Source organism: Atractosteus spatula, chromosome 10, assembly GCF_055471065.1.
Source record: "Atractosteus spatula isolate fAtrSpa1 chromosome 10, fAtrSpa1.hap1, whole genome shotgun sequence".
Lineage (NCBI taxonomy): Eukaryota > Metazoa > Chordata > Actinopteri > Semionotiformes > Lepisosteidae > Atractosteus > Atractosteus spatula.
Window position 1 is genome coordinate 9002162 of NC_142715.1, and position 141047 is coordinate 9143208.

The 141047-nt window shown below is 47.5% G+C and overlaps 35 non-coding genes and 3 pseudogenes across 35 annotated transcripts; 10 read left to right on the plus strand and 28 right to left on the minus strand.

The window, feature by feature from the left end:
- Positions 1 to 4414: 4414 nt before the first annotated feature.
- Positions 4415 to 4488, plus strand: trnat-agu (transfer RNA threonine (anticodon AGU)). The gene has a single exon. It is a non-coding gene; the product is annotated as a tRNA-Thr (tRNA).
- A 17293-nt stretch (positions 4489 to 21781) lies between these two features.
- On the minus strand, positions 21782 to 21900 carry LOC148824794 (5S ribosomal RNA). Its single transcript, XR_016093087.1, has one exon. It is a non-coding gene; the product is annotated as a 5S ribosomal RNA (ribosomal RNA).
- A 537-nt stretch (positions 21901 to 22437) lies between these two features.
- LOC148824795 (5S ribosomal RNA) lies at positions 22438 to 22556 on the minus strand (annotated as a pseudogene).
- Positions 22557 to 25927: 3371 nt separating this feature from the next.
- On the minus strand, positions 25928 to 26046 carry LOC148824796 (5S ribosomal RNA; annotated as a pseudogene).
- A 537-nt stretch (positions 26047 to 26583) lies between these two features.
- LOC148824797 (5S ribosomal RNA) lies at positions 26584 to 26702 on the minus strand (annotated as a pseudogene).
- A 6241-nt stretch (positions 26703 to 32943) lies between these two features.
- Positions 32944 to 33015, plus strand: trnad-guc (transfer RNA aspartic acid (anticodon GUC)). The gene has a single exon. It is a non-coding gene; the product is annotated as a tRNA-Asp (tRNA).
- A 416-nt stretch (positions 33016 to 33431) lies between these two features.
- trnad-guc (transfer RNA aspartic acid (anticodon GUC)) lies at positions 33432 to 33503 on the plus strand. Its single transcript has one exon. It is a non-coding gene; the product is annotated as a tRNA-Asp (tRNA).
- Positions 33504 to 34123: 620 nt separating this feature from the next.
- trnag-ccc (transfer RNA glycine (anticodon CCC)) lies at positions 34124 to 34196 on the minus strand. The gene has a single exon. It is a non-coding gene; the product is annotated as a tRNA-Gly (tRNA).
- Positions 34197 to 35544: 1348 nt separating this feature from the next.
- trnav-aac (transfer RNA valine (anticodon AAC)) lies at positions 35545 to 35617 on the minus strand. The gene has a single exon. It is a non-coding gene; the product is annotated as a tRNA-Val (tRNA).
- A 1195-nt stretch (positions 35618 to 36812) lies between these two features.
- On the plus strand, positions 36813 to 36884 carry trnad-guc (transfer RNA aspartic acid (anticodon GUC)). Its single transcript has one exon. It is a non-coding gene; the product is annotated as a tRNA-Asp (tRNA).
- Positions 36885 to 39862: 2978 nt separating this feature from the next.
- trnad-guc (transfer RNA aspartic acid (anticodon GUC)) lies at positions 39863 to 39934 on the plus strand. The gene has a single exon. It is a non-coding gene; the product is annotated as a tRNA-Asp (tRNA).
- Positions 39935 to 41985: 2051 nt separating this feature from the next.
- On the minus strand, positions 41986 to 42058 carry trnav-aac (transfer RNA valine (anticodon AAC)). Its single transcript has one exon. It is a non-coding gene; the product is annotated as a tRNA-Val (tRNA).
- Positions 42059 to 42167: 109 nt separating this feature from the next.
- On the minus strand, positions 42168 to 42240 carry trnaf-gaa (transfer RNA phenylalanine (anticodon GAA)). Its single transcript has one exon. It is a non-coding gene; the product is annotated as a tRNA-Phe (tRNA).
- A 1013-nt stretch (positions 42241 to 43253) lies between these two features.
- On the plus strand, positions 43254 to 43325 carry trnad-auc (transfer RNA aspartic acid (anticodon AUC)). Its single transcript has one exon. It is a non-coding gene; the product is annotated as a tRNA-Asp (tRNA).
- A 1705-nt stretch (positions 43326 to 45030) lies between these two features.
- trnav-aac (transfer RNA valine (anticodon AAC)) lies at positions 45031 to 45103 on the minus strand. The gene has a single exon. It is a non-coding gene; the product is annotated as a tRNA-Val (tRNA).
- Positions 45104 to 46311: 1208 nt separating this feature from the next.
- On the plus strand, positions 46312 to 46383 carry trnad-guc (transfer RNA aspartic acid (anticodon GUC)). The gene has a single exon. It is a non-coding gene; the product is annotated as a tRNA-Asp (tRNA).
- A 5590-nt stretch (positions 46384 to 51973) lies between these two features.
- trnav-aac (transfer RNA valine (anticodon AAC)) lies at positions 51974 to 52046 on the minus strand. The gene has a single exon. It is a non-coding gene; the product is annotated as a tRNA-Val (tRNA).
- A 3671-nt stretch (positions 52047 to 55717) lies between these two features.
- On the minus strand, positions 55718 to 55790 carry trnav-aac (transfer RNA valine (anticodon AAC)). The gene has a single exon. It is a non-coding gene; the product is annotated as a tRNA-Val (tRNA).
- Positions 55791 to 55899: 109 nt separating this feature from the next.
- trnaf-gaa (transfer RNA phenylalanine (anticodon GAA)) lies at positions 55900 to 55972 on the minus strand. The gene has a single exon. It is a non-coding gene; the product is annotated as a tRNA-Phe (tRNA).
- A 1705-nt stretch (positions 55973 to 57677) lies between these two features.
- On the minus strand, positions 57678 to 57750 carry trnag-ccc (transfer RNA glycine (anticodon CCC)). Its single transcript has one exon. It is a non-coding gene; the product is annotated as a tRNA-Gly (tRNA).
- Positions 57751 to 59108: 1358 nt separating this feature from the next.
- Positions 59109 to 59181, minus strand: trnav-aac (transfer RNA valine (anticodon AAC)). Its single transcript has one exon. It is a non-coding gene; the product is annotated as a tRNA-Val (tRNA).
- Positions 59182 to 59290: 109 nt separating this feature from the next.
- trnaf-gaa (transfer RNA phenylalanine (anticodon GAA)) lies at positions 59291 to 59363 on the minus strand. Its single transcript has one exon. It is a non-coding gene; the product is annotated as a tRNA-Phe (tRNA).
- A 1501-nt stretch (positions 59364 to 60864) lies between these two features.
- trnad-guc (transfer RNA aspartic acid (anticodon GUC)) lies at positions 60865 to 60936 on the plus strand. Its single transcript has one exon. It is a non-coding gene; the product is annotated as a tRNA-Asp (tRNA).
- Positions 60937 to 61539: 603 nt separating this feature from the next.
- On the minus strand, positions 61540 to 61612 carry trnag-ccc (transfer RNA glycine (anticodon CCC)). Its single transcript has one exon. It is a non-coding gene; the product is annotated as a tRNA-Gly (tRNA).
- Positions 61613 to 62969: 1357 nt separating this feature from the next.
- trnav-aac (transfer RNA valine (anticodon AAC)) lies at positions 62970 to 63042 on the minus strand. Its single transcript has one exon. It is a non-coding gene; the product is annotated as a tRNA-Val (tRNA).
- A 109-nt stretch (positions 63043 to 63151) lies between these two features.
- On the minus strand, positions 63152 to 63224 carry trnaf-gaa (transfer RNA phenylalanine (anticodon GAA)). The gene has a single exon. It is a non-coding gene; the product is annotated as a tRNA-Phe (tRNA).
- Positions 63225 to 66367: 3143 nt separating this feature from the next.
- trnav-aac (transfer RNA valine (anticodon AAC)) lies at positions 66368 to 66440 on the minus strand. Its single transcript has one exon. It is a non-coding gene; the product is annotated as a tRNA-Val (tRNA).
- A 109-nt stretch (positions 66441 to 66549) lies between these two features.
- On the minus strand, positions 66550 to 66622 carry trnaf-gaa (transfer RNA phenylalanine (anticodon GAA)). Its single transcript has one exon. It is a non-coding gene; the product is annotated as a tRNA-Phe (tRNA).
- A 1705-nt stretch (positions 66623 to 68327) lies between these two features.
- Positions 68328 to 68400, minus strand: trnag-ccc (transfer RNA glycine (anticodon CCC)). The gene has a single exon. It is a non-coding gene; the product is annotated as a tRNA-Gly (tRNA).
- Positions 68401 to 69758: 1358 nt separating this feature from the next.
- Positions 69759 to 69831, minus strand: trnav-aac (transfer RNA valine (anticodon AAC)). Its single transcript has one exon. It is a non-coding gene; the product is annotated as a tRNA-Val (tRNA).
- A 109-nt stretch (positions 69832 to 69940) lies between these two features.
- Positions 69941 to 70013, minus strand: trnaf-gaa (transfer RNA phenylalanine (anticodon GAA)). The gene has a single exon. It is a non-coding gene; the product is annotated as a tRNA-Phe (tRNA).
- Positions 70014 to 71026: 1013 nt separating this feature from the next.
- Positions 71027 to 71098, plus strand: trnad-guc (transfer RNA aspartic acid (anticodon GUC)). The gene has a single exon. It is a non-coding gene; the product is annotated as a tRNA-Asp (tRNA).
- A 2045-nt stretch (positions 71099 to 73143) lies between these two features.
- Positions 73144 to 73216, minus strand: trnav-aac (transfer RNA valine (anticodon AAC)). The gene has a single exon. It is a non-coding gene; the product is annotated as a tRNA-Val (tRNA).
- Positions 73217 to 73325: 109 nt separating this feature from the next.
- On the minus strand, positions 73326 to 73398 carry trnaf-gaa (transfer RNA phenylalanine (anticodon GAA)). The gene has a single exon. It is a non-coding gene; the product is annotated as a tRNA-Phe (tRNA).
- Positions 73399 to 75103: 1705 nt separating this feature from the next.
- trnag-ccc (transfer RNA glycine (anticodon CCC)) lies at positions 75104 to 75176 on the minus strand. The gene has a single exon. It is a non-coding gene; the product is annotated as a tRNA-Gly (tRNA).
- A 48543-nt stretch (positions 75177 to 123719) lies between these two features.
- On the plus strand, positions 123720 to 123838 carry LOC148824828 (5S ribosomal RNA). The gene has a single exon (XR_016092878.1). It is a non-coding gene; the product is annotated as a 5S ribosomal RNA (ribosomal RNA).
- Positions 123839 to 124462: 624 nt separating this feature from the next.
- LOC148824829 (U1 spliceosomal RNA) lies at positions 124463 to 124626 on the minus strand. The gene has a single exon (XR_016091840.1). It is a non-coding gene; the product is annotated as a U1 spliceosomal RNA (small nuclear RNA).
- A 13071-nt stretch (positions 124627 to 137697) lies between these two features.
- Positions 137698 to 137769, minus strand: trnad-guc (transfer RNA aspartic acid (anticodon GUC)). Its single transcript has one exon. It is a non-coding gene; the product is annotated as a tRNA-Asp (tRNA).
- Between the last annotated feature and the right edge of the window lie 3278 nt (positions 137770 to 141047).

Consider the following 141047-nt stretch of genomic DNA (forward strand, 5'->3'; position numbering starts at 1 on the left):
GTCTTTAAATAAGAATTCTCTATGTTTCCCTGCCTTTTCCCTGGAGTGAAACTATTGGATTGAAGGAATTCTTATCACATGTTTACAAGGTGCCGTTGATATTTGGATAAATCTATGAACTCGTGATTTTTATATACTTTAAATATCGGCCATACGCACAGAATAAAATGACAGTACTAATGATTTTTCCTGAGACGAAGCACAGCTTATCTTTCCAAGACAGCTGATAAAGGCAAGCCAGTGGATACTCTAGCAGAACATGGAAAAACGTTCAGCTTTGTAACCAACAAATTCCCCATTTAGATCTGACATGTGAGGTGTGCTTTGTGATTGCTTGAAGTGAAACCCACAATCACTTTTGAACTTAGACAAGTTATTTCTGATGGAGCGCTATGCGGAAAGACTTAATCAGCTCTACCCCTGAGGATGACTCGACTTGAAAATGCAGAACATTAACGTTTCACAGATAAAAGGAGCACAACCGACATTAAAATTGAGGGCGCACTGTGATTTGCACTGACTCAAAAGTGATCTTGGTAGACAAACTTCCCTGCTGAAGGTGGAAACAAGAATTTGTGTTGAGAAGAAGAAACACTTTTTTCTCCCTGCTTTGATGTTAAGCTGATAAAGTAGCTTTTAACACATTGCTCCACTTGGTGGTTGTAACACAGAAACTCCTAGCAGCAGTGGAATTCAAACCCACACCTCCAACGAGACTGGAGCCTTAATCCAGCACCTTAGACCACTCAGCCACACTACCCACTATGCCCTGTCTCTTTGTCTCATTACTTTCCCGGAGGAAGCCGGGTGGCTTTTGCTCTTGTCCGACAGTGGCGTTATGACTATGGAACCGACTGCACCTGCTTTTTCTGAGATGCTTCCCCTCTCATGGTGAGATCTCGACTTCTTTAACACCTCTGGATACAGTTCTTCTGTGGATCGGTTATGTGGGAGACGGCACTTCGATACTAAGATCGAAAGTGATCTGAAACTACCCAGCTTTCAATCTCTGAGGTAGTTGTCACTAAACTCGGACGTGATGTGCCGTGTGCCATTACTTTTGTTGCGTTCAAGAGTATTCGTTGCGTGAGCTCCTCACTGCGTGTCCTGTACTGTACTGTGATTTCATTTAGAGTACAGCGACTAGAACGCCTTGAATGTCTATCAGTATGTATATATAAAAACGCTAAAGAACATGTAAAGTGATTAACATTTCCTTGATATCGATTTTCTGATTATGTCTTGGCTTCATTTAATGAATTTCCTTAGTGACAGATAATTTCTTTCCGGTATTTTTTTCTGGTGCTGTTATTGATCGCATACGAAACATTATTCTCATAAAGAACATGTCACCTACAAAGTCACTATGAAACTGGTATCAGGAAAAGTTTCTTAATATTTCTGTTGATTAGCATGCAAGTGAATTTGATCATTAACTATGGAATTTCCCACTAGCGTGGAGCTCAAACTCACAATCTTGAGATTCAGAGTTTGATGAAACACGGATCATGGAACGCAGATGTCTCAGAGCAGTTGAGACGTGCCCAAGTGGCTGTCAAAGGACAGCACTTTGCCGGCGCCGTGGCTTAGTTGGCTAAAGTGCCTGTCTAGTAAACAAGAGATCCTGGGTCCGATTTCCAGCGGTGCCTTTCTTCCTGTCTTACTGTACAGAATTTATCCTTACGGGCAAATCCCATGCCTTTTAATTCAGGTGAATGCAAGTGTTCGTTTCCTTTCTGGAACAACTTGTTTTGAAAGAAATCTATACAGCTTGCGAAAGATGAAACACAAATCTTGCTTATCAGTGAAGAAGAGGTACTCCCAGTAGGCCAGCTAATACCAGCAGTGTTTTTTTTTTCACCCTAACCCAGAGAATGGAGAAAAGCGAGGCGCCTGTGGCTCTGCAGTGTAATCAGTTCGCGAGTTCGGCGGTTAGCTGAAAGAGTGGTAAATGGAGCTCGCCCCAGCCTGTCCTTATTCTTTTAAAGAGGATAAAAAATTAACTTCGCCGCCATTACTACCAGCTTTAAAAGACTGCCATGGGCACGGAAAAAAACACACTACAGATGACTTTTCTGTAACCGAAGCAGAGATTCCTTTGCGAACCAACTGATAAAGCTCAGCCAGTGAATACTGTTAACAGAATGTGAAAGCACGATCAACTTTGTAACTGCAACCACAGGAAAAACAGCAAGAAGCAGGCTCCATTCCCCATTTAAATCTGTCGTGCGAGGCATGCTTTTTGAACGCATGAAGTAAATCCCACGATCGCTTTTGAACTTGGACAAAGTACTTCCAAAGGAGCGCTATGCGCAAAGATTTAACAAGCTCAACCCCCGCACACACGATTAGGTGTGAAGAAGCAAAACATTCAAGTTTCACAGACAGAAGCAGCACGCCAGCACGCCAGCACACCCAACATTAAAACGGAGGGCACACTAAAAGTGATCTGGGCAGACGTCGTTCCCTGCATAACGCAAAAAGTGGCAAAGCGCTTTTGGGTTGAGAGGACGCAAGAAGGTTTTTGTTTTGTGCCTTGATGTCAAGCTGAGAAAGCATCTTTAAGCACTTTGTTTAGTTTCTCGAGAGACTGCGAAAAAGCAGTTCACTCTCTTTCGTCTGAAGTCAGCTGAAAGGGGGTCTCGACAGAAGCACCTGGCAGCAGCGAGATGCGAACCCACGCCCCCGAAGAAAGTGGAGCCTTAACCCAGCGCCTTAGACCGCTCGGCCACGCTACCCGCTGTGCGCTGTCTCTTTGTCTCATTACTTGCTCGGAGGAAGCCGGGTGGGTTTTGCTCTTGTCGCCTGACTTAGTGGCGTTATGACCGTGGAACCGACTGCACCTGCTTTTTCTGAGATGCTTCCCCTCTCATGGCGAGATCTCGACTTCTTTAACACCTCTGGATAAAGATCTTCTGTGGAGCAGGTTTCAGACCTCTGCGTACAGCACCCTTGATGTCATTTTATTTTTACAGCAGCCGCATCCGGAAAGTTGTGTCTTTACGTTTTATTTGAACAACAAAACTACATACAATACAAACAAGAGCACATATAACGTATCACGAAAATCATCAGGGGCACATGCTATAATACAATTACACTTTATGAAAAACGATTACACAAGGTAAATAAAGATAAGGTCCGCACAGCTTGTTCTTGTATTTCGAAAGAGTCCGTAAATACCCCTTTACGTCTATTTTGAACTGTTCAAACGTAGGACTCTTCCCAGACCATTTCACTTTATACCACATTCCTAAACGAGGATGAATCTCCTGTTTTAGAACTATTTTGGCCGTGGCTTATACAACACACCCACAGTATTCTAATGGTGGACTGCAGATCTGTGCTATAGTTCAGTCGAATTCGAAGGATCCAGCAATCGTACTGGATTTGACTGGGATTCTGAAATGTCTCTTGCAAAAGTATTTGGGTTTGCTTGAACCTTTGATAAAAAAAGTGATCTGATCTGAAACTACCCAGCTTACAATCTCTGAGGTAGTTGTCACTAAACTCGGACGTGATGTGGCACACATGTGCCGTGTGCCTTTACTTTTGTAAAAAAACTGGTATCGGGAAAAGTTTCTTAATATTTCTTTTGATTAGCATGCAAGAAAATGTGATCATTACCGATGGAATTTCCCGCCAGCGTGGAGCTTGAATTCACAACCTTGAGATTCAGTGTTCAAGAGTCACAGAAGAGGTCGGCCTGGTCTTCAGTTTGCCAACGAAAAGCTCCGGCAGTGCTCCTCTGTAAAGCAGATTGTTCGGATCGGTTATGTGGGACAGCACTTCGATACTAAGATCGTTTGCAGCACACGCACGGTTTCCCCCCTTCACGCAAAAAACATAGACGAAGGAAGCTCTCTTGTCTTGGGCTGCTGACTCCCGGATTTAAAGCGCTCTGGGTGCCAGCTAAGTCTCTAACAAGCACACTATAAAGACAGGAATTACACTTTGCTCACGTCACGCATGGAGTGGCGAGGCTACTTGTTCCAATATTATCTAGTCACACCTCATATGGTGCCGATTCCTGGTTTTCATTTAAGAAAGAGCACTGCAAACACCGTAAACAGTGCAAAACGTGTGATGAAAGAAGCCTTTTCCCCCCTTTGTCTAAAGCAGAACACAGCGGAGTCATGCCGAGGATTGTGAGATCAAAATTTCAGTGGAGCACTGTCGTCTACGTCTTTAGCTACATGAGTTGGACATCCTCTTGTACACGGAAAGCAGATTGAGATCCTCTGACATGAAAAGTGCCAGATAAAAGCCATTTCTCATCCTTTCTCTTAGTGGTGGAGCTATCGCATGTAAATGAGGCAACTTGCAAGGCGAGCAGGCTCGGTGCACACCGAACGCAGATGTCTCAGAGCAGTTGAGACGTGTCCAAGTGGCTGTCAAAGGACAGCACTTTGCCGGCGCCGTGGCTTAGTTGGCTAAAGCGCCTGTCTAGTAAACAGGAGATCCTGGGTCCGATTCCCAGCGGTGCCTTTCTTCCAGTCTTACTGTACAGAATTTATCATTACGGGCAAATCCCTCGCCTTTTAATTCAGGTGAATGCAAGTGTTCGTTTCCTTTCTGGAACAACTTGTTTTGAAAGAAATCTATACAGCTTGCGAAAGATGAAACACAAATCTTGCTTATCAGTGAAGTGAATTGTACGAGAAACAGGAGGAATATTTTCTCTCCTATGGAGCATGAGCTGAATCAGGAATGAGACATTTCGTGTGTTTGTGCATATGTCAACGCATGACCTACATCGTAAAACTAAAACTAAATTAAAAACTAACATTAAGTTTTCAGAGACATTCATTTATATACAAACAAGAGATAGACAAAGCAATAATTCTACATTAACTTGTCCTGCATTGATCAGACTAATTGAAATGGTCTGATTCAGAGCCTGTGCAGCTCGTGCTAATACAACATTTTCCTTTGATTTCCTTTGAGGGTGGAGTTGTCTTTAAAATCTGGATTAAATAAAAATGAGTGACGTCAGTGTAAAACAGCTTTCCTTCTTGGGGAACAACGGTTGTGTTCCATATTTCTAATTATTTTGGTTTCAAGATAGCAATTTAGTATGTTACATAAAAGCCAACTGGATAAAGCTGTTACACGTCATTTACAATGGTCTTTCAACTAATAGCCCGTGCAGGGATCAAACCCCAGCTGTTGGTACGAGTTGCGTAAGGCTCTGCAACATGCATATGAGAAACTAACCTCTGCTTCTTCATTATATACACAGTGATCTATATATGCGGGCTTACTGCCCCCTACGGGCTCTGTATTTGATTGCGGTACAAGACTGGCCGTGGAGAAATGAAGTGAAGAGGGTGTGTTCATTAAAAGGCTCATAGCATCCCTGGATGGTCTCAAACCACCACCCTTTTGGTTAACAACCGAGCCACAAAGACTCATGTACAGCTTAACACTTCTCGGTCTCGGTGTAAGTGATACACTCCGTAAAATTTCTGGAGAATCATTTGTTTTTAAAGGAAAATCGCCAACAGCGGCAGAGATCTATTGGAGTTTTTTCATTCTATACTGCAATTTCTGAAGGGTAACCTGTGAAAATACGAATTTTGACGAGAAGGGATGGACATATAAGGTCAGTAGGCTTGGGGAATTGGACCTTATGGTGAAGGCTGCGGGCTCGGCATCAGCAGAACCTGATCAATATCGGTTGACTCCGATATACTTTGACAACTTAACTTCTGGATTTAGAGACATTTACCTTAGTGTCGGTATACTAAGATGTTTTGGTAACGAGGAAGGAGGGACAAAGCAAATTGGCAGAATGTGTGCTATTTTGTTGAGTACAAGTCCTCACATGCCAGAGGGTCAATATTAAAAGAAATACGTAACAGTATAATCTCTTGTACTTCACGATTTAATGGTGTCTGTCACATTGTATCTCACACCTCAGTGTCAGAATTGTGAGACGAGTTTGTAATCAGGAGGGTGGGCCATAGCCATTCAGCAGAAATTGCATTCACCTTTTCCCAATGCATTCTCACATGCCATTTTCTCACATGCCATGCTCAGAGGGTCATATTTTAAAAATGGTATCATAAAATGTCCTGAAGTTCAGGATTTTGACAGTCTGTTATATTGTGTCTCACACCTTGATGTCAGAAATATGAGACGATTTTAAAATCAGGAGGGAGGGCCCTAGCAATATAGCAAACATTGCATTTACCATTTGACAATGTATTCTCTCATGCCATGTTCAGAGGGTCGTATTTAAAAAACGGTACAGTACAATGTCCTGAAGTTCAGGATTTTGATAGTCTTTTCCATTGTCTCTCACACATCTGTGTCAGAATTTTTAGACATTTTTATAACCAGGAGGTAGGTTCGATCACCCTCTGCTCATCCTCAGTTAACCATATAGTCTCATATGCCATGTTCTAAATGTCCCATTTAAAACTGCTATATTAAAATTTCTTGCAAAATGCAAGAGTTTGAGACTTTTTATGATCAGAAGGCAAGGTCGTTGAAAATATGCAGAAAGTGCCAGTGAATTTACGTTTTGCCTTTGTCTTATTTACTCGTGGTATAACATGCCAGTTTGTTTTATTGTGAGTTGTGTTTCTGAAATGTGTTTCATACAAAAATGCAATTTGGACAGTCTCTACTTACATATTCCCCTTTACTGAGGATATGTACAGTAATACATCCGGATAAGTATTTTTAAAAATGACTGTAGAGAGCCATCTACAGGCGAAAGACGACATAACATCACAGCAGCAGCATTTAAGATGGAACGAAAAACGCAAAGCAGCAGCTGGCGAATAAGAAGCAAACTTCAGCCTTGTTAATGCAATAGCATTAGGTGAGGTGGAAAAATATTTCTTGCTCTGAATCTTAACATTTTTATAGGAGGTGTTCTAGGACTTCTTGCCTCAGAAAAAAAAAACTGCCAGTACATCAGTTATTTCTACTCCATCAATAGCAGCAGTGTTATCAGTACTGAGCCCTAAATGTAGGTCCTATCATCATATAAAAAGTCGAAAGTAACGACTGCATTCAACTGATAAAATGTATCTTCTATGAGAGTTATATCTTTATCCAAAATACATCGGAAACAAATTTGCACGTTTTTTGGGGGGGATCCTGAAGACTGACACTCAAAACTTTTTTTTTCCTTCTTTCCAGGAGGAAGGATTATTCAGATGCAAACATTGTCCCAAAATCAATGTACTCTCTATAGATATTCAAATCCTCAAATTCTTCTTCTGAACGTCGATATTGAAATATGATATCGTATAAAATTGTGGTTTTCTTTTTAAAGCAAATTTTATGCTTTAAATTAAATAAATTTTATTTATTATGAATGTGCCGGAAATTTTTCAGTACTTTAGAGGGTTCTGCCATTTTAGATGTTATGCTGTTCCTGTCTGATTTATCAAATGTGTCATTTAAATCTCCAGTCATTTCTATATCAGTCTGAAGGCCTTGCAGTAAAGATTGCAATTCATCCAAAAATGCCAAGTTTCCCACTGGTGATACATACAAGGAAATGAATGTATATTTTCCCCCCAAATCAACAAATTTAAAATCAAATACCTCCCTCATCTGCAGGTGGAGAGAATAATGTCAGAATAAATACAGGTTTAAAAGTCAGGAGCATTGATAGTCCTATTTTAAAATGACACTAAAATGCTCACAATATATTAGAAAGCTCTGTAAAATGCAAAAATAATAAAAAAAATATTAAAACAAGGTACAAAGAAATAATACACAGTTATAAAGCTCAGGAATTATCAATGTGAAGTTACAATGGGTTGATTGTGTTTCATGTGATATAAAAAATAAAATGTTTGCAAAAAATCCACTTACAATATGCTAAAAATGGCAAGAATACTTAACCTTTTACTACCAGTGACTTATTTAGCCAATGTCCACCTGGAATTTCCTCCCCCTTAAACATTTGTTATATCTCTGCAGCAGAACATAGCAGGAGCCTGGTTCAGGTCTTAAATTGAAGCTAACCCCTTTGGCTTTGAGTGTGAATAGTCAAATTTCTTATATTTCTTAATGTGTCCACTCAGCAGACAAACATATGAAAAAAAACAAAAAAAACAGTTTTGGCGAACATTTTTTTTGGTCTTCAGAGGTCAGATTTTCAACTATATGCATGTCAAGGGCCTGGGAATGATTTGTAAACCTTGTTCTAGGTGGCTACTAGCTTGGATAAAAATTTGGGACAAATTGATCAATTAGAAAAAATTTTACATCATGTTTTGTGAAGACTGGACCTGGAATGAAATTTCCGGCCTATAATAAAAAATCATAAAAATATTGAAAATAATAAGAATAAAAACCATTGCAATTGCTATAAAAACCTTAAGACACTGCTAGAGAGCCTTTATCTGCTGTTATGCAATGAAAAAAAACCTCAGAGTTGCCTTCTGGTGTGAAAAAAAGGAGCACTGATAAGAAACTGATAAAAAACTGATTGATTATCCCTTCTGAGTCAATGATTGACAGCTAAAAATGCAGCCTGAAGCTTCTAGAGGAAGTCTCACCCCCTAAGGGCTCTGAATGGCTGAAAACACAAAGAATGACAGCGTTTTTTACCAATCAAATCGCCTTATTTCTGGCGCTCATTCTTCAAACATTTATTACGTAATCAGTAACGTTTACTAGTCTCTAGCTCTTGAGATAAACTAGTCTGCGTTATTTTGGATATATATCATGCTCCAGAATAAGGTAAAAACATGGGATATATATATATTTGCTGGTTTTTGCTTTTGCGGTTTTGTTGGTAAAAATGTATGATATTGACATGTTGTGCTTGCCGGGTTGCCGTGTGTTTCTATTGGGATTCTGCTAGTTCATTAATTTATTGGTTTATTGCATAATAGTGTCATGTCTGTGGAAACAAACTTTATGGTTTTGTTGTGGTGATATTTGAGAATACGTGCATGTGAGAAAATTTGTGGAGCGGTTTCAAACAAACGTTGTTTATCTCGCGTTTATCTTAAAAATAAAAAGTGTCATTTGGGGAGACAGGAGTGGTCCTCGGTGACCGCGATCCGGACTAAGTTAACAGGTGTGTAATTTAAAAAAAAATAAAACAAGTTAAAAATAAATACTAAATGGGTTTAACATTCAGGAATGTAATTGGTCAGATGCTTACGATAAGTGATGCTGGTGTTTCGTGTGATTTAGCGAATTCAAAAAAATATTCATTTTAAAAACGGCAAGAGCTCGTATGAAAAATAAGTTCTTAAGTATCTTTGTTACAACAGCCGCGCCAGAACTATTCAGATACTGTACATCAGAAAAGTACCTGAACTTGACTGGTTTATATTCAGTTATGTGCATTGGGAACGAAAGGGAGACTTAGATGGATTTTATTAGGGTTTTAGGAATCAGAAAATTTATTTTTACACGTTTATGCCTACGAGCAGAAATAACTTCCTGCTTTCAGCGCTTTTTTTGTTTCTGCTTGTAACCTCGAACAGAGAAACCCAGTACTGACTCACAGAAACACCCCGGAGTTTCTGTGTTTCTGGGATTTAAGAGGGATGTATGCAGCGGTGTTACTAGTCTGGAAGGAGGAGACGCGCATTCCGCACGGGGAGCGTAGAGCAATGAGCCGCACCTGCTGCGCGCTGAGTCCTGTCCTATATAACCGCTGAGCACGGACACACAGAGTCTCCAGCCAGTGTTGGAGATTTATGATTTCAATGTTTTTTTTTCCTTTTGAGCAGAAGCTGGGTTTCTTCCTCTAGTTAAAGTTATTGGAGTTGTGGTTACTGTGCTAGACCGTCGGGAATAGCGCTTTTATTTATTTTTTTGTCAAGCAGTCTGCTGTATACTGTACGTGAAATAAAGATAAGAGTGCTTTCTTGATACTTCACAAGAGTATACATAATCCACGAGCTGTATTAAAAAAAATGAACTGGAAGAAAAGCAATAGGGCTGGAGTTTATAGACTGTGATGCAAATACGAGAGTAGGAGAGGAGGGGACTAGTTCAGGAGCACAACCGGCCCTCTCCTGCCCATTCTCCCACCAGGGTCTGTTGTAAGCCAGTGTGAAATTCAGCTCCTTGCAGTTCAGCTTTCGATCACTCAGCTGCATTGCCCTGGGAATGTGGGGCAAATAAAGGAGATAGCAACCAGACTAGAGGGAGAGTTTTTATTCCTAAGGAATGACTTGTTTTACAACAGCAGACAACTTAAAGAAACAAAAACCTCTGTTCTGCTGCTCCAGGTTGGTTCCACTGGGAACAAGTGTGGCCAGGAGCTCATGAACAGTAATTAGGGGTTGTTTCCACAAGGGGGGCTGGAGTAAGTTAGATGTCAAGGGCAATAAAACTCATTAGACCTAATTGAACAGTTAAAGTGAGTTGTTCTGCTTTCTGCACAGAAACCAGTGCTCTCTTCTCAATGTGTGGGTGAGTCTCTCAGTGATATAACAGCTAGGCAGGACTGCCACTGTGGTCTATTTCATCACCTGTGACCCCATCTTCCAAAGACAACAGTCCAATCTAGCATAGAGTGTCCCGGACTGCTCGGTCAGTGACAGTGAGAGGTTTATCTTGTCTCTTGTTCCGCCAGAATGTAACAAATAGTGACCCCTTAATGGAGGAAACTTTAGCTTTTGTAGGTAATTATACCACTTGACAATGTTACAGGTGATGGGGGGGAACCCCTAGTGATCCCACAGTCTCACATAGACAATGGCCAGTCTACACAAACCTCCAGTCAACACAGCCCTGACCCCTGTTATGTCACCCAGGTCTACACTGTGAGACAATGATTATTTAGGAAAATTGTAAGGAATGCATTCCAAAGCAGTCAATGGAAGTATGGAATTAAAATAGTCAAGTCTTGATAAATAGAGTATATTATCTATTTATTATACCTTTACATTGTGACAAAAACAAATTTCAAGTCCATTATGAGCACACACAGCATATTAAAGATGGGTCTCTGCACTGTAAAGGAATCTCAGTTCACTTATAAAAACTTTAGCTAATAAACCTGAAATGTCATTTCTTTTACTGCTTGTTCTTTAAGGTACTAACTCATTGACATTATGTAGATTAAAATAAGACTATTCACAAAGAAAAAGCATTTATCACAAATGTATCATGCCAAATAAACTCTAGTAATCAAGAGCAATTAAGAAAAGGAAACAAAACCATCTTTTGAGGATGCCAGATAGAAATGTAAACACACACTCACACGTGGGGCCAATCTTACCAGAAATCAATTAACCCACCAATGATCTTGGACTGATGTCTGAAAACCAGAGCAAACAGTACAATATTAAGGTACTAAAGCTATTAGTAGAACAGATCTAGCTTCTCAACATAATACTTATGTCTGAACTTCATTGAATAGTGACACTTCAATCTTTCATATTCAATATTTTTCACAAAATCAACAGCTGAGAACAGACCGCCATATACCTTTATCCAGTGGTTTTCAGAGCAGAGACTTCCGTGTGGGCAAGAGTTCTTTCCCTGAGGTCCACTGCACTTCAGCTAGCCACGTTCTGGCTGGGTCGTGTGTACTCCTGGGAACGTCGCCTGTAATGAATATTGGGGACTTTGTACAAATTAATAATGTGAGCATATAAATATGATTTGTGTTGAAGCCAAACATAGACAATCACTGTTAAAACTTGAATTCAACCTCCAGTGTCTGCTTTTGAAATGCTGATCATCACCCGTCTTCTGGCTTCTAGATGGACGTGTTAATGGATATTTCTTGTCTTCTTTTTTTTTCCCCCATATGCTCTTCTCTGTATCATTAAGTACTTCTGGGTCATTTCATGTACCTTGTGGCATCTTGGCTGATGGTGAATGGCAGGCAGCTGCTCTAAAAATAACATGCCTATTAATATGATGTTGAAGACAAAACCAAAACAAACAACTTTGTTTTACACTTTACAATTTATCACAAGCTTGTCATATTTACAGTCATCAACTGATTTAGGCTGCTGTTCCTGTGAAAAATGTCCTTTGTTTAAGAAAGATTCAATTTAAAATCTTTAGGTTTTAAATATAAACCACTGGCAATGTGGTAATCACTTTTACAACTTTTAAGAAGTTGCAAGATATCTCTACAACTATGTTGTCCTTAACCTATTCAGAAACTACCACTAATATTGTAAGAAATTGTTCTCTAGACTCTAGATCTTGTGGGCTCTGTTCTCGATGAATTGGAAAGGTGTCGTTCATGAAGTCCAGTACTCTGTCGATCTCTCTCTTACCAAGAGACTACCCATCTAACGCTGCAGGAAACTCCAGTGCCTGGTCTGGGAATGCTGTGCTATTCAGATTCTGTCAATAAATTTCAAGAATGGTTCACCTTTTTGTTTACACTGTGGCATTTCTTTGCAGTAACAATTGAGTGGGATAGTTATCTGCCTTCTATACTCTTTTGAAAATCATGTATCTTTTTAGCAGTCCCATATCCTTTCCTTATATGCTTGCTGATGAGAATGAGAAATGCTATTTTCAAGACATTAACACGAATATAATTTTTACATTAATTCCAAGGTACAAGAAAATGAATATCTTCAAAATATGCACTTTAATAAACTTACTTAGTTTCTTTTTTGGAAATGGTCAGTGAACCAACCACTCCAGAGCTTGTCCTTCAACCTTGAAATTATTTCCTGGAAATGCTGTAATCACAGAGGAGCTCTTCTCCCCTCAACAATGTCCCTTTTTGTCACAGACAGAATTATGACAGGCTGTTCGTTGATTATAAATGACTTACAGCCCTTACATTGTCTTTTCTCTTTGATGGATTTATCCATCTTCCAATTTGCCTCCTTATCCGGGAGGCAGGCTCAGTGTTTTTCACGAGCATCAATGCAGTTTTTGTGCAGGTTCATCTGAAAAGAAAAGACATCTCATGTCTCCCTCTGTCATCTGTGAGCTTCAGCAGTTGTCTTTGTGATGACCTTGCCGTTGTAATCACACACCACCTCTCCCTTCTGGAAACACCTGGAAGTCACAAACTTCTTCCCCTTCACAGGATCGTCAGTGATGCTCAGGCCTTCCCAGATTTGATACTTTATCAACTTTTTAATTTGCATGCCATTTGGTGGCAGTCCTGTGTTGGGCTTCCACTCCTCAAGCACTTCAGACACTGTTGATACATTGGCTGACCAGTCCATCTTCTCCGTCTCCTTTCACAGCTGCTGACCTGGGCAGTACAGCACAGTTTAGTGAAGTAAAGATGAAACGGCTGATAAAACACAAATAAAATGCAATTAAGGTTTCTTAAATACCTTACATGATTGGAGCTATACAGGTGGAGGTCTTTTGTTCGGTATTAACATGGATTTTAATTGGCTTCTATGAAAATTGGCCATGGTGTGAGTGAGTCCTGTGATGGACTGGTGTCACATTATGGGTGATACAGTACTTTGCATCCACTGCTTGCCAGGATGGTTCCAGTTCTACCACAACCCTGAATTGAGTGGATGGGTATATCAATGTAGCCATCAACTTGCATGTTCCTCTTCTTCACTCAATGCAAAGGAAGCCAGCTGTTGTTTGAGGTTTTGTGCTCTTTAACAGGAATTATGACCATTTTTGTGCCCACTTGTTGAAACAACACTTTCTTTGCACCCATTCCTCAACCTGTAATAGCGAGAAAATAAAAATGAATACACCAAACTGTAAAAATCCCATCTATGTAATTTCTTACTTTTGTTGTATGAAAGTATTCTTACTGCCATGTTCTTTACCACCCCTGGGTGCTACAGGTGCTTCAGCTGGAGAAAGGCCTGCAGGTAATACAGTACAAGAAGCTGCTCAGGCAAGGTGATGTCTTGCCCAGTCTGTGCAACACATCTCTCTTTGCAACACTTTGCAACACCTTCCAGCAATCCTTCGTACTTGGTTCTGGACTCTGCAACTGTCTATATCTGTGGGAGAAATTAATACTCATCAACTTTTTTTGTATTCAAATTAAAAGTACAACTGAAAGAAGTTTTAAAATGAAAATGACCTATTTTTAGTAATCTCTTGGCAACATTCTTACTGTTCTTCTTCTGAATATCCTTTAGGATACTTTGGAAGTTGATGATGAGGTTAGCCAGGCTGGGATCCTCTACTTTCACACTGATATCATTTAGGATGTAGCCTGGAAAATGGTTTATGTTCTTAATATAATTAGCAATGATTTGGTGAGACAGTCCAGTGGTCTTCATTTGGTTACAATAATTGTTGTTTTGGATAGGCCCTTTACAAAGTTTAAGGAAGATGCAGATGGATCCATAAAAACAGGAATCTGGAAACATTTTCTACCTGACAAATGTAGAGTCACTATGTTTATGGCTGAGATTTCACATGGGTGAATTTTAAGCTAAGGAGTAAAAACATGTGCTATGGAAATATCACTGCTCAATTTTAAATGCCTTTAAAAATAAATACCTCCTGAGAGCAATCTGCCACTCCAAGATCCTTGGTAAGGTCCTGTTTAAACCCAGCCAGGTGAGGAGCATCCAGGGAGTGCGTTCTGTCCAGTCCAGCCTGGGTCACCGTCTTCCTGAGAGCCTGCTGATGGCTTTTAAGAACTGGGGGGACAGTAGGAATACAAAATACACATTTAAACATTTTTACTTCTAAGACAAACTAGAATACAAGTATAAAACAAAAGATACATTTGGAAAAAATAGAAAGTTCTCCAGAACTCACATCTTCCCCTTCCTCTTCCACTTCAGTCTCTGGCATCTCTTCCTCCTGGACAGCAGCCTCTTGCTCAGGGCATCTGGACCACTGGTATATCATTTTAACATACCCTTACATAAAGGTAAAGGTTAGAAATGAAACGGAAGAACCCTTATAAATTATAAATATCTTACCTTGCTGATGTGTCTTCAGGATTCCACATAAAACAGTCCATGGACTCCGCCAGTCTCACATTCTCACCACACATGAGCCCTATGCTCTTGCAATCCCCGACCTGCCCATTCCTCAGGTGATTCAACAAGTCCTTCCTGGCCTGGAGAAGGAACTTGCTGATCTCCTCTGCTGAGGCTCATTTCATACACACCCTCTTTAGGTGAAGAGGAAACTGGTCAAATGTCTTCAGGCAGGTCTTGCACACCAGAGGAATCCTCATGGGTCTCTTTTGAAAATAAATAACTTTTGTGTAAAGGAACAAGTCAAGACTGTTTCAGTTTCTTAACCGAGCCTTAATTTTCTCTCCAATAGCTTCACCATATTGTTTATTGAATTTTTATCAGAATTATACCTTGCTCTAAAATAATGACTTTATAAAACAACTTAACTCTTACTTGGTCTTGTTCGCAGTCTTTCCAGTAGAAGTCGTTGTAGAATTTAAAAACTGCTGTGATAATTTGATCTGCCCGAGTGTCCTTCCCTAACCCAGTATTGATAGCTTGTGTACTGTAGGGTCCAAAGGTGGTGTTCTGCAATTTCCTCCCATAATGTTTCTTTGATCAGTTGGAAGCAAGTGTGAAAGCTTCCTCCCAGTGGGGAAGCTCAAGATCCTCTAGTTGTATGACAGATTTTCCTCATAGTGCTCTTCGAGGATCTGCAGTGTGGTGTGAAGCCAATTTTTGGCATTGCTTACCAGCTTCAAATATGTGAGTTTGGGTGGCTTGGCAGGTTTTATGAGTTCCTCGGTCTTCCGTCGTAGGCTGGCGGGTGCTCGGTTCTCCCGTCCAATAAAACTGCTGTGTTTTGTTAATGGTGGACTGTTTGGATCATTTTGTAGATGATCCTGGTTCCTTGTTGGAAGGTATCCTGTCTGTTTGACATGTTTGTTGTGTAGGCAGTGTGGAGGGTGACCGTACGGTTGCGTACGTTGTCAACTCTGGATTGATCCATACTTACCATTTAAATGCCTAAAGCTTCGTTGACACCATTAGGTTTCCACTGTTAGGCAGCTTTACCTCTGTAGAATCTGTGGCTCCATAGGAAGACAATCTTGCCTTTCTGTGTGTCGCTATGTTTCTGCCTGGGTCTTCTTCAGGCATTGTTCTGGAACACTGTGTCCATGCTGGCCTGTTTTTATCCTGTTTTGTAAGGGGCAGTGTGTTGTAGTTCCTCCTAGGGGGCTAGTTTGTATCCTATGGTCTGTGTTCCTTCTGTACGTTTCTGTACGAGCAGGTGCAGTTTCAGTTGGTGAATGGGTTTCTGCTTTCCCTGGTGGGGATTATGCATGGACCATTAACATCTCAATAGGAAATCAGGGTCTTTTTGTTTTCCTCCCTAGTAGGACTGTGCAAGCTGTGCGAGTTTCCATAGCTGATTGGTTTCAGTTATTCTTCTGTTTGTTGCGTGTTAGTATGGTGAAGAGTTCCAGTCCCTGTAGGGTCTGGCTATTGAGGAGAGGGGAACAAAGCTCCTTCTCCCAGATTTTATCCGAGAGGGGACCATCTGGGACAAGGAGAGCACTCTCCTTCCAACGACTAAAACCCTCCCGGTTTTTCTGATGTTCAGGTCTTGTGTAAAGATAGTATTAAGTCTTTTGATCCACTCCCTTTCCTTTTTCTTTCTTTCTATCTCTGTCCAGTTGGGGTTGCTTTCCAGTCCCATGGTTCCTGATGTACCTGTGTTGTGTCAGCTGGGTTCGGATGGAGTTACCCGTTCCCCCCACATAGGTCACCCCACACTTTTTGCACTGGATGCTGTAGATGGCGTTATTGATGTTTTCTGAGAGTGCCCTTTGCAACTGGAAGATTTCTTTAGTTTCTTTGTTTTGGATCGTTGTTTTCTGTTATGAAATGTTTGGCTCTTGGTGTATATGATCTGTTTTGTACAGGTTTTAGCTTGCTTTGGACTAATTAATGCTGAAGGTTTTTGTTTTTTTCTGTGTGCAGATATGATTTTGTGCTCCCTCAGTATGTTTGTGTTTTCTAATATCATGGTTTTTGGTTGGTTTTTATGCTGAGTTGAGAATATGATGTGTTGAGGGGTATTTTTCTGTCATCTGGAGTTTTTCTATTTAGAAATGTTTGTGCCACATTTTTGAGGAAACTTTGTGTGTATCTTCTCTGGCATAAAGCTGGGAAGAGTGTGTATTTGGCTTCCTCAAAGTCTTGTTGTTGTGTACAGATTTTGTGGAAGTGTAGGAGTTGTGATTTTACCAGTCCTTTTAAAGTATGTTTTGGGTGGAAGCTATCCTTGTGCAGTAAGCCGTGTGAATGTGTCTTTGAAAAATACCTTGATGTCCAGTTTGTCTGTGTTGTTGAAGGAAGAAACCTTGTATGTGGTGGTGTCTAGGAAGTCTATCAGGCTACCATGCTTGGTGTATTTGAGTTTAATGGACCTGTGGTGTGTGTTGAGGGTGTTAATGATTTCTTGTAAGGCTTGATATGTGCTGCCTATATGTTTATTTTTTATATCTTTGCCCTGGGATGGACTGGTGTCCTTTCCAGGGTGTAGCCTGCCATGTGTCTATTTCTTGCCACGTTTTAAAGTGGAGTTACAATCTTACTATTTTTACAGTTTAAATTGACATTTACAAATGTATATTGAAGCAGCTACCCACCTGAACTACACTATGTCAGCATGTGTAGTCTGCAAAGGAACAAGTAATAGGTTTATTCCATACTGAAAAGAGAAGAGAGAAAACTCAATGTTTCGGCTGTGAAGCCTTCTTCAGGTGTGAGAAAGACAGGGCAGATTACAAAGATTAAATAGCACAGAAGAACAAAAGCTGGGAGAGGGGAGGAGGCAGGAGCAGCAGAGAGGCCACACAGGAAGTGCAAAATGGAGAGAGGTGAAGAAAGGTGTGAAGTCAAAACCTGCAAGAGAATAGAGAAGATTACATTAAAATAAGTCAGTCATTGAGAGATCCTGGCTATTTGAGGTGAAAAGAAAAACTATGGGCTTGGAGAAATCTTTAACCTTCCCAGCCCTAGTATGTTCTCTGAAGCATTCTCCTAGTCTCCTTTCGGTTTCCCAAATGTAGATAGCTGGGCATTTTTTGCAAGAGATACAGTAAATGAGATTCAGGATGTTGTCAGGGTTATCTGGAATTGTCCTGTGATGCCCTGATTGTCGTTAGATATGTATTTGCCAGTGATGCAGCGAGTGCTATTGCAGGGGAAGGTGCTGAGTGTGAGGGAGCTGTGAAGAAGAAGCTTATGTGGTGGTCAGCGATAAGAGATGATTGGGCGGTCGGAAAAAAGAGTACCAATGGAGGGATCGTCCTGTAAAATGTAGTCATTGTTAATGATGGTCCTGGGGATAGAAATTGGGTTAGGGTGGTAGGGAAGCACCGAGGGAATGCAGTTGTGAGACTGGGAGTTCCTGATTGAGTTGATGATCCGAGGGCTGTTTTTGGCCCGGGAGTAGAATAAAGCGACACCTTTCATCAAACATTTTGACAGGTACCACGCCCCCTTTTTCAGCCAATGGGAGGCCGCCATGGGCAGATGTCCTGCCCCCTTATCGGCCAATGGTGCAATGTTATGGGCGGATGTCCCGCCCCCTCGAGAGCCAATGGTGTGTCATAATGAGTGTTGTTGTCCCGCCTTCCACCCCTAGCAGCCCCAGGCCTCAGGGTCCAAATGCCCACCACCGCATCCCCTTCGATTTATAAATAAGTGTGTGAAAGAGCGTATTAGCAACGAGGGATGGAAGGTGATCATGTCTGCTGCAGGTTTGAATGCAATCTATTATAACCCTAGGGAATCGGCGGTGTGGGAAGTCTGGTGAGTGCCGCGAGTTTCTTGGGTGTGAGCGCACGCACGCACGCATGCACACTGACTGACTGAGTAAAGTGTCACAGAAAGAACTCGCAGGACAAATAGCATGTGAAATGTGAACCACTTTATTTCATCGGTAGGTTTTAAATTACAGAAACATCCCAGTATACACTTTTAAACTTTTCACACACATTACAGACTACTGCTTGCAATCGCCAATTAAATGTTGGTGCAGAAAATTAGTTGTAGCTATCGCCCCAAAATTGTTCAGAAACTCAGCAGCATCTGAAAAAGCATTCATAACGCCCTTTCTCTTGCCATTTTTTATAGCCATGAACACCGAACTGGGCGACCCTAACAGAGCAAATAAATTAGCCTGAGTGATCAGAGGGACGGTGTTACCACAGGTTCTATGTAAAATACGTTGTATTTTGGAATACACACCGCTGAATCCGCCAGGCTTCAGTTTCTGATCTGAAAACATCAGAATCGCAGTAATTTCACTCATGTTCTTTACATGCACATCTATCTCTTTAACAAATTCAAGGACATTAGCATTCAGTTAATTGATTTTCATTTCAAGCTTTGCAGAAAGAAGAGTGTAAAGCACTTTTTGTAAGAATTCTTACGTATACATTCGAAATTTTTCGTTCTTCTCACAATGGCACACCTGTGTCTGTAAAACAGAGTGAAAGCTCTATTCACATTGCGAGTATTTCACAGCCCTGGTTTTACATAGATCTTTTTTCTTTTCTGTAAAAATAAGTATAAATAAGTATAAAATAAGTTTTGCAACGCACCAAAAGTCACGTGTAGTATTTTTCCATCTACCTTTACAAGTAAGGAGCGTACATTCTCATATGGCGAGCGGTCGTCAATTATTTTTCTCAGCAAGTGCTTTATAATCTGCTCAGTATCATCTGTAAAAGTATAGGCACCCAGGCCACTGGCGATGTACAGAACAGCCGATAAAATTCGGGCTAAACTGAGACACTTATAAATTTCTAATGTGGCAAACAACACATCTTTGTACTGTAACATGACCAGGGGAAGGGTCATTCATAACAGGTATTTTCGGAATGACCTACTTAAAATACTAGATATGGACCTTAGCAAAATGGCTGCCAAAAAGAATCAGCTGACCGGTAAATGGAAAGGGTCTACCCTGAGAAACAATGAGACACAGCTGAGCCGCATCAGGAACCGAAATATAAGTGCCCCGGAGGCAGTGAACAGGGCGGAAGCCGATAAGGTGAATGCGTTTTGGAGGAAAAGAGAGGAAAGAGGTGTATGTTAAAGATCGGGCTAAAGAATAACGGACTACTGAAAGGAGAAAAGGTTTATGGTTTTTGGATTACGGACACTGGATAAAGATACATCGCGGATTGGCTTTATTACGGACTTTTGGAACTCGGATCGGATCAGGATTAAGGGAACGGATTACGGACTGTATTTGGAAGATAGTTGGAGGAAGAAACGCCACAAAACTCAGGAAAGAAAAGTGTGGTGTGAGTACTACTTTCATTTACATAAACTTTCCCCCGGAGACACCACAGTACCCATCCGCGCACCCGACAACCAGGCATGTGTGACCCCGTTGACCTGGATGATTAATCAAACAGGCCGCGCATTCATCAACCACAACCCCCTTTAAACAATGGTTGAAGGTGCAACATACCACCCACTTTACAATCTGATCCATAGCATCGGGCTCATTAGAGCCATCGTTAGCTAAACTAGGTTGAACATTATCATTAATCACATTTTGGCGAACACACATGAACAGACACGAAACATTCAAGCTTGATGGTAGTTTGAAGATTGATGCATCGACCTCTTCGTTATTCTATTAAAGGAAAAAAGAAAAGGAAGGCTTAACAAAATAAATAGGCATGCTTTTTACCTAAAATATTTAAATTGTAATGCCTCTTTTGTGTTAGAGTTCTTTGTTTGCTTCGAACTTGCTGTGGTTTAATATTTACCATTTGTAGCAACTCTTCATCAGTCGTTGACGGACCCCCAACACCTGAATCGCCATCAGAGTTCACATGACAGCCACTGTCACACACCACTGAGTGCTGAGTCAGCTTTTGCTAAAAAGAAGACAAAGTGTTGAAAACGAAATACGCTAAACGCAGATTGAAACAACAATTCCACGATCAGAAAAAATATTTTAGCAACCTACTTCTTCAGTTTGCATAGCAGAGGAATCCGATGATTCACTACTCAAAGAAGCCATCTTCGCAGCAGTCAATATCGGGGCCTCACAGCTCAGGTGTCACACTTCAAAACTGGCAAGTCGGCTAATTTAAGCATAAACTCCAAATTTGTAACCATGCTCAAGACATTTTTCAAATGGTTGTGATGTTTTAGAACGCCCCACCATATCCCCCCGCCCCAAAATCACACGTGTTTTATCGAGAGTGAAAAGTAATCACGTTGAATTAAAATATGAAAGCTTATTTCAATGACAAATTCTCAACAACTTTTCAAAAGTTTGAAATGATTTTCCACGTACCGTGAACGTAAAGTCTTTAAACCTTAAAAATATTAACATGCAACCCAAGCCTCAAATGATGTGTGTTTCTCTAGAAAAGAAATTACATTGAATCAAAAAATGTAAAACTTATTTTATCTTTTGAGAAGAGCATTGTAGGGCGGGTCTTTATATTTTAGTGGATAGGTCATAAAAGTGTTAAAATAATTGAATAAGACACATTTAGCAGCGATAACTTATAAGCACGAGCAAAAATTGATCTTATAGATTATAGACGCTTATAGATTTTAACAATATAACAGACTTTACTAAAATGTTTACTTTTAAAATAAATATTACATCACAACATGTCCACACTCAGGCACCTGCCGTTAAAGGTTATGGGATGTAGAGATACAGTATATAAGGTTCATGATAAGAATAAATGGCTGGCGATAAACCTTTCCTCGATCCTTTGCGGACTTGTAAAACTGTTCATGATCAGAATAAAAAACGCTCACGCTATTACACAAGCACCCGTGTCTCGCCAAAGCTGACAAATAAACAGACGGAAAAGCCGCACTGCACGTGTGAACAGGGGAATGAGCGAGCGAGCGGGGATAGGGCGCCTCCTGCGCTTAAAAGCTTACAGCACCTGGTATTCCCAGGCGGTCTCCCATCCAAGTACTAACCAGGCCCATCCCTGTTTAGCTTCCGAGATCAGACGAGATCAGGTGTGCTCAAGGGGGTGTGGCCGTAAGCAAGAGCAAGGCTCGCTGGCACCCTTCTTATAGAGAGGACAGCTCCGTCACCTCTTTTACGACGCTGCTTTTTTTCCCTTGCGTTTTTCTCTTCTTCCCACGTTCTCTCTCTTCACTGCCTTCGTCCCCGCTCTATTTCACTTCAGCCTTTCACTCTTGCTTCCTTCCAATGAGGACGGAGCTGCGGGAGAAAGGGCGCTATAGAGGATCGCTGTGGAGAGCTGCTGCTGTGCTTTGACATCTGAGCTCTATGGAAAACGATCTCAATACAATTCTGAAAAACGCGACTCCCCGAACGCCAGCCGAACAAGTCTCCACAGCCGAAGCGCTGTGTCTCTTTTCAGCTGGCGATAAACCTTTCCTCGATCCTTTGCGGACTTGTAAAACTGTTCATGATCAGAATAAAAAACGCTCACGCTAATACACAAGCACCCGTGTCTCGCCAAAGCTGACAATTAAACAGACGGACAAGCCGCATTGCACGTGTGAACAGGGGAATGAGCGAGCAAGCAGGGATAGGGCGCCTCCTGCGCTTAAAAGCTTACAGCACCTGGTATTCCCAGGCAGTCTCCCATCCAAGTACTAACCAGGCCCATCCCTGTTTAGCTTCCAAGATCAGACGAGATCAGGCATGCTCAAGGGGGTGTGGCCGTAAGCGAGAGCAAGGCTCGCTGGCACCCTTCTTATAGAGAGGACAGCTCCGTCACCTCTTTTACGACGCTGCTTTTTTTCCCTTGCATTTTTCTCTTCTTCCCACGTTCTCTCTCTTCACTGCCTTCGTCCTCGCTGTATTTCACTTCAGCCTTTCACTCTTGCTTCCTTCCAATGAGGACGGAGCTTTTTACTGTATGTATCGTGTGTGCCGCAACTAGGAGTATACGGCACTCTGCACAGTGTACGAAGTAAATTATTTTCGCAGTAATTAATTTACACGTGTATAATAAATATAGTAAATATAATAAATTAATTACTGCGAAAAAAAGCCTCAGGCACTATGTTAGATGTGTTTTCGACGTTATATATGCGTTTATTCATGTCGTCGATTTTACGGTTGCAATTCGACGTTGATTATACGTCGAGGCGACGTATATATACGTATAGCCGTATTTTCGCCGTAAATATACGTATATTCGACGAATCAATGCCCACAGCTTGGCATACAAGGGTTTTGCTGAGGGGGTCTTGCCACCTGCCCGAAGAAAAACAGTAAAATGTTTGAGTGCCTATAGAGTTTCTATTTTTATTTTCTTGACAAAAGTTGATACCATTTCCTGGACACCCCGTCCCCCATCAGTGCGCGGTGCCCGGGGAAAAATCTGTAGGGGGGCGTCTGAAATTCTGAGGGGGGGTGATATTTCGGTTGAAACGGAGCTGTACGGTGCAGCTACCCAAATGAAATCTCGCAGCTATGCCATTGATTAGTGCTTCATGATAGAAGATAACGACTAGCAATCTGGTATTTGCGATGAAGTTCAGTTTCACATTTTTCGTCACTCTCACGGTTTGTATTGCCTGGAGCGAAAAGTACCATAAGCGTTCATTTTTGCAGCTACATGGATGTTCTGAATCGTTAAGAAAAAAATGTTGTAAAACCAACAGAAAGCACAGACTGCTATAACTAGTCCTAGTTATATAACGATTTTAAGTATAATGATAAACTACTGCAAGGAATCGGTCCACCTGAGCAAACAGGATCGTAATGTTGACACTCAATAACGACACTGATATGTGCAGTTCCTGGACGGATAGCCCTCCTGCCCATCAAACAGACTGAGTGACTGTTCGTGTCATTTAGTGTTGTCTGACCATTGACAAAGTACAACTATTTTTTTAGGGCGCAAATTAAGTTAGGTAAATCTTTTTGCCCAAAACTGAAGGGGCGACATTCCCCCCTCCCCCCGTGATGCCAGGCCTGTCCCCATCCTATTCCATAATGTCATTATATATAATACCATACAACAGTGACCGATCCTTACTAACTACATGCGTTAAAATTGCACATCAGCTCATAGCAGGGGGCACATAGCCGCGATGTATTATCAATGTTAAATTTCAACCATAATATCGACAACATTAATAAACGTATACGTTGAGAAAATATCGAACCCAGCATATTTTCCGGTTATATACCACAATGCATTGCTAGTATTCGTTGGTCACCATTTTGGACACGTTTTTCAAACGTAGAAGTATATCCGCAAATATCTCAGCAATCCTCTTTTGACGAGTAAGTATGAACAATAATAATACTATCTGAATACATACAGATCTTTCTTAATATTATTTTGATTAAAATAGTACGTGAATAAGCAAAAAAATGGCACATAAAATAGTGTGAATGGGGAAGATGACACAAAATCGTTTTGCCGTTTCTCTTATTCTTATTCTATGTTGTACTTTCAAACTTTGGGTACTCTTTAATTAGGACAGACTTTATTGCTCAACTGCTATGATGCAAGCCAAATTTTATACATTTATTTCAGCTTTGAGCTTAGTAAACCGTTCATTTTTTAGATTATACTAAAGAAGATATTAATCATCATTTATTTGGGAAGTAATATTATATAATTTTCTCCTAGCTGCGGTGCTGAAGTCCCACCCTACATCAACAGAAAAAGAAATAAAGGAGCACGCAATGTGTTACTTGAAGAATGCATATGCAAGGCAGGGGGGCAGGAGATCTGGACACTGAAAATAATAGGTTTTTGGTTCTAACTGTTAGGACAATTAGACAGGGTTTGCAAATAGTGGACAAAAATCGTCTTAACTTCCATTGTAATATTTTTTTTTCTTGGAAATATAGAAGGTGTACATTTTAAAATGTATATTTGAATCAAAATGTGGTTTTGAGTTAGTGTGTTAATGTAATTATTTTTGTGTTTGTCATTACTATACTGTATATTGCCATGTTACCAGAATTAGCTGAAGTTTAAGACTAGTTGTGTTTTTTATGATTATTGCCCATATGTTGATTGTTGATTGATTGTATACAATGTATAATTTGAAATACATATGTTTCAGGTGTGAATGTGTATTTTCAGAATAAATTTCTAAACCTAATCATTGGCTTGGTTTACTTGTTTCTACACCTATAAAATCTATCTTTGATGTATAATAGACCTCTACCCATATACGTATAATAGACCTCTACCCATATACGTATAATAGACCTCTACCCATATACGTATAATAGACCTCTAAAGTTATCCGTATAATAGACCTCTAACCATATACGTATAATAGACCTCTAACCTTATACGTATAATATACCTCTAAAGTTATACGTATAATAGACCTCTAACCATATACGTATAATAGACCTCTAACCATATACGTATAATAGACCTCTAAAGTTATACGTATAATAGACTTCTAACCATATACGTATAATAGTCCTCTAAAGTTATCCGTATAATAGACCTCTAAAGTTATCCGGAACTCCAACCATATATGTATAATAGTCCTCTAAATTTATCCGTATAATAGAACTCCAACCATTTATGTATAATGAACGTCTAAACATAGACGTATAATTGACGTATAACTTTAGAAGTATATTAGAATTTCATTCTAGACGAATTGTAGACCACATTTAGACGTCTAAGGTATGCGTTTAATAGACGTATATTATACGTCTTTTGCCCACTGGGTTCCTTCCAATGAGGACGGAGCTGCGGGAGAAAGGGCGCTATAGAGGATCGCTGTGGAGAGCTGCTGCTGTGCTTTGACATCTGAGCTTTGTGGAAAACGATCTCAATACAATTCTGAAAAACGCGACTCCCCGAACGCCAGCCGAACAAGTCTCCACAGCCGAAGCGCTGTGTCTCTTTTCAGCTGGCGATAAACCTTTCCTCGATCCTTTGCGGACTTGTAAAACTGTTCATGATCAGAATAAAAAACGCTCACGCTAATACACAAGCACCCGTGTCTCGCCAAAGCTGACAAATAAACAGACTGAAAAGCCGCACTGCACGTGTGAACAGGGGAATGAGCGAGCGAGCGGGGATAGGGCGCCTCCTGCGCTTAAAAGTTTACAGCACCTGGTATTCCCAGGCGGTCTCCCATCCAAGTACTAACCAGGCCCATCCCTGTTTAGCTTCCAAAATCAGACAAGATCAGGCGTGCTCAAGGGGGTGTGGCCGTAAGCGAGAGCAGGGCTCACTGGCACCCTTCTTATAGAGAGGACAGCTCCGTCACCTCTTTTACGACGCTGCTTTTTTTCCCTTGCGTTTTTCTCTTCTTCCCACGTTCTCTCTCTTCACTGCCTTCGTCCCCGCTCTATTTCACTTCAGCCTTTCACTCTTGCTTCCTTCCAATGAGGACGGAGCTGCGGGAGAAAGGGCGCTATAGAGGATCGCTGTGGAGAGCTGCTGCTGTGCTTTGACATCTGAGCTCTGTGGAAAATGATCTCAATACAATTCTGAAAAAGGCGACTCCCCGAACGCCAGCCAAACAAGTCTCCACAGCCGAAGCGCTGTGTCTCTTTTCAGCTGGCGATAAACCTTTCCTCGATCCTTTGCGGACTTGTAAAACTGTTCATGATCAGAATAAAAAAGGCTCACGCTAATACACAAGCACCCGTGTCTCGCCAAAGCTGACAAATAAACAGACAGAAAAGCCGCACTGCACGTGTGAACAGGGGAATGAGCGAGCGAGCGGGGATAGGGCGCCTCCTGCGCTTAAAAGCTTATAACACCTAGTATTCCCAGGCGGTCTCCCATCCAAGTACTAACCAGGCCCGTCCCTGCTTATCTTCCGCAATCAAACGAGATCAGGCGTGCTCAAGGGGGTGTGGCCATAAGGGACAGCAGGGCTCACTGGCACCCTTCTATTAGAGAGGACAGCTCCGTCACCTCTTTTACGACGCTGCTTTTTTTCCCTTGCGTTTTTCTCTTCTTCCCACGTTCTCTCTCTTCACTGCCTTCGTCCCCGCTCTATTTCACTTCAGCCTTTCACTTGTAGCGGCAATGGTTGTTAATAAGACAGAATTAAGTGTTGCTGTGCTTTTTCAAATGAGGCCCCATCTCTCTGTTCATCTCTGTGGTGCAGCCACAGAGAAACTATTCATGCAGGCTGATTTAAAGATGTTTTCTTTTGATAAGGGACAGCTCCCAAATGGGGATGCACTTAGCTAAGCCTAGCTATCATGATCAATGGTCATCCATTGGCGCCTATCTTTCTAGGGTGTGCCAGATGGACATCTGGACTGCATTCCTAAGTGTCAGGAGTAAGTGACTCACATCTCACCTTCAACAACCAATCAGGGACTGGTAGGGCCGAGTAACCTACGTGGGACTCTGATGCCCATGGAATTTTCAGCCAATGAACGAGCTGAAGTTCCTCCAGGTAAAAACAGGCAACACAGAGGGCCTGAGAGACTATTTCCTGGACTTTTCTAAAGGGAATTCAAAGGAGAATTCCAGGGCAGGACGGCCCAGGAGCAAAAGGCTCCCAAGGGCAGGACATTCTCGCAGCGCGCCTCCTGACCATCCTAAGAGTCAGCCTGGACAACCACGGAACGGCCAGTGTGTCCGAGTGCCAGAACTTTCCTTTGTTCTAAGAGTCTAGAGCGGAGGTTGCCAGAGAGTAACCAGAGGATCCACCTGAGGTAAGCACCAGCAGCAAGCCTTGTGAACAGGTCGGAACTGTGGACAGCTGAATCACTATTCAGAACTAGCGCTTCATCAGGAATGAACCGGTCCTCTTCCTGACTTGCTGGGACCCACAGTCATCTTTTCTCCTGTGCACAAACTTTGCTAGTTAAAGCCAACACTAACTAGCCGGTCAGTGAGCATCTGCAGCACAGCACAGCCTGGCACGGAGCCAAAGAGCCCGCAGGAGATCTGAATCCCCAGAGATTGGATGAGTATTCAACTTCAATGCATTACAGCTTGAGAATTCAATTGTTATCCCAACCAGTTGATATCAATTTTATTCCTAAGAGTTATGTACTTGTTTTCAGTATCTAATGTAGAAGTTGTAACCAAGTTCACTTTATGAAACGGTCTAAATGAATGATATACTGAACGTATGTCCTCTTGATATATGTAACTCTTTGTAACTGATTGTATATATACCTTTTGTATTCTGATAACCCTCTCAATAAGATATGTTAGGTTTATATGCATATTTTATGTATTAATAAATGTATCCTCGGGTATTAGTACCCGTGTGTGTGTGCATTGTTTGAGTTATATCGCATGGTTGGATTCTAAGGCCATCAAAAGAATCATTTTGTGATTTACGGCTGCAATTAATAAATGTCCCCGTAAATGCCCAAACCCTACAGAACTGGTGCCTTCAGAGAGCACACTACATTTATTGGCGTCCCTGGACTCATTTCAGTCATACCTGGGCTATGGTAAGACTGAAATGAGTCAACCAAGCGGAATAATTCAATATAAAACTCCGCGGGTTTCATACGCGACAATACATTGTGTTGAAAGCCGAAATAAAAAAAGTTCCCCTTGGTCTTTAAGCAGTGCTTGATTGTTTTGTGATCTTTTGCGATCTACCGGGTTGATTGCATACTTGATCTTGTGGTTTTCTGTTGTATAACTGTGATTTCGTACTTAAAAGTATTACTCTTTAATTTTCACGATGGTTGCTAAAAGGTCTGAATTCGAGTCGCTATTAAGCACTCTCTCTAGCAGCGACAGGTCTGACCACGATCTCCGTCATATCTCCGTCAGCGGAGAAGCTAGGAGAATAAACCTCCATTCTCTGAGAGAGCTAGTGAAGGAGATGGAGAGATTTGACCCTGCAGTGTCAGAGAATAATATCGAGAGTTATATTCAAGACCTCAGGTATACCCTGCAGTACCTGCCAAACGCCACAGAACAGGAGAAAGTGTTTCTGGTCAGGAAAACTAGCAGCAGAGCTGTACATGAGTGGATGGCTAGGCAGATGAAGAAAGTCTGTGATGACTTTGAAGAGCTGTGTCAAGCACTTATCCTAGAATACAGTGCGTTTATTGACCCAACTGCCGCGATAGCCGCCGCCCTTAACATTAAGCACGAGAGAGCAGAGTCCCCTCGCGAATATTACGAGAGACTTAGACGAACTTATTTTGCAGGGTGAAATGATGAGGGTTGCGAAGAGAACACACATTTCAAGGGTTTATTCATTGCGAATCTCCACCCGTCAGTCAGAAAGATGATCTTAAAGCATACAGATGCACAGACCATGAAAATGACTGATATTAAGAGATTCGTGCAGAAAGCCTGGGAGTATGATGTCCAAAGTCGCTCTGAGCAAAAAAATGCGACTGTGTTCGCCGTCAGAGCCAGCAGGGTTAATTCCCCCCTGCTCGAAGGAGCACAGGCTCCTGAGCTGGCTAAGCCCCGTTCCAAAGCAGGCACACAGGACCGCACCCAGCGTCCTAAGTGCCATGAGAACACCGGGGAAGGGAAAGGGCTAGATAAAGCTGAACAAAAGGATTCAGTAGCCGCCCGCCTGGCCAGGCTTGAACAAATTTTATTAGGACAGAGACAACCGCTCCCCAAGGCTGCCGGAAGCATGAATGAGCTGATACTCTCCACTGGAGGAGGCGGAGACCCGCCCCCTCTCCCTCCCTCAGTCTATCTGATTGAGTGGAAGGGTTCCTGCCTGGATGAGGTCAGCCACTCGCAAGCGAGTGCTGACTCCATCCCTGAAGTCACAGAGCAGGCAGTAAAACAGAGAGGAAAAGCAGGAAGCTTTTACCTCAAGGCTGCCATGGGAGATGTCTTACACAGTGAGACATTGATTGACACTGAGGTTGAAAGGTGTTTGATGTCATACAGCAAGCTCAAACGGGTAGAAAAAGAAAAGGGCATGCGACTCAGTGATGAACCTTTGGTGGATCACCAGAAAGGCAAGGTGTGGAAACAGGTCAAGGCTCCTAAGCCTTCTGTACAGAAGGAAAGGGGGGCCAAGAGGCAGAATGTGCTCACACAGTGCCCACCGAACACAGAAGCCTATGTGGAGATTCCTTCTGTTCCCTCTGGACAAGAAATAAAAATATTTTCTTGTTCCCCGGATATACAGGGAAGTCATGTCCCGGCTGAGGTCACAACAGCCTCCATGCCACAGGAGCGGTGCTCCAAGCAGCCGCCTGATCCACCAGGTAAAGCACACCCCTTTTACATCCCTAAAGAGGAGTAGATCTCCCCACCTGGCGATGAAAAGGAGCTTTCCCTGTGCACCCTGGCACCCAAGAGGGGTCAGGACCACCACCCTGCAGTGGTGGAAGGGATCCAGATGGCAGGAGAGCAGGTTGGTGATGTAGCCCTCACCCTTAGCCCTGAGAGGTCCTCTATTAGTGAGGATGTGCTTGAGCAGCTGTCACGGGGCCACCGCCAGGTGCCCCTGGTGCAACATTCACAGGTTAGAGAGGAGGTCCAGCTGGACGCTGAGACTACTGCGCTGTGGACACACCTGATCCCAGATGCCGATTCCCTCTGCTGTGACCCAGGGAACCTGCAGTCAGGTAACATTATTTCTTACAACTACCAGATAGTGAGTGAGACCGACCTGATTTTCCTGCCTCAACGGCAGGGTTTCCAACACACCCAGTCCCCCAGAAGGGACAGGGAATGAAAGCCAAGCCAGTTTTCCTACAGCCACCAGCTCAGTCTGTCAGTCTGAGGCTGACCAACAGTGGTTCAGCCAGACTGGAGCTGGATGGTCAAGCCACCCGCCTGCCAGTGCAGAACACAGAAAAGTGGGGTGTCAGAATCCCCGCCTGCACTGACATGGGCCTGGTGGGTGATAGCGAGTTCGAAGACTGTGAACTGGCTATCCCAGTGCTGGGGCAGCTCCCTGAACCCCTAGCGAGGGAAGGGGGGAGCGAGCAGGTGTCCTACACCGGCCCCCAGCGAACGACTGTAAACATGCCGATAGAGGGATTCCTCAATCAGGAAGTGTGCAGGGTGGACCTGAACAGTGAGAATGGGGTAACAATTCCAGATCACTCAGATGCTCCAGATGACCACTCAGCCGGGGGTCAGGCATGCTCCACCGCTGCACCGCCCCCTGCAGGGTTCCTAGAGCACAGGCATGAACAAATCGAAAAAGCAGATGCCCTGGAAATGGAGGAGCAGCATCAGCAGCTGCGTCAGATCTCCCCAGATTTCCAGGATGTTGGTGCCCAAGATGCCACATGGCATACTGAGAAAGACACCATGTACACGCTGCGCCAGCTTAGAAAGGCAACAGTCACTCAGAAGGAGATGACTGGGATCAGCCACCCTAAAAGACTTTTGGGAGGACTGATTGCTGCCGCCACTGTTGTGCATTTGCTATAGTAGGTTTGTTTGCTACTGGCACTCTCACCCTGACTGCCCCAAGAAGGCAGGTGTCAGAGATGCCGGAGGGTAGTGACAGACTGTATCAACAGCAGCAAAAGTTGGAAAGCCTAGGGAAAACCCTACAGGCAATTTCCTATGCAACAGGGTTAAACCTTATCCCCCAACCAGTGGACATGATTGCCGGTGTTATACAGTGAATTTATGCTTGTGTGCAACAGGCCAGAATGTTGACACAAGATCTGTTAAGGGAGTTCAGTGCCACTGTAGCCAGTCTAGCCATGGCACAAATCCCAACCCACTTGATTCCACTCTTCTCAGTAGAAGAGTATGTGACATTAACCACCCCATCGCTCATAGCTCACCCAGAAAGCAATCCAAGATTGAATTTGGTTCCAAATCTTGAGATGGGTATGGCTACCAAAGCTATCCATTGGCTGTTTCTAAATGATTCACCAATGAAGGGTACCAAGGGTACCTGACCATCCTGAGCCTGGACAACCACGGAACGGCCAGTGTGTCCAAGTGCCAGAACTTTCCTCTGTTCTAGGAGTCGAGAGCGGAGGTTGACAGAGAGTAACCAAAGGATCCACCCGAGGTTAGCATCAGCAGCAAGCCTCGTGAACAGGTCGGAACTGTGGAAAGCTGAATCACTATTCAGGACTAGCGCTTCATGACTTGCTGGGACCCACAGTCATCTCTTCTCCTGTGCACAAACTTTGCTAGTTAAAGCCAACACTAACTAGCCGGTCAGTGAGCATCAGCAGCGCACCGCCGCAAGCAGCACAGCACAGCCTGGCACGGAGCCAGAGAGCCTGCAGGAGATCTGAATCCCCAGAGATTGGATGAGTATTCAACTTCAAAGCATTACAGCTCAAGAATTCAATTGTTATCCCAACCAGTTGATATCAATTTAATTCCTAAGAGTTAAGTACTTGTTTTGAGTATCTATTGTAGAAGTTGTAACCAAGTTCAATTACGAAACGGTCTAAATGAATGATATACTGAACTTATGTCCTCTTGATATATGTAACTCTTTGTAACTGAATGAATATATATCTTTTGTATTCTGAAAACCGTCACGATAAGATCTGTTAGGTTTACATGCATATTTTATGTATTAATAAATGTATCCTCGTGTATTAGTACCTGTGTGTGTGTGTGTGTGTGTGTTGTTTGAGTTATATCGCATGGTTGGATTCTAAGGCCATTAAAAGAATCAATTTCGTGATTTACGGCTACAATTAATAATTGTCCCCTTAAATGCCCAAATTCTACATTAGTATAGTGGCAAGTATCCCCGCCTGTCACGCGGGAGATTGGGGTTTGATTCCCCACCGGGGAGTAGCTTTTCTTTTACCTCCTTAGAGAAAGGACTGCCTTTCACTTCTCTGTTTTCTTTCACAGCGTCGTGCACCTTTTCATTGCTCTCGCTTTCAGAGCCTCCGCACGGCACACGACTCGACATCAGGAAGCACATTGAAGTGAAAGCAGGAAGCGCTGCGACATGCACTGTGCAGATCCCGCCACACTTAGAGGTGAGTGGGTCTGTTCGATGCACAAAGAACGCTTTGATAAGCGTCAAAGGCAAGTCATTCCGAGTTGGTCGTTTGTGTTTTCTGTTCAGACGCGAAATGCTGAAATGATCTCTCGGCAACTCGGTTGTCATTTCTGCTCCGTAAAGAAATCACAGCACGCGTCGGCTTCCAGCACGGTGGGTCGGGACACGATGCCGGGGGTCGAAGGGTGTGATGTCTTCCTCGTTAGTATAGTGGCAAGTATCCCCGCCTGTCACGCGGGAGACCGGGGTTCGATTCCCCGACGGGGAGTAGAAAGCTTTTCTTTTACCTCCTTAGAGAAAGGACTGCCTTTCACTTCTCTGTTTTCTTTCACAGCGTCGTGCACCTTTTCATTGCTCTCGCTTTCAGAGCCTCCGCACGGCACACGACTCGACATCAGAAAGCACATTGAAGTGAAAGCAGGAAGCGCTGCGACATGCACTGTGCAGATCCCGCCACACTAAGAGGTGAGTGGGTCTGTTCGATGCACAAAGAACGCTTTGATAAGCGTCAAAGGCAAGTCATTCCGAGTTGGTCGTTTGTGTTTTCTGTTCAGACGCGAAATGCTGAAATGATCTCTCGGCTCCTCGGTTGTCATTTCTGCTCCGTAAAGGAATCACAGCACGCGTCGGCTTCCAGCACGGTGGGTCGGGACACGATGCCGGGGGTCGAAGGGTGTGATGTCTTCCTCGTTAGTATAGTGGCAAGTATCCCCGCCTGTCACGCGGGAGACCGGGGTTCGATTCCCCGACGGGGAGTAGAAAGCTTTTCTTTTACCTCCTTAGAGAAAGGACTGCCTTTCACTTCTCTGTTTTCTTTCACAGCGTCGTGCACCTTTTCATTGCTCTCGCTTTCAGAGCCTCCGCACGGCACACGACTCGACATCAGAAAGCACATTGAAGTGAAAGCAGGAAGCGCTGCGACATGCACTGTGCAGATCCCGCCACACTAAGAGGTGAGTGGGTCTGTTCGATGCACAAAGAACGCTTTGATAAGCGTCAAAGGCAAGTCATTCCGAGTTGGTCGTTTGTGTTTTCTGTTCAGACGCGAAATGCTGAAATGATCTCTCGGCTCCTCGGTTGTCATTTCTGCTCCGTAAAGAAATCACAGCACGCGTCGGCTTCCAGCACGGTGGGTCGGGACACGATGCCGGGGGTCGGAGAGAGCGATGTCTTCCTCGTTAGTATAGTGGTGATTATCCCCACCTGTCACGCGGGAGACTGGGGTACATCAGGACGCGCATTGGAGTGAAAGCAGGATGCGCTGCGACATGCACTGTGCAGATCCCGCCACACTAAGAGGTGAGTGGGTCTGTGCGATCACAGCGCTAGGCGAATCCCCAATCCCCTTTTGTGCGTGGCGACAAAAGAAGCCGGTCTGTTTCCGCCCAGTTTCGAACCAGGGACTTTTCGCGTGGGAGGCAAACGTGATAACCACTACACTACGGAAACGGTACTAAACCCTTCCCAGCGGCCCAGTGCTGAGCTTCGCCAATGCGATTCAGCTGCTTCCAGTGCCTTTATTGGAGTGTGCTGATGGACCGTGCTCTCTCTCCAGAGACCAGCACGCCTGTCATGGACGGAGCAGGAAAAGCGGCGCCACATTCTACAGCCCTCTCCACGCAATCGACGAAATCGGGCTACTGAAGTGGAGAAAATCGCCTCTCCAGAAAGTGCAAATATCATCTTGGAGAGTATAAATCCTATTGCCGAAGGTCAGCCCTGTCTACCAGAGTAACCCTCCCACCTCCTGCAGCGATGATCAGCTCGTCTCACACGCGAGAAGTCTTCGGTTGGAAACAAGCGCCCCCTCTTCTCGCGCGTTTTGCACGTTCGAGTGGTTTTAATGCGGCTCCTTCGTACACGGTGCTGATCTTTTGGAAAGCAGGAGGCAAAACTGACACGTTCCCATACCGGGAGTCAAACCCGGGCCGCCTGGGTGAAAACCAGGAATCCTAACCGCTAGACCATATGGGAGCACACAACCCCGCTGTTCCGGGCATCATGCAAGCAAACTACATAAATATGAGAAAACACGCAAGAGAGTTGTCACTCAGAGTGTCGAAGGGTCGATGTATACTGGGGCTCAGTTGAAATGCAACGTCAGGACTTTTCCGAATTAGGTCACACGAAGAGAGCACAGCCTTTTCCGCCCTACCATGTGTGTATCGGTAACTTGCCGTGATCGTATAGTGGTCAGTACTTTGCGTTGTGGCCGCAACAACCCCGGTTCGAATCCGGGTCACGGCAGAATAGGGGCGTCTGCTTTTACTACTTGCGCGAATGAAGGCAAAAAAAAGCCAATCGATGTGAACGAACGGCGCTTTACAGAGGAGTACTGCCTGACTGGATCGTTGATGAACGACAGAGGCCACTCCGACCTCTTCTCGGTTTTCTTCAACGACTTACTAAGGATCTCCTTCACATTCGCCCATGCAGGGGAAGCCAGTTACACCAAAGCAAACGCAGGAAAGTGCATTTCAAGCAGAGACCAGGAGGGACTTGTTTACACCGAGAGTGGTCGGAGAATGGAACAATGCGCCCAGCCCTGTTGCTGGAGCCGATTCTTGATGAGATCTTGGGCTCACTGGATGCTAATCTTTCTGTTGTTCTTGCAGGTCCTGCGCTGCTTTTAAGCCGACAGAGCTCGTCCTGGTCTGTCGGCACAGCCCAATTGCAAATGATCGGCTCCGCGTACAGAAGGAACGTGCGTTTGGTACAAGAGTGCATGAAGGCACCGGAAATACATTGGGAACAAATGAACGGTCGCTCAAGACCACAGGAGCGTGCAACAAGAGGCTGTTTCCGCCCGGTCTCGAACCGGGGACCTTTCGCGTGTTAGGCGAACGTGATAGCCGCTACACTACGGAAACCTGCAGGGACCGCTGCTGGTGTCTCGCTTGCGTTTCGGGCTGAGAAAGGGAAGCGTCACTTTAGGCAGGGGGCGCTGGAGAGAGGAACAAAGGGCGCGATGAAACAAAATGCCAAAACCCGGGATCGAACCAGGGACCTTTAGATCTTCAGTCTAACGCTCTCCCAACTGAGCTATTTCGGCAGTGCACAGAGCCCACAGCCACCTGCTCCAGTGGCATGAGCGCACCAAGAGGAGCGGGAGAGTGTTGCAGGAACGTCACTCAGAAGGAAAGCCACCCAGCTGCGCCCTCTGAGCTCTGTCCAGCGCATCTTCCTCGCATGGACTCCTGCCTGCGACGGGCAGGAAACAATTAGCAAGAACAGAACAGCACCCCATGGGTGTCTCATGACCACACCTTAGGTTGTGACACGTGCAGGTGTGAGGGGTTGCCGGGCTACTCTGGAGCAGAGCTTGGGCGGAGGGGGGGCGGGAAAGCAGACAAAGAGGTGACACCTCAAGGTCTGCACGATCACAGCTCTCCGCCGCCCCAGGCTTCCGCTCGATAAGCTACTGGACACACCCGCCCCTCCTCACACAGACCGTGGAAAAGCCCCCGAGTGGGAGGGCTCTCTCTTCCTCCCAGGAGCTCTTGGACACGACGCACAGACAGAGCGCGGGGAGCCGCCGCCTGCAAACACGGCTCCAGGCAGGACTCCACTCCGCAGGAGCCGCAGAGCAGAGGAGATGGGGGCAGCTTAGTTCCTGTGCAGAGACCTGAGCTGTTGTTGCTGCGGACGCTGTCTTTTCTGTTCTCGGGGTAGGAGTGAATGTTGAGTTGCCCTTAGAAATGAAGCAGAGCACTTGAACGGCACGGGTGTGTGTGTGTGCGTGCGCACTGGTGATTCTGGGAGACAGATCGAACCTGGGCTAAAAGAGAGGGGGCTTAGCCCACTTCCATTTGCTAGTTCAGAGTTGTACAACCCATTTGTATCTGCTAGGCGGCGCAGTCGTCGTGCACAAAGAACGCTTTGAAAAGCGTCAAAAGCAAGTCATTCCGAGTTGGTCGTTTGTGTTTTCCGTTCAGACGCGAAATGCTGAAATGATCTCTCGGCTCCTCGGTTGTCATTTCTGCTCCGTAAAGAAATCACAGCACGCGTCGGCTTCCAGCACGGTGGGTCGGGACACGATGCCGGGGGTCGAAGGGTGTGATGTCTTCCTCGTTAGTATAGTGGCAAGTATCCCCGCCTGTCACGCGGGAGACCGGGGTTCGATTCCCCGACGGGGAGTAGAAAGCTTTTCTTTTACCTCCTTAGAGAAAGGACTGCCTTTCACTTCTCTGTTTTCTTTCACAGCGTCGTGCACCTTTTCATTGCTCTCGCTTTCAGAGCCTCCGCACGGCACACGACTCGACATCAGAAAGCACATTGAAGTGAAAGCAGGAAGCGCTGCGACATGCACTGTGCAGATCCCGCCACACTAAGAGGTGAGTGGGTCTGTTCGATGCACAAAGAACGCTTTGATAAGCGTCAAAGGCAAGTCATTCCGAGTTGGTCGTTTGTGTTTTCTGTTCAGACGCGAAATGCTGAAATGATCTCTCGGCTCCTCGGTTGTCATTTCTGCTCCGTAAAGAAATCACAGCACGCGTCGGCTTCCAGCACGGTGGGTCGGGACACGATGCCGGGGGTCGGAGAGAGCGATGTCTTCCTCGTTAGTATAGTGGTGATTATCCCCACCTGTCACGCGGGAGACTGGGGTACATCAGGACGCGCATTGGAGTGAAAGCAGGATGCGCTGCGACATGCACTGTGCAGATCCCGCCACACTAAGAGGTGAGTGGGTCTGTGCGATCACAGCGCTAGGCGAATCCCCAATCCCCTTTTGTGCGTGGCGACAAAAGAAGCCGGTCTGTTTCCGCCCAGTTTCGAACGAGGGACTTTTCGCGTGGGAGGCAAACGTGATAACCACTACACTACGGAAACGGTAGCAAACCCTTCCCAGCGGCCCAGTGCTGAGCTTCGCCAATGCGATTCAGCTGCTTCCAGTGCCTTTATTGGAGTGCGCTGATGGACCGTGCTCTCTCTCCAGAGACCAGCACGCCTGTCATGGACGGAGCAGGAAAAGCGGCGCCACATTCTACAGCCCTCTCCACGCAATCGACGAAATCGGGCTACTGAAGTGGAGAAAATCGCCTCTCCAGAAAGTGCAAATATCATCTTGGAGAGTATAAATCCTATTACCGAAGGTCAGCCCTGTCTACCAGAGTAACCCTCCCACCTCCTGCAGCGATGATCAGCTCGTCTCACACGCGAGAAGTCTTCGGTTGGAAACAAGCGCCCCCTCTTCTCGCGCGTTTTGCACGTTCGAGTGGTTTTAATGCGGCTCCTTCGTACACGGTGCTGATCTTTTGGAAAGCAGGAGGCAAAACTGACACGTTCCCATACCGGGAGTCAAACCCGGGCCGCCTGGGTGAAAACCAGGAATCCTAACCGCTAGACCATATGGGAGCACACAACCCCGCTGTTCCGGGCATCATGCAAGCAAACTACATAAATATGAGAAAACACGCAAGAGAGTTGTCACTCAGAGTGTCGAAGGGTCGATGTATACTGGGGCTCAGTTGAAATGCAACGTCAGGACTTTTCCGAATTAGGTCACACGAAGAGAGCACAGCCTTTTCCGCCCTACCATGTGTGTATCGGTAACTCGCCGTGATCGTATAGTGGTCAGTACTTTGCGTTGTGGCCGCAACAACCCCGGTTCGAATCCGGGTCACGGCAGAATAGGGGCGTCTGCTTTTACTACTTGCGCGAATGAAGGCAAAAAAAAGCCAATCGATGTGAACGAACGGCGCTTTACAGAGGAGTACTGCCTGACTGGATCGTTGATGAACGACAGAGGCCACTCCGACCTCTTCTCGGTTTTCTTCAACGACTTACTAAGGATCTTCTTCACATTCGCCCATGCAGGGGAAGCCAGTTACACCAAAGCAAACGCAGGAAAGTGCATTTCAAGCAGAGACCAGGAGGGACTTGTTTACACCGAGAGTGGTCGGAGAATGGAACAATGCGCCCAGCCCTGTTGCTGGAGCCGATTCTTGATGAGATCTTGGGCTCACTGGATGCTAATCTTTCTGTTGTTCTTGCAGGTCCTGCGCTGCTTTTGAGCCGACAGAGCTCGTCCTGGTCTGTCGGCACAGCCCAATTGCAAATGATCGGCTCCGCGTACAGAAGGAACGTGCGTTTGGTACAAGAGTGCATGAAGGCACCGGAAATACATTGGGAACAAATGACCGGTCGCTCAAGACCTCTGTGAAGTACAGGAGCGTGCAACAAGAGGCTGTTTCCGCCCGGTCTCGCCCTCTGAGCTCTGTCCAGCGCATCTTCCTCGCATGGACTCCTGCCTGCGACGGGCAGGAAACAATTAGCAAGAACAGAACAGCACCCCATGGGTGTCTCATGACCACACCTTAGGTTGTGACACGTGCAGGTGTGAGGGGTTGCCGGGCTACTCTGGAGCAGAGCTTGGGCGGAGGGGGGGCGGGAAAGCAGACAAAGAGGTGACACCTCAAGGTCTGCACGATCACAGCTCTCCGCCGCCCCAGGCTTCCGCTCGATAAGCTACTGGACACACCCGCCCCTCCTCACACAGACCGTGGAAAAGCCCCCGAGTGGGAGGGCTCTCTCTTCCTCCCAGGAGCTCTTGGACACGACGCACAGACAGAGCGCGTGGAGCCGCCGCCTGCAAACACGGCCCCAGGCAGGACTCCACTCCGCAGGAGCCGCAGAGCAGAGGAGATGGGGGCAGCTTAGTTCCTGTGCAGAGACCTGAGCTGTTGTTGCTGCGGACGCTGTCTTTTCTGTTCTCGGGGTAGGAGTGAATGTTGAGTTGCCCTTAGAAATGAAGCAGAGCACTTGAACGGCACGGGTGTGTGTGTGTGCGTGCGCCCTGGTGATTCTGGGAGACAGATCGAACCTGGGCTAAAAGAGAGGGGGCTTAGCCCACTTCCATTTGCTAGTTCAGAGTTGTACAACCCATTTGTATCTGCTAGGCGGCGCAGTCGTCGTGCACAAAGAACGCTTTGAAAAGCGTCAAAAGCAAGTCATTCCGAGTTGGTCGTTTGTGTTTTCCGTTCAGACGCGAAATGCTGAAATGATCTCTCGGCTCCTCGGTTGTCATTTCTGCTCCGTAAAGGAATCACAGCACGCGTCGCCTTCCAGCACGCTGGGTCGGGACACGATGCCGGGGATCGAAGGGTGTGATGTCTTCCTCGTTAGTATAGTGGCAAGTATCCCCGCCTGTCACGCGGGAGACCGGGGTTCGATTCCCCGACGGGGAGTAGAAAGCTTTTCTTTTACCTCCTTAGAGAAAGGACTGCCTTTCACTTCTCTGTTTTCTTTCACAGCGTCGTGCACCTTTTCATTGCTCTCGCTTTCAGAGCCTCCGCACGGCACACGACTCGACATCAGAAAGCACATTGAAGTGAAAGCAGGAAGCGCTGCGACATGCAGTGTGCAGATCCTGCCACACTAAGAGGTGAGTGGGTCTGTTCGATGCACAAAGAACGCTTTGATAAGCGTCAAAGGCAAGTCATTCCGAGTTGGTCGTTTGTGTTTTCTGTTCAGACGCGAAATGCTGAAATGATCTCTCGGCTCCTCGGTTGTCATTTCTGCTCCGTAAAGAAATCACAGCACGCGTCGGCTTCCAGCACGGTGGGTCGGGACACGATGCCGGGGGTCGGAGAGAGCGATGTCTTCCTCGTTAGTATAGTGGTGATTATCCCCACCTGTCACGCGGGAGACTGGGGTACATCAGGACGCGCATTGGAGTGAAAGCAGGATGCGCTGCGACATGCACTGTGCAGATCCCGCCACACTAAGAGGTGAGTGGGTCTGTGCGATCACAGCGCTAGGCGAATCCCCAATCCCCTTTTGTGCGTGGCGACAAAAGAAGCCGGTCTGTTTCCGCCCAGTTTCGAACGAGGGACTTTTCGCGTGGGAGGCAAACGTGATAACCACTACACTACGGAAACGGTAGCAAACCCTTCCCAGCGGCCCAGTGCTGAGCTTCGCCAATGCGATTCAGCTGCTTCCAGTGCCTTTATTGGAGTGCGCTGATGGACCGTGCTCTCTCTCCAGAGACCAGCACGCCTGTCATGGACGGAGCAGGAAAAGCGGCGCCACATTCTACAGCCCTCTCCACGCAATCGACGAAATCGGGCTACTGAAGTGGAGAAAATCGCCTCTCCAGAAAGTGCAAATATCATCTTGGAGAGTATAAATCCTATTGCCGAAGGTCAGCCCTGTCTACCAGAGTAACCCTCCCACCTCCTGCAGCGATGATCAGCTCGTCTCACACGCGAGAAGTCTTCGGTTAGAAACAAGCGCCCCCTCTTCTCGCGCGTTTTGCACGTTCGAGTGGTTTTAATGCGGCTCCTTCGTACACGGTGCTGATCTTTTGGAAAGCAGGAGGCAAAACTGACACGTTCCCATACCGGGAGTCAAACCCGGGCCGCCTGGGTGAAAACCAGGAATCCTAACCGCTAGACCATATGGGAGCACACAACCCCGCTGTTCCGGGCATCATGCAAGCAAACTACATAAATATGAGAAAACACGCAAGAGAGTTGTCACTCAGAGTGTCGAAGGGTCGATGTATACTGGGGCTCAGTTGAAATGCAACGTCAGGACTTTTCCGAATTAGGTCACACGAAGAGAGCACAGCCTTTTCCGCCCTACCATGTGTGTATCGGTAACTCGCCGTGATCGTATAGTGGTCAGTACTTTGCGTTGTGGCCGCAACAACCCCGGTTCGAATCCGGGTCACGGCAGAATAGGGGCGTCTGCTTTTACTACTTGCGCGAATGAAGGCAAAAAAAAGCCAATCGATGTGAACGAACGGCGCTTTACAGAGGAGTACTGCCTGACTGGATCGTTGATGAACGACAGAGGCCACTCCGACCTCTTCTCGGTTTTCTTCAACGACTTACTAAGGATCTTCTTCACATTCGCCCATGCAGGGGAAGCCAGTTACACCAAAGCAAACGCAGGAAAGTGCATTTCAAGCAGAGACCAGGAGGGACTTGTTTACACCGAGAGTGGTCGGAGAATGGAACAATGCGCCCAGCCCTGTTGCTGGAGCCGATTCTTGATGAGATCTTGGGCTCACTGGATGCTAATCTTTCTGTTGTTCTTGCAGGTCCTGCGCTGCTTTTGAGCCGACAGAGCTCGTCCTGGTCTGTCGGCACAGCCCAATTGCAAATGATCGGCTCCGCGTACAGAAGGAACGTGCGTTTGGTACAAGAGTGCATGAAGGCACCGGAAATACATTGGGAACAAATGACCGGTCGCTCAAGACCTCTGTGAAGTACAGGAGCGTGCAACAAGAGGCTGTTTCCGCCCGGTCTCGAACCGGGGACCTTTCGCGTGTTAGGCGAACGTGATAGCCGCTACACTACGGAAACCTGCAGGGACCGCTGCTGGTGTCTCGCTTGCGTTTCGGGCTGAGAAAGGGAAGCGTCACTTTAGGCAGGGGGCGCTGGAGAGAGGAACAAAGGGCGCGATGAAACAAAATGCCGAAACCCGGGATCGAACCAGGGACCTTTAGATCTTCAGTCTAACGCTCTCCCAACTGAGCTATTTCGGCAGTGCACAGAGCCCACAGCCACCTGCTCCAGCGGCATGAGCGCACCAAGAGGAGCGGGAGAGTGTTGCAGGAACGTCACTCAGAAGGAAAGCCACCCAGCTGCGCCCTCTGAGCTCTGTCCAGCGCATCTTCCTCGCATGGACTCCTGCCTGCGACGGGCAGGAAACAATTAGCAAGAACAGAACAGCACCCCATGGGTGTCTCATGACCACACCTTAGGTTGTGACACGTGCAGGTGTGAGGGGTTGCCGGGCTACTCTGGAGCAGAGCTTGGGCGGAGGGGGGGCGGGAAAGCAGACAAAGAGGTGACACCTCAAGGTCTGCACGATCACAGCTCTCCGCCGCCCCAGGCTTCCGCTCGATAAGCTACTGGACACACCCGCCCCTCCTCACACAGACCGTGGAAAAGCCCCCGAGTGGGAGGGCTCTCTCTTCCTCCCAGGAGCTCTTGGACACGACGCACAGACAGAGCGCGGGGAGCCGCCGCCTGCAAACACGGCTCCAGGCAGGACTCCACTCCGCAGGAGCCGCAGAGCAGAGGAGATGGGGGCAGCTTAGTTCCTGTGCAGAGACCTGAGCTGTTGTTGCTGCGGACGCTGTCTTTTCTGTTCTCGGGGTAGGAGTGAATGTTGAGTTGCCCTTAGAAATGAAACAGAGCACTTCAACGGCACGGGTGTGTGTGTGTGCGTGCGCCCTGGTGATTCTGGGAGACAGATCGAACCTGGGCTAAAAGAGAGGGGGCTTAGCCCTCTTCCATTTGCTAGTTCAGAGTTGTACAACCCATTTGTATCTGCTAGGCGGCGCAGTCGTCGTGCACAAAGAACGCTTTGAAAAGCGTCAAAAGCAAGTCATTCCGAGTTGGTCGTTTGTGTTTTCCGTTCAGACGCGAAATGCTGAAATGATCTCTCGGCTCCTCGGTTGTCATTTCTGCTCCGTAAAGGAATCACAGCACGCGTCGCCTTCCAGCACGCTGGGTCGGGACACGATGCCGGGGATCGAAGGGTGTGATGTCTTCCTCGTTAGTATAGTGGCAAGTATCCCCGCCTATCACGCGGGAGACCGGGGTTCGATTCCCCGACGGGGAGTCGAAAGCTTTTCTTTTACCTCCTTAGAGAAAGGACTGCCTTTCACTTCTCTGTTTTCTTTCACAGCGTCGTGCACCTTTTCATTGCTCTCGCTTTCAGAGCCTCCGCACGGCACACGACTCGACATCAGAAAGCACATTGAAGTGAAAGCAGGAAGCGCTGCGACATGCACTGTGCAGATCCCGCCACACTAAGAGGTGAGTGGGTCTGTGCGATCACAGCGCTAGGCGAATCCCCAATCCCCTTTTGTGCGTGGCGACAAAAGAAGCCGGTCTGTTTCCACCCAGTTTCGAACCAGGGACTTTTCGCGTGGGAGGCAAACGTGATAACCACTACACTACAGAAACGGTAGCAAACCCTTCCCAGCGGCCCAGTGCTGAGCTTCGCCAATGCGATTCAGCTGCTTCCAGTGCCTTTATTGGAGTGCGCTGATGGACCGTGCTCTCTCTCCAGAGACCAGCACGCCTGTCATGGACGGAGCAGGAAAAGCGGCGCCACATTCTACAGCCCTCTCCACGCAATCGACGAAATCGGGCTACTGAAGTGGAGAAAATCGCCTCTCCAGAAAGTGCAAATATCATCTTGGAGAGTATAAATCCTATTGCCGAAGGTCAGCCCTGTCTACCAGAGTAACCCTCCCACCTCCTGCAGCGATGATCAGCTCGTCTCACACGCGAGAAGTCTTCGGTTGGAAACAAGCGCCCCCTCTTCTCGCGCGTTTTGCACGTTCGAGTGGTTTTAATGCGGCTCCTTCGTACACGGTGCTGATCTTTTGGAAAGCAGGAGGCAAAACTGACACGTTCCCATACCGGGAGTCAAACCCGGGCCGCCTGGGTGAAAACCAGGAATCCTAACCGCTAGACCATATGGGAGCACACAACCCCGCTGTTCCGGGCATCATGCAAGCAAACTACATAAATATGAGAAAACACGCAAGAGAGTTGTCACTCAGAGTGTCGAAGGGTCGATGTATACTGGGGCTCAGTTGAAATGCAACGTCAGGACTTTTCCGAATTAGGTCACACGAAGAGAGCACAGCCTTTTCCGCCCTACCATGTGTGTATCGGTAACTCGCCGTGATCGTATAGTGGTCAGTACTTTGCGTTGTGGCCGCAACAACCCCGGTTCGAATCCGGGTCACGGCAGAATAGGGGCGTCTACTTTTACTACTTGCGCGAATGAAGGCAAAAGAAAGCCAATCGATGTGAACGAACGGCGCTTTACAGAGGAGTACTGCCTGACTGGATCGTTGATGAACGACAGAGGCCACTCCGACCTCTTCTCGGTTTTCTTCAACGACTTACTAAGGATCTTCTTCACATTCGCCCATGCAGGGGAAGCCAGTTACACCAAAGCAAACGCAGGAAAGTGCATTTCAAGCAGAGACCAGGAGGGACTTGTTTACACCGAGAGTGGTCGGAGAATGGAACAATGCGCCCAGCCCTGTTGCTGGAGCCGATTCTTGATGAGATCTTGGGCTCACTGGATGCTAATCTTTCTGTTGTTCTTGCAGGTCCTGCGCTGCTTTTGAGCCGACAGAGCTCGTCCTGGTCTGTCGGCACAGCCCAATTGCAAATGATCGGCTCCGCGTACAGAAGGAACGTGCGTTTGGTACAAGAGTGCATGAAGGCACCGGAAATACATTGGGAACAAATGACCGGTCGCTCAAGACCTCTGTGAAGTACAGGAGCGTGCAACAAGAGGCTGTTTCCGCCCGGTCTCGAACCGGGGACCTTTCGCGTGTTAGGCGAACGTGATAGCCGCTACACTACGGAAACCTGCAGGGACCGCTGCTGGTGTCTCGCTTGCGTTTCGGGCTGAGAAAGGGAAGCGTCACTTTAGGCAGGGGGCGCTGGAGAGAGGAACAAAGGGCGCGATGAAACAAAATGCCGAAACCCGCGATCGAACCAGGGACCTTTAGATCTTCAATCTAACGCTCTCCCAACTGAGCTATTTCGGCAGTGCACAGAGCCCACAGCCACCTGCTCCAGCCTTCCTGTGTTGCGGCATGAGCGCACCAAGAGGAGCGGGAGAGTGTTGCAGGAACGTCACTCAGAAGGAAAGCCACCCAGCTGCGCCCTCTGAGCTCTGTCCAGCGCATCTTCCTCGCATGGACTCCTGCCTGCGACGGGCAGGAAACAATTAGCAAGAACAGAACAGCACCCCATGGGTGTCTCATGACCACACCTTAGGTTGTGACACGTGCAGGTGTGAGGGGTTGCCGGGCTACTCTGGAGCAGAGCTTGGGCGGAGGGGGGGCGGGAAAGCAGACAAAGAGGTGACACCTCAAGGTCTGCACGATCACAGCTCTCCGCCGCCCCAGGCTTCCGCTCGATAAGCTACTGGACACACCCGCCCCTCCTCACACAGACCGTGGAAAAGCCCCCGAGTGGGAGGGCTCTCTCTTCCTCCCAGGAGCTCTTGGACACGACGCACAGACAGAGCGCGGGGAGCCGCCGCCTGCAAACACGGCTCCAGGCAGGACTCCACTCCACAGGAGCCGCAGAGCAGAGGAGATGGGGGCAGCTTAGTTCCTGTGCAGAGACCTGAGCTGTTGTTGCTGCGGACGCTGTCTTTTCTGTTCTCGGGGTAGGAGTGAATGTTGAGTTGCCCTTAGAAATGAAGCAGAGCACTTGAACGGCACGGGTGTGTGTGTGTGCGTGCGCCCTGGTGATTCTGGGAGACAGATCGAACCTGGGCTAAAAGAGAGGGGGCTTAGCCCACTTCCATTTGCTAGTTCAGAGTTGTACAACCCATTTGTATCTGCTAGGCGGCGCAGTCGTCGTGCACAAAGAACGCTTTGAAAAGCGTCAAAAGCAAGTCATTCCGAGTTGGTCGTTTGTGTTTTCCGTTCAGACGCGAAATGCTGAAATGATCTCTCGGCTCCTCGGTTGTCATTTCTGCTCCGTAAAGGAATCACAGCACGCGTCGCCTTCCAGCACGCTGGGTCGGGACACGATGCCGGGGATCGAAGGGTGTGATGTCTTCCTCGTTAGTATAGTGGCAAGTATCCCCGCCTGTCACGCGGGAGACCGGGGTTCGATTCCCCGACGGGGAGTAGAAAGCTTTTCTTTTACCTCCTTAGAGAAAGGACTGCCTTTCACTTCTCTGTTTTCTTTCACAGCGTCGTGCACCTTTTCATTGCTCTCGCTTTCAGAGCCTCCGCACGGCACACGACTCGACATCAGAAAGCACATTGAAGTGAAAGCAGGAAGCGCTGCGACATGCAGTGTGCAGATCCTGCCACACTAAGAGGTGAGTGGGTCTGTTCGATGCACAAAGAACGCTTTGATAAGCGTCAAAGGCAAGTCATTCCGAGTTGGTCGTTTGTGTTTTCTGTTCAGACGCGAAATGCTGAAATGATCTCTCGGCTCCTCGGTTGTCATTTCTGCTCCGTAAAGAAATCACAGCACGCGTCGGCTTCCAGCACGGTGGGTCGGGACACGATGCCGGGGGTCGGAGAGAGCGATGTCTTCCTCGTTAGTATAGTGGTGATTATCCCCACCTGTCACGCGGGAGACTGGGGTACATCAGGACGCGCATTGGAGTGAAAGCAGGATGCGCTGCGACATGCACTGTGCAGATCCCGCCACACTAAGAGGTGAGTGGGTCTGTGCGATCACAGCGCTAGGCGAATCCCCAATCCCCTTTTGTGCGTGGCGACAAAAAAAGCCGGTCTGTTTCTGCCCAGTTTCGAACCAGGGACTTTTCGCGTGGGAGGCAAACGTGATAACCACTACACTACGGAAACGGTAGCAAACCCTTCCCAGCGGCCCAGTGCTGAGCTTCGCCAATGCGATTCAGCTGCTTCCAGTGCCTTTTTTGGAGTGCGCTGATGGACCGTGCTCTCTCTCCAGAGACCAGCACGCCTGTCATGGACGGAGCAGGAAAAGCGGCGCCACATTCTACAGCCCTCTCCACGCAATCGACGAAATCGGGCTACTGAAGTGGAGAAAATCGCCTCTCCAGAAAGTGCAAATATCATCTTGGAGAGTATAAATCCTATTGCCGAAGGTCAGCCCTGTCTACCAGAGTAACCCTCCCACCTCCTGCAGCGATGATCAGCTCGTCTCACACGCGAGAAGTCTTCGGTTGGAAACAAGCGCCCCCTCTTCTCGCGCGTTTTGCACGTTCGAGTGGTTTTAATGCGGCTCCTTCGTACACGGTGCTGATCTTTTGGAAAGCAGGAGGCAAAACTGACACGTTCCCATACCGGGAGTCAAACCCGGGCCGCCTGGGTGAAAACCAGGAATCCTAACCGCTAGACCATATGGGAGCACACAACCCCGCTGTTCCGGGCATCATGCAAGCAAACTACATAAATATGAGAAAACACGCAAGAGAGTTGTCACTCAGAGTGTCGAAGGGTCGATGTATACTGGGGCTCAGTTGAAATGCAACGTCAGGACTTTTCCGAATTAGGTCACACGAAGAGAGCACAGCCTTTTCCGCCCTACCATGTGTGTATCGGTAACTCGCCGTGATCGTATAGTGGTCAGTACTTTGCGTTGTGGCCGCAACAACCCCGGTTCGAATCCGGGTCACGGCAGAATAGGGGCGTCTGCTTTTACTACTTGCGCGAATGAAGGCAAAAAAAAGCCAATCGATGTGAACGAACGGCGCTTTACAGAGGAGTACTGCCTGACTGGATCGTTGATGAACGACAGAGGCCACTCCGACCTCTTCTCGGTTTTCTTCAACGACTTACTAAGGATCTTCTTCACATTCGCCCATGCAGGGGAAGCCAGTTACACCAAAGCAAACGCAGGAAAGTGCATTTCAAGCAGAGACCAGGAGAGACTTGTTTACACCGAGAGTGGTCGGAGAATGGAACAATGCGCCCAGCCCTGTTGCTGGAGCCGATTCTTGATGAGATCTTGGGCTCACTGGATGCTAATCTTTCTGTTGTTCTTGCAGGTCCTGCGCTGCTTTTGAGCCGACAGAGCTCGTCCTGGTCTGTCGGCACAGCCCAATTGCAAATGATCGGCTCCGCGTACAGAAGGAACGTGCGTTTGGTACAAGAGTGCATGAAGGCACCGGAAATACATTGGGAACAAATGACCGGTCGCTCAAGACCTCTGTGAAGTACAGGAGCGTGCAACAAGAGGCTGTTTCCGCCCGGTCTCGCCCTCTGAGCTCTGTCCAGCGCATCTTCCTCGCATGGACTCCTGCCTGCGACGGGCAGGAAACAATTAGCAAGAACAGAACAGCACCCCATGGGTGTCTCATGACCACACCTTAGGTTGTGACACGTGCAGGTGTGAGGGGTTGCCGGGCTACTCTGGAGCAGAGCTTGGGCGGAGGGGGGGCGGGAAAGCAGACAAAGAGGTGACACCTCAAGGTCTGCACGATCACAGCTCTCCGCCGCCCCAGGCTTCCGCTCGATAAGCTACTGGACACACCCGCCCCTCCTCACACAGACCGTGGAAAAGCCCCCGAGTGGGAGGGCTCTCTCTTTCTCCCAGGAGCTCTTGGACACGACGCACAGACAGAGCGCGGGGAGCCGCCGCCTGCAAACACGGCTCCAGGCAGGACTCCACTCCACAGGAGCCGCAGAGCAGAGGAGATGGGGGCAGCTTAGTTCCTGTGCAGAGACCTGAGCTGTTGTTGCTGCGGACGCTGTCTTTTCTGTTCTCGGGGTAGGAGTGAATGTTGAGTTGCCCTTAGAAATGAAGCAGAGCACTTCAACGGCACGGGTGTGTGTGTGTGCGTGCGCCCTGGTGATTCTGGGAGACAGATCGAACCTGGGCTAAAAGAGAGGGGGCTTAGCCCTCTTCCATTTGCTAGTTCAGAGTTGTACAACCCATTTGTATCTGCTAGGCGGCGCAGTCGTCGTGCACAAAGAACGCTTTGAAAAGCGTCAAAAGCAAGTCATTCCGAGTTGGTCGTTTGTGTTTTCCGTTCAGACGCGAAATGCTGAAATGATCTCTCGGCTCCTCGGTTGTCATTTCTGCTCCGTAAAGGAATCACAGCACGCGTCGCCTTCCAGCACGCTGGGTCGGGACACGATGCCGGGGATCGAAGGGTGTGATGTCTTCCTCGTTAGTATAGTGGCGAGTATCCTTGCCTGTCACGCGTGAGACCGGGGTTCGATTCCCCGACGGGGAGTAGAAAGCTTTTCTTTTACCTCCTTAGAGAAAGGACTGCCTTTCACTTCTCTGTTTTCTTTCACAGCGTCGTGCACCTTTTCATTGCTCTCGCTTTCAGAGCCTCCGCACGGCACACGACTCGACATCAGAAAGCACATTGAAGTGAAAGCAGGAAGCGCTGCGACATGCACTGTGCAGATCCCGCCACACTAAGAGGTGAGTGGGTCTGTTCGATGCACAAAGAACGCTTTGATAAGCGTCAAAGGCAAGTCATTCCGAGTTGGTCGTTTGTGTTTTCTGTTCAGACGCGAAATGCTGAAATGATCTCTCGGCTCCTCGGTTGTCATTTCTGCTCCGTAAAGGAATCACAGCACGCGTCGGCTTCCAGCACGGTGGGTCGGGACACGATGCCGGGGGTCGAAGGGAGTGATGTCTTCCTCGTTAGCATAGTGGCAAGTATCCCCGCCTGTCACGCGGGAGACCGGCGTTTCGATTCCCCGACGGGGAGTAGAAAGCTTTTCTTTTACCTCCTTAGAGAAAGGACTGCCTTTCACTTCTCTGTTTTCTTTCACAGCGTCGTGCACCTTTTCATTGCTCTCGCTTTCAGAGCCTCCGCACGGCACACGACTCGACATCAGAAAGCACATTGAAGTGAAAGCAGGAAGCGCTGCGACATGCACTGTGCAGATCCCGCCACACTAAGAGGTGAGTGGGTCTGTTCGATGCACAAAGAACGCTTTGATAAGCGTCAAAGGCAAGTCATTCCGAGTTGGTCGTTTGTGTTTTCTGTTCAGACGCGAAATGCTGAAATGATCTCTCGGCTCCTCGGTTGTCATTTCTGCTCCGTAAAGAAATCACAGCACGCGTCGGCTTCCAGCACGGTGGGTCGGGACACGATGCCGGGGGTCGGAGAGAGCGATGTCTTCCTCGTTAGTATAGTGGTGATTATCCCCACCTGTCACGCGGGAGACTGGGGTACATCAGGACGCGCATTGGAGTGAAAGCAGGATGCGCTGCGACATGCACTGTGCAGATCCCGCCACACTAAGAGGTGAGTGGGTCTATGCGATCACAGCGCTAGGCGAATCCCCAATCCCCTTTTGTGCGTGGCGACAAAAGAAGCTGGTCTGTTTCCGCCCAGTTTCGAACCAGGGACTTTTCGCGTGTGAGGCAAACGTGATAACCACTACACTACGGAAACGGTAGCAAACCCTTCCCAGCGGCCCAGTGCTGAGCTTCGCCAATGCGATTCAGCTGCTTCCAGTGCCTTTATTGGAGTGCGCTGATGGACCGTGCTCTCTCTCCAGAGACCAGCACGCCTGTCATGGACGGAGCAGGAAAAGCGGCGCCACATTCTACAGCCCTCTCCACGCAATCGACGAAATCGGGCTACTGAAGTGGAGAAAATCGCCTCTCCAGAAAGTGCAAATATCATCTTGGAGAGTATAAATCCTATTGCCGAAGGTCAGCCCTGTCTACCAGAGTAACCCTCCCACCTCCTGCAGCGATGATCAGCTCGTCTCACACGCGAGAAGTCTTCGGTTGGAAACAAGCGCCCCCTCTTCTCGCGCGTTTTGCACGTTCGAGTGGTTTTAATGCGGCTCCTTCGTACACGGTGCTGATCTTTTGGAAAGCAGGAGGCAAAACTGACACGTTCCCATACCGGGAGTCAAACCCGGGCCGCCTGGGTGAAAACCAGGAATCCTAACCGCTAGACCATATGGGAGCACACAACCCCGCTGTTCCGGGCATCATGCAAGCAAACTACATAAATATGAGAAAACACGCAAGAGAGTTGTCACTCAGAGTGTCGAAGGGTCGATGTATACTGGGGCTCAGTTGAAATGCAACGTCAGGACTTTTCCGAATTAGGTCACACGAAGAGAGCACAGCCTTTTCCGCCCTACCATGTGTGTATCGGTAACTCGCCGTGACCGTATAGTGGTCAGTACTTTGCGTTGTGGCCGCAACAACCCCGGTTCGAATCCGGGTCACGGCAGAATAGGGGCGTCTGCTTTTACTACTTGCGCGAATGAAGGCAAAAAAAAGCCAATCGATGTGAACGAACGGCGCTTTACAGAGGAGTACTGCCTGACTGGATCGTTGATGAACGACAGAGGCCACTCCGACCTCTTCTCGGTTTTCTTCAACGACTTACTAAGGATCTTCTTCACATTCGCCCATGCAGGGGAAGCCAGTTACACCAAAGCAAACGCAGGAAAGTGCATTTCAAGCAGAGACCAGGAGGGACTTGTTTACACCGAGAGTGGTCGGAGAATGGAACAATGCGCCCAGCCCTGTTGCTGGAGCCGATTCTTGATGAGATCTTGGGCTCACTGGATGCTAATCTTTCTGTTGTTCTTGCAGGTCCTGCGCTGCTTTTGAGCCGACAGAGCTCGTCCTGGTCTGTCGGCACAGCCCAATTGCAAATGATCGGCTCCGCGTACAGAAGGAACGTGCGTTTGGTACAAGAGTGCATGAAGGCACCGGAAATACATTGGGAACAAATGACCGGTCGCTCAAGACCTCTGTGAAGTACAGGAGCGTGCAACAAGAGGCTGTTTCCGCCCGGTCTCGAACCGGGGACCTTTCGCGTGTTAGGCGAACGTGATAGCCGCTACACTACGGAAACCTGCAGGGACCGCTGCTGGTGTCTCGCTTGCGTTTCGGGCTGAGAAAGGGAAGCGTCACTTTAGGCAGGGGGCGCTGGAGAGAGGAACAAAGGGCGCGATGAAACAAAATGCCGAAACCCGCGATCGAACCAGGGACCTTTAGATCTTCAGTCTAACGCTCTCCCAACTGAGCTATTTCGGCAGTGCACAGAGCCCACAGCCACCTGCTCCAGCCTTCCTGTGTTGCGGCATGAGCGCACCAAGAGGAGCGGGAGAGTGTTGCAGGAACGTCACTCAGAAGGAAAGCCACCCAGCTGCGCCCTCTGAGCTCTGTCCAGCGCATCTTCCTCGCATGGACTCCTGCCTGCGACGGGCAGGAAACAATTAGCAAGAACAGAACAGCACCCCATGGGTGTCTCATGACCACACCTTAGGTTGTGACACGTGCAGGTGTGAGGGGTTGCCGGGCTACTCTGGAGCAGAGCTTGGGCGGAGGGGGGGCGGGAAAGCAGACAAAGAGGTGACACCTCAAGGTCTGCACGATCACAGCTCTCCGCCGCCCCAGGCTTCCGCTCGATAAGCTACTGGACACACCCGCCCCTCCTCACACAGACCGTGGAAAAGCCCCCGAGTGGGAGGGCTCTCTCTTCCTCCCAGGAGCTCTTGGACACGACGCACAGACAGAGCGCGGGGAGCCGCCGCCTGCAAACACGGCTCCAGGCAGGACTCCACTCCACAGGAGCCGCAGAGCAGAGGAGATGGGGGCAGCTTAGTTCCTGTGCAGAGACCTGAGCTGTTGTTGCTGCGGACGCTGTCTTTTCTGTTCTCGGGGTAGGAGTGAATGTTGAGTTGCCCTTAGAAATGAAGCAGAGCACTTCAACGGCACGGGTGTGTGTGTGTGCGTGCGCCGTGGTGATTCTGGGAGACAGATCGAACCTGGGCTAAAAGAGAGGGGGCTTAGCCCTCTTCCATTTGCTAGTTCAGAGTTGTACAACCCATTTGTATCTGCTAGGCGGCGCAGTCGTCGTGCACAAAGAACGCTTTGAAAAGCGTCAAAAGCAAGTCATTCCGAGTTGGTCGTTTGTGTTTTCCGTTCAGACGCGAAATGCTGAAATGATCTCTCGGCTCCTCGGTTGTCATTTCTGCTCCGTAAAGGAATCACAGCACGCGTCGCCTTCCAGCACGCTGGGTCGGGACGCGATGCCGGGGATCGAAGGGTGTGATGTCTTCCTCGTTAGTATAGTGGCGAGTATCCTTGCCTGTCACGCGTGAGACCGGGGTTCGATTCCCCGACGGGGAGTAGAAAGCTTTTCTTTTACCTCCTTAGAGAAAGGACTGCCTTTCACTTCTCTGTTTTCTTTCACAGCGTCGTGCACCTTTTCATTGCTCTCGCTTTCAGAGCCTCCGCACGGCACACGACTCGACATCAGAAAGCACATTGAAGTGAAAGCAGGAAGCGCTGCGACATGCAGTGTGCAGATCCCGCCACACTAAGAGGTGAGTGGGTCTGTTCGATGCACAAAGAACGCTTTGATAAGCGTCAAAGGCAAGTCATTCCGAGTTGGTCGTTTGTGTTTTCTGTTCAGACGCGAAATGCTGAAATGATCTCTCGGCTCCTCGGTTGTCATTTCTGCTCCGTAAAGAAATCACAGCACGCGTCGGCTTCCAGCACGGTGGGTCGGGACACGATGCCGGGGGTCGGAGAGAGCGATGTCTTCCTCGTTAGTATAGTGGTGATTATCCCCACCTGTCACGCGGGAGACTGGGGTACATCAGGACGCGCATTGGAGTGAAAGCAGGATGCGCTGCGACATGCACTGTGCAGATCCCGCCACACTAAGAGGTGAGTGGGTCTGTTCGATGCACAAAGAACGCTTTGATAAGCGTCAAAGGCAAGTCATTCCGAGTTGGTCGTTTGTGTTTTCTGTTCAGACGCGAAATGCTGAAATGATCTCTCGGCTCCTCGGTTGTCATTTCTGCTCCGTAAAGAAATCACAGCACGCGTCGGCTTCCAGCACGGTGGGTCGGGACACGATGCCGGGGGTCGGAGAGAGCGATGTCTTCCTCGTTAGTATAGTAGTGATTATCCCCACCTGTCACGCGGGAGACTGGGGTACATCAGGACGCGCATTGGAGTGAAAGCAGGATGCGCTGCGACATGCACTGTGCAGATCCCGCCACACTAAGAGGTGAGTGGGTCTGTGCGATCACAGCGCTAGGCGAATCCCCAATCCCCTTTTGTGCGTGGCGACAAAAGAAGCCGGTCTGTTTCCGCCCAGTTTCGAACCAGGGACTTTTCGCGTGGGAGGCAAACGTGATAACCACTACACTACGGTAGCAAACCCTTCCCAGCGGCCCAGTGCTGAGCTTCGCCAATGCGATTCAGCTGCTTCCAGTGCCTTTATTGGAGTGCGCTGATGGACCGTGCTCTCTCTCCAGAGACCAGCACGCCTGTCATGGACGGAGCAGGAAAAGCGGCGCCACATTCTACAGCCCTCTCCACGCAATCGACGAAATCGGGCTACTGAAGTGGAGAAAATCGCCTCTCCAGAAAGTGCAAATATCATCTTGGAGAGTATAAATCCTATTGCCGAAGGTCAGCCCTGTCTACCAGAGTAACCCTCCCACCTCCTGCAGCGATGATCAGCTCGTCTCACACGCGAGAAGTCTTCGGTTGGAAACAAGCGCCCCCTCTTCTCGCGCGTTTTGCACGTTCGAGTGGTTTTAATGCGGCTCCTTCGTACACGGTGCTGATCTTTTGGAAAGCAGGAGGCAAAACTGACACGTTCCCATACCGGGAGTCAAACCCGGGCCGCCTGGGTGAAAACCAGGAATCCTAACCGCTAGACCATATGGGAGCACACAACCCCGCTGTTCCGGGCATCATGCAAGCAAACTACATAAATATGAGAAAACACGCAAGAGAGTTGTCACTCAGAGTGTCGAACGGTCGATGTATACTGGGGCTCAGTTGAAATGCAACGTCAGGACTTTTCCGAATTAGGTCACACGAAGAGAGCACAGCCTTTTCCGCCCTACCATGTGTGTATCGGTAACTCGCCGTGACCGTATAGTGGTCAGTACTTTGCGTTGTGGCCGCAACAACCCCGGTTCGAATCCGGGTCACGGCAGAATAGGGGCGTCTGCTTTTACTACTTGCGCGAATGAAGGCAAAAAAAAGCCAATCGATGTGAACGAACGGCGCTTTACAGAGGAGTACTGCCTGACTGGATCGTTGATGAACGACAGAGGCCACTCCGACCTCTTCTCGGTTTTCTTCAACGACTTACTAAGGATCTTCTTCACATTCGCCCATGCAGGGGAAGCCAGTTACACCAAAGCAAACGCAGGAAAGTGCATTTCAAGCAGAGACCAGGAGGGACTTGTTTACACCGAGAGTGGTCGGAGAATGGAACAATGCGCCCAGCCCTGTTGCTGGAGCCGATTCTTGATGAGATCTTGGGCTCACTGGATGCTAATCTTTCTGTTGTTCTTGCAGGTCCTGCGCTGCTTTTGAGCCGACAGAGCTCGTCCTGGTCTGTCGGCACAGCCCAATTGCAAATGATCGGCTCCGCGTACAGAAGGAACGTGCGTTTGGTACAAGAGTGCATGAAGGCACCGGAAATACATTGGGAACAAATGACCGGTCGCTCAAGACCTCTGTGAAGTACAGGAGCGTGCAACAAGAGGCTGTTTCCGCCCGGTCTCGAACCGGGGACCTTTCGCGTGTTAGGCGAACGTGATAGCCGCTACACTACGGAAACCTGCAGGGACCGCTGCTGGTGTCTCGCTTGCGTTTCGGGCTGAGAAAGGGAAGCGTCACTTTAGGCAGGGGGCGCTGGAGAGAGGAACAAAGGGCGCGATGAAACAAAATGCCGAAACCCGGGATCGAACCAGGGACCTTTAGATCTTCAGTCTAACGCTCTCCCAACTGAGCTATTTCGGCAGTGCACAGAGCCCACAGCCACCTGCTCCAGCGGCATGAGCGCACCAAGAGGAGCGGGAGAGTGTTGCAGGAACGTCACTCAGAAGGAAAGCCACCCAGCTGCGCCCTCTGAGCTCTGTCCAGCACATCTTCCTCGCATGGACTCCTGCCTGCGACGGGCAGGAAACAATTAGCAAGAACAGAACAGCACCCCATGGGTGTCTCATGACCACACCTTAGGTTGTGACACGTGCAGGTGTGAGGGGTTGCCGGGCTACTCTGGAACAGAGCTTGGGCGGAGGGGGGGCGGGAAAGCAGACAAAGAGGTGACACCTCAAGGTCTGCACGATCACAGCTCTCCGCCGCCCCAGGCTTCCGCTCGATAAGCTACTGGACACACCCGCCCCTCCTCACACAGACCGTGGAAAAGCCCCCGAGTGGGAGGGCTCTCTCTTCCTCCCAGGAGCTCTTGGACACGACGCACAGACAGAGCGCGGGGAGCCGCCGCCTGCAAACACGGCTCCAGGCAGGACTCCACTCCACAGGAGCCGCAGAGCAGAGGAGATGGGGGCAGCTTAGTTCCTGTGCAGAGACCTGAGCTGTTGTTGCTGCGGACGCTGTCTTTTCTGTTCTCGGGGTAGGAGTGAATGTTGAGTTGCCCTTAGAAATGAAGCAGAGCACTTCAACGGCACGGGTGTGTGTGTGTGCGTGCGCCCTGGTGATTCTGGGAGACAGATCGAACCTGGGCTAAAAGAGAGGGGGCTTAGCCCTCTTCCATTTGCTAGTTCAGAGTTGTACAACCCATTTGTATCTGCTAGGCGGCGCAGTCGTCGTGCACAAAGAACGCTTTGAAAAGCGTCAAAAGCAAGTCATTCCGAGTTGGTCGTTTGTGTTTTCCGTTCAGACGCGAAATGCTGAAATGATCTCTCGGCTCCTCGGTTGTCATTTCTGCTCCGTAAAGGAATCACAGCACGCGTCGCCTTCCAGCACGCTGGGTCGGGACACGATGCCGGGGATCGAAGGGTGTGATGTCTTCCTCGTTAGTATAGTGGCGAGTATCCTTGCCTGTCACGTGTGAGACCGGGGTTCGATTCCCCGACGGGGAGTAGAAAGCTTTTCTTTTACCTCCTTAGAGAAAGGACTGCCTTTCACTTCTCTGTTTTCTTTCACAGCGTCGTGCACCTTTTCATTGCACTCGCTTTCAGAGCCTCCGCACGGCACACGACTCGACATCAGAAAGCACATTGAAGTGAAAGCAGGAAGCGCTGCGACATGCACTGTGCAGATCCCGCCACACTAAGAGGTGAATGGGTCTGTTCGATGCACAAAGAACGCTTTGATAAGCGTCAAAGGCAAGTCATTCCGAGTTGGTCGTTTGTGTTTTCTGTTCAGACGCGAAATGCTGAAATGATCTCTCGGCTCCTCGGTTGTCATTTCTGCTCCGTAAAGAAATCACAGCACGCGTCGGCTTCCAGCACGGTGGGTCGGGACACGATGCCGGGGGTCGGAGAGAGCGATGTCTTCCTCGTTAGTATAGTGGTGATTATCCCCACCTGTCACGCGGGAGACTGGGGTACATCAGGACGCGCATTGGAGTGAAAGCAGGATGCGCTGCGACATGCACTGTGCAGATCCCGCCACACTAAGAGGTGAGTGGGTCTGTGCGATCACAGCGCTAGGCGAATCCCCAATCCCCTTTTGTGCGTGGCGACAAAAGGAGCCGGTCTGTTTCCGCCCAGTTTCGAACCAGGGACTTTTCGCGTGGGAGGCAAACGTGATAACCACTACACTACGGAAACGGTAGCAAGCCCTTCCCAGCGGCCCAGTGCTGAGCTTCGCCAATGCGATTCAGCTGCTTCCAGTGCCTTTATTGGAGTGCGCTGATGGACCGTGCTCTCTCTCCAGAGACCAGCACGCCTGTCATGGACGGAGCAGGAAAAGCGGCGCCACATTCTACAGCCCTCTCCACGCAATCGACGAAATCGGGCTACTGAAGTGGAGAAAATCGCCTCTCCAGAAAGTGCAAATATCATCTTGGAGAGTATAAATCCTATTGCCGAAGGTCAGCCCTGTCTACCAGAGTAACCCTCCCACCTCCTGCAGCGATGATCAGCTCGTCTCACACGCGAGAAGTCTTCGGTTGGAAACAAGCGCCCCCTCTTCTCGCGCGTTTTGCACGTTCGAGTGGTTTTAATGCGGCTCCTTCGTACACGGTGCTGATCTTTTGGAAAGCAGGAGGCAAAACTGACACGTTCCCATACCGGGAGTCAAACCCGGGCCGCCTGGGTGAAAACCAGGAATCCTAACCGCTAGACCATATGGGAGCACACAACCCCGCTGTTCCGGGCATCATGCAAGCAAACTACATAAATATGAGAAAACACGCAAGAGAGTTGTCACTCAGAGTGTCGAAGGGTCGATGTATACTGGGGCTCAGTTGAAATGCAACGTCAGGACTTTTCCGAATTAGGTCACACGAAGAGAGCACAGCCTTTTCCGCCCTACCATGTGTGTATCGGTAACTCGCCGTGACCGTATAGTGGTCAGTACTTTGCGTTGTGGCCGCAACAACCCCGGTTCGAATCCGGGTCACGGCAGAATAGGGGCGTCTGCTTTTACTACTTGCGCGAATGAAGGCAAAAAAAAGCCAATCGATGTGAACGAACGGCGCTTTACAGAGGAGTACTGCCTGACTGGATCGTTGATGAACGACAGAGGCCACTCCGACCTCTTCTCGGTTTTCTTCAACGACTTACTAAGGATCTTCTTCACATTCGCCCATGCAGGGGAAGCCAGTTACACCAAAGCAAACGCAGGAAAGTGCATTTCAAGCAGAGACCAGGAGAGACTTGTTTACACCGAGAGTGGTCGGAGAATGGAACAATGCGCCCAGCCCTGTTGCTGGAGCCGATTCTTGATGAGATCTTGGGCTCACTGGATGCTAATCTTTCTGTTGTTCTTGCAGGTCCTGCGCTGCTTTTGAGCCGACAGAGCTCGTCCTGGTCTGTCGGCACAGCCCAATTGCAAATGATCGGCTCCGCGTACAGAAGGAACGTGCGTTTGGTACAAGAGTGCATGAAGGCACCGGAAATACATTGGGAACAAATGACCGGTCGCTCAAGACCTCTGTGAAGTACAGGAGCGTGCAACAAGAGGCTGTTTCCGCCCGGTCTCGAACCGGGGACCTTTCGCGTGTTAGGCGAACGTGATAGCCGCTACACTACGGAAACCTGCAGGGACCGCTGCTGGTGTCTCGCTTGCGTTTCGGGCTGAGAAAGGGAAGCGTCACTTTAGGCAGGGGGCGCTGGAGAGAGGAACAAAGGGCGCGATGAAACAAAATGCCGAAACCCGGGATCGAACCAGGGACCTTTAGATCTTCAGTCTAACGCTCTCCCAACTGAGCTATTTCGGCAGTGCACAGAGCCCACAGCCACCTGCTCCAGCGGCATGAGCGCACCAAGAGGAGCGGGAGAGTGTTGCAGGAACGTCACTCAGAAGGAAAGCCACCCAGCTGCGCCCTCTGAGCTCTGTCCAGCGCATCTTCCTCGCATGGACTCCTGCCTGCGACGGGCAGGAAACAATTAGCAAGAACAGAACAGCACCCCATGGGTGTCTCATGACCACACCTTAGGTTGTGACACGTGCAGGTGTGAGGGGTTGCCGGGCTACTCTGGAGCAGAGCTTGGGCGGAGGGGGGGCGGGAAAGCAGACAAAGAGGTGACACCTCAAGGTCTGCACGATCACAGCTCTCCGCCGCCCCAGGCTTCCGCTCGATAAGCTACTGGACACACCCGCCCCTCCTCACACAGACCGTGGAAAAGCCCCCGAGTGGGAGGGCTCTCTCTTCCTCCCAGGAGCTCTTGGACACGACGCACAGACAGAGCGCGGGGAGCCGCCGCCTGCAAACACGGCTCCAGGCAGGACTCCACTCCACAGGAGCCGCAGAGCAGAGGAGATGGGGGCAGCTTAGTTCCTGTGCAGAGACCTGAGCTGTTGTTGCTGCGGACGCTGTCTTTTCTGTTCTCGGGGTAGGAGTGAATGTTGAGTTGCCCTTAGAAATGAAGCAGAGCACTTCAACGGCACGGGTGTGTGTGTGTGCGTGCGCCCTGGTGATTCTGGGAGACAGATCGAACCTGGGCTAAAAGAGAGGGGGCTTAGCCCTCTTCCATTTGCTAGTTCAGAGTTGTACAACCCATTTGTATCTGCTAGGCGGCGCAGTCGTCGTGCACAAAGAACGCTTTGAAAAGCGTCAAAAGCAAGTCATTCCGAGTTGGTCGTTTGTGTTTTCCGTTCAGACGCGAAATGCTGAAATGATCTCTCGGCTCCTCGGTTGTCATTTCTGCTCCGTAAAGGAATCACAGCACGCGTCGCCTTCCAGCACGCTGGGTCGGGACACGATGCCGGGGATCGAAGGGTGTGATGTCTTCCTCGTTAGTATAGTGGCGAGTATCCTTGCCTGTCACGCGTGAGACCGGGGTTCGATTCCCCGACGGGGAGTAGAAAGCTTTTCTTTTACCTCCTTAGAGAAAGGACTGCCTTTCACTTCTCTGTTTTCTTTCACAGCGTCGTGCACCTTTTCATTGCTCTCGCTTTCAGAGCCTCCGCACGGCACACGACTCGACATCAGAAAGCACATTGAAGTGAAAGCAGGAAGCGCTGCGACATGCAGTGTGCAGATCCCGCCACACTAAGAGGTGAGTGGGTCTGTTCGATGCACAAAGAACGCTTTGATAAGCGTCAAAGGCAAGTCATTCCGAGTTGGTCGTTTGTGTTTTCTGTTCAGACGCGAAATGCTGAAATGATCTCTCGGCTCCTCGGTTGTCATTTCTGCTCCGTAAAGAAATCACAGCACGCGTCGGCTTCCAGCACGGTGGGTCGGGACACGATGCCGGGGATCGAAGGGTGTGATGTCTTCCTCGTTAGTATAGTGGCAAGTATCCCCGCCTGTCACGCGGGAGACCGGGGTTCGATTCCCCGACGGGGAGTAGAAAGCTTTTCTTTTACCTCCTTAGAGAAAGGACTGCCTTTCACTTCTCTGTTTTCTTTCACAGCGTCGTGCACCTTTTCATTGCTCTCGCTTTCAGAGCCTCCATACGGCACACGACTCGACATCAGAAAGCACATTGAAGTGAAAGCAGGAAGCGCTGCGACATGCACTGTGCAGATCCCGCCACACTAAGAGGTGAATGGGTCTGTTCGATGCACAAAGAACGCTTTGATAAGCGTCAAAGGCAAGTCATTCCGAGTTGGTCGTTTGTGTTTTCTGTTCAGACGCGAAATGCTGAAATGATCTCTCGGCTCCTCGGTTGTCATTTCTGCTCCGTAAAGGAATCACAGCACGGTGGGTCGGGACACGATGCCGGGGGTCGAAGGGTGTGATGTCTTCCTCGTTAGTATAGTGGTGATTATCCCCACCTGTCACGCGGGAGACTGGGGTACATCAGGACGCGCATTGGAGTGAAAGCAGGATGCGCTGCGACATGCACTGTGCAGATCCCGCCACACTAAGAGGTGAGTGGGTCTGTGCGATCACAGCGCTAGGCGAATCCCCAATCCCCTTTTGTGCGTGGCTACAAAAGAAGCCGGTCTGTTTCCGCCCAGTTTCGAACCAGGGACTTTTCGCGTGGGAGGCAAACGTGATAACCACTACACTACGGAAACGGTAGCAAACCCTTCCCAGCGGCCCAGTGCTGAGCTTCGCCAATGCGATTCAGCTGCTTCCAGTGCCTTTATTGGAGTGCGCTGATGGACCGTGCTCTCTCTCCAGAGACCAGCACGCCTGTCATGGACGGAGCAGGAAAAGCGGCGCCACATTCTACAGCCCTCTCCACGCAATCGACGAAATCGGGCTACTGAAGTGGAGAAAATCGCCTCTCCAGAAAGTGCAAATATCATCTTGGAGAGTATAAATCCCATTGCCGAAGGTCAGCCCTGTCTACCAGAGTAACCCTCCCACCTCCTGCAGCGATGATCAGCTCGTCTCACACGCGAGAAGTCTTCGGTTGGAAACAAGCGCCCCCTCTTCTCGCGCGTTTTGCACGTTCGAGTGGTTTTAATGCGGCTCCTTCGTACACGGTGCTGATCTTTTGGAAAGCAGGAGGCAAAACTGACACGTTCCCATACCGGGAGTCAAACCCGGGCCGCCTGGGTGAAAACCAGGAATCCTAACCGCTAGACCATATGGGAGCACACAACCCCGCTGTTCCGGGCATCATGCAAGCAAACTACATAAATATGAGAAAACACGCAAGAGAGTTGTCACTCAGAGTGTCGAACGGTCGATGTATACTGGGGCTCAGTTGAAATGCAACGTCAGGACTTTCCGAATTAGGTCACACGAAGAGAGCACAGCCTTTTCCGCCCTACCATGTGTGTATCGGTAACTCGCCGTGATCGTATAGTGGTCAGTACTTTGCGTTGTGGCCGCAACAACCCCGGTTCGAATCCGGGTCACGGCAGAATAGGGGCGTCTACTTTTACTACTTGCGCGAATGAAGGCAAAAGAAAGCCAATCGATGTGAACGAACGGCGCTTTACAGAGGAGTACTGCCTGACTGGATCGTTGATGAACGACAGAGGCCACTCCGACCTCTTCTCGGTTTTCTTCAACGACTTACTAAGGATCTTCTTCACATTCGCCCATGCAGGGGAAGCCAGTTACACCAAAGCAAACGCAGGAAAGTGCATTTCAAGCAGAGACCAGGAGGGACTTGTTTACACCGAGAGTGGTCGGAGAATGGAACAATGCGCCCAGCCCTGTTGCTGGAGCCGATTCTTGATGAGATCTTGGGCTCACTGGATGCTAATCTTTCTGTTGTTCTTGCAGGTCCTGCGCTGCTTTTGAGCCGACAGAGCTCGTCCTGGTCTGTCGGCACAGCCCAATTGCAAATGATCGGCTCCGCGTACAGAAGGAACGTGCGTTTGGTACAAGAGTGCATGAAGGCACCGGAAATACATTGGGAACAAATGACCGGTCGCTCAAGACCTCTGTGAAGTACAGGAGCGTGCAACAAGAGGCTGTTTCCGCCCGGACTCGAACCGGGGACCTTTCGCGTGTTAGGCGAACGTGATAGCCGCTACACTACGGAAACCTGCAGGGATTGCTGCTGGTGTCTCGCTTGCGTTTCGGGCTGAGAAAGGGAAGCGTCACTTTAGGCAGGGGGCGCTGGAGAGAGGAACAAAGGGCGCGATGAAACAAAATGCCGAAACCCGGGATCGAACCAGGGACCTTTAGATCTTCAGTCTAACGCTCTCCCAACTGAGCTATTTCGGCAGTGCACAGAGCCCACAGCCACCTGCTCCAGCCTTCCTGTGTTGCGGCATGAGCGCACCAAGAGGAGCGGGAGAGTGTTGCAGGAACGTCACTCAGAAGGAAAGCCACCCAGCTGCGCCCTCTGAGCTCTGTCCAGCGCATCTTCCTCGCATGGACTCCTGCCTGCGACGGGCAGGAAACAATTAGCAAGAACAGAACAGCACCCCATGGGTGTCTCATGACCACACCTTAGGTTGTGACACGTGCAGGTGTGAGGGGTTGCCGGGCTACTCTGGAGCAGAGCTTGGGCGGAGGGGGGGCGGGAAAGCAGACAAAGAGGTGACACCTCAAGGTCTGCACGATCACAGCTCTCCGCCGCCCCAGGCTTCCGCTCGATAAGCTACTGGACACACCCGCCCCTCCTCACACAGACCGTGGAAAAGCCCCCGAGTGGGAGGGCTCTCTCTTCCTCCCAGGAGCTCTTGGATACGACGCACAGACAGAGCGCAGGGAGCCGCCGCCTGCAAACACGGCTCCAGGCAGGACTCCACTCCGCAGGAGCCGCAGAGCAGAGGAGATGGGGGCAGCTTAGTTCCTGTGCAGAGACCTGAGCTGTTGTTGCTGCGGACGCTGTCTTTTCTGTTCTCGGGGTAGGAGTGAATGTTGAGTTGCCCTTAGAAATGAAGCAGAGCACTTCAACGGCACGGGTGTGTGTGTGTGCGTGCGCCGTGGTGATTCTGGGAGACAGATCGAACCTGGGCTAAAAGAGAGGGGGCTTAGCCCTCTTCCATTTGCTAGTTCAGAGTTGTACAACCCATTTGTATCTGCTAGGCGGTGCAGTCGTCGTGCACAAAGAACGCTTTGAAAAGCGTCAAAAGCAAGTCATTCCGAGTTGGTCGTTTGTGTTTTCCGTTCAGACGCGAAATGCTGAAATGATCTCTCGGCTCCTCGGTTGTCATTTCTGCTCCGTAAAGGAATCACAGCACGCGTCGCCTTCCAGCACGCTGGGTCGGGACGCGATGCCGGGGATCGAAGGGTGTGATGTCTTCCTCGTTAGTATAGTGGCAAGTATCCCCGTCTGTCACGTGGGAGACCGGGGTTCGATTCCCCGACGGGGAGTAGAAAGCTTTTCTTTTACCTCCTTAGAGAAAGGACTGCCTTTCACTTCTCTGTTTTCTTTCACAGCGTCGTGCACCTTTTCATTGCTCTCGCTTTCAGAGCCTCCGCACGGCACACGACTCGACATCAGAAAGCACATTGAAGTGAAAGCAGGAAGCGCTGCGACATGCAGTGTGCAGATCCCGCCACACTAAGAGGTGAGTGGGTCTGTTCGATGCACAAAGAACGCTTTGATAAGCGTCAAAGGCAAGTCATTCCGAGTTGGTCGTTTGTGTTTTCTGTTCAGACGCGAAATGCTGAAATGATCTCTCGGCTCCTCGGTTGTCATTTCTGCTCCGTAAAGAAATCACAGCACGCGTCGGCTTCCAGCACGGTGGGTCGGGACACGATGCCGGGGGTCGGAGAGAGCGATGTCTTCCTCGTTAGTATAGTGGTGATTATCCCCACCTGTCACGCGGGAGACTGGGGTACATCAGGACGCGCATTGGAGTGAAAGCAGGATGCGCTGCGACATGCACTGTGCAGATCCCGCCACACTAAGAGGTGAGTGGGTCTGTGCGATCACAGCGCTAGGCGAATCCCCAATCCCCTTTTGTGCGTGGCGACAAAAGAAGCCGGTCTGTTTCCGCCCAGTTTCGAACCAGGGACTTTTCGCGTGGGAGGCAAACGTGATAACCACTACACTACGGTAGCAAACCCTTCCCAGCGGCCCAGTGCTGAGCTTCGCCAATGCGATTCAGCTGCTTCCAGTGCCTTTATTGGAGTGCGCTGATGGACCGTGCTCTCTCTCCAGAGACCAGCACGCCTGTCATGGACGGAGCAGGAAAAGCGGCGCCACATTCTACAGCCCTCTCCACGCAATCGACGAAATCGGGCTACTGAAGTGGAGAAAATCGCCTCTCCAGAAAGTGCAAATATCATCTTGGAGAGTATAAATCCTATTGCCGAAGGTCAGCCCTGTCTACCAGAGTAACCCTCCCACCTCCTGCAGCGATGATCAGCTCGTCTCACACGCGAGAAGTCTTCGGTTGGAAACAAGCGCCCCCTCTTCTCGCGCGTTTTGCACGTTCGAGTGGTTTTAATGCGGCTCCTTCGTACACGGTGCTGATCTTTTGGAAAGCAGGAGGCAAAACTGACACGTTCCCATACCGGGAGTCAAACCCGGGCCGCCTGGGTGAAAACCAGGAATCCTAACCGCTAGACCATATGGGAGCACACAACCCCGCTGTTCCGGGCATCATGCAAGCAAACTACATAAATATGAGAAAACACGCAAGAGAGTTGTCACTCAGAGTGTCGAAGGGTCGATGTATACTGGGGCTCAGTTGAAATGCAACGTCAGGACTTTTCCGAATTAGGTCACACGAAGAGAGCACAGCCTTTTCCGCCCTACCATGTGTGTATCGGTAACTCGCCGTGACCGTATAGTGGTCAGTACTTTGCGTTGTGGCCGCAACAACCCCGGTTCGAATCCGGGTCACGGCAGAATAGGGGCGTCTGCTTTTACTACTTGCGCGAATGAAGGCAAAAAAAAGCCAATCGATGTGAACGAACGGCGCTTTACAGAGGAGTACTGCCTGACTGGATCGTTGATGAACGACAGAGGCCACTCCGACCTCTTCTCGGTTTTCTTCAACGACTTACTAAGGATCTTCTTCACATTCGCCCATGCAGGGGAAGCCAGTTACACCAAAGCAAACGCAGGAAAGTGCATTTCAAGCAGAGACCAGGAGGGACTTGTTTACACCGAGAGTGGTCGGAGAATGGAACAATGCGCCCAGCCCTGTTGCTGGAGCCGATTCTTGATGAGATCTTGGGCTCACTGGATGCTAATCTTTCTGTTGTTCTTGCAGGTCCTGCGCTGCTTTTGAGCCGACAGAGCTCGTCCTGGTCTGTCGGCACAGCCCAATTGCAAATGATCGGCTCCGCGTACAGAAGGAACGTGCGTTTGGTACAAGAGTGCATGAAGGCACCGGAAATACATTGGGAACAAATGACCGGTCGCTCAAGACCTCTGTGAAGTACAGGAGCGTGCAACAAGAGGCTGTTTCCGCCCGGTCTCGAACCGGGGACCTTTCGCGTGTTAGGCGAACGTGATAGCCGCTACACTACGGAAACCTGCAGGGACCGCTGCTGGTGTCTCGCTTGCGTTTCGGGCTGAGAAAGGGAAGCGTCACTTTAGGCAGGGGGCGCTGGAGAGAGGAACAAAGGGCGCGATGAAACAAAATGCCGAAACCCGGGATCGAACCAGGGACCTTTAGATCTTCAGTCTAACGCTCTCCCAACTGAGCTATTTCGGCAGTGCACAGAGCCCACAGCCACCTGCTCCAGCGGCATGAGCGCACCAAGAGGAGCGGGAGAGTGTTGCAGGAACGTCACTCAGAAGGAAAGCCACCCAGCTGCGCCCTCTGAGCTCTGTCCAGCACATCTTCCTCGCATGGACTCCTGCCTGCGACGGGCAGGAAACAATTAGCAAGAACAGAACAGCACCCCATGGGTGTCTCATGACCACACCTTAGGTTGTGACACGTGCAGGTGTGAGGGGTTGCCGGGCTACTCTGGAACAGAGCTTGGGCGGAGGGGGGGCGGGAAAGCAGACAAAGAGGTGACACCTCAAGGTCTGCACGATCACAGCTCTCCGCCGCCCCAGGCTTCCGCTCGATAAGCTACTGGACACACCCGCCCCTCCTCACACAGACCGTGGAAAAGCCCCCGAGTGGGAGGGCTCTCTCTTCCTCCCAGGAGCTCTTGGACACGACGCACAGACAGAGCGCGGGGAGCCGCCGCCTGCAAACACGGCTCCAGGCAGGACTCCACTCCACAGGAGCCGCAGAGCAGAGGAGATGGGGGCAGCTTAGTTCCTGTGCAGAGACCTGAGCTGTTGTTGCTGCGGACGCTGTCTTTTCTGTTCTCGGGGTAGGAGTGAATGTTGAGTTGCCCTTAGAAATGAAGCAGAGCACTTCAACGGCACGGGTGTGTGTGTGTGCGTGCGCCCTGGTGATTCTGGGAGACAGATCGAACCTGGGCTAAAAGAGAGGGGGCTTAGCCCTCTTCCATTTGCTAGTTCAGAGTTGTACAACCCATTTGTATCTGCTAGGCGGCGCAGTCGTCGTGCACAAAGAACGCTTTGAAAAGCGTCAAAAGCAAGTCATTCCGAGTTGGTCGTTTGTGTTTTCCGTTCAGACGCGAAATGCTGAAATGATCTCTCGGCTCCTCGGTTGTCATTTCTGCTCCGTAAAGGAATCACAGCACGCGTCGCCTTCCAGCACGCTGGGTCGGGACACGATGCCGGGGATCGAAGGGTGTGATGTCTTCCTCGTTAGTATAGTGGCGAGTATCCTTGCCTGTCACGCGTGAGACCGGGGTTCGATTCCCCGACGGGGAGTAGAAAGCTTTTCTTTTACCTCCTTAGAGAAAGGACTGCCTTTCACTTCTCTGTTTTCTTTCACAGCGTCGTGCACCTTTTCATTGCACTCGCTTTCAGAGCCTCCGCACGGCACACGACTCGACATCTGAAAGCACATTGAAGTGAAAGCAGGAAGCGCTGCGACATGCACTGTGCAGATCCCGCCACACTAAGAGGTGAATGGGTCTGTTCGATGCACAAAGAACGCTTTGATAAGCGTCAAAGGCAAGTCATTCCGAGTTGGTCGTTTGTGTTTTCTGTTCAGACGCGAAATGCTGAAATGATCTCTCGGCTCCTCGGTTGTCATTTCTGCTCCGTAAAGAAATCACAGCACGCGTCGGCTTCCAGCACGGTGGGTCGGGACACGATGCCGGGGGTCGGAGAGAGCGATGTCTTCCTCGTTAGTATAGTGGTGATTATCCCCACCTGTCACGCGGGAGACTGGGGTACATCAGGACGCGCATTGGAGTGAAAGCAGGATGCGCTGCGACATGCACTGTGCAGATCCCGCCACACTAAGAGGTGAGTGGGTCTGTGCGATCACAGCGCTAGGCGAATCCCCAATCCCCTTTTGTGCGTGGCGACAAAAGGAGCCGGTCTGTTTCCGCCCAGTTTCGAACCAGGGACTTTTCGCGTGGGAGGCAAACGTGATAACCACTACACTACGGAAACGGTAGCAAACCCTTCCCAGCGGCCCAGTGCTGAGCTTCGCCAATGCGATTCAGCTGCTTCCAGTGCCTTTATTGGAGTGCGCTGATGGACCGTGCTCTCTCTCCAGAGACCAGCACGCCTGTCATGGACGGAGCAGGAAAAGCGGCGCCACATTCTACAGCCCTCTCCACGCAATCGACGAAATCGGGCTACTGAAGTGGAGAAAATCGCCTCTCCAGAAAGTGCAAATATCATCTTGGAGAGTATAAATCCTATTGCCGAAGGTCAGCCCTGTCTACCAGAGTAACCCTCCCACCTCCTGCAGCGATGATCAGCTCGTCTCACACGCGAGAAGTCTTCGGTTGGAAACAAGCGCCCCCTCTTCTCGCGCGTTTTGCACGTTCGAGTGGTTTTAATGCGGCTCCTTCGTACACGGTGCTGATCTTTTGGAAAGCAGGAGGCAAAACTGACACGTTCCCATACCGGGAGTCAAACCCGGGCCGCCTGGGTGAAAACCAGGAATCCTAACCGCTAGACCATATGGGAGCACACAACCCCGCTGTTCCGGGCATCATGCAAGCAAACTACATAAATATGAGAAAACACGCAAGAGAGTTGTCACTCAGAGTGTCGAAGGGTCGATGTATACTGGGGCTCAGTTGAAATGCAACGTCAGGACTTTTCCGAATTAGGTCACACGAAGAGAGCACAGCCTTTTCCGCCCTACCATGTGTGTATCGGTAACTCGCCGTGACCGTATAGTGGTCAGTACTTTGCGTTGTGGCCGCAACAACCCCGGTTCGAATCCGGGTCACGGCAGAATAGGGGCGTCTGCTTTTACTACTTGCGCGAATGAAGGCAAAAAAAAGCCAATCGATGTGAACGAACGGCGCTTTACAGAGGAGTACTGCCTGACTGGATCGTTGATGAACGACAGAGGCCACTCCGACCTCTTCTCGGTTTTCTTCAACGACTTACTAAGGATCTTCTTCACATTCGCCCATGCAGGGGAAGCCAGTTACACCAAAGCAAACGCAGGAAAGTGCATTTCAAGCAGAGACCAGGAGAGACTTGTTTACACCGAGAGTGGTCGGAGAATGGAACAATGCGCCCAGCCCTGTTGCTGGAGCCGATTCTTGATGAGATCTTGGGCTCACTGGATGCTAATCTTTCTGTTGTTCTTGCAGGTCCTGCGCTGCTTTTGAGCCGACAGAGCTCGTCCTGGTCTGTCGGCACAGCCCAATTGCAAATGATCGGCTCCGCGTACAGAAGGAACGTGCGTTTGGTACAAGAGTGCATGAAGGCACCGGAAATACATTGGGAACAAATGACCGGTCGCTCAAGACCTCTGTGAAGTACAGGAGCGTGCAACAAGAGGCTGTTTCCGCCCGGTCTCGAACCGGGGACCTTTCGCGTGTTAGGCGAACGTGATAGCCGCTACACTACGGAAACCTGCAGGGACCGCTGCTGGTGTCTCGCTTGCGTTTCGGGCTGAGAAAGGGAAGCGTCACTTTAGGCAGGGGGCGCTGGAGAGAGGAACAAAGGGCGCGATGAAACAAAATGCCGAAACCCGGGATCGAACCAGGGACCTTTAGATCTTCAGTCTAACGCTCTCCCAACTGAGCTATTTCGGCAGTGCACAGAGCCCACAGCCACCTGCTCCAGCGGCATGAGCGCACCAAGAGGAGCGGGAGAGTGTTGCAGGAACGTCACTCAGAAGGAAAGCCACCCAGCTGCGCCCTCTGAGCTCTGTCCAGCGCATCTTCCTCGCATGGACTCCTGCCTGCGACGGGCAGGAAACAATTAGCAAGAACAGAACAGCACCCCATGGGTGTCTCATGACCACACCTTAGGTTGTGACACGTGCAGGTGTGAGGGGTTGCCGGGCTACTCTGGAGCAGAGCTTGGGCGGAGGGGGGGCGGGAAAGCAGACAAAGAGGTGACACCTCAAGGTCTGCACGATCACAGCTCTCCGCCGCCCCAGGCTTCCGCTCGATAAGCTACTGGACACACCCGCCCCTCCTCACACAGACCGTGGAAAAGCCCCCGAGTGGGAGGGCTCTCTCTTCCTCCCAGGAGCTCTTGGACACGACGCACAGACAGAGCGCGGGGAGCCGCCGCCTGCAAACACGGCTCCAGGCAGGACTCCACTCCGCAGGAGCCGCAGAGCAGAGGAGATGGGGGCAGCTTAGTTCCTGTGCAGAGACCTGAGCTGTTGTTGCTGCGGACGCTGTCTTTTCTGTTCTCGGGGTAGGAGTGAATGTTGAGTTGCCCTTAGAAATGAAACAGAGCACTTCAACGGCACGGGTGTGTGTGTGTGCGTGCGCCCTGGTGATTCTGGGAGACAGATCGAACCTGGGCTAAAAGAGAGGGGGCTTAGCCCTCTTCCATTTGCTAGTTCAGAGTTGTACAACCCATTTGTATCTGCTAGGCGGCGCAGTCGTCGTGCACAAAGAACGCTTTGAAAAGCGTCAAAAGCAAGTCATTCCGAGTTGGTCGTTTGTGTTTTCCGTTCAGACGCGAAATGCTGAAATGATCTCTCGGCTCCTCGGTTGTCATTTCTGCTCCGTAAAGGAATCACAGCACGCGTCGCCTTCCAGCACGCTGGGTCGGGACACGATGCCGGGGATCGAAGGGTGTGATGTCTTCCTCGTTAGTATAGTGGCAAGTATCCCCGCCTGTCACGCGGGAGACCGGGGTTCGATTCCCCGACGGGGAGTCGAAAGCTTTTCTTTTACCTCCTTAGAGAAAGGACTGCCTTTCACTTCTCTGTTTTCTTTCACAGCGTCGTGCACCTTTTCATTGCTCTCGCTTTCAGAGCCTCCGCACGGCACACGACTCGACATCAGAAAGCACATTGAAGTGAAAGCAGGAAGCGCTGCGACATGCAGTGTGCAGATCCCGCCACACTAAGAGGTGAGTGGGTCTGTTCGATGCACAAAGAACGCTTTGATAAGCGTCAAAGGCAAGTCATTCCGAGTTGGTCGTTTGTGTTTTCTGTTCAGACGCGAAATGCTGAAATGATCTCTCGGCTCCTCGGTTGTCATTTCTGCTCCGTAAAGAAATCACAGCACGCGTCGGCTTCCAGCACGGTGGGTCGGGACACGATGCCGGGGGTCGGAGAGAGCGATGTCTTCCTCGTTAGTATAGTGGTGATTATCCCCACCTGTCACGCGGGAGACTGGGGTACATCAGGACGCGCATTGGAGTGAAAGCAGGATGCGCTGCGACATGCACTGTGCAGATCCCGCCACACTAAGAGGTGAGTGGGTCTGTGCGATCACAGCGCTAGGCGAATCCCCAATCCCCTTTTGTGCGTGGCGACAAAAGAAGCCGGTCTGTTTCCGCCCAGTTTCGAACCAGGGACTTTTCGCGTGGGAGGCAAACGTGATAACCACTACACTACGGTAGCAAACCCTTCCCAGCGGCCCAGTGCTGAGCTTCGCCAATGCGATTCAGCTGCTTCCAGTGCCTTTATTGGAGTGCGCTGATGGACCGTGCTCTCTCTCCAGAGACCAGCACGCCTGTCATGGACGGAGCAGGAAAAGCGGCGCCACATTCTACAGCCCTCTCCACGCAATCGACGAAATCGGGCTACTGAAGTGGAGAAAATCGCCTCTCCAGAAAGTGCAAATATCATCTTGGAGAGTATAAATCCTATTGCCGAAGGTCAGCCCTGTCTACCAGAGTAACCCTCCCACCTCCTGCAGCGATGATCAGCTCGTCTCACACGCGAGAAGTCTTCGGTTGGAAACAAGCGCCCCCTCTTCTCGCGCGTTTTGCACGTTCGAGTGGTTTTAATGCGGCTCCTTCGTACACGGTGCTGATCTTTTGGAAAGCAGGAGGCAAAACTGACACGTTCCCATACCGGGAGTCAAACCCGGGCCGCCTGGGTGAAAACCAGGAATCCTAACCGCTAGACCATATGGGAGCACACAACCCCGCTGTTCCGGGCATCATGCAAGCAAACTACATAAATATGAGAAAACACGCAAGAGAGTTGTCACTCAGAGTGTCGAACGGTCGATGTATACTGGGGCTCAGTTGAAATGCAACGTCAGGACTTTTCCGAATTAGGTCACACGAAGAGAGCACAGCCTTTTCCGCCCTACCATGTGTGTATCGGTAACTCGCCGTGACCGTATAGTGGTCAGTACTTTGCGTTGTGGCCGCAACAACCCCGGTTCGAATCCGGGTCACGGCAGAATAGGGGCGTCTGCTTTTACTACTTGCGCGAATGAAGGCAAAAAAAAGCCAATCGATGTGAACGAACGGCGCTTTACAGAGGAGTACTGCCTGACTGGATCGTTGATGAACGACAGAGGCCACTCCGACCTCTTCTCGGTTTTCTTCAACGACTTACTAAGGATCTTCTTCACATTCGCCCATGCAGGGGAAGCCAGTTACACCAAAGCAAACGCAGGAAAGTGCATTTCAAGCAGAGACCAGGAGGGACTTGTTTACACCGAGAGTGGTCGGAGAATGGAACAATGCGCCCAGCCCTGTTGCTGGAGCCGATTCTTGATGAGATCTTGGGCTCACTGGATGCTAATCTTTCTGTTGTTCTTGCAGGTCCTGCGCTGCTTTTGAGCCGACAGAGCTCGTCCTGGTCTGTCGGCACAGCCCAATTGCAAATGATCGGCTCCGCGTACAGAAGGAACGTGCGTTTGGTACAAGAGTGCATGAAGGCACCGGAAATACATTGGGAACAAATGACCGGTCGCTCAAGACCTCTGTGAAGTACAGGAGCGTGCAACAAGAGGCTGTTTCCGCCCGGTCTCGAACCGGGGACCTTTCGCGTGTTAGGCGAACGTGATAGCCGCTACACTACGGAAACCTGCAGGGATTGCTGCTGGTGTCTCGCTTGCGTTTCGGGCTGAGAAAGGGAAGCGTCACTTTAGGCAGGGGGCGCTGGAGAGAGGAACAAAGGGCGCGATGAAACAAAATGCCGAAACCCGGGATCGAACCAGGGACCTTTAGATCTTCAGTCTAACGCTCTCCCAACTGAGCTATTTCGGCAGTGCACAGAGCCCACAGCCACCTGCTCCAGCGGCATGAGCGCACCAAGAGGAGCGGGAGAGTGTTGCAGGAACGTCACTCAGAAGGAAAGCCACCCAGCTGCGCCCTCTGAGCTCTGTCCAGCACATCTTCCTCGCATGGACTCCTGCCTGCGACGGGCAGGAAACAATTAGCAAGAACAGAACAGCACCCCATGGGTGTCTCATGACCACACCTTAGGTTGTGACACGTGCAGGTGTGAGGGGTTGCCGGGCTACTCTGGAACAGAGCTTGGGCGGAGGGGGGGCGGGAAAGCAGACAAAGAGGTGACACCTCAAGGTCTGCACGATCACAGCTCTCCGCCGCCCCAGGCTTCCGCTCGATAAGCTACTGGACACACCCGCCCCTCCTCACACAGACCGTGGAAAAGCCCCCGAGTGGGAGGGCTCTCTCTTCCTCCCAGGAGCTCTTGGACACGACGCACAGACAGAGCGCGGGGAGCCGCCGCCTGCAAACACGGCTCCAGGCAGGACTCCACTCCACAGGAGCCGCAGAGCAGAGGAGATGGGGGCAGCTTAGTTCCTGTGCAGAGACCTGAGCTGTTGTTGCTGCGGACGCTGTCTTTTCTGTTCTCGGGGTAGGAGTGAATGTTGAGTTGCCCTTAGAAATGAAGCAGAGCACTTCAACGGCACGGGTGTGTGTGTGTGCGTGCGCCCTGGTGATTCTGGGAGACAGATCGAACCTGGGCTAAAAGAGAGGGGGCTTAGCCCTCTTCCATTTGCTAGTTCAGAGTTGTACAACCCATTTGTATCTGCTAGGCGGCGCAGTCGTCGTGCACAAAGAACGCTTTGAAAAGCGTCAAAAGCAAGTCATTCCGAGTTGGTCGTTTGTGTTTTCCGTTCAGACGCGAAATGCTGAAATGATCTCTCGGCTCCTCGGTTGTCATTTCTGCTCCGTAAAGGAATCACAGCACGCGTCGCCTTCCAGCACGCTGGGTCGGGACACGATGCCGGGGATCGAAGGGTGTGATGCCTTCCTCGTTAGTATAGTGGCGAGTATCCTTGCCTGTCACGCGTGAGACCGGGGTTCGATTCCCCGACGGGGAGTAGAAAGCTTTTCTTTTACCTCCTTAGAGAAAGGACTGCCTTTCACTTCTCTGTTTTCTTTCACAGCGTCGTGCACCTTTTCATTGCACTCGCTTTCAGAGCCTCCGCACGGCACACGACTCGACATCAGAAAGCACATTGAAGTGAAAGCAGGAAGCGCTGCGACATGCACTGTGCAGATCCCGCCACACTAAGAGGTGAATGGGTCTGTTCGATGCACAAAGAACGCTTTGATAAGCGTCAAAGGCAAGTCATTCCGAGTTGGTCTTTTGTGTTTTCTGTTCAGACGCGAAATGCTGAAATGATCTCTCGGCTCCTCGGTTGTCATTTCTGCTCCGTAAAGAAATCACAGCACGCGTCGGCTTCCAGCACGGTGGGTCGGGACACGATGCCGGGGGTCGGAGAGAGCGATGTCTTCCTCGTTAGTATAGTGGTGATTATCCCCACCTGTCACGCGGGAGACTGGGGTACATCAGGACGCGCATTGGAGTGAAAGCAGGATGCGCTGCGACATGCACTGTGCAGATCCCGCCACACTAAGAGGTGAGTGGGTCTGTGCGATCACAGCGCTAGGCGAATCCCCAATCCCCTTTTGTGCGTGGCGACAAAAGGAGCCGGTCTGTTTCCGCCCAGTTTCGAACCAGGGACTTTTCGCGTGGGAGGCAAACGTGATAACCACTACACTACGGAAACGGTAGCAAACCCTTCCCAGCGGCCCAGTGCTGAGCTTCGCCAATGCGATTCAGCTGCTTCCAGTGCCTTTATTGGAGTGCGCTGATGGACCGTGCTCTCTCTCCAGAGACCAGCACGCCTGTCATGGACGGAGCAGGAAAAGCGGCGCCACATTCTACAGCCCTCTCCACGCAATCGACGAAATCGGGCTACTGAAGTGGAGAAAATCGCCTCTCCAGAAAGTGCAAATATCATCTTGGAGAGTATAAATCCTATTGCCGAAGGTCAGCCCTGTCTACCAGAGTAACCCTCCCACCTCCTGCAGCGATGATCAGCTCGTCTCACACGCGAGAAGTCTTCGGTTGGAAACAAGCGCCCCCTCTTCTCGCGCGTTTTGCACGTTCGAGTGGTTTTAATGCGGCTCCTTCGTACACGGTGCTGATCTTTTGGAAAGCAGGAGGCAAAACTGACACGTTCCCATACCGGGAGTCAAACCCGGGCCGCCTGGGTGAAAACCAGGAATCCTAACCGCTAGACCATATGGGAGCACACAACCCCGCTGTTCCGGGCATCATGCAAGCAAACTACATAAATATGAGAAAACACGCAAGAGAGTTGTCACTCAGAGTGTCGAAGGGTCGATGTATACTGGGGCTCAGTTGAAATGCAACGTCAGGACTTTTCCGAATTAGGTCACACGAAGAGAGCACAGCCTTTTCCGCCCTACCATGTGTGTATCGGTAACTCGCCGTGATCGTATAGTGGTCAGTACTTTGCGTTGTGGCCGCAACAACCCCGGTTCGAATCCGGGTCACGGCAGAATAGGGGCGTCTGCTTTTACTACTTGCGCGAATGAAGGCAAAAAAAAGCCAATCGATGTGAACGAACGGCGCTTTACAGAGGAGTACTGCCTGACTGGATCGTTGATGAACGACAGAGGCCACTCCGACCTCTTCTCGGTTTTCTTCAACGACTTACTAAGGATCTCCTTCACATTCGCCCATGCAGGGGAAGCCAGTTACACCAAAGCAAACGCAGGAAAGTGCATTTCAAGCAGAGACCAGGAGGGACTTGTTTACACCGAGAGTGGTCGGAGAATGGAACAATGCGCCCAGCCCTGTTGCTGGAGCCGATTCTTGATGAGATCTTGGGCTCACTGGATGCTAATCTTTCTGTTGTTCTTGCAGGTCCTGCGCTGCTTTTGAGCCGACAGAGCTCGTCCTGGTCTGTCGGCACAGCCCAATTGCAAATGATCGGCTCCGCGTACAGAAGGAACGTGCGTTTGGTACAAGAGTGCATGAAGGCACCGGAAATACATTGGGAACAAATGACCGGTCACTCAAGACCTCTGTGAAGTACAGGAGCGTGCAACAAGAGGCTGTTTCCGCCCGGTCTCGAACCGGGGACTTTTCGCGTGTTAGGCGAACGTGATAGCCGCTACACTACGGAAACAGTGGAAAAAGGGGTCCCCCGGCAGTTAGTATTCAACTTCACAGCATTAGTGCTCGAGAATTCAATTGTTATCCCAACCAGTTGATATCAATTTAATTCCAAAGGTTATGTACTTGTTTTGAGTATCTAATGTAGAAGTTGTAAACAAGTTCAATTACGATACGGTCTAAATGAATGATATACCGAACTTATGTCCTCTTGATATGTGTAACTTTTTGTAACTGAATGAATTTATATCTTTTGTATTCTGATAACCCTTACGATAAGATCTGTTAGGTTTACATGCATATTCTATATAATAATAAATGCAGCCTCGTGTATTAGTACCTGTGTGTGCGTTGTTTGAGTTATATCGCATGGTTAGATTCTAAGACCATTAAAATAATCAATTTTGTGATTTACTGCCACAATTAATAATTGTCCCAGTAAATGCCCAAACCCCTACAGAACTGGTGCTTTGTGAGAGCACACTACAACAGTGTGTGATCTCCTGTCCCAGCCTGAGGAGCAGACAGCAAGCCTGTCTCTCAATAATACTAATAATACAGTGTGTGATCTCCTATCCCAGCCTGGGAAACTGTGAGTCAGCCACTCAATAATTATAATACAGTGTGATCTACTGTCCCAGCTTGAGGAACACACAGTGAGCCTGTTTCTCAATAATAATAATACAGTGTGCGACCTCCTGTCCCAGCTTAGGGAACAGTGAACTAGACTCTCAATAATAATAATACAGTGTGATCTACTGTCACAGCCTGAGGAACAGTGAGCTTGTCTCTCAATAATAATAATACATTGTGATCTCCTGTCCCAGCCTGAGGAACAGTGAGCCTGTCTCTCAATAATAATAATACAGTGTGTGACCTCCTGTCCCAGTTTGGGGAACAGAGAACTAGACTCTCAATGATAATAATACAATGTGATCTACTGTCCCAGCCTGAGGAACAGTGAGTTTATCTGTCAATAATAATAATACAGTGTGATCTCCTGTCCCAGCCTGAGGAACAGTGAGCTAGTCTCTCAATAATAATAATAATACAGTGTGATCTCCTGTCCCAGCCTGAGGAACAGTGAGCCTGTCTCTCAATAATAATAATACAGTGTGTGATCTTCTGTCCCAGTCTAGGGAATTGAAAGTGAGCCTGTCTCTCAGTAATAATAATATAGTGTGTGATCCACTGTCCCAGCCTGAGGAACAGACAGTCAGCCCGTCTCTCAATAATAATAATACAGTGTGTGATCTCCTGTCCCAGCCTGAGGAACAGACAGGAGTGAGCCAGTCTCTGAGTAATAATAAAGCAGATTATGATCTGCTGTCCCAGCCTAAGGAACAATCAGGAAAGAGCAGGTCTCTCGATAATAATAATACAGTGTGTGATCTCCTGTCCCAGCCTGAGGAACAGACAGTGAGCCTGTCTGTCAATCATAATAATACAGTGTGTGACTTCCTGTCCCAGCCTGAGGAATAGACAGTGAGCCTGCCTCTCAATAATAATAATACAGTGTGTGACCTTCTGTCCCAGCCTGGGGAACAGTGAGCCAGACTCTCAATAATAATAATACAGTGTGATCTCCTCTCCCAGCCTGAGGAACAGACATTGACCCTGTCTCTCAATCATAATAATACAGTGTGAGACCTCCTGTCCCAGCCCAAAAGAAGAGACAGTGAGCCTATCTCTCAATAATAATAATACAGTGTGTGTCTCCTGTCCCAGCCTGAGGAACAGACAGTAAACCTGTCTCTCAATAATAATAATCCAGTGTGGGATGTCCTGTCCCATTCTGAAGAACAAACAGTGAGCATGATTCTCAATAATAAAATAACATTGTGTGATCTCCAGTCCCATCCAGACGAACAGACAGTGAACCTGTCTCTCAATAATAATAATACAGTGTGTGACTTCCTATCCCAGCCTGAGGAACAGACAGTGAGCCCGTCTCTCAGTAATAATAATGCAGTGTGTGATCTCCTGTCCCATCCTGAGGAATACACAGGAGTGAGCCAGTCTCTCAATAATAATAAAGCAGATTATGATCTGCTGTCCCAGCCTAAGGAACAATCAGGAAAGAGCAGGTCTCTCGATAATAATAATACAGTGTGTGATCTGTCCCAGCCTGAGGAACAGACAGTGAGGCTGTCTCTCAATAATAATAATACAGTGTGTGACCTCCTGTCCCAGCCTGGGGAACAGTGAGCCAGACTCTCAATAGTAATACTACAGTGTGATCTCCTGTCCCAGCCTGAGGAACAGTGAGCCTGTCTCTCAATAATAAAAATACAGTGTGTGATCTCCTGTCCCAGCCTGGGGAACAGACAGTAAACCTGTCTCTCAATAATAATAATCCAGTGTGTGATCTCCTGTCTTAGCCTGAGGAACAGAGAGTGATCCTGTGTCTCAATAATAATATTCCAGTGTGGGATGTCCTGTCCCAGTCTGAGGAACAAACAGTGAGCATGTCTCTCAATAATAAAAGAACAGTGTGTGATCTCCAGTCCCAGCCAGAGGAACAGTGAGCCTGTCTCTCAATACTAATAATACAGTGTGTGATATCCTGCCCCAGCCTGAGGAACAGACAGTGAGCCTGTCTCTAAATAATAATAATACAGTGTGTGATTTCCTGTCCCAGCCTGGGGAACAGTGAGCCAGACTCTCAATAATAATAATACAGTGTGTGATCTCCTGTCCCAGCCTGGGAAACAGTGAGTCAGACTCTCAATAATTATAATACAGTGTGATCTACTGTCCCAGCCTGAGGAACAGACAGTGAGCCTGTATCTCAATAATAATAATACAGTGCGTGATCTCTTGTACTAGCCTGAGGAACAGACAGCGAGCCTGTCTCTCAATAATAATAATACAGTGTGTGATTTCCTGTCCCTGCCTGGGGAACAGTGAGCCAGACTCTCAATAATAATAATACAGTGTGTGACCTCCTGTCCCAGCTTGGGGAACAGTGAGCCAGACTCTCAATAATCATAATACAGTGTGATCTACTGTCCCAGCCTGACGAACAGTGAGTTTATCAGTCAATAATAATAATACAGTGTGATCTTCTGTACCAGTCTGAGGAACAGTGAGCTTGTCTTTCAATAATAATAATACAGTGTGTGACCTCCAGTCCCAGCCCAAAAGAAGAGACAGTGAGCCTATCTCTCAATAATAATAATACAGTGTGTGTCTCCTGTCCCAGCCTGAAGAACAGACAGTGAACCTGTCTCTCAATAATAATAATACAGTGTGTGACCTCCTGTCCCAGCCGGAGGAACAGACAGTGAGCCTGTCCCAGTCTGAGGAACCTGTCCCAGTCTGAGGAACAAACAATGAGCATGTCTATCAATAATAATAGAATAGTGTGAGATCTCCAGTCCCAGCCAGAGGAATAGACATTGAGCCTGTCTCTCAATAATAATAATACAGTGTGTGACTTCTTGTCCCAGCCTGAGGAACAGTGAGCCATACTCTCAATAATAATAATACAGTGTGATCTACTTTCCCAGCCTGAGGAACAAACAGTGAGCCTGTATCTCAATAATAATAATACAGTGCATGATCTCTTGTACTAGCCTGAGGAACAGACAGCGAGCCTGTCTCTCAATAATAATAATACAGTGTGTGACCTCCTGTCCCAGCTTGGGGAACAGTAAGCCAGACTCTCAACAATAATAATACAGTGTGATCTACTGTCGCAGCTTGAGGAACAGTGAGTTTATCTGTCAAAAATAATAATATAGTGTGATCTCCTGTCCCAGCCTGAGGAACAGTGAGCCATACTCGCAATAATAATAATATAGTATGATCTCCTGTCCCAGCCTGAGGAACAGACAGTGAACCTGTCTCTCAATAATAATAGTAATTCAGTGTGTGACTTCCTGTCCCAGCCTGAGTAACAGACAGTGAGCCTGTCTCTCAATCATAATAATAAAGTGTGTGACCTCCTGTCCCAGCCTGAGGAACAGCGAGCCTGTCTCTCAATAATAATAATACAGTATGTCATCTCCTGTCCCAGCCTGAGGAACAGCGAGCCTGTCTCTCAATAATAATAATACAGTCTGTGATCTCCTGTCTTAGCCTGAGGAAAAGACAGTGAACCTGTCTCTTAATAATAATAACCTTGTGTGGAATGTCCTGTCCCAGTCTGAGGAACAAACAGTGAGCATGTCTCTCAATAATAATACAGTGTGTTACCTCCTGTCTCTGCCTGACGAACAGTGAGCCTGTCTCTCAATAATAATAATACAGTGTGTGACCTCCTGTCCCAACCTGAGGAACACTGAGCCTGTCTCTCAATAATAATAATGCAGTGTGTCATCTCCTGTCCCAGCCTAAGGAACAGTAAGCTTGTCTCTCAATAATAATAATACAGTGTGATCTCCTGTCCCAGGCTGAGGAACAGTGAGCTTGTCTCTGAATAATAATAATACAGTATGGCCTCCTGTCCCAGCCTGAGGAAGAGACAGTGAACCTGTCTCTCAATAATAATAATAATAATACAGTGTGTGACTTCCTGTCCCAGCCTGAGAAACCGACAGTGAGCCTGTCTCTCAATAATAATAATACAGTGTGTGACCTGCCTGTCCCAGCCTAGGGAACAGCGAGCCTGTCTCTCAATGCTAATAATACAGTGTGTCATCTCCTGTCCAAGCCTGAGGAACAGTGAGCTTGTCTCTTAATAATAATAATTCAGTGTGATCTACTGTCCCAGCCTGACGAACAGTGAGTTTATCTGTCAATAATAATAATACAGTGTGATCTTCTGTACCAGTCTGAGGAACAGTGAGCTTGTCTCTTAATAATAATAATACAGTGTGATCTCCTGTCCCAGCCTGAGGAACAGTGAGCCTGTCTCTCAATAATAATAATACATTGTGTGACTTCCTGTCCCAACCTGAGGAACAGACAGTGAGCCTATCTCTCAATAATAATAATAAATTGTATGACCTCCTGTCCCAGCCTGGGGAACAGTGAGCCAGACTCTCAGTAATAATAATACATTGTGATCTCCTGTACCAGCCTGAGGAACAGTGAGCCTGTCTCTCAATAATAATAATCCAGTGTGTGACTTCCTGTCCCTGCCTGAGGAACAGACAGTGAGCCTGTCTCTCAATAATAATAATACAGTATGATCTCCTGTCCCAGCATGGGGAACAGACAGTAAACCTATCTCTCAATAATAATAATCCAGTGTGTGATCTCCAGTCTTAGCCTGAGGAACAGACAGTGATCCTGTCTCTCAATGATAATAACCTAGTGTGGAATGTCCTGTCCCAGTCTGAGGAACAAACAACGAGCATGTCTCTCAATAATAATAGATTAGTGCGTGATCTCCAGTCCCAGCCGGAGGAACAGACAGTGAGCCCGTCTCTCAATAATAATAATGCAGTGTGTGACTTCCTGTCCCTGCCTGAGGAACAGAGAGTGAGCCTGTCTCTCAATAAAAATAATACAGTGTGTGACCTCCTGTCCCAGCCTGAGGAACAGTGAGCCAGACTCTCAATAATTATAATACAGTGTGGTCTACTGTCCCAGCATGAGGAACAGACAGTGAGCCTGTATCTCAATAATAATAATACAGTGCATGATCTCCTGTACTAGCCTGAGAAACAGACATCGAGCCTGTCTCTCAACAATAATAATACAGTGTGTGACCTCCTGTCCCAGCTTGGGGAACAGTGAGCCAGACTCTCAATAATCATAATACAGTGTGATCTACTGTCCCAGCCTGACGAACAGTGAGTTTATCTGTCAATAATAATAATACAGTGTGATCTTCTGTACCAGTCTGAGGAACAGTGAGCTTGTCTCTCAATAATAATAATACAGTCTGATATCCTGTCCCAGCCTGAGGAACAGACAGTGAACCTGTCTCTCTATAATAGTAATAAAGTGTTTGATCTCCTGTCCCAGCCCAAAAGAAGAGACAGTGAGCCTATCTCTCAATAATAATAATACAGTGTGTGAACTCCTGTCCCAGCCTTGGGAACAGTGAGCCAGACTCTCAATATTAATAATACAGTGTGATCTCCTGTCCCAGCCTGAGGAACAGTGAGCCTGTCTCTCAATTATAATAATACAGTGTGTGACCTCCTGTCCCAGCTTGGGGAACAGTAAGCCAGACTCTCAACAATAATAATACAGTGTGATCTACTGTCGCAGCCTGAGGAACAGTGAGTTTATCTGTCAAAAATAATAATATACTGTGATCTCCTGTCCTAGCATGAGGAACAGTGAGCTTATCTCTCAACAATAATAATATAGTATGATCTCCTGTCCCAGCCTGAAGAACAGACAGTGAGCCTGTCTCTCAATAATAATAATAATAAAGTGTGTGACCTCCTGTCCCAGCCTGAGGAACAGCGAGCCTGTCTCTCAATAATAATAATACAGTGTGTCATTTTCTGTCCCAGCCTGAGGAACAGCAAGCCTGTCTCTCAATAATAATAATACAGTGTGTGATCTCCTGTCTTAGCCTGAGGAAAAGAGAGTGAACCTGTCTCTAAATAATAATAACCTGGTGTGGAATGTCCTGTCCCAGTCTGAGGAACAAACAGTGAGCATGTCTCTCAATAATAATACAGTGTGTGACCTCCTGTCCCAGCCTGAGGAACAGTGAGCCTGTCTCTCAATAATAATAATACAGTGTGTGACCTCCTGTCCCAACCTGAGGAACACTGAGCCTGTCTCTCAATAATAATAATACAGTGTCTCATCTCCTGTCCCAGCCTAAGGAACAGTAAGCTTGTCTCTCAATAATAATAATACAGTGTGATCTCCTGTCTCAGCCTGAGGAACAGTGAGCTTGTCTCTGAATAATAATAATACAGTATGGTCTCCTGTCCCAGCCTGAGGAAGAGACAGTGAACCTGTCTCTCAATAATAATAATAATAATACAGTGTGTGACTTCCTGTCCGAGCCTGAGAAACAGACAGTGAGCCTGTCTCTCAATAATAATAATACAGTGTGTGACCTGCCTGTCCCAGCCTAGGGAACAGCGAGCCTGTCTCTCAATGCTAATAATACAGTGTGTCATCTCCTGTCCCAGCCTGAGGAACAGTGAGCTTGTCTCTTAATAATAATAATACAGTGTGATCTCCTGTCCCAGCCTGAGGAACAGTGAGCCTGTCTCTCAATAATAATAATACATTGTGTGACTTCCTGTCCCAGCCTGAGGAACAGACAGTGAGCCTATCTCTCAATAATAATAATACATTGTATGACCTCCTGTCCCAGCCTGGGGAACAGTGAGCCAGACTCTCAATAATAATAGTACATTGTGATCTCCTGTACCAGCCTGAGGAACAGTGAGCCTGTCTCTCAATAATAATAATCCAGTGTGTGACTTCCTGTCCCAGCCTGAGGAACAGACAGTGAGCCTGTCTCTCAATAATAATAATACAGTATGTCATCTCCTGTCCCAGCTTGTTGAACAGTGAGCTTGTCTCTCAATAATAATAATACAGTGTGATCTCCTGTCCCAGCCTGGGGAACAGACAGTAAACCTGTCTCTCAATAATAATAATCCAGTGTGTGATCTCCAGTCTTAGCCTGAGGAACAGAAAGTGATCCTGTCTCTCAATAATAATAACCTAGTGTGGAATGTCCTGTCCCAGTCTGAGGAACAAACAATGAGCATGTCTCTCAATAATAATAGAATAGTGTGTGATCTCCAGTCCCAGCCAGAGGAACAGACATTGAGCCTGTCTCTCAATAATAATAATACAGTGTGTGACTTCTTGTCCCAGCCTGAGGAACAGTGAGCCATACTCTCAATAATAATAATACAGTGTGATCTCCTGTCCCAGCCTGAGGAACAGTAAACCTGTCTCTCAATAACAATTATCCAGTATGTGATCTCCAGTCAGAGCCTGAGGAACAGACAGTGATCCTGTCTCTCGATAATCATAACCTAGTGTGGAATGTCCTGTCCCAGTCTGAGGAACAAAAGATGAGCATGTCTCTCAATAATAATAGAATAGTGTGTGATCTCCAGTCCCAGCCAGAGGAACAGACAGTGAGCCTGTATCTCAATAATAATAATACAGTGTGTGACCTCCTGTCCCAGCCTGAGGAACAGTGAGCCTGTCTCTCAATAATAATAATACAGTTTGATCTCCTGTCCCTGCCTGAGGAACAGTGAGCCTGTCTCTCAATAATAATAATAATACAGTGTGTCATCTCTTGTCCCAGCCTGAGGAACAGTGAGCTTGTCTCTCAATAATAATAATACAGTGTGATCTCCTGTCCCAGCCTGAGGAACAGTGAGCCTGTCTCTCAATCATAATAATAGAGTGTGTGATCTCCTGTCTCAGCCTGGGGAACAGACAGTAAACCTGTCTCTCAATAATAATAATCCAGTGTGGAATGTCCTGTCCCAGTCTGAGGAACACACAATGAGCATGTCTCTCAATAATAATAGAATAGTGTGTTATCTCCAGTCCCAGCCAGAGGAACAGACAGTGAGCCTGTCTCTCAATAATAACAATTCAGTGTGTGACTTCCTGTCCCTGCCTGAGGAACAGACAGTGAGTCTGTCTCTCAATAATAATAATACAGTGTGTGACCTCCTGTCCCAGCCTGAGGAACAGTGAGCCAGACTTTCAATAATTATAATACAGTGTGATCTATCGTCCCAGCATGAGGAACAGACAGTGAGCCTGTATCTCAATAATAATAATACAGTGCATGATCTCCTGTACTAGCCTGAGAAACAGACAACGAGCCTGTCTCTCATCAATAATAATACAGTGTGTGACCTCCTGTCCCAGCTTGGGGAACAGTGAGCCAGACTCTCAATAATCATAATACAGTGTGATCTACTGTCCCAGCCTGACGATCAGTGAGTTTATCTGTCAATAATAATAATACAGTGTGATCTTCTGTACCAGTCTGAGGAACAGTGAGCTTGTCTCCCAATAATAATAATACAGTCTGATCTCCTGTCCCAGCCTGAGGAACAGACAGTGAACCTGTCTCTCTATAATAGTAATACAGTGTGTGACCTCCTGTCCCAGCCCAAAAGAAGAGACAGTGAGCCTATCTCTCAATAATAATAATACAGTGTGTGTCTCCTGTCCCAGTCTGAGGAACAGACAGTGAGCATGTCTCTCAATAATAATAATCCAGTGTGATCTCCTGTCCCAGCCTGAGGAACAGTGAGCCTGTCTCTCAATAATAATAATCCAGTGTGTGACTTCCTGTCCCAGCCTGAGGAACAGACAGTGAGCCTGTCTCTCAATAATAATAATACAGTGTGTGACCTCATTTCCCAGCCTGAGGAACAGTGAGCCTGTCTCTCAATAATAATAATACAGTGTGTGATCTCCTGTCCAAGCCTGAGGAACAGTGAGCTTGTCTCTCAATCATAATAATACAGTGTGATCTCCTGTCCCAGCATGAGGAACAGTTAGCTTGTCTCTGAATAATAATAATACAGTATGGTCTCCTGTCCCAGCCTGAGGAACAGATAGTGAACCTGTCTCTCAATAATAATAATAATACAGTGTGTGACTTCCTGTCCCAGCCTGAGAAACCGACAGTGAGCCTGTCTCTCATTAATAATAATACAGTGTGTGACCTCCTGTCCCAGCCTGGGGAACAGCGAGCCTGTCTCTCAATGCTAATAATACAGTCTGTCATCTCCTCTCCCAGCCTGAGGAACAGTGAGCTTGTCTCTTAATAATAATAATACAGTGTGATCTCCTGTCCCAGCCTGAGGAACAGTGAGCCTGTCTCTCAATAATAATAATACAGTGTGTGACTTCCTGTCCCAGCCTGAGGAACAGACAGTGAGCCTATCTCTCAATAATAATAATACAGTGTGTGACTTCCTGTCCCAGCCTGGGGAACAGTGTGCCAGACTCTCAATAATAATAATACATTGTGATCTCCAGTCTTAGTCTGAGGAACAGACAGTGATCCTGTCTCTCAATAATAATAACCTAGTGTGGAATGTCCTGTCCCAGTCTGAGGAACAAACAATGAGCATGTCTCTCAATAATAATAGAATAGTGTGTGATCTCCAGTCCCAACCAGAGGAACAGGCATTGAGCCTGTCTCTCAGTAATAATAACACAGTGTGTGACTTCTTGTCCCAGCCTGAGGAACAGTGAGCCATACTCTCAATAATAATAATACAGTGTGATCTACTTTCCCAGCCTGAGGAACAGACAGTGAGCCTGTATCTCAATAATAATTATACAGTGCGTGATCTCCTGAACTAGCCTGAGGAACAGACAGCGAGCCTCTCTCTCAATAATAATAATACAGTGTGTGACCTCCTGTCCCAGCTTGGGGAACAGTAAGCCAGACTCTCAACAATAATAATACAGTGCGATCTACTGTCGCAGCCTGAGGAACAGTGAGTTTATCTGTCAATAATAATAACACAGAGTGATCTCCTGTCCCAGCATGAGGAACAGTGAGCTTGTCTCTCAATAATAATAATAATTCAGTGTGTGACTTCCTGTCCCAGCCTGAGGAACAGACAGTGAGCCTGTCTCTCAATAATCATTATTAAAGTGTGTGACCTACTGTCCCAGCCTGAGGAACAGCGAGCCTGTCTCTCAATAATAATAATACACTGTGTCATCTCCTGTCCCAGCCTGAGGAACAGCGAACCTGTCTCTCAATAATAATAATACAGTGTGTGACTTCTTGTCCCAGCCTGAGGAACAGTGAGCCATACTCTCAATAATAATAATACAGTGTGATCTACTTTCCCAGCTTGAGGAACAGACAGTGAGCCTGTATCTCAATAATAATAATACAGTGCGTGATCTCCTGTACTAGTCTGAGGAACAGACAGCGAGCCTGTCTCTCAATAATAATAATACAGTGTGTGACCTCCTGTCCCAGCTTGGGGAACAATAAGCCAGACTCTCAACAATAATAATACAGTGTGATCAACTGTCGCAGCCTGAGGAACAGTGAGTGTATTTGTCAATAATAATAATACAGTGTGATCTCCTATCCCAGCATGAGGAACAGTGAGTTTGTCTCTCAGTAATAATAATATAGTATGATCTCCTGTCCCAGCCTGAGGAACAGACAGTGAACCTGTCTCTCAATAATAATAACAATTCAGTGTGTGACTTCCTGTCCCAGCCTGAGGAACAGACAGGGAGCCTGTCTCTCAATAATAATAATAAAGTGTGTGACCTCCTGTCCCAGCTTGAGGAACAGCGAGCCTGTCTCTCAATAATAATAATAAAGTGTGTCATCTCCTGTCCCAGCCTGAGGAACAGTGAGCTTGTCTCTCAATAATAATAATACAATGTGATCTCCTGTCCCAGCCTGAGGAACAGTGAGCTTGTCTCTGAATAATAATAATACAGTATGGTCTCCTGTCCCAGCCTGAGGAACAGACAGTGAACCTGTCTCTCAATAATAATAATAATACAGTGTGTGACTTCCTGTCCCTGCCTGAGAAACCGACAGTGAGCCTGTCTCTCAATTATAATAATACAGTGTGTGACCTCCTGTCCCAGCCTGGGGAACAGCGAGCCTGTCTCTCAATGCTAATAATACAGTGTGTCATCTCTTGTCCCAGCCTGAGGAACAGTGAGCTTGTCTCTTAATAATAATAATACAGTGTGATCTCCTGTCCCAGCCTGAGGAACAGTGAGCCTGTCTCTCAATAATAATAATACAGTGTGTCATCTCCTGTCCTAGCCTGAGGAACAGTGAGCTTGTCTCTCAATAATAATAATACACTGTTATCTCCTGTCCCAGCCTGAGGAACAGTGAGCTTGTCTCTGAATAATAATAATACAGTATGGTCTCCTGTCCTAGCCTCCTGTCCTACAGTGTGTCATCTCCTGTCCCAGCCTGAGGAACAGTGAGCTTGTCTCTCAATAATAATAATACAGTGTGATATCCTGTCCCAGCCTGAGGAACAGTGAGCTTGTCTCTGAATAATAATAATACAGTATGGTCTCCTGTCCTAGCCTGAGGAACAGACAGTGAGCCTGTCTCTCAATAATAATAATAATACAGTGTGTGACTTCCTGTCCCTGCCTGAGAAACCGACAGTGAGCCTGTCTCTCAATAATAATAATACAGTGTGTGACCTCCTGTCCCAGCCTGGGGAACAGCGAGCCTGTCTCTCAATGCTAATAATACAGTGTGTCATCTCCTGTCCCAGCCTGAGGAACAGTGAGCTTGTCTCTTAATAATAATAATACAGTGTGATCTCCTGTCCCAGCCTGAGGAACAGTGAGCCTGTCTCTCAATAATAATAATACAGTGTGTCATCTCCTGTCCCAGCCTGAGGAACAGTGAGCTTGTCTCTCAATAATAATAATACACTGTTATCTCCTGTCCCAGCCTGAAGAACAGTGAGCTTGTCTCTGAATAATAATAATACAGTATGGTCTCCTGTCCTAGCCTGAGGAACAGACAGTGAGCCTGTCTCTCAATAATAATAATACAGTGTGTGATCTCCTGTCCCAGCCTGAGGAACAGTGAACCTGTCTCTCAATAATAATAATACAGTGTGTCATCTCCTGTCCAAGCCTGAGGAACAGTGAGCTTGTCTCTCAATAATGATAATACAGTGTGATCTCCTGTCCCAGCCTGACGAACAGACAGTGAGCCTGTCTCTCAATAATAATAATACAGTGTGTGACCTCCTGTTCCAGCCTGAGGAACAGACAATGAACCTGTCTCTCAATAATAATAATAATTCAGTGTGTGACTTCCTGTCCCAGCCTGATTAACAAACAGTGAGCCTGTCTCTCAATAATAATAATAAAGTGTGTGACCTCCTGTCCCAGCTTGAGGAACAGCGAGCCTGTCTCTCAATAATAATAATACAGTGTGTCATCTCCTGTCCCAGCCTGAGGAACAGCGAGCCTGTCTCTCAATAATAATAATACAGTGTGTGATCTCCTGTCTTAGCCTGAGGAACAGACAGTGAGCATGTCTCTCAATAATAATAACCTTGTGTGGAATGTCCTGTCCTAGTCTGAGGAACAAATAGTGAGCATGTCTCTCAATAATAATACAGTGTGTGACCTCCTGTCCCAGCCTGAGGAACAGTGAGCCTGTCTCTCAATAATAATAATACAGTGTGATCTCCTGTCCCAGCCTGAGGAACAGTGAGCTTGTCTCTGAATAATAATAATACAGTTTGTTCTCCTGTCCCAGCCTGAGGAACAGACAATGAACCTGTCTCTCAATAATAATAATAATACAGTGTGTGACTTCCTGTCCCAGCCTGAGAAACCGACAGTGAGCTTGTCTCTGAATAATAATAATACAGTATGGTCTCCTGTCCCAGCCTGTGGAACAGACAATGAACCTGTCTCTCAATAATAATAATACAGTGGGTGACTTCCTGTCCCAGCCTGAGGAACAGACAGTGAGCCTATCTCTCAATAATAATAATACAGTGTGTGACCTCCTGTCCCAGCCTGGGGAACAGTGAGCCAGACTCTCAGTAATGATAATACATTATGACCTCCTGTCCCAGCCTTAGGAACAGTGAGCCTGTCTCTCAATAATAATAATACAGTGTGTCATCTCCTGTCACACCCTGAGGAACAGTGAGCTTGTCTCTCAATAATAATAATACAGTGTGATCTCCTGTCTCAGCCTGAGGAACAGTGAGCTTGTCTCTGAATAATAATAATACAGTATGGTCTCCTGTCCCAGCCTGAGGAACAGACAATGAACCTGTCTCTCAATAATAATAATAATACAGTGTGTGACTTACTGTCCCAGCCTGGGGAACAGCGAGCCTGTCTCTCAATAATAATAATACAGTGTGTGACTTCCTGTCCCAGCCTGAGGAACAGACAGTGAGCCTATCTCTCAATAATAATAATACAGTGTTTGACCTCCTGTCCCAGCCTGGGGAACAGTGAGCCAGACTCTCAATAATAATAATACATTGTGATCTCCTGTACCAGCATGAGGAACAGTGAGCCTGTCTCTCAATAATAATAATCCAGTGTGTGACTTCCTGTCCCAGCCTGAGGAACAGACAGTGTGCCTATCTCACAATAATAATAATACAGTGTGTGACCTCCTGTCCCAGCCTGGGGAACAGTGTGCCAGACTCTCAATAATAATAATACAGTGTGTCATCTCCTGTCCAAGCCTGAGGAACAGTGAGCTTGTCTCTCAATAATAATAATACAGTGTGATCTCCTGTCCCAGCCTGAGAACAGTAAGCCTGTCTCTCAATAACAATAATCCAGTGTGTGATCTCCAGTCTTAGCCTGAGAAACAGACAGTGAGCCTATCTCTCAATAATAATAATACAGTGTGTGACCTCCTGTCCCAGCCTGGGGAACAGTGAGCCAGACTCTCAATAATAATAATACATTGTGATCCCCTGTACCAGCCTGAGGAACAGTGAGCCTGTCTCTCAATAATAATAATCCAGTGTGTGACTTCCTGTCCCAGCCTGAGGAACAGACAGTGAGCCTGTCTTTCAATAATTATAATAAAGTGTGTGACCTCCTGTCCCAGCCTGAGGAACAGAGAGCCTGTCTCTCAATAATTATAATACAGTCTGTCATCTCCTGTCCCAGCCTGAGGAACAGCAAGACTGTCCCTCAATAATAATAATACAGTGTGTGATCTCCTGTCTTAGCCTGAGGAACAGACAGTGAGCCTGTCTCTCAATAATAATAACCATGTGTGGAATGTCCTGTCCTAGTCTGAGGAACAAACAGTGAGCATGTCTCTCAATAATAATACAGTGTGTGACCTCCTGTCCCAGCCTGAGGAACAGTGAGCCTGTCTCTCAATAATAATAACACAGTGTGATCTCCTGTCCCTGCCTGAGGAACAGTGAGCCTGTCTCTCAATAATAATAATACAGTGTGTGACCTCCTGTCCCAATCTGAGGAACACTGAGCCTGTCTCTCAATAATAATAATACAGTTTGTCATCTCCTGTCCCCGCCTGAGGAACAGTGAGCTTGTCTCTCAATAATAATAATACAGTGTGATCTCCTGTCCCAGCCTGAGGAACAGTGAGCTTGTCTCTGAATAATAATAATACAGTATGGTCTCCTGTCCCAGCCTGAGGAACAGACAATGAACCTGTCTCTCAATAATAATAATAATACAGTGTGTGACTTCCTGTCCCAGCCTGAGAAACCGACAGTGAGCTTGTCTCTGAATAATAATAATTCAGTATGGTCTCCTGTCCCAGCCTGAGGAACAGACAATGAACCTGTCTCTCAATAATAATAATAATACAGTGTGTGACTTCCTGTCCCAGCCTAAGGAACAGACAGTGAGCCTATCTCTCAATAATAATAATACAGTGTTTGACCTCCTGTCCCAGCCTGGGGAACAGTGAGCCAGACTCTCAATAATAATAATACATTGTGATCTCCCGTACCAGCATGAGGAACAGTGAGCCTGTCTCTCAATAATAATAATCCAGTGTGTGACTTCCTGTCCCAGCCTGAGGAACAGACAGTGAGCTTGCCTCTCAATAATAATAATACAGTGTATGATCTCCTGTCCCACCCTGAGGAACAGTGAGCCTGTCTCTCAATAATAATACAGTGTGTCATCTCCTGTCCCAGCCTGAGGAACAGTGAGCTTGTCTCTCAATAATAATAATACAGTGTGATCTCCTGTCCCAGCCTGAGGAACAGACAGTGACCCTGTCTCTCAATAATAATAATATAGTGTGTGACCTCCTGTCCCAGCCTGAGAAACAGACAGTGTGCCTATCTCACAATAATAATAATACAGTGTGTGACCTCCTGTCCCAGCCTGGGGAACAGTGTGCCAGACTCTCAATAATAATAATACAGTGTGTCATCTCCTGTCCAAGCCTGAGGAACATTGAGCTTGTCTCTCAATAATAATAATCCAGTGTGTGATCTCCAGTCTTAGCCTGAGGAACAGACAGTGAGCCTATCTCTCAATAATAATAATACAGTGTGTGACCTCCTGTCCCAGCCTGGGGAACAGTGAGCCAGACTCTCAATAATAATAATACATTGTGATCCCCTGTACCAGCCTGAGGAACAGTGAGCCATACTCTCAATAATAATAATCCAGTGTGTGACTTCCTGTCCCAGCCTGAGGAACAGACAGTGAGCCTGTCTCTCAATAATAATAATACAGTGTGTGATCTCTTGTCCCAGCCTGAGGAACAGTGAGCCTGTCTCTCGATAATAATAATACAGTGTGTCATCTCCTGTCCCAGCCTGAGGAACAGTGAGCTTGTCTCTCAATAATAATAATACAGTGTGTGACCTCCTGTCTTAGCCTGAGGAACAGACAGTGAGCCTGTCTCTCAATAATAATAATACAGTGTGTGACCTCCTGTCCCAGCCTGAGGAACAGATAGTGAACCTGTCTCTCAATAATAATAATAATTCAGTGTGTGACTTCCTGTCCCAGCCTGAGGAACAGCGAGCCTGTCTCTCAATAATAATAATACAGTGTGTCATCTCCTGTCCCAGCCTGAGGAACAGCGAGCCTGTCCCTCAATAATAATAATACAGTGTGTGATCTCCTGTCTTAGCCTGAGGAACAGACAGTGAGCCTGTCTCTCAATAATAATAACCTTGTGTGGAATGTCCTGTCCTAGTCTGAGTAACAAACAGTGAGCATGTCTCTCAATAATAATACAGTGTGTGACCTCCTGTCCCAGCCTGAGGAACAGTGAGCCTGTCTCTCAATAATAATAATACAGTGTGATCTCCTGTCCCTGCCTGAGGAACAGTGAGCCTTTCTCTCAATAATAATAATACAGTGTGTGACCTCCTGTCCCAATCTGAGGAACACTGAGCCTGTCTCTCAATAATAATAATACAGTTTGTCATCTCCTGTCCCAGCCTGAGGAACAGTGAGCTTGTCTCTCAATAATAATAATACAGTGTGATCTCCTGTCCCAGCCTGAGGAACAGACAATGAACCTGTCTCTCAATAATAATAATAATACATTGTGTGACTTCCTGTCCCAGCCTGAGAAACCGACAGTGAGTTTGTTTCTGAATAATAATAAAACAGTATGGTCTCCTGTCCCAGCCTGAGGAACAGACAATGAACCTGTCTCTCAATAAAAATAATACAGTGTGTGACTTCCTGTCCCAGCCTGAGAAACAGTGAGCCATACTCTCAATAATAATAATACAGTGTGATCTACTTTATCAGCCTGAGGAACAGACAGTGAGCCTGTATCTCAATAATAATAATACAGTGCGTGATCTCCTGTACTAGCCTGAGGAACAGACATCGAGCCTGTCTCTCAATAATAATAATACAGTGTGTGACCTCCTGTCCCAGCCTGAGGAACAGACAGTGAACCTGTCTCTCAATAATAATAATAATTCAGTGTGTGACTTCCTGTCCTATTCTGAGGAACAGACAGTGAGCCTGTCTCTCAATAATAATAATAAAGTGTGTGACCTCCTGTCCCAGCCTGAGGAACAGCGAGCCTGTCTCTCAATAATAATAATACAGTGTGTCATCTCCTGTCCCAGCCTGAGGAACAGCGAGCCTGTCTTTCAATAATAATAATACAGTGTGTGATCTCCTGTCTTAGCCTGAGGAAAAGACAGTGAACCTGTCTCTCAATAATAATAACCTTGTGTGGAATGTCCTGTCCCAGTCTGAGCAACAAACAGTGAGCATGTCTCTCAATAATAATACAGTGTGTGACCTCCTGTCCCAGCCTGAGGAACAGTGAGCCTGTCTCTCAATAATAATAATACAGTGTGATCTCCTGTCCCTGCTTGAGGAACAGTGAGCCTGTCTCTCAACAATAATAATACAGTGTGTGACCTCCTGTCCCAGCCTGAGGAACAGTGAGCTTGTCTCTCAATAATAATAATACAGTGTGATCTCCTGTCCCAGCCTGAGGAACAGTGAGCTTGTCTCTGAATAATAATAATACAGTTTGTGACTTCCTGTCCCAGCCTGAGAAACCGACAGTGAGCCTGTCTCTCAATAATAATAATACAGTGTGTGACCTCCTGTCCCAGACTGGGGAACAGTGAGCTTGTCTCTGAATAATAATAATACAGTATGGTCTCCTGTCCCAGCCTGAGGAACAGACAATGAACTTGTCTCTCAATAATAATAATACGGTGGGTGACTTCCTTTCCCAGCCTGAGGAACAGACAGTGAGCCTATCTCTCAATAATAATAATACAGTGTGTGACCTCCTGTCCCAGCCTGGGGAACAGTGAGCCAGACTCTCAGTAATAATAATACATTATGACCTCCTGTCCCAGCCTGAGGAACAGTGAGCCTGTCTCTCAATAATAATAATACAGTGTGTCATCTCCTGTCCCAGCCTGAGGAACAGTGAGCTTGTCTCTCAATAATAATAATACAGTGTGATCTCCTGTCGCAGCCTGAGGAACAGACAGTGACCCTGTCTCTCAATAATAATAATATAGTGTGTGACCTCCTGTCCCAGCCTGAGGAACAGACAGTGAGCCTATCTCTCAATAATAATAATACAGTGTTTGACCTCCTGTCCCAGCCTGGGGAACAGTGAGCCAGACTCTCAATAATAATAATACGTTGTGATCTCCTGTACCAGCATGAGGAACAGTGAGCCTGTCTCTCAATAATAATAATCCAGTGTGTGACTTCCTGTCCCAACCTGAGGAACAGACAGTGAGCCTGCCTCTCAATAATAATAATATAGTGTGTGACCTCCTGTCCCAGCCTGAGAAACAGACAGTGTGCCTATCTCACAATAATAATAATACAGTGAGTGACCTCCTGTCCCAGCCTGGGGAACAGCGTGCCAGACTCTCAATAATAATAATACAGTGTGTCGTCTCCTGTCCAAGCCTGAGGAACAGTGAGCTTGTCTCTCAATAATAATAATACATTGTGATCCCCTGTACCAGCCTGAGGAACAGTGAGCCTGTCTCTCAATAATAATAATCCAGTGTTTGACTTCCTGTCCCAGCCTGAGGAACAGACAGTGAGTCTGTTTCTCAATAATAATAATACAGTGTGTGATCTCCTGTCCCAGCCTGAGGAACAGTGAGCCTGTCTCTCGATAATAATAATACAGTGTGTCATCTCCTGTCCCAGCCTGAGGAACAGTGAGCTTGTCTCTCAATAATAATAATACAGTGTGATCTCCTGTCCCAGTCTGAGGAACAGACAGTGAGCCTGTCTCTCAATAATAATAATACAGTGTGTGACCTCCTGTCCCAGCCTGAGGAACAGACAGTGAACCTGTCTCTCAATAATAATAATAATTCAGTGTGTGACTTCCTGTCCCAGCCTGAGGAACAGACAGTGAGCCTGTCTCTCAATAATAATAATAAAGTGTGTGACCTCCTGTCCCAGCCTGGGGAACAGCGAGCCTGTCTCTCAATAATAATAATACAGTGTGTCATCTCCTGTCCCAGCCTGAGGAACAGCGAGCCTGTCCCTCAATAATAATAATACAGTGTGTGACTTCCTGTCCCAGCCTTAGAAACCGACAGTGAGCCTGTCTCTCAATAATAATAATACAGTGTGTGACCTCCTGTCCCAGACTGGGGAACAGCGAGCCTGTCTCTCAATGCTAATAATACAGTGTGTCATCTCCTGTCCCAGCCTGAGGAACAGTGAGCTTATCTCTTAATAATAATACAGTGTGATCTCCTGTATCAGCCTGAGGAACAGTGAGCCTGTCTCTCAATAATAATAATACAGTGTGTGACTTCCTGTCCCAGCCTGAGGAACAGACAGTGAGCCTGTCTCTCAATATTAATAACCTAGTGTGGGATGTCCTGTCCCAGTCTGAGGAACAAACAATGAGCATGTCTCTCAATAATAATAGAATAGTGTATGATCTCCAGTCCCAGCCAGAAGAACAGACAGTGAGCCTGTCTCTCAATAATAATAATACAGTGTGTGACCTCCTGTCCCAGCCTGAGGAACAGACAATGAACCTGTCTCTCAATAATAATACTACAGTGTGTGACTTCCTGTCCCAGCCTGAGAAACAGTGAGCCATACTCTCAATAATAATAATACAGTGTGATCTACTTTCCCAGCCTGAGGAACAGACAGTGAGCCTGTATCTCAATAATAATAATACAGTGCGTGATCTCCTGTACTAGCCTGAGGAACAGACATCGAGCCTGTCTCTGAATAATAATAATACAGTGTGTGACCTCCTGTCCCAGCCTGAGGAACAGACAGTGAACCTGTCTCTCAATAATAATAATAATACAGTGTGATCTCCTGTCCCAGCCTGAGGAACAGTGAGCCTGTCTCTCAATTATAATAATACAGTGTGTGACCTCATTTCCCAGCCTGAAGAACAGTGAGCCTGTCTCTCAATAATAATAATACAGTGTGTCATCTCCTGTCCAAGCCTAAGGAGCAATGAGCTTGTCTCTCAATAATAATAATACAGTGTGATCTCCTGTTCCAGCCTGAGGAACAGTAAACCTGTCTCTCAATAACAATAATCCAGTGTGTGATTTCCAGTCTTAGCCTGAGGAACAGACAGTGATCCTGTCTCTCAATATTAATAACCTAGTGTGGAATGTCCTGTCCCAGTCTGAGGAACAAACAATGAGCATGTCTCTCAATAATAATAGAATAGTGTGTGATCTCCAGTCCCAGCCAGAGGAACAGACATTGAGCCTGTCTCTCAATAATAATAATACAGTGTGTGACTTCTTGTCTCAGCCTGAGGAACAGTGAGCCATACTCTCAATAATAATAATACAGTGTGATCTCCTGTCCCAGCCTGAGGAACAGTAAACCTGTCTCTCAATAACAATAATCCAGTGTGTGATCTCCAGTCTTAGCCTGAGGAACAGACAGTGATCCTGTCTCTCAATAATAATAACCTAGTGTGGAATGTCCTGTCCCAGTCTGAGGAACAAACAATGAGCATGTCTCTCAATAATAATAGAATAGTGTTGATCTCCAGTCCCAGCCAGAAGAACAGACAGTGAGCCTGTCTCTCAATAATAATAATACAGTGTGTGACCTCCTGTCCCAGCCTGAGAAACAGACAATGAACCTGTCTCTCAATAATAATACTACAGTGTGTGACTTCCTGTCCCAGCCTGAGAAACAGTGAGCCATACTCTCAATAATAATAATACAGTGTGATCTACTTTCCCAGCCTGAGGAACAGACAGTGAGCCTGTATCTCAATAATAATAATACAGTGCGTGATCTCCTGTACTAGCCTGAGGAAAAGACATCGAGCCTGTCTCTGAATAATAATAATACAGTGTGTGACCTCCTGTCCCAGCCTGAGGAACAGACAGTGAACCTGTCTCTCAATAATAATAATAATTCAGTGTGTGACTTCCTGTCCCAGCCTGAGGAACAGACAGTGAGCCTGTCTCTCAATAATAATAATAAAGTGTGTGACCTCCTGTCCCAGCCTGAGGAACAGTGAGCTTGTCTCTGAATAATAATAATACAGTGTGTGACTTCCTGTCCCAGCCTGGGAAACCGACAGTGAGCCTGTCTCTCAATAATAATAATACATTGTGATCTCCTATACCAGCCTAAAGAACAGTGAGCCTGTCTCTCAATAATAATAATCCAGTGTGTGACTTCCTGTCCCAGCCTGAGGAACAGACAGTGAGCCTGCCTCTCAATAATAATAATACAGTGTGTGATCTCCTGTCCCAGCCTGAGGAACAGTAAGCCTGTCTCTCAATAATAATAATACAGTGTGTCATCTCTTGTCCCAGCCTGAGGAACAGTGAGCTTGTCTCTCAATAATAATAATACAGTGTGATCTCCTGTCCCAGCCTGAGGAACAGACAGTGAGCCTGTCTCTCAATAATAATAATACAGTGTGTGACCTCCTGTCCCAGCCTGAGGAACGGACAGTGAGCCTATCTCACAATAATAATAATACAGTGTGTGACCTCCTGTCCCAGCCTGGGGAACAGTTAGCCAGACACTCAATAATAATAATACAGTGTGATCTCCTGTCCCAGCCTGAGGAACAGTGAGCCTGTCTTTCAATAATAATAATCCAGTGTGTGACTTCCTGTCCCAGCCAGAGGAACAGACAGTGAGCCTGTCTCTCAATAATAATAATACAGTGTGTGACCTCATTTCCCAGCCTGAAGAACAGTGAGCCTGTCTCTCAATAATAATAATACAGTGTGATCTCCTGTCCCAGCCTGAGGAACAGTAAACCTGTCTCTCAATAACAATAATCCAGTGTGTGATCTCCAGTCTTAGCCTGAGGAACAGACAGTGATCCTGTCTCTCAATAATAATTAACCTAGTGTGGAATGTCCTGTCCCAGTCTGAGGAACAAACAATGAGCATGTCTCTCAATAATAATAGAATAGTGTATGATCTACAGTCCCAGCCAGAAGAACAGACAGTGAGCCTGTATCTCAATAATAATAATACAGTGTGTGACCTCCTGTCCCAGCCTGAGGAACAGACAGTGAACCTGTCTCTCAATAATAATAACAATTCAGTGTGTGACTTCCTGTCCCAGCCTGAGGAACAGACAGTGATCCTGTCTCTCAATAATAATTAACCTAGTGTGGAATGTCCTGTCTCAGTCTGAGGAACAAACAATGAGCATGTCTCTCAATAATAATAGAATAGTGTATGATCTACAGTCCCAGCCAGAAGAACAGACAGTGAGCCTGTATCTCAATAATAATAATACAGTGTGTCACCTCCTGTCCCAGCCTGAGGAACAGACAGTGAACCTGTCTCTCAATAATAATAACAATTCAGTGTGTGACTTCCTGTCCCAGCCTGAGGAACAGACAGGGAGCCTGTCTCTCAATAATAATAATAAAGTGTGTGACCTCCTGTCCCAGCCTGAGGAGCAGCGAGCCTGTCTCTCAATAATAATAATACAGTGTGTAATCTCCTGTCCCAGCCTGAGGAACAGCGAGCCTGTCTCTCAATAATAATAATACCGTGTGTGATCTCCTGTCTTAGCCTGAGGAAAAGACAGAGAACCTGTCTCTCAATAATAATAACCTTGTGTGGAATGTCCTGTCCCAGTCTGAGGAACAAACAGTGAGCATGTCTCTCAATAATAATACAGTGTGTGACCTCCTGTCCCAGCCTGAGGAACAGTGAGCCTGTCTCTCAATAATAATAATACAGTTTGATCTCCTGTCCCTGCCTGAGGAACAGTGAGCCTGTCTCTCAAAAATAATAATACAGTGTGTCATCTCCTGTCCCAGCCTGAGGAACAGTGAGCTTGTCTCTCAATAATAATAATACAGTGTGATCTCCTGTCCCAGCCTGAGGAACAGTGAGCTTGTCTCTGAATAATAATAATACAGTATGGTCTCCTGTCCCAGCCTGAGGAACAGACAGTGAACCTGTCTCTCAATAATATTAATAATACAGTGTGTGACTACCTGTCCCTGCCTGAGAAACCGACAGTGAGCCTGTCTCTCAATAATAATACAGTGTGTGACCTGCTGTCCCAGCCTGGGGAACAGCGAGCCTGTCTCTCAATGCTAATAATACAGTGTGTCATCTCCTGTCCCAGCCTGAGGAACAGTGAGCTTGTCTCTTAATAATAATAATACAGTGTGATCTCCTGTCCCAGCCTGAGGAACAGTGAGCCTGTCTCTCAATAATAATAATACAGTGTGTTTCTCCTGTCCCAGCCTGAGGAACAGACAGTGAGCCTATCTCTCAATAATAATAATACAGTGTGTGTCCTCCTGTCCCAGCCTGGGGAACAGTGAGCCAGACTCTCAAAAATAATAATACATTGTGATCTCCTGTACCAGCCTGAGGAACAGTGAGCCTGTCTCTCAATAATAATAATCCAGTGTGTGACTTCCTGTCCCAGCCTGAGGAACAGACAGTGAGCCTGCCTCTCAATAATAATAATACAGTGTGTGATCTCCTGTCCCAGCCTGAGGAACAGTGAGCTTGTCTCTCAATAATAATAATACAGTGTGTCATCTCCTGTCCCAGCCTAAGGAACAGTGAGCTTGTCTCTCAATAATAATAATACTGTGTGATCTCCTCTCCCAGCCTGAGGAACAGTGAGCCTGTCTATCAATCATAATAATACAGTGTGTGATCTCCTGTCTCAGCCTGGGGAACAGACAGTAAACCTGTCTCTCAATAATAATAATCCAGTGTGTGATCTCGAGTCTTAGCCTGAGGAACAGACAGTGATCCTTTCTCTCAATAATAATAACCTAGTGTGGAATGTCCTGTCCCAGTCTGAGGAACAAACAATTAGCATGTCTCTCAATAATAATAGAATAGTGCGTGATCTGCAGTCCCAGCAAGAGGAACAGACAGTGAGCCTGTCTCTCAATAATAATAATACAGTGTGTGACTTCCTGTCCCTGCCTGAGGAACAGACAGTGAGCCTGTCTCTCAATAATAATAATACAGTGTATGACCTCCTGTCCCAGCCTGAGGAACAGTGAGCCAGACTCTCAATAATTATAATACAGTATGATCTAATTTCCTAGCCTGAGGAACAGACAGTGAGCCTGTATCTCAATAATAATAATTCAGTGCGTGATCTCCTGTACTAGCCTGAGAAACAGACAGTGAGCCTGTCTCTCAATTATAATAATACAGTGTGTGACCTCCTATCCCAGCCTGAGGAACAGACAGTGAGCCTGTCTCTCAATAATAATAATACAGTGTGTGACCTCCTGTCCCAGCCTGGTGAACAGTGAGCCAGACTCCCAGTCATAATAATACAGTGTGATCTACTGTCTCAGCCTGAGGAACAGTGAGCTTGTCTCTCAATAATAATAATACAGTGTGATCTCCTGTCCAAGCCTGGGGAACAGACAGTAAACCTGTCTCTCAATAATAATATTCCAGTGTGTAATCCCCAGTCTTAGCCTGAGGAACAGACAGTGATCCTGTCTCTCAATAATAATAACCTAGTGTGGAATGTCCTGTCCCAGTGTGAGGAACAAACAATGAGCATGTCTCTCAATATTAATAGAGTAGTGCGTGATCTCCAGTCCCAGCAAGAGGAACAGACAGTGAGCCTGTCTCTCAATAATAATAATACAGTGTGTGACCTCATGTCCCAGCCTGGGGAACAGTGAGTTTGTCTCTCAATAATAATAATACAGTATGATCTACTTTCCCAGCCTGAGGAACAGACAGTTATCTTGTCTCTCAATAATAATAACCTAGTGTGGAATGTCCTGTCCCAGTGTGAGGAACAAACAATGAGCATGTCTCTCAATATTAATAGAGTAGTGCGTGATCTCCAGTCCCAGCAAGAGGAACAGACAGTGAGCCTGTCTCACAATAATAATAATCCAGTGTGTGACTTCCTGTACCAGCCAGAGGAACAGACAGTGAGCCTGTCTCTCAATAATAATAATACAGTGTGTGACCTCATTTCCCAGCCTAAAGAACAGTGAGCTTGTCTCTCAGTAATAATAATACAGTGTGTTCTCCTGTCCCAGCCTGAGGAACAGTGAGCTTGTCTCTGAATAATAATAATACAGTATGGTCTCCTGTCCCAGCCTGAGGAACTGACAATGAACCTGTCTCTCAATAATAATAATAATACAGTGTGATCTCCTGTCCCTGCCTGAGGAACAGTGAGCCTGTCTCTCAATAATAATAATACAGTGTGTGACCTCCTGTCCCAACCTGAGGAACACTGAGCCTGTCTCTCAATAATAATAATACAGTGTCATCTCCTGTCCCAGCCTGAGGAACAGTGAGCTTGTCTCTCAATAATAATAATACAGTATGTGACTTCCTGTCCCAGCCTGAGGAACAGACAGTGAGCCTATCTCTCAATAATAATAATACAGTGTTTGACCTCCTGTCCCAGCCTGGGGAACAGTGAGCCAGACTCTCAATAATAATAATAATACATTGTGATCTCCTGTACCAGCCTGAGGAACAGTGAGTCTGTCTCTCAATAATAATAATCCAGTGCGTGACTTCCTGTCCCAGCCTGAGGAACAGACAGTGAGCCTGCCTCTCAATAATAATAATACAGTGTGTGATCTCCTGTCCCAGCCTGAGGAACAGTGAGCCTGTCTCTCAATAATAATAATACAGTGTGTCATCTCCTGTCCCAGCCTGAGGAACAGTGAGCTTGTCTCTCAATAATAATAATACAGTGTGATCTCCTTCTCCCAGCCTGAGGAACAGACAGTGAGCCTGTCTCTCAATAATAATAATATAGTGTGTGACCTCCTGTCCCAGCCTGAGGAGCAGCGAGCCTGTCTCTCAATAATAATAATACAGTGTGTAATCTCCTGTCCCAGCCTGAGGAACAGCGAGCCTGTCTCTCAATAATAATAATACCGTGTGTGATCTCCTGTCTTAGCCTGAGGAAAAGACAGAGAACCTGTCTCTCAATAATAATAACCTTGTGTGGAATGTCCTGTCCCAGTCTGAGGAACAAACAGTGAGCATGTCTCTCAATAATAATACAGTGTGTGACCTCCTGTCCCAGCCTGAGGAACAGTGAGCCTGTCTCTCAATAATAATAATACAGTTTGATCTCCTGTCCCTGCCTGAGGAACAGTGAGCCTGTCTCTCAAAAATAATAATACAGTGTGTCATCTCCTGTCCCAGCCTGAGGAACAGTGAGCTTGTCTCTCAATAATAATAATACAGTGTGATCTCCTGTCCCAGCCTGAGGAACAGTGAGCTTGTCTCTGAATAATAATAATACAGTATGGTCTCCTGTCCCAGCCTGAGGAACAGACAGTGAACCTGTCTCTCAATAATATTAATAATACAGTGTGTGACTACCTGTCCCTGCCTGAGAAACCGACAGTGAGCCTGTCTCTCAATAATAATACAGTGTGTGACCTGCTGTCCCAGCCTGGGGAACAGCGAGCCTGTCTCTCAATGCTAATAATACAGTGTGTCATCTCCTGTCCCAGCCTGAGGAACAGTGAGCTTGTCTCTTAATAATAATAATACAGTGTGATCTCCTGTCCCAGCCTGAGGAACAGTGAGCCTGTCTCTCAATAATAATAATACAGTGTGTTTCTCCTGTCCCAGCCTGAGGAACAGACAGTGAGCCTATCTCTCAATAATAATAATACAGTGTGTGTCCTCCTGTCCCAGCCTGGGGAACAGTGAGCCAGACTCTCAAAAATAATAATACATTGTGATCTCCTGTACCAGCCTGAGGAACAGTGAGCCTGTCTCTCAATAATAATAATCCAGTGTGTGACTTCCTGTCCCAGCCTGAGGAACAGACAGTGAGCCTGCCTCTCAATAATAATAATACAGTGTGTGATCTCCTGTCCCAGCCTGAGGAACAGTGAGCTTGTCTCTCAATAATAATAATACAGTATGATCTACTTTCCCAGCTTGAGGAACAGACAGTTATCTTGTCTCTCAAGAATAATAACCTAGTGTGGAATGTCCTGTCCCAGTGTGAGGAACAAACAATGAGCATGTCTCTCAATATTAATAGAGTAGTGCGTGATCTCCAGTCCCAGCAAGAGGAACAGACAGTGAGCCTGTCTCACAATAATAATAATCCAGTGTGTGACTTCCTGTACCAGCCAGAGGAACAGACAGTGAGCCTGTCTCTCAATAATAATAATACAGTGTGTGACCTCATTTCCCAGCCTAAAGAACAGTGAGCCTGTCTCTCAATAATAATAATACAGTGTCATCTCCTGTCCAAGCCTGAGGAACAGTGAGCTTGTCTCTCAGTAATAATAATACAGTGTGTTCTCCTGTCCCAGCCTGAGGAACAGTGAGCTTGTCTCTGAATAATAATAATACAGTATGGTCTCCTGTCCCAGCCTGAGGAACTGACAATGAACCTGTCTCTCAATAATAATAATAATACAGTGTGATCTCCTGTCCCTGCCTGAGGAACAGTGAGCCTGTCTCTCAATAATAATAATACAGTGTGTGACCTCCTGTCCCAACCTGAGGAACACTGAGCCTGTCTCTCAATAATAATAATACAGTGTCATCTCCTGTCCCAGCCTGAGGAACAGTGAGCTTGTCTCTCAATAATAATAATACAGTGTGTGACTTCCTGTCCCAGCCTGAGGAACAGACAGTGAGCCTATCTCTCAATAATAATAATACAGTGTTTGACCTCCTGTCCCAGCCTGGGGAACAGTGAGCCAGACTCTCAATAATAATAATAATACATTGTGATCTCCTGTACCAGCCTGAGGAACAGTGAGTCTGTCTCTCAATAATAATAATCCAGTGCGTGACTTCCTGTCCCAGCCTGAGGAACAGACAGTGAGCCTGCCTCTCAATAATAATAATACAGTGTGTGATCTCCTGTCCCAGCCTGAGGAACAGTGAGCCTGTCTCTCAATAATAATAATACAGTGTGTCATCTCCTGTCCCAGCCTGAGGAACAGTGAGCTTGTCTCTCAATAATAATAATACAGTGTGATCTCCTTCTCCCAGCCTGAGGAACAGACAGTGAGCCTGTCTCTCAATAATAATAATATAGTGTGTGACCTCCTGTCCCAGCCTGAGAAACAGACAGTGTGCCTCTCTCACAATAATAATAATACAGTGTGTGACCTCCTGTCCCAGCCTGGGGAACAGTGAGCCAGACTCCCAGTCATAATAATACAGTGTGATCTACTGTCTCAGCCTGAGGAACAGTGAGCTTGTCTCTCAATAATAATAATACAGTGTGATCTCCTGTCCAAGCCTGGGGAACAGACAGTAAACCTGTCTCTCAATAATAATAATCCAGTGTGTAATCCCCAGTCTAAGCCTGAGGAACAGACAGTGATCCTGTCTCTCAATAATAATAACCTAGTGTGGAATGTCCTGTCCCAGTGTGAGGAACAAACAATGAGCATGTCTCTCAATATTAATAGAGTAGTGCGTGATCTCCAGTCCCAGCAAGAGGAACAGACAGTGAGCCTGTCTCTCAATAATAATAATACAGTGTGTGACCTCATGTCCCAGCCTGGGGAACAGTGAGTTTGTCTCTCAATAATAATAATACAGTATGATCTACTTTCCCAGCCTGAGGAACAGACAGTGATCCTGTCTCTCAATAATAATAACCTAGTGTGGAATGTCCTGTCCCAGTGTGAGGAACAAACAATGAGCATGTCTCTCAATATTAATAGAGTAGTGCGTGATCTCCAGTCCCAGCAAGAGGAACAGACAGTGAGCCTGTCTCACAATAATAATAATCCAGTGTGTGACTTCCTGTACCAGCCAGAGGAACAGACAGTGAGCCTGTCTCTCAATAATAATAATACAGTGTGTGACCTCATTTCCCAGCCTAAAGAACAGTGAGCCTGTCTCTCAATAATAATAATACAGTGTGTCATCTCCTGTCCAAGCCTGAGGAACAGTGAGCTTGTCTCTCAGTAATAATAATACAGTGTGTTCTCCTGTCCCAGCCTGAGGAACAGTGAGCTTGTCTCTGAATAATAATAATACAGTATGGTCTCCTGTCCCAGCCTGAGGAACTGACAATGAACCTGTCTCTCAATAATAATAATAATACAGTGTGATCTCCTGTCCCTGCCTGAGGAACAGTGAGCCTGTCTCTCAATAATAATAATACAGTGTGTGACCTCCTGTCCCAACCTGAGGAACACTGAGCCTGTCTCTCAATAATAATAATACAGTGTCATCTCCTGTCCCAGCCTGAGGAACAGTGAGCTTGTCTCTCAATAATAATAATACAGTGTGTGACTTCCTGTCCCAGCCTGAGGAACAGACAGTGAGCCTATCTCTCAATAATAATAATACAGTGTTTGACCTCCTGTCCCAGCCTGGGGAACAGTGAGCCAGACTCTCAATAATAATAATAATACATTGTGATCTCCTGTACCAGCCTGAGGAACAGTGAGTCTGTCTCTCAATAATAATAATCCAGTGCGTGACTTCCTGTCCCAGCCTGAGGAACAGACAGTGAGCCTGCCTCTCAATAATAATAATACAGTGTGTGATCTCCTGTCCCAGCCTGAAGAACAGTGAGCCTGTCTCTCAATAATAATAATACAGTGTGTCATCTCCTGTCCCAGCCTGAGGAACAGTGAGCTTGTCTCTCAATAATAATAATACAGTGTGATCTCCTTCTCCCAGCCTGAGGAACAGACAGTGAGCGTGTCTATCAATAATAATAATATAGTGTGTGACCTCCTGTCCCAGCCTGAGAAACAGACAGTGTGCCTCTCTCACAATAATAATAATACAGTGTGTGACCTCCTGTCCCAGCCTGGGGAACAGTGTGCCAGAATCTCAATAATAATAATACAGTGTGATCTCATGTCCCAGCCTCAGGTACAGTGAGCCTGTCTCTCAATAATAATAATCCAGTGTGATACTTCCGGTCCCAGCCAGAGGAACAGACAGTGAGCCTGTCTCTCAATAATAATAATACAGTGTGTATTATTGTGTATTATTATTTCTCAGCCTGAAGAACAGTGAGCCTGTCTCTCAATAATAATAATACAGTGTGTCATCTCCTGTCCAAGCCTGAGGAACAGTGAGCTTGTCTCTCAATAATAATAATACAGTGTGATCTCCTGCCCCAGCCTGAAGAACAGTAAACCTGTCTCTCAATAACAATAATCCAGTGTGTGATCTCCAGTCCTAAGGAACAGACAGTGATCCTGTCTCTCAATAATAATAACCTAGTGTGGAATGTCCTGTCCCAGTCTGAGGAACAAACAATGAGCATGTCTCTCAATAATAATAGAATAGTGTGTGATCTCCAGTCCCAGCCAGAGGAACAGACATTGAGCCTGTCTCTCAATTATAATAATACAGTGTGTGACCTCCCATCCCAGCCTGAGGAACAGACAGTGAGCCTGTCTCTCAATAATAATAATACAGTGTGTGACCTCCTCTCCCAGCCTGGTGAACAGTGAGCCAGACTCTCAATCATAATAATACAGTGTGATCTACTGACTCAGCCTGAGGAACAGTGATCATGTCTCTCAATAATAATAAAACAGTGTGATCTCCTTTCCAAGCCTGGGGAACAGACAGTAAACCTGTCTCTCAATAATAATCCAGTGTGTGACTTCCTGTCCCAGCCTGAGTAACAGACACTGAGCCTGTCTCTCAATAATAATAATACAGTGTGTCATCTCCTGTTCCAGCCTGAGGAACAGACAGTGAGCCTGTCTCTCAATAATAATAATCCAGTGTGTAATCCCCAGTCTAAGCCTGAGGAACACACAGTGATCCTGTCTCTCAATAATAGTAACCTAGGGTGGAATGTCCTGTCACAGTCTGAGGAACTAACAATGAGAATGTCTCTCAATATTAATAGAGAAGTGCGTGATCTCCAGTCCCAGCAAGAGGAACAGACAGTGAGCCTGTCTCTCAATAATAATAATACAGTGTGTGACATCCTGTCCCTGCCTGAGGAACAGACAGTGAGCCTGTCTCTCAATAATAATAATACAGTGTGTGACCTCCTGCCCCAGCCTGAGGAACAGTGAGCCAGACTCTCAGTAATAATAATACAGTATGATCTACTTTCCCAGCCTGAGGAATAGAGAGTGAGCCTGTATCTCAATAATAATAATACAGTGTGTGACCTCCTATCCCAGCCTGAGGAACAGACAGTGAGCCTGTCTCTCAATAATAATAATGCAGTGTGTGACCTCCTATCCCAGCCTGAGGAACAGACAGTGAGCCTGTCTCTCAATAATAATAATGCAGTGTGTGACCTCCTGTCCAAGCCTGGGGAACAGTGAGCTAGACTCTCAGTCATAATAATACAGTGTGATCTACTGTCCCAGCCTGAGGAACAGTGAGCTTGTCTCTCAATAATAATAATATAGTGTGATCTCCTGTCCATGCCTGGGGTACAGACAGTAAACCTGTCTCTCAATAATAATAATCCAGTGTGTGACTTCCTGTCCCAGCCTGAGGAACAGACAGTGAGCCTGTCTCTCAATAATAATAATACAGTGTGTCATCTCCTGTTCCAGCCTGAGGAACAGACAGTGATCCTGTCTCTCAATCATAATAATACAGTGTGTGACTTCCTGTCTCAGCATGAGGAATAGACAGTGAGCCTGTCTCTCAATAATATTAATACAGTGTGTGACCTCCTGTCCCAGCCTGGGGAACAGTGAGCCAGACTCTCAGTCATAATAATACAGTGTGATCTACTGTCCCAGCCTGAGGAACAGTGAGCTTGTCTCTCAATAATAATAATACAGTATGGTCTCCTGTCCCAGCCTGAGGAACAGTGAGCTTGTCTCTGAATAATAATAATACAGTATGGTCTCCTGTCCCAGCCTGAGGAACTGACAATGAAACTGTCTCTCAATAATAATAATAATACAGTGTGATCTCCTGTCCCTGCCTGAGGAACAGTGAACCTATCTCTCAATAATAATAATACAGTGTGTGACCTCCTGTCCCAACCTGAGGAACACTGAGCCTGTCTCTCAATAATAATAATACAGTGTCATCTCCTGTCCCAGCCTGAGGAACAGTGAGCTTGTCTCTCAATAATAATAATACAGTGTGTGACTTCCTGTCCCAGCCTGAGGAACAGACAGTGAGCCTATCTCTCAATAATAATAATACAGTGTTTGACCTCCTGTCCCAGCCTGGGGAACAGTGAGCCAGACTCTCAATAATAATAATAATACATTGTGATCTCCTGTACCAGCCTGAGGAACAGTGAGTCTGTCTCTCAATAATAATAATCCAGTGCGTGACTTCCTGTCCCAGCCTGAGGAACAGACAGTGAGCCTGCCTCTCAATAATAATAATACAGTGTGTGATCTCCTGTCCCAGCCTGAGGAACAGTGAGCCTGTCTCTCAATAATAATAATACAGTGTGTCATCTCCTGTCCCAGCCTGAGGAACAGTGAGCTTGTCTCTCAATAATAATAATACAGTGTGATCTCCTGTCCCAGCCTGAGGAACAGACAGTGAGCCTGTCTCTCAATAATAATAATATAGTGTGTGACCTCCTGTCCCAGCCTGAGAAACAGACAGTGTGCCTATCTCACAATAATAATAATACAGTGTGTGACCTCCTGTCCCAGCCTGGGGAACTGTGTGCCAGACTCTCAATAATAATAATACAGTGTGATCTCATGTCCCAGCCTCAGGTACAGTGAGCCTGTCTCTCAATAATAATAATCCAGTGTGATACTTCCTGTCCCAGCCAGAGGAACAGACAGTGAGCCTGTCTCTCAATAATAATAATACAGAGTGTATTATTGTGTATTATTATTTCTCAGCCTGAAGAACAGTGAGCCTGTCTCTCAATAATAATAATACAGTGTGTCATCTCCTGTCCAAGCCTGAGGAACAGTGAGCTTGTCTCTCAATAATAATAATACAGTGTGATCTCCTGCCCCAGCCTGAAGAACAGTAAACCTGTCTCTCAAGAACAATAATCCAGTGTGTGATCTCCAGTCCTGAGGAACAGACAGTGATCCTGTCTCTCAATAATAATAACCTAGTGTGGAATGTCCTGTCCCAGTCTGAGGAACAAACAATGAGCATGTCTCTCAATAATAATAGAATAGTGTGTGATCTCCAGTCCCAGCCAGAGGAACAGACATTGAGCCTGTCTCTCAATTATAATAATACAGTGTGTGACCTCCTATCCCAGCCTGAGGAACAGACAGTGAGCCTGTCTCTCAATAATAATAATACAGTGTGTGACCTCCTCTCCCAGCCTGGTGAACACTGAGCCAGACTCTCAGTCATAATAATACTGTGTGATCTACTGACTCAGCCTGAGGAACAGTGAGCTTGTCTCTCAATAATAATAATACAGTGTGATCTCCTGTCCATGCCTGGAATACAGACAATAAACCTGTCTCTCAATAATAATAATCCAGTGTGTGACTTCCTGTCCCAGCCTGAGGATCAGACAGTGAGCCTGTCTCTCAATAATAATAATACAGTGTGTCATCTCCTGTTCCAGCCTGAGGAACAGACAGTGAGCCTGTCTCTCAATCATAACAATACAGTGTGTGACCTCCTGTCCCAGCCTGGGGAACAGTGAGCCAGACTCTCAGTCATAATAATACAGTGTGATCTACTGTCCCAGCCTGAGGAACAGTGAGCTTGTCTCTCAATAATAATAATACAGTATGGTCTCCTGTCCCAGCCTGAGGAACAGACAGTGAACCTGTCTCTCAATAATAATAATAATACAGTGTGTGACTTCCTGTCCCAGCCTCAGGAACAGCGAGCCTGTTTCTCAATAATAATAATACAGTGTGTCATCTCCTGTCCCAGCCTGAGGAACAGTGAGCTTGTCTCTTAATAATAATAATACAGTGTGATCTCCTGTCTTAGCCTGAGGAACAGACAGTGAACCTGTCTCTCAGTAATAATAACATTGTGTGGAATGTCCTGTCCCAGTCTTAGGAACAAACAGTGAGCATGTCTCTCAATAATAATAATATAGTGTGTGACCTCCTGTCCCAGCCTGTGGAACAGTGAGCCTGTCTCTCAATAATAATAATAGTGTGTCATCTCCTGTCCAAGCCTGAGGAACAGTGAGCCTATATCTCAATAATAATAATACAGTGCGTGATCACCTGTACTAGCCTGAGGAACAGACAGTGAACCTGTCTCTCAATAATAATAATACAGTGTGTGACCTCCTGTCGTAGCCTGAGGAAGAGACAGTGAACCTCTCTGTCAGTAATAATAATACAGTGTGTGATCTCCTGTCCCAGCCCAAAAGAAGAGACAGTGAGCCTATCTCTCAATAATAATAATACAGTGTGTGACCTCCTGTCCCAGCCTGAGGAAGAGACAGTGAACCTGTCTCTCAATAATAATAATAATACAGTTTGTGACCTCCTGTCCCAGCCCAAAGGAAGAGACAGTGAGCCAATCTCTCAATAATAATAATACAGTGTGTGATCTCCTCTCCCAGCCTGAGGAACAGACAGTGAACCTGTCTCTCAATAATAATAATAATACAGTGTGTGACCTCCTCTCCCAGCTTGAGGAACAGACAGTAAGCCTCTCTCTCATTAATAATAATAAAGTGTGTGACCTCCTGTCCCAGCCTGAGGAACAGCGAGCCTGTCTCTCAATAATAATAATACAGTGTGTCATCTCCTGTCCCAGCCTGAGGAAAGTGAGCTTGTCTCTTAATAATAATAATAATACAGTGTGATCTCCTGTCCCAGCCTGAGTAACAGTGAACCTGTCTCTCAATAATAATAATACAGTGTGTGACCTCCATTTCCAGCCTGAGGAAGAGACAGTGAACCTCTCTATCAGCAGTAATAATACAGTGTGTGATCTCCTGTCCCAGCCCAAAAGAAGAGACAGTGAGCCTGTCTCTCAATCATAATAATACAGTGTGTGATCTCCTGTCTCAGCCTGGGGAACAGACAGTAAACCTGTCTCTCAATAATAATAATCCAGTGTGTGATCTCCAGTCTTAGCCTGAGGAACAGACAGTGATCCTGTCTCTCAATAATAATACCCTAGTGTGGAATGTCCTGTCCCAGTCTGAGGATCAAACAATGAGCATGTCACTCAGTAATAATAGAATAGTGCGTGATCTCCTGTACTATTCTGAGGAACAGACAGTGAGCCTGTCTCTCAATAATAATAATACAGTGTGTGACCTCCTGTCCCAGCCTGGGGAAGAGACAGTGAGCCTGCCACTCAATAATAATATTACAGTGTGTGATCTCCTGTCCCAGCCAGGGATCAGACAGTAAATCTGTCTCATAATAATAGTAATCCACTGTCTTAGCCTGAGGAACAGACAGTGATCCTGTCTCTCAATAATAATAAAAATACAGAGTGTGACGTCCTGTCCCAGCCTGAGGAACAGACAGTGAGCCTGTCTCTCAATAATAATAATAATACAGTGTGTGACCTCCTGTCCCAGCCTGAGGAACAGACAGTGAGCCTGTCTTTCAATAATAATAATACAGTGTGTGACTTCCTGTCCCAGCCTGAGGAACAGACAGTGAGCCTGTCTCTCAATAATAATAATACAGTGTGTGTCCTCCTGTCCCAGCTTGGGGAACAGTAAGCCAGACTCTCAACAATAATAATACAGTGTGATCTACTGTCCCAGCCTGAGGAACAGTGAGCTTGTCTCTCAATAATAATAATACAGTATGATCTCCTGTCCCAGCCTGAGGAACAGACAGTGAGCCTCTCTCTCAATAATAATAATAAAGTGTGTGACCTCCTGTCCCAGCCTGAGGAACAGCGAGCCCGTCTCTTAATAATAATAATACAGTGTGATCTCCTGTCCCAGCCTGAGGAACAGTGAGCCCGACTCTCAATAATAATAATACAGTGTGTGATCTCCTGTCTTAGCCTGAGGAACTGACAGTGAACCTGTCTCTCAATAATAATAACCTTGTGTGGAATGTCCTGTCCCAGTCTGAGGAGAAAACAGCGAGCATGTCTCTCAGTAATAATAGAACAGTGTGTGATCTCCAGTCCCCGCAAGAGGAACAGACAGTGAGCCTATATCTCAATAATAATAATACAGTGCGTGACCTCCTGTCCCAGCCTGAGGAAGAGACAGTGAACCTCTCTGTCAGTACTAATAATACAGTGTGTGATCTCCTGTCCCAGCCTGAGGAACAGACAGTGAACCTGTCTCTCAATAATAATAATAATACAGTGTGTGACCTCCTGTCCCAGCCTGAGGAACAGACTGTGAGCCTGTCTCTCAATAATAATAATAAAGTGTGTGACTTCCTGTCCCAGCATGAGGAACAGACAGTGAGCCTCTCTCTCAATAATAATAATAAGGTGTGTGACCTCCTGTCCCAGCCTGAGGAACAGCGAGCCTGTCTCTCAATAACAATAATACAGTGTGTGATCACCTGTACTAGCCTGAGGAACAGACAGTGAACCTGTCTCTCAATAATAATAATAATACAGTTTGTGACCTCCTGTCCCAGCCCAAAAGAAGAGACAGTGAGCCTATCTCTCAATAATAATAATACAGTGTGTGATCTCCTGTCCCAGCCTGAGGAACAGAAAGTGAACCTGTCTCTCACTAATAATAATAATACAGTGTGTGACCTCCTGTCCCAGTCTGAGGAACAGACAGTGAGCCTGTCTCTCAATAAGAATAATACAGTGTGTGACCTCCTGTCCCAGCATGAGTAACAGACAGTAAGCCTCTCTCTCAATAATAATTATAAAGTGTGTGACCTCCTGTCCCAGCCTGAGGAACAGCGAGCCTGTCTCTCAATAATAATAATACAGTGTGTCATCTCCTATCCCAGCCTGAGGAACAGTGAGCTTTTCTCTTAATAATAATAATACAGTGTGATCTCTTGTCTCAGCCTGAGTAACAGTGAGCCTGACTCTCAATAATAATAATACAGTGTGTGATCATCTGTCTTAGCCTGAGGAGCAGACAGTGAACCTGTCTCTCAATAATAATAACCTTGTGTGGAATGTCCTGTCCCAGTCTGAGGAACAAACAGTGAGCATGTCTCTCAATAATAATAGAACAGTGTGTGATCTCCAGTCATAGCAAGAGGAACAGACAGTGAGCCTATATCTCAATAATAATAATAATGTGCGTGATCACCTGTACAAGCCTGAGGAACAGACAGTGAACCTGTCTCTCAATAATAATAATACAGTGTGTGACCTCTTTTTCCAGCCTGAGGAAGAGACAGTGAACCTCTCTATCAGTAGTAATAATAAAGTGTGTGATCTCCTGTCCCAGCCCAAAAGAAGAGACAGTGAGCCTATCTCTGAATAATAATAATACAGTGTGTGATCTCCTGTCCCAGCCTGAGGAACAGACAGTGAGCCTGTCTCTCAATAATAATAATACAGTGTGTGACCTCCTGTCCCAGCCTGAGGAACAGACAGTGAACCTCTCTCTCAATAATAATAATAAAGTGTGTTACCTCCTGTCCCAGCCTGAGGAACAGACAATGAGCCTGTCTCTCAATAATAACAATACAGTGTGTGACTTCCTGTCCCAGCCTGAGGAACAGACAGTGAGCCTGTCTCTCAATAAAAATAATACAGTGTGTGACTTCCTGTCCCAGCCTGAGGAACAGACAGTGAGCCTGTCTCTCAATTATAATAATACAGTGTGTGACCTCCTGTCCCAGCTTGGGGAACAGTAAGCCAGACTCTCAACAATAATAATACAGTGTGATCTACTGTCCCAGCCTGAGGAACAGTGAGCTTATCTCTCAATAATAATAAAACAGTATGATCTCCTGTCCCAGCCTGAGGAACAGACAGTGAGCCTCTCTCTCAATAATAATAATAAAGTGTGTGACCTCCTGTCCCAGCCTGAGGAACAGCGAGCCCGTCTCTTAATAATAATAATACAGTGTGATCTCCTGTCCCAGCCTGAGGAACAGTGAGCCCGACTCTCAATAATAATAATACAGTGTGTGATCTCCTGTCTTAGCCTGAGGAACTGACAGTGAACCTGTCTCTCTATAATAATAACCTTGTGTGGAATGTCCTGTCCCAGTCTGAGGAGAAAACAGCGAGTATGTCTCTCAGTAATAATAGAACAGTGTGTGATCTCCAGTCCCCGCAAGAGGAACAGACAGTGAGCCTATATCTCAATAATAATAATACAGTGCGTGATCACCTGTACTAGCCTGAGGAAGAGACAGTGAACCTGTCTCTCAATAATAATAATACAGTGTGTGACCTCCTGTCCCAGCCTGAGGAAGAGACAGTGAACCTCTCTGTCAGTAATAATAATACAGTGTGTGATCTCCTGTCCCAGCCCAAAAGAAGAGACAGTGAGCCTATCTCTCAATAATAATAATACAGTGTGTGATCTCCTGTCCCAGCCTGAGGAACAGACAGTGAACCTGTCTCTCAATAATAATAATAATACAGTGTGTGACCTCCTGTCCCAGCCTGAGGAACAGACAGTGAGCCTGTCTCTCAATAATAATAATACAGTGTGTGACTTCCTGTCCCAGCATGAGGAACAGACAGTGAGCCTCTCTCTCAATAATAATAATAAGGTGTGTGACCTCCTGTCCCAGCCTGAGGAACAGCGAGCCTGTCTCTCAATAATAATAATACAGTGTGTCATCACCTGTCCCAGCCTTAGGAACAGTGAGCTTGTCTCTTAATAATAATAATACAGTGTGATCTCCTATCCCAACCTGAGGAACAGTGAGCCTGACTCTCAATAATAATAATACACTGTGTGATCTCCTGTCTTAGCCTGAGGAACAGACAGTGAACCTGTCTCTCAATAATAATAACCTTGTGTGGAATGTCCTGTCCCAGTCTGAGGAACAAACAGTGAGCATTTCTCTCAATAATAATAGAACAGTGTGTGATCTTTAGTCCCAGCAAGAGGAACAGACAGTGAGCCTATATCTCAATAACAATAATACAGTGCGTGATCACCTGTACTAGCCTGAGGAACAGACAGTGAACCTGTCTCTCAATAATAATAATACAGTGTGTGACCTCCTGTCCCAGCCTGAGGAAGAGACAGTGAACCTGTCTCTCAATAATAATAATAATACAGTTTGTGACCTCCTGTCCCAGCCCAAAAGAAGAGACAGTGAGCCTATCTCTCAATAATAATAATACAGTGTGTGATCTCCTGTCCCAGCCTGAGGAACAGAAAGTGAACCTGTCTCTCACTAATAATAATAATACAGTGTGTGACCTCCTGTCCCAGTCTGAGGAACAGACAGTGAGCCTGTCTCTCAATAATAATAATACAGTGTGTCATCTCCTATCCCAGCCTGAGGAACAGTGAGCTTTTCTCTTAATAATAATAATACAGTGTGATCTCTTGTCTCAGCCTGAGTAACAGTGAGCCTGACTCTCAATAATAATAACCTTGTGTGGAATGTCCTGTCCCAGTCTGAGGAACAAACAGTGAGCATGTCTCTCAATAATAATAGAACAGTGTGTGATCTCCAGTCATAGCAAGAGGAACAGACAGTGAGCCTATATCTCAATAATAATAATAAAGTGCGTGATCACCTGTACAAGCCTGAGGAACAGACAGTGAACCTGTCTCTCAATAATAATAATACAGTGTGTGACCTCCTTTTCCAGCCTGAGGAAGAGACAGTGAACCTCTCTATCAGTAGTAATAATAAAGTGTGTGATCTCCTGTCCCAGCCCAAAAAAAGAGACAGTGAGCCTATCTCTGAATAATAATAATACAGTGTGTGATCTCCTGTCCCAGCCTGAGGAACAGACAGTGAACCTGTCTCTGAATAATAATAATAATACAGTGTGAGACCTCCTGTCCCAGCCTGAGGAACAGACAGTGAGCCTGTCTCTCAATAATAATAATACAGTGTGTGACTTCCTGTCCCAGCATGAGTAACAGACAGTGAGCCTGTCTCTCAATAATAATAATACAGTGTGTGATCTCCTGTCCCAGCCTGAGGAACAGACAGTGAGCCTGTCTCTCAATAATAATAATAAAGTGTGTTACCTCCTGTCCCAGCCTGAGGAACAGCGAGCCTGTCTCTCAATAATAATAATACAGTGTGTCACCTCCTGTCCCAGCCTTAGGAACAGTGAGCTTGTCTCTTAATAATAATAATACAGTGTGATCTCCTATCCCAGCCTGAGGAACAGTGAGCCTGACTCTCAATAATAATAATACAGTGTGTGATCTCCTGTCTTAGCCTGAGGAACAGACAGTGAACCTGTCTCTCAATAATAATAACCTTGTGTGGAATGTCCTGTCCCAGTCTGAGGAACAAACAGTGAAAATGTCTCTCAATAATAATAGAACAGTGTGTGATCTCCAATCCCAGCAAGAGGAACAGACAGTGAGCCTATATCTCAATAATAATAATACAGTGCGTGATCACCTGTACTAGCCTGAGGAACAGACAGTGAACCTGTCTCTCAATAATAATAATACAGTGTGTGACCTCCTGTCCCAGCCTGAGGAAGAGACAGTGAACCTCTCTGTCAGTAATAATAATACAGTGTGTGATCTCCTGTCCCAGCCCAAAAGAAGAGACAGTGAGCCTATCTCTCAATAATAATAATACAGTGTGTTATCTCCTGTCCCAGCCTGAGGAACAGACAGTGAACCTGTCTCTCAATAATAATAATAATACAGTGTGTGACCTCCTGTCCCAGCCTGAGGAACAGACTGTGAGCCTGTCTCTCAATAATAATAATACAGTGTGTGACTTCCTGTCCCAGCATGAGGAACAGACAGTGAGCCTCTCTCTCAATAATAATAATACAGTGTGTGACCTCCTGTCCCAGCCTGAGGAAGAGAGAGTGAACCTCTCTGTCAGTAATAATAATACAGTGTGTGATCTCCTGTCCCAGCCCAAAAGAAGAGACAGTGAACCTGTCTCTCAATAATAATAATAATACAGTGTGTGACCTCCTCTCGCAGCTTGAGGAACAGACAGTAAGCCTCTCTCTCATTAATAATAATAAAGTGTGTGACCTCCTGTCCCAGCCTGAGGAACAGCGAGCCTGTCTCTCAATAATAATAATACAGTGTGTCATCTCCTGTCCCAGCCTGAGGAAAGTGAGCTTGTCTCTTAATAATAATAATAATACAGTGTGATCTCCTGTCCCAGCCTGAGTAACAGTGAACCTGTCTCTCAATAATAATAATGCAGTGTGTGACCTCCTTTTCCAGCCTGAGGAAGAGACAGTGAACCTCTCTATCAGTAGTAATAATACAGTGTGTGATCTCCTGTCCCAGCCCAAAAGAAGAGACAGTGAGCCTGTCTCTCAATCATAATAATACAGTGTGTGATCTCCTGTCTCAGCCTGGGGAACAGACAGTAAACCTGTCTCTCAATAATAATAATCCAGTGTGTGATCTCCAGTCTTAGCCTGAGGAACAGACAGTGATCCTGTCTCTCAATAATAATAACCTAGTGTGGAATGTCCTGTCCCAGTCTGAGGATCAAACAATGAGCATGTCACTCAGTAATAATAGAATAGTGCGTGATCTCCTGTACTAGCCTGAGGAACAGACAGTGAGCCTGTCTCTCAATAATAATAATACAGTGTGTGACCTCCTGTCCCAGCCTGGGGAAGAGACAGTGAGCCTGCCACTCAATAATAATATTACAGTGTGTGATCTCCTGTCCCAGCCAGGGATCAGACAGTTAATCTGTCTCATAATAATAGTAATCCACTGTCTTAGCCTGAGGAACAGACAGTGATCCTGTCTCTCAATAATAATAAAAATACAGTGTGTGACCTCCTGTCCCAGCCTGAGGAACAGACAGTGAGCCTGTCTCTCAGTAATAATAATAATACAGTGTGTGACCTCCTGTCCCAGCCTGAGGAACAGACAATGAGCCTGTCTCTCAATAATAACAATACAGTGTGTGACTTCCTGTCCCAGCCTGAGGAACAGACAGTGAGCCTGTCTCTCAATAAAAATAATACAGTGTGTGACTTCCTGTCCCAGCCTGAGGAACAGACAGTGAGCCTGTCTCTCAATTATAATAATACAGTGTGTGACCTCCTGTCCCAGCTTGGGGAACAGTAAGCCAGACTCTCAACAATAATAATACAGTGTGATCTACTGTCCCAGCCTGAGGAACAGTGAGCTTGTCTCTCAATAATAATAATACAGTATGATCTCCTGTCCCAGCCTGAGGAACAGACAGTGAGCCTCTCTCTCAATAATAATAATAAAGTGTGTGACCTCCTGTCCCAGCCTGAGGAACAGCAAGCCCGTCTCTTAATAATAATAATACAGTGTGATCTCCTGTCCCAGCCTGAGGAACAGTGAGCCTGACTCTCAATAATAATAATACAGTGTGTGATCTCCTGTCTTAGCCTGAGGAACTGACAGTGAACCTGTCTCTCAATAATAATAACCTTGTGTGGAATGTCCTGTCCCAGTCTGAGGAGAAAACTGCGAGCATGTCTCTCAGTAATAATAGAACAGTGTGTGATCTCCAGTCCCCGCAAGAGGAACAGACAGTGAGCCTATATCTCAATAATAATAATACAGTGCGTGATCACCTGTACTAGCCTGAGGAACAGACAGTGAACCTGTCTCTCAATAATAATAATACAGTGTGTGACCTCCTGTCCCAGCCTGAGGAAGAGACAGTGAACCTCTCTGTCAGTAATAATAATAGAGTGTGTGATCTCCTGTCCCAGCCCAAAAGAAGAGACAGTGAGCCTATCTCTCAATAATAATAATACAGTGTGTGATCTCCTGTCCCAGCCTGAGGAACAGACAGTGAATCTGTCTCTCAATAATAATAATAATACAGTGTGTGACCTCCTGTCCCAGCCTGAGGAACAGACAGTGAGCCTGTCTCTCAATAATAATAATACAGTGTGTGACTTCCTGTCCCAGCATGAGGAACAGACAGTGAGCCTCTCTCTCAATAATAATAATAAGGTGTGTGACCTCCTGTCCCAGCCTGAGGAACAGCGAGCCTGTCTCTCAATAATAATAATACAGTGTGTCATCACCTGTCCCAGCCTTAGGAACAGTGAGCTTGTCTCTTAATAATAATAATACAGTGTGATCTCTTATCCCAACCTGAGGAACAGTGAGCCTGACTCTCACTAATAATAGAACAGTGTGTGATCTCCAGTCCCCGCAAGAGGAACAGACAGTGAGCCTATATCTCAATAATAATAATACAGTGCGTGATCACCTGTACTAGCCTGAGGAACAGACAGTGAACCTGTCTCTCAATAATAATAATACAGTGTGTGACCTCCTGTCCCAGCCTGAGGAAGAGACAGTGAACCTCTCTGTCAGTAATAATAATAGAGTGTGTGATCTCCTGTCCCAGCCCAAAAGAAGAGACAGTGAGCCTATCTCTCAATAATAATAATACAGTGTGTGATCTCCTGTCTTAGCCTGAGGAACAGACAGTGAACCTGTCTCTCAATAATAATAACCTTGTGTGGAATGTCCTGTCCCAGTCTGAGGAACAAACAGTGAGCATTTCTCTCAATAATAATAGAACTGTGTGATCTTTAGTCCCAGCAAGAGGAACAGACAGTGAGCCTATATCTCAATAACAATAATACAGTGCGTGATCACCTGTACTCGCCTGAGGAACAGACAGTGAACCTGTCTCTCAATAATAATAATACAGTGTGTGACCTCCTGTCCCAGCCTGAGGAACAGACAGTGAGCCTGTCTCTCAATAATAATAATACAGTGTGTGACTTCCTGTCCCAGCATGAGTAACAGACAGTGAACCTCTCTCTCAATAATAATAATAAAGTGTGTTACCTCCTGTCCCAGCCTGAGGAACAGCGAGCCTGTCTCTCAATAATAATAATACAGTGTGTCACCTCCTGTCCCAGCCTGAGGAACAGTGAGCTTGTCTCTTAATAATAATAATACAGTGTGATCTCCTGTCCCAGCCTGAGGAACAGTGAGCCTGACTCTCAATAATAATAATACAGTGTGTGATCTCCTGTCTTAGCCTGAGGAACAGACAGTGAACCTGTCTCTCAATAATAATAACCTTGTGTGGAATGTACTGTCCCAGTCTGAGGAACAAACAGTGAGCATGTCTCTCAATAATAATAGAACAGTGTGTGATCTCCAGTCCCAGCAAGAGGAACAGACAGTGAGCCTATATCTCAATAATAATAATACAGTGCGTGATCACCTGTACTAGCCTGAGGAACAGACAGTGAACCTGTCTCTCAATAATAATAATACAGTGTGATCTCCTGTCCCAGCCTGAGGAACAGGCAGTGAGCCTGTCTCTCAATAATAATAATACAGTTTGTGATCTCCTGTCCCAGCCCAAAGTAAGAAACAGTGAGCCTATCTCTCAATAATATTAATAAACTGTGTGATCTCCTGTCCCAGCCTGAGACACAGTCAGTGAGCCTCTCTCTCAATAATAATAATACAGAGTGTGATCTCCTGTCCCAGTCTGGGGAACAGAAAGTGAGCCTGTCTCTCAGTAATAATAATATAGTGTGTGATCCACTGTCCTAGCCTGGGGAACAGACAGTCAGCCCGTCTCTCATTAATAATAATACAGTGTGTGATCTCCTGTCCCAACCTGAGGAACAGATAGGAGTGAGCCGGTTTCTCAATAATAATAAAGCAGATTATGATCTCCTGTCCCAGCCTAAGGAACAGTCAGGAAAGAGCAGGTCTCTCGATAATAATAATACAGTGTGTGATCTCCTGTCCTAGCCTGAGGAACAGACAGTGAGCCTGTCTCTCAATAATAATAATACAGTGTGTGACTTCCTGTCCAAGCCTGAGGAACAGACTGTGAGCCAGTCTCTCAAAATAATAAAAATACAGTGTGTGACCTCCTGTCCCAGCCTGAGGAAGAGACAGTGAGCCTGCCTCTCAATTATAATAATACAGTGTGTGACCTCCTGCCCCAGCCTGGGGAACAGTGAGCCAGACTCTCAATAATAATAATACAGTGTGATCTCCTGTCCCAGCCTGAGGAACAGTGAGTCTGTCTCTCAATAATACAAATACAGTGTGTGATCTTCTGTCCCAGCCTGAGGAACAGACAGTGAGTCTTTCCCTCATTAATAATAATACAGTGTGTGACTTCCTGTCCAAGCCTGAGGAACAGAGAGTGAGCCTTTCCCTCAATAAGAATAATACAGTGTGTGACCTCCTGTCCTAGCCTGAGGAACAGACAGTGAGCCTGTCTCTCAATAATAATAATACAGTGTGTGACCTCCTGTCCCAGCCTGGGGAACAGTGAGCCAGACTCTCAATAATAATAATACAGTGTGATCTCCTGTCCCAGCCTGAGGAACAGACAGTGAGCCTGTCTCTCAATAATAATAATACAGTGTGTGATGTCCTGTCCCAGCCCAAAGGAAGAGACAGTAAGCCTATCTCTCAATTATATTAATAAACTGTTTGATCTCCTGTCCTAGCCTGAGATACAGACAGTGAGCCTGTCTCTCAGTAATAATAATAAAGAGTGTGATCCACTGTCCCAGCCTGGGGAACAGACAGTCAGTCCGTCTCTCAATAATAAAAAAACAGTTTGTGATCTCCTGTCCCAGCCTGAGGAACAGACAGTGAGCCTGTCTCTCAATAATAATAATAATAATAATTATAATAATAATAATAGAGTGTGTGACCACCGACAATGGCCACAAAGCCGGGGAATGGCACCTGTAAAGTGTTAATTGGGGCACAGGAACAGCCCGTCTTGTCTCGGGGGCCGGCTTCAAAGACAATACAGCAAACACAACGGGGCGGGGGAAGAAGACGACACGACACATGCAGGTACATTCAGTTCCGGCCGGAACGAGTCATTTGTCAGTGTTTTCAAGTGCTGGGAGCCGAGTAATCCTTCGCTTGTATCGTTTCTCCCCGGTGACTAGATCTCACCCTGCGACTCTCGACTGGGCTCACCCACGGCAGCCCAGCAGGTGTGAGCCTAGCTGGCACCCGGATGGGAGATTCCCCCCGGAAAAGCTCAGGTTGCTGCTGCTCCTGCAAGAGGTGTGACTGGGACCAGTAGGGAGCGCTCACCCTGCGGTCTGTGTGGCTTTCTTATGCCCCAGCATCCTGATGGCAACACTCTGCGGCACAAACAGGCGCCGCTCTTCGGGGGAGGCGTAAAACCGAGGTCCCGACCCTCCTTGGCCATTAAGAAATTCCAAGGCGTCTCTCAAAAAGAGATGCCGGAGGTGTCACTCTGGTGTTAGTGTTCCCCTTTACCAATCAGTCGGGGTCTCCTCCTAATCAGCGTCTCATATGTAACAATCAATGACGAGGCCCCCCTGTCCTGCGATATTGTACTTGTCTCCTGGCCGCTGGCTGGCGCCGTGAGATTTAGTACTTGCGCAAGAGACCGGGGGCAGAGCGCGAACGCGGTCCCCCGCCCCCCGCAAAGTGTGCGCTCCAGGTTCCCTCTCGGGGCTCTGCAACACAGCGGAAAGGCAGCGAGAAGGAGCCTCTTGCTCTGACGCCGCAAGGCCACAAGAGGGCGGAGGCGCCGCGCGCCCGGCCGACGTGTTGGACTGGTGCGCTTTATGTGCTGAAATAAACACGCGACAGCCCAGAAATGTTTTCAGAGTGCTGTGCACTGGAGGTTTTTGTCTTGTGAAGACTTGCCTTGTGCTCCTCCGAGCAGTTTGTTTGTTCTCCTCCAGTGCGGGACAAGCCAACACAAGGGAGCACATTCGCCAACATCCAGGTACGCAATGCGATTTGGAAAGAAGCTCCTTTCCAAAGAGTTGCACACGAACGATCCTTCAGTCCCGCTCGGGGGGCACGGAGCCCCAGCCACACACAGCTTCAAGTAGCGAGTCAGGCGTCATGGCTTTCGCTTGCGGCCACACCACCCTGCACGCGCCTGATCTCGTCTGATCTCGGAAGCTGAGTAGGGTTGGGCCTGGTTAGTACTTGGATGGGAGACCGCCTGGGAATGCCAGGTGCTGCAAGCTTTTGCTCTCTCGGCCAGCAGGGGTCGCCGTTGGTACCGTAGGCTTTGGGAGGAAAACCTGGAGGATGGAAAGGTGATCTATAGCCTCATCTCTAGAGATGTTTTGTTGCTATGGCATGTGTGTGACCCATATTAAAAAAAAAACCCGTTTGTAAAACAAATATCGAAGCTGCCTCTAAATCTGCAAATGAAGATGAGTCGATAAACCACTTGTTTTTCGTATAACTATACATATATTCATTTATTACTGATTTCATTCATTGAGCACGGATACAATAGAGGTACAGCCATTCACTGTTTGACATGTCTGCACTGCTACAGAACCTAGCAATCAGAAAACGGGTGAAACTGTCTTGAGAATTAGCATACAGTACCGAGGCCCCCATGACCAAATAAAGGCTAACCTCGATAATCAGCCTAAATAATGCAGATTACAGCAAAACGACTGACTTTGAAAAGGGAATGAATGTCCGGAAGGAGTAGTGTAACCAGCTTGAAATGCTTCTCCGGACCTCTAACTAAAAGAAACCGGGAACCAGCAGTGGCATCGACTCCTTTCGAACTGGGATTCTATCGCAGCTTGTGGTGTCGTAACTCTTCCGTATCCGATATGGACCAAGCACATCAGGGGAGAGCGCGAACGCAGTCCCCCACTACCAGAAATTATGCAGTCGAGATTCCCACATTTGGGGAGTTCGCAGGGGTCAGCACAGCCGGAGTGCAATGGCCGAGCCTCACCCTGGGTGAACCTCCTTCTTGATCAAGGTATCTCCCCTGCCAGGTAAGTATGAGTTGTACAAGCCCCTGCAAGTGGCCCGCACCCACAGCAAAAAGCGCGCAGCCTAGACCAGCTCCTCGCCCCGCATCGCCACCGCATAACAACGCCTGAAGAAGACCCAGGCAGGTCGAAACGCCGCGACACAAAGAAAAGCAAGATTGCCTTTTCACGGAGCCATAGACTCTACAGAGGTAAATTGCCTAACAGTGGAAACCTAACGGTGCCAACGAAGCTTTATGAACGAAGCTTTTTTTATTTTTTTAAGTATGGATCGTTATGGTATGCGTCAACCCAGAGTTGACAACGCACGCTGCCTTACGGTCACTCCCCACACCGCCACCCACACCGCCTACACACCAAACCACACCACATCAGACACATCAAACAGACAGGATACCTTCCAACTAGGAACCAGGATCATCTACAAAATGATCCAGACAGTCAACCACCTAAAAAACACAGCAGTTTCCGGAGGGGAGAACCAGGCACCTGCCAGCCTACGACGGAAGACAGAGGAACTCAAGCACCTCATAAGACCGGCCAACCCAACCGAACTCACATGTTTGAAGCTAGTAAGCAATGCCAAAAACTGGCTCCACACCACATTGCAGATCCTCGAAGAGCACTACGAGGAAACTCTCACACATCTGTCCAGACGACTGGAGGACCTGGAGCTTCCCGGCTGGGAACAAGCTTTCGCGGTTGCCTCCAACTGGGCAAAGAAAAATTATGGGAGGAAAATACAGAAGGACACGTTGGACCATACACAAGCTATGGTTACTGCTACACTTAGCAACAAGGAATCCACTATCCCCACGTCTCCAAACAGATTCCAAATACTCGACACACTAATCAGGGAAGAGGTAAATGGCTCAGAAGAGACATACGTAACCCAGGCAGAATCCCTTCCAGAACCAGTGAAGAGACACTGGGAAAGCAGACATCCAACCCAGAAATCTGGCCCCATGAGAGCCAGAGCATATACTCCAGAAATAGATTACTTTCCTCCAATCCCCAGGCCACAAAGGATCCGAAGAGAGCAGAGAAGCAAGAAGACAGAGAAGACTTCATACTACCTTTCCACAAGGCCTGAACATCAGAAAATAAAGTGGGAGGGTTTCAGTCGTTGGAAGGAGAGTGCAACACTCCTTGTCCCAGATGGTCCCTTCTTAGAGAAAATCTAGGAGAAAGAGCTTTGTTCCCCTACCCTAACCCTAATACTAACACTGACATTAACCCTGATCCTAACCCTGACCCTGGTCCTAACCCTAACCCTAATCTTAACCCTGACATTAACCCTGATCCTAACCCTGACTCCGACCCCGACTATTACCCCCCCACACCAGCACCAGCCCAACCAAGATACAGACCACACCGACATGACAAGACCACAAGAAAGCTAATGGACAGGAAGCTGGAAACCCACAAACGCTGGCTCTGCATAGGGGACTCCAATTTATCAAGAATACCCCCCTATGAAAATCCAGATCTACAGATAGAAAGCTACCCAGGAGCATCATTTTACAATGCAGCAAACCTCCTACAACACACCCCCCGGAACACAGTAGTGGAGAAAATCATTCTATCCTTTGGAATCAATAACAAGGCACAAAAAGCAAAGGAAACAGCTATCAAACAACTATGACAGATGCTACGGGAGGCTAAGGGAACCTTCCCATCTGCAGAAATATACATCCCACTGATTAATTACTCCAGAGACCAGGAAAAACCTGGACACAATAAACAATCACATACAGCAAAACATGCCATACCTCCCCAAACTGGAAGAAGCTCTTTTCAAGACAGAAAGAGATGGAATTCACTGGACCACCGCAACAGCTAAAAAAATGCTAGACCACTGGTCACAACATTTAAACTGGTAAGCCCCAAAGCCGCAGAACAAGATGGGGACAAGAACAACAAAAATATTGTAAATCTAAGCAACAACTTCCACCCCACAACTGAACAAATAAACCTCCTCAATAAGAGCTTATCATTTGTCCCCACAGTAGGGACAAAGAAAGGTTAGAAAACCAGACTGAAAAGCAAAATCCGACAATACCACCGTCGCCTTAAACTGACCGCCTTCTTTGAGGATAAAGACACCGACACAGAAAGGGTTCCCTTCCTGCCTAAATCCAGTTGGGAACCAAGGGAAAACCAACTGCCACCAGAAATCCAGGAAATAATTCAAGAGGACAACAGAATTCTACAAAAACTCCGACCATACAGGGACTCACACAACATAACAAAGGAGGAACCCGTAGCCTTAAAACATTTAAAGGAAAACAAACATATAGTCATAAAACCAGCAGACAAAGGGAGTGCAATAGTTATCATGGATAGAGAAAAATACATTGCAGAAGCACACAGACAATTAAATAATCAGAAACACTATACTACATTGGAAGAACCGCTGTACAAACAAACAGCACTAGAAATAGGGCAAATCCTACAAACTCTGGTTGAATTAAAACACCTAACCAAAAAACAGGCATTCTACCTAAGAGGAGAGGAATCACCACGACCGAGGATTTTCTACCTCCTCCCAAAAATTCATAAAGCCCCAGAAACATGGCCACTCCACTACGAAATTCCACCTGGGAGGCCCATAGTGTCCGACTGCAACAGTGAATCCTACATAATAGCAGAATATCTAGACCATTTCCTCAACCCCATTTCTAAACACCACCCAAGTTACATCAAAGACACCTATGACTTTGTAGCCGAAGTCAAAAATGCTACAATACAACAGGAAGCCTTCCTGTTCACCATTGACATTGACAGTTTATACACCAACATTGAAACTACGGAGGGACTGAAAGCAGTATTTCTCAAATACTCTGACCGCAACAGACCAGAAACACAAATTCTGAAGCTATTGGAAATTAGCCTCAACAAAAACGATTTTGAATTTGAAGAGCAATACTACTTACAAATAAAAGGAACTGCTACGGGGAAACGCTTTGCTCCGGCCTATGCTGACATCTATATGGCCCATTGGGAAGCCACAGTATTCCCAAAATGTACACACAAACCTACACACTACTTCAGGTACCTTGACGACATCTGGGGAACGTGGACGCACGGCCCACAGTCCTTTCAAGAATTCATTAACACTCTCAACACACACCACAGGTCCATTAAACTCAAATACACCAAGCATGAAAACCAGATAGACTTCCTAGACACCACCACATACAAGGGTTCCTCCTTCAACAACACAGGCAAACTGGACATCAAGGTATATTTCAAAGACACGGACACACACGGCTTACTGCACAAAGACAGCTTCCACCCAAAACATACTTTCAAAGGACTGGGAAAATCACAACTCCTACGCTTCCACAAAATCTGCACACAACAACAAGACTTTGAGGAAGCCAAACACACACTCTTCCAAGCCCAAGCTCTACGCCCGAGAGGATATACACAAAGATTCCTCAGAAATGTGGCACAAACATTTCTAAACAGAAAAACACCTGATGACAGCAAAATAATCCCCCTCATCACAACATACTCCCAACTCAGCGGAATAACCAACCAAAAACTAAAGTCTACATTCACCACGATATTAGAAAACACAAACCTACTGAGGGAACACAAAATCATATCTGCATAACGAAAAAACAAAAACCTACAGGATTATTTAGTCCAAAGCAAACTAAAACCAGTACAAAACAGATCAAATACACCAAAAGCCAAACACTTCAAACAGAAAACAACGATCCAAAACAACAAAACCAAAGAAATCTTCCAGTTGCAAAGGGTGCTCTCAGAAAACACCAATAATGCTGTCTATGGCATCCAGTGCAAAACATGCGGGGTGACCTATGTGGGGGAAACGGGTAACTCCATCCGAACCCGACTGGCACAACACAGGTACAACATCCGGAACCAGCGGGAAAGGAGGACTCACCTGGTGGCACACTTCCTACAGCACGGGCTGGAAGCGCTGGAGGCCACAGGACTGGAGAGCAACCCCAACTGGACAGAGATGGAAAGAAAGAAAAAGGAAACGGAGTGGATCAAAAGACTTCATATTACCTTTCCACAAGGCCTGAACATCAGAAAATAAACTGGGAGGGTTTCAGTCGTTGGAAGGAGAGTGCAACACTCCTTGTCCCAGATGGTCCCTTCTTAGAGAAAATCTGGGAGAAAGAGCTTTGTTTCCCTACCCTGACCCTGTCAATACTGACGATTGCACCTAACCCTAACCCTGACGATACTGACGATCGTACCAAACCCTAACCCTAACCCTGACAAAACCCGACGATCGCACCTAACCCTAACCCTGACGATAGTGACGATCATCCCTAACTCTGACCCTGACTCTGCCAGCAGCCATATCACCCTGCAACTAACAACTGGCAACCCACTGAAGTTAAGCAGGTGTGAGCCTGGTCAGTACCTGGATGGGAGACCTCCTGGGAAAGGTTGCTGCTGGAATAGGTATTAGTCGGGCCAGCAGGAGGCGCTCACCCTGTGGTCCACATGGGTCCTAATGCCCCAGTATAGTGATGGGGACACTATACTGTAAACAGGTGCCATCCTTTGGATGAGACGTAAAAGCGAGGTCCTGACTCTCTGTGGTGATTAAAAATCCCAGGGCGTTTCCTGAAAAGAGTAGGGGTATAACCCCGGCGTCCTGGCCAAATTTCCCATTAGCCCTTACCAATCATGGCCTCCTAATAATCCCCATATATGAATTGGCTTCATTACTCTCTGCTCTCCTCCCCACTAATAGCGGATGTGTGGTGAGCATTCTGGTGCACTATGGCTGCCGTCGCATCATCCCCTCCTGTTTGGTAGTGGAGGGGAGACACGATTGCCTGTAAAGCGGGTTGAGTGGAGTGTCCAAAAGAGCACTATGTAAGTGTAAGCAATTATAATTATTAATTAATTACTGCTTTACGCAGAGAGTGGCGGGGGTGGGATGTCAGAGCCATACGACACTTCTTTACGGAGAGAGTGGCGGAGGTGGGATATCAGGGCTTGACGACACTTCTTTACGGAGAGAGTGGCGGGGGTGGGATGTCAGGGCCATACGACAGTGCTTTACACAGAGAGCGGTGGGGATGGGATGTCAGGGTCATAAGACACTGCTCTATGCAGAAAGTGGAGGGGGTGGGATATTAGGGCCTGACAACACTGCTTAACGCAGAGAGTGGAGGGGTGGGTGTCAGGGCCATACGACACTTCTTTACGCAGAGAGTGTCAGGGGTGGGATGTCAGGGCCTGACGATACTGCTTTACGCAGAGAGTGGCGGGGTTGGATGTCAGGGCCATACGACATTGCTTTACGCAGAGAGTGGTGGGGGACGGATGTCAGGGTCGTACGACACTGTTTACGCAGAGAGCGGAAGAGGTGGGATGTCAGGGCCATACGACAACGCTTTACACAGAGAGTGGAGGGGGTGGGTGTCAGGGCAACACGACTGCTTTACGCAGAGAGTGGTGGGGGTGGGATGTCAGGGCCTGATGATACTGCTTTACGCAGAGAGTGGCGGGGGTGGGATGTCAGGGCCCGATGAGACTGCATTATGCAGAGAGTGGCAGGTGTGTGTGTCAGGGCCATAAGACTGCTTTACGCAGAGAGTGGTGGGGGTGGGATGTCAGAGGCTGACGACAGTGCTTTACGCAGAGAGTGGTGGGGGAGATATGTCAGGGTCGTACGACACTGCTTTACACAGAGATTGGAGGGGGTGGGATGTCAGGGCCATATGACAGTGCTTTACGCAGAGAGTTGCGGAGGTGGGATGTCAGGGCTATACGACAGTGCTTTACGCAGAGAGTGGTGGGGGTGGGATGTCAGGGCCTGACGATGCTGCTTTACGCAGAGAGTGGTGGGGGTCGGATTTCAGGGCTTTACGACACTGCTTTATGCAGAGAGTGGAGGGGTGGGTGTCAGGGCTATACGACAGTGCTTTCCTCAGAGAGTGGTGGGGGTGTGATGTCAGGGCCATACGACAGTGCTTTACACAGAGAGTGGTGGGGATGGGATGTCAGGGCTAGACGACTGCTTTATGCAGAGAGTGGAGGGGTGCGTGTCAGGGCCATACGATACTACTTTACGCAGTTAGTGGCGGGGGTGGGATGTCAGGGCTAGACGACACTGCTTTATTCAAAGAGTGGAGGGGTGGGTGTCAGGGCTATACGACAGTGCTTTCCGCAGGGAGTGGTGGGGGTGGGATGTCAGGGCTTGACGACACTGCTTTATGCAGAGAGTGGAGGGGTGCGTGTCAGGGTTATACGACAGTGCTTTACGCAGAGAGTGGTGGGGGTGTGATGTCAGGGTCATACGACAGTGCTTTACACAGAGAGTGGTGGGGATGGGATGTCAGGGCCTGACAACACAGCTTAACGCAGAGAGTGGAGGGGTGGGTGTCAGGGCCATACGACACTTCTTTACGTAGAGTGTGGCGGGGGTGGGATGTCAGGGCTTGACGACACTGCTTTATGCAAAGAATGGAGGGGTGGGTGTCAGGGCTATACAACAGTGCTTTCCGCAGAGAGTGATGGGGGTGTGATGTCAGGGCCATACAACAGTGCTTTACACAGAGAGTGGCGGGGGTGGGATGTCAGGGCCATACGACAGTGCTTTATGCAGAGAGTGGAGGGATTGGTGTCAGGGCCATATGACACTGCTTTACAAAGAGAGTGGCGGGGGTGGGATGTCAGGGCCTGACAACACAGCTGAACACAGAGAGTGGAGGTGTGGGTGTCAGGGCCATACGACACTTCTTTACGTAGAGAGTGGCGGGGGTGGGATGTCAGGGCTTGACGACACTGCTTTATGCAGAGAGTGGAGGGGTGGGTGTCAGGGCTATACGACAGTGCTTTACGCAGAGAGTGGTGGGGGTGTGATGTCAGGGCCATACGACAGTGCTTTACACAGAGAGTGGCGGGGGAGGGATGTCAGGGCTTGACGATACTGCTTTATGCAGAGAGTGGTGGGGAGGGTTTCAGGGCCATAAGACACTGCTTTATGCAGAGAGTGGAGCGATTGGTGTCAGGGCCATATGACACTGCTTTACACAGAGAGTGGTGGGGGTGGGATGTCAGGGCCTGACAACACAGCTTAACGCAGAGAGTGGAGGGGTGGGATGTCAGGGCCATACGACACTGCTTTATTCAAAGAGTGGAGGGGTGGATGTCAGGGCTATACGACAGTGCTTTACACAGAGAGTAGTGGGGGTGGGATGTCAGGGCCATATGACAGTGCTTTACGCAGAGAGTAAAGGGGGTGGAATGTCAGGGCTTGACGTCACTGCTTTCAGCACAGAGTTGACTGGTGGGTGTCAGGGCCATACGACACTTCTTTACGTAGAGAGTGGCGGGGGTGGGATGTCAGGGCTTGACGACACTGCTTTATGCAAAGAATGGAGGGGTGGGTGTCAGGGCTATACGACAGTGCTTTCCGCAGAGAGTGATGGGGGTGTGATGTCAGGGCCATACAACAGTGCTTTACACAGAGAGTGGCGGGGGTGGGATGTCAGGGCCATACGACAGTGCTTTATGCAGAGAGTGGAGGGATTGGTGTCAGGGCCATATGACACTGCTTTACACAGAGAGTGGCGGGGGTGGGATGTCAGGGCCTGACAACACAGCTGAACGCAGAGAGTGGAGGTGTGGGTGTCAAGGCCATACGACACTTCTTTACGTAGAGAGTGGCGGGGGTGGGATGTCAGGGCTTGACGACACTGCTTTATGCAGAGAGTGGAGGGGTGGGTGTCAGGGCTATACGACAGTGCTTTACGCAGAGAGTGGTGGGGGTGTGATGTCAGGGCCATACGACAGTGCTTTACACAGAGAGTGGCGGGGGAGGGATGTCAGGGCTTGACGATACTGCTTTATGCAGAGAGTGGTGGGGAGGGTTTCAGGGCCATAAGACACTGCTTTATGCAGAGAGTGGAGCGATTGGTGTCAGGGCCATATGACACTGCTTTACACAGAGAGTGGCGGGGGTGGGATGTCAGGGCCTGACAACACAGCTTAATGCAGAGAGTGGAGGGGTGGGATGTCAGGGCCATGCGACACTGCTTTATTCAAAGAGTGGAGGGGTGGATATCAGGGCTATACGACAGTGCTTTCCGCAGAGAGTGGTGGGGGTGTAATGTCAGGGCCATACGACAGTGCTTTACACAGAGAGTAGTGGGGGTGGGATGTCAGGGCCATATGACACTGGTTTACATAGAGAGTGGCGGAGTTGGGATGTCAGGGCCATATGACACTGCTTTACACAGAGAGTGGCGGGGGTGGGATGTCAGGGCTTGAAGATACTGCTTATCGCAGAGACCAGAGGAGGTGGGATGTCATGGTTATATGACAGTGCTTTCCACTGAGAGTGGTGGGGGTGGGATGTCATGCCCATAAGACACTGCTTTATGCAGAGAGTTGAGGGATTGATGTCAGGGCCATACTACAGTGCTCCACTCAGGCCTCTGCTTGAATTTGTACTCCTCCTCTCTCTCCCTACCTCTACCTCTCCCTCTCTCTACCTCTCTCCCTACCTCTCCCCTTTCCCCTCCCTACCTCTCTCCCTACCTCTACCTCTCCCTCTCTGTGGGGCCAGCAGGGGGTGCTCACCCTGCGGTCTGTGTGGATCCTATTGTCCCAGTATAGTGATGGGGGACACGATCTGGCCCACCAGCGACGAGCAGGTTACCAGATCTTGACAAAGGGGGCAACTCTTAGTCGTATGAGCTTAGTCACACATCTCAGCGATTAAAAAAACAAAACAAACATATTATGTCCATTACTAACGACTTTTTTTTCCTACATTGAAAGTCTCTTTCCCGGGTGATTTTCTAGCGCGACTGGGGCTCTTCATTTCTCCTCGGTGTCTCATCGCGGGCGGATTTGAAACAGACCACAGAACCTGCCGCTGCAGTGCTCTCGGTTAGGGGCTCTCATCCTGCATCACCAATCTTCCACAGGAGGAACGGAGCTGGATTTCTGTCTGGAAAATAAACTCCAGAGTGAGAGAGAGAGAGCAGAGAGGGGTAGGGAGAGGTAGAGAGAGGTAGAGCGGTAGAGAGGTAGAGAGAGGGAGAGAGGTGGAGGGTGAGGGGGTTAGGGAGAGAGGGAGAGGTAGAGAGAGGGAGAGGTAGAGGTAGGGAGAGAGAGGGAGGAGGAGTACAAATTCAAAGAAGGAGAAAATCCACAACACAACACAGGCGTCGGCATGCGTGGGCTACAAAAGGAACAAGTAAAATATTTCTTCCGGGCTGAAAAGAGAAGGAAGGAAAACACACCGTTGCGGCACTACGACACGAAGACGCCGAGCCGGTTAAGCACAGCAAACCCAACCTGTTCTCACAAGTTGCTTGCGCTTCAGGCGAAATAAAAGCTGCTGAGCTAAATCAGGAAAGCGGTAACTATTAGGACTGCTCACTGTTCCTCAGGCTGGGACAGGAGATCACACACTGTATTACTATTATTGACAGATAGGCTCACTGTGTCTTCGCTTGGGCTTGAACAGGAGATCACACACTGGATTATTATTATTGAGAGACAGGCTCACTGTCTGTTCCTCAGGCTGGGACAGGAGGACATACACTATATTATTATAGAGAGACAGGCTCACTGTATGTTCCCCAGGCTGGGACAGGAGATCACACTGTATTATTATTATTATTATTGAGAGACAGTCTCACAGTCTGTTCCTCAGGCTGGAGCAGGAGATCACACACGGTATTATTATTACTGAGAGACAGGCTCACTGTCTGTTCCTCAGGCTGGGACAGAGGATCACACACTGTATTATTATTGAGAGACAGGCTCACTCTCTGTTCCTCAGGCTGGGACAGGAGATCACACACTATTATTATTATTGACAGATAGGCTGACTGTCTGTTCCTCAGACTGGGACAGGAGATCACACACTGTATTACTATTAATGAGAGACAGGCTCACTGTCTGTTCCTAAGAGTTGGACATGAGATCCCACACTGAAATATTATCATAGAGAGACAGGCTCACTGTATGTTCCCCAGGCTGGGTCAGGAGATCACACTGTATTATTATTATTGAGAGACAGTCTCACTGTCCGTTCCTCAGGCTGGAGCAGGAGATCACATGCTGTATTATTATTATTGACAGATAGGCACACTGTGTCTGTGTCGTTTGGGCTGGGACAGGAGATCACACACTGTATTATTATTATTGAGAGACAGGCTCTCTGTCTGTTCCTCAGGCTGGGACAAGAGATCACACACTGTATTATTATTATTGTGAGACAGGCTCACGGTCTTTTCCCCAGGCTGGGAGAGAAGATCACACTGTATTATTATTATTGAGAGTCTGGCTCACTGTTCCCCAGGCTGGGACAGGAGATCCAACACTGTATTATTATTATAATACGGAAAGCGGTAACTATTAGGACTGCTCACTGTTCCTCAGGCTGGGACAGGAGATCACACACTGTATTACTATTATTGACAGATAGGCTCACTGTGTCTTCGCTTGGGCTTGAACAGGAGATCACACACTGGATTATTATTATTGAGAGACAGGCTCACTGTCTGTTCCTCAGGCTGGGACAGGAGGACATACACTATATTATTATAGAGAGACAGGCTCACTGTATGTTCCCCAGGCTGGGACAGGAGATCACACTGTATTATTATTATTATTATTATTATTATTGTGAGACAGTCTCACTGTCTGTTCCTCAGGCTGGAGCAGGAGATCACACACGGTATTATTATTACTCAGAGACAGGCTAACTGTCTGTTCCTCAGGCTGGAACAGTAGATCACAGTATATTAGTATTATTATTGAGAGTCTGGCTCACTGTTCCCCAGGCTGGGACAGAAGGTCACACACTGTATTATTATTATTGAGAGCCAGGCTTACTGTCTTTTCCTCAAGCTGGGACAGGAAGTCACACTGTATTATTATTATTGAGAGACCTGCTCTTACCTGACTGTTCCTTAGGCTGTTACAGGAGATCATAATCTGCTTTATTGTTATTGAGAGACTGGCTCACTCCTGTCTGTTCCTCAGGTTGGGACAGGAGGTCACACACTGTATTATTATTATTGAGAGACAGGCTCACTGTCTGTTCTTCAGGCTGGGACAGGAAGTCACACACTGTGTTATTAATATTATTGAGAGACAGGTTCACTGTCTATTCCTCAGGCTGGGACAGGAGATCATACTGTATTATTATTATTGAGAGACAAGCTCACTGTTCCTCATGCTGGGACAGGAGATCACACTGTATTATTATTATTGACAGATAAACTCACTGTTCCTCAGGCTGAGACAGTAGATCACACTGTATTATTATTATTGAGAGTCTGGTTCACTGTTCCCCAAGCTGGGACAGGAGACCACGCACTGTATTATTATTATTGAGATACAGGCTCACTTGGTGTTCTTTAGGCTGGGACAGTAGATCACACTGTATTATAATTATTGAGAGGCTATTTCACTGTTTCCCAGGCTGGGACAGGAGATCACACACTGTATTATTATTATTGAGAGACAGGCTGACTGTCTGTTCCTCTGGTTTGGGCAGGGAATCACACACTGTATTATTAGTATTATTGAGAGACAGGCTCGCTGTCTGCTCCTCAGGCTGGGACAGGAGATCACACACTATTGTAGTGTGCTCTCATGAGGCACCAGTTCTGTAGAGGTTTGGGCATTTACTGGGACAATTATTTTTGTGGCAGTAAATCACAAAATTGATTCTTTTAATGTTCTTGGAATCCAACCATGCGATATAACTCAAACAACGCACACACAGGTACTAATACATGAGGATACATTTATTAATATATAGAATATGCATGTAAACCAAACAGATCTTATCGTAAGGGTTATCAGAATACAAAAGATATAAATTCATTCAGTTACAAATTTACACATATCAAGAGGACATAAGTTCGGTATATCATTCATTTAGACCGTTTCGTAATTGAACTTGTTTACAACTTCTACATTAGATACTCAAAACAAGTACATAACCCTTAGGAATTAAATTAATATCAACTGGTTGGGAGCAGTAAAGCAATGAAGTTGAATACTCACTGCCGCTAAGCCTGTAATCTAACCGTTTCCGTAGTGTAGCGGTTATCACGTTCGCCTCACACGCGAAAGATTCCCGGTTCGAGTCCAGGCGGAAACAGCTTCTCTTTGCACGCTCCTGTACTTCACACAGGTATTAAACGACTGATCATTTGTTCCCAATCACTCAAAACAAGTACATAACCCTTAGGAATTAAATTAATATCAACTGGTTGGGAGCATTCATGCACTCTTGTACCAAACGCACGTTCCTTCTGTACGCGGAGCCGATCATTTGCAATTGGGCAATCAGGACGAGCTCTGTCGGCTCAAAAGCAGCGCAGGACCTGCAAGAACAACAGAAAGATTAGCTTGCAGCGGGGGATGCTAGATCTCATCAAGAATCGGCTCCAGCAGTCCCTGGTTCGAAACTGGGCGGAAACAGACCGGCTTCTTTTGTCGCCACGCACAAAAGGGGATTGGGGATTCGCCTAGCGCTGTGATCGAACAGACCCACTCACCTCTTAGTGTGGCGGGATCTGCACAGTGCATGTCGCAGCGCATCCTGCTTTCACTCCAATGCGCGTCCTGATGTACCCCAGTCTCCCGCGTGACAGGTGGGGATAATCACCACTATACTAACGAGGAAGACATCGCTCTCTCCGACCCCCGGCATCGCGTCCCGACCCACCGTGCTGGAAGCCGACGCGTGCTGTGATTTCTTTACGGAGCAGAAATGACAACCGAGGAGCCGAGAGATCATTTCAGCATTTCGCGTCTGAACAGAAAACACAAACGAAAAACTCGGAATGACTTGCCTTTGACGCTTATCAAAGCGTTCTTTGTGCATCGAACAGACCCACTCACCTCTTAGTGTGGCGGGATCTGCACAGTGCATGTCGCAGCGCTTCCTGCTTTCACTTCAATGTGCTTTCTGATGTCGAGTCGTGTGCCGTGCGGAGGCTCTGAAAGCGAGAGCAATGAAAAGGTGCACGACGCTGTGAAAGAAAACAGAGAAGTGAAAGGCAGTCCTTTCTCTAAGGAGGTAAAAGAAAAGCTTTCTACTCCCCGTCGGGGAATCGAACCCCGGTCTCCCGCGTGACAGGCGGGGATACTTGCCACTATACTAACGAGGAAGACATCACACCCTTCGACCCCCGGCATCGTGTCCCGACCCAGCGTGCTGGAAGGCGACGCGTGCTGTGATTCCTTTACGGAGCAGAAATGACAACCGAGGAGCCGAGAGATCATTTCAGCATTTCGCGTCTGAACGGAAAACACAAACGACCAACTCGGAATGACTTGCTTTTGACGCTTTTCAAAGCGTTCTTTGTGCACGACGACTGCGCCGCCTAGCAGATACAAATGGGTTGTACAACTCTGAACTAGCAAATGGAAGAGGGCTAAGCCCCCTCTCTTTTAGCCCAGGTTCGATCTGTCTCCCAGAATCACCAGGGCGCACGCACACACACACACCCGTGCCGTTGAAGTGCTCTGCTTCATTTCTAAGGGCAACTCAACATTCACTCCTACCCCGAGAACAGAAAAGACAGCGTCCGCAGCAACAACAGCTCAGGTCTCTGCACAGGAGCTAAGCTGCCCCCATCTCCTCTGCTCTGCGGCTCCTGTGGAGTGGAGTGGAGTGGAGTCCTGCCTGGAGCCTTGTTTGCAGGCGGCGGCTCCCCGCGCTCTGTCTGTGCGTCGTGTCCAAGAGCTCCTGGGAGGAAGAGAGAGCCCTCCCACTCGGGGGCTTTACCACGGTCTGTGTGAGGAGGGGCGGGTGTGTCCAGTAGCTTATCGAGCGGAAGCCTGGGGCGGCGGAGAGCTGTGATCGTGCAGACCTTGAGGTGTCACCTCTTTGTCTGCTTTCCCGCCCCCCCTCCGCCCAAGCTCTGCTCCAGAGTAGCCCGGCAACCCCTCACACCTGCACGTGTCACAACCTAAGGTGTGGTCATGAGACACCCATGGGGTGCTGTTCTGTTCTTGCTAATTGTTTCCTGCCCGTCGCAGGCAGGAGTCCATGCGAGGAAGATGCGCTGGACAGAGCCCAGAGGGCGCAGCTGGGTGGCTTTCAATTCAATTCAATTCAATTCAAGGTGCTTTATTAGCATGACCGATGGGTACAATCAGTGTTGCCAAAGCAAATGAAAGTAATGATATTTACATGAAACAAAACAAAAATAGAAGTAAAATAAAATCTACAGACATATTACAGACATTTACAACAAAGACATATTATACAATATTGACATATTCTGTAGGCGGCTGGAGCATTATTGGGAGACAGACTCACTGTTCCTCAGGCTGTGACAGGAGATCACATACTGGGCTGCCAGTTCAACTGAGTTCCCTCCTCCCTCTCCCAGTAGGATTGGGACCCGTTGTGATTCTGGCAGGTGTGGGAACTCTGGGATTAGATTTCTGAATTTAGGGAAGAATGTTTCTCTAATCCCAGAGTATCTGTCACAGTGCAGTAGGAAGTGCACCTCTGTCTCTATTTCTCCCCGCTGGCAGTGGGAGCACAGCCTGTCCTCTCTGGGCAGCCAGGTCTGCCTGTGTCGCCCAGTTTCTATGGCCAGGCTGTGGTCACTGAGCCTGTACTTCGTCAGGGTCTGTTTCTGTTTGTTATGTTTTATTTTGGTCAAATATTCAGCTAGTGTGTATTGTCTGTTTAAGGTTCTGTAACATTCCAGTTTATGTTGTGTCTGTGTGTGTGTGTCCCAGTGTGTGAGATATTGCTGTTTGATCTGTGCTGTGATGTGGTTGAGTCTGGGTTGTGGTGCTCTAGCAGTGCTGTCCTGAGGCTGGTTAGTGTCGGTGTGGCTCAGGTCGGTGAGCCTCAGGACCAGCTGGCTCAGGGGGCTCTGTTTTGGGCTCAGCTCTTGGCTCAGCAGGGCTTTGTGGTGGTAGGAATTTTGGTCACTGTTTTTTAGGTGTAGCCAATACTTGAATATTCTTTTCTGTATGTTTATCAATAGTGGGTACTGGCCTAATTCGGCCCTGCACCCGTTGTTAGGAGTTCTTCTCTGCACACGGAGGATGTTTCTACAGATCTCCATGTGCAGAGTTTCTGTGGGGTGTTTGTCCCATTGGGTGTAATCCTGGTCTGTGAGGGGACCCCACACTTCACTGCCGTATAGGGCAATGGGTTGGATTACACTTTCAAGTATTTGGAGCCAGATTCTTGTTGGTGGGTTGATGTTGAAGAGCCTCTTTCTTATTGCGTAGAAAGCCCTGAGTGCCTTCTCCCTCAGTGCCTTCACTGCCAGGTCAAAACTCCCGGAAGAGCTGATGGTGAGACCGAGATATGTGTAGCTGGATGTGTGCTCCAGTGTGTTGTTGTTCAGTGTGAATTTGTACCTGTTTCCCTGAGGTCTGGCTTTCTTCTGGAAAACCATAACCCTGGTCTTGTCCAGATTGACTGTCAGTGCCCAGGTCTGACAGTACTGCTCCAGCAGTGCCAGGTTCTGCTGCAGCCCCTGTTCTGTGGGCGACAGCAGGACCAGGTCATCTGCGTAGAGCAGGAACTTGATTTCTGTGTCGTGTAGTGTGAGACCAGGAGCTGCAGACTGCTCCAACATTCCTGCTAATTCGTTGATATAGATATTGAACAGTGTTGGGCTCAGGCTGCAGCCCTGTCTCACCCCGCGGCCTTGGGTGAAGAATTTAGTCCTTTTGTTTCCAATTTTCACTGCACATTTGCTCTCTGAATACATTGATTTAATTATGTCGTACACTTTGCCCCCTATGCCGCTTTGGAGTAGTTTATAAAACAATCTCTCATGCCAAATCGAGTCAAATGCTTTTTTGAAATCGACAAAGCAGGCAAAAATTTTTCCTTTGTGTTTTTGGTGGACGTGTTTGTCTATCAGTGTGTGCAGGGTGTAAATGTGATCAGATGTGCGGTGATCTGGCAAGAAGCCAATCTGACTTTTACTCAGGACATTGTGTTCGGTAAGGAAGGCCAGTATTCGTGTATTTAGGATACTGCAGAATACCTTCCCCAGGTTACTGTTCACACAGATGCCCCGGTAGTTGCTGGGATCGAGTTTATCTCCACTCTTATAGATGGGCGTGATCAGTCCTTGGTTCCAGGCCTCAGGGAAACATCCAGCTGTCATGATGAGATTGAGGAGTTTGAGCAGGGCTTGTTGCAACTTTGGGCTGCTGTGTCTCAGCATCTCATTTATGACACCATCATGGCCACAGGCTTTGCGTGGTCTGAGGGCCTGGAGTTTGTCCAGTAGCTCCTGCTCAGTGATTGGGGAGTCTAAGGGGTTTTGGTTGTCTTTGATAGCCAATTCCAAAATTTTGAGTTTTTCATAAATGGTGTTTTGGTCTGATTGATTTGTATTTGGGAGCTTTTCATACAGATTTTCAAAGTATGTTTGCCAGATTGTTCCATTTTGGATGG